Genomic DNA, 118,561 nt, shown 5'->3' on the forward strand with positions numbered 1-118,561 from the left:
CTTACTTTGAACAGTGCAATCGCCGACGAAATAGCAATTTGTTCTTAAAGAACGCTTTTATCAAGGACCAGAAATCCCAACGATCCGCGCATAAACTTCTGCGGCCGGGGCTGTCGGTGGTCGCTGGAAGCCCTCGGCTCCAGCAGCGATGGGAGCGCCCCGCAGCCCCCGAGGCCGCGCCTTCCTGGGGCGGGGGCGCCGGGCTCCAGCGGCCGGGCGGGGCCGGGCGGGGCCTGGCCGGGCGGAGAGGCGCGGAGTCCCGTTAGAAGCAGCGAGGAGCCCGTGCGGATCCCCACCGGCGCAGGAGGAGCGACGGCCGTGCCCAGCCCGCCGGGAAGATGCCGAAAACGGTGGGTGCCGCCGGCGCGGGGCAGCGCGGAGGCCCCGCCGCGGGCTGCGGGCGGGTGCGCGGGGCCGGGCGGGCGCGGCCTGGGGGCTCCTCCCGCCCGGGCTCGGCCGCGCCGGAGGGAGCGGTGAGGGGCACGGAGGAGCCCCGGGGAGCGGAGCCTCCCGCCCAGCCCCTCCATCTTGTGCTCCCCCGCCCGAGGGGCCGCGCCTGGAGCGAGCGCGGGGTCTCGGCGCGGCGGGGCCGCCTCTCCGCCCTAAAATGTCCGGCGGAGCTCGGCGGCGGCGCCGCCCGCCCGCGTGTGCCCCTGGGGCCGGGGGGGCAGCGGGGCGAGGCTCCGAGAGCCCGGAGGGAGCGGGCGGCTGCTATGGCCGCCTCGTGCGCTTCCCGAAGAGCAGAAGTTGGGGTTTTCACAAGTTGCGCTTAGTCAGTTTGGGTTGCCAGGGAACCTTGTCCCAGCTTGACTCGAGGTATTTCTTGGCCGAGGAGATTTTGGTACTTTAGAAAGTCTAGTCAAGTCCGTACTTGACTCTCCTCGCAGCAGGAGTTCGGTGACTAATGAGGAGCATGGGGTTTTTCCATTTAATTTCTCCTGGTTGGAGCGAAAGGATTAGTCCCAGCCCTTCATTGATAAAACAGGAAGAGCAGGCTGGAAGTCTCTGGATGTTTCCGTACCGGAGTGATCTGAAATGGTCTAAGAAATCTAATGTTTAAGCTAAGAGCTTGTGGTTTACATAAAGGACAGGAAAAAAACAAATCCAAACAGAAACTCACCTCAGTGCAAATAGAAATTGAAATGAAATCTGCAGTGATTTTCTTTTAATAGTTTACTTTCTTCACTGTAGATATTGAATGCTTATTTGATTGACAGCTACTTTTCCTGATGTCTTAACTGCCATCTCTGATAGCATGGATAGGTAGATCATGGTTATTATTATTCAAACATCAGTGTATTGAAGGATATCAAACCTCAGCCTCTTCAAGGTTAAGACAGTATTTTCTTAAGCTTTAGAAAGGCCTTCCATTAAATATTAGTGATTACTGAAGATTTACTTATTAAAAAAGCCTATATAGAGCAACAAGTTCAGTAAGATTAACAGAAATGGCACAAGTTAGGGGAGTTCTATGCTTGAGACCTTTTAGCTAGAGAGTTTACAGTCGTGGTGAGTGACTTTTTTTAGCGTGGATCGGCCAAGAAATCCTGACCGAGAGCGGCTTGCGGGGCGGGGTTCCCAGCACCAGGCTGAATCTGAGCTGGCAGCGAGGTGCTCGTTGCAGCCTCCCAGACACACCCTGGGCCGGATTCACCTTCTCAGTCTGCTGCTTTCTTGTTTTGACAGAGCAGTTCTGCTTTTGGAGCTTTTAAAAACTGGAGCAGATAGAGAAATGCAAGTGTTTTGGTGTAATGCTTTGTGTTGCACGCTGAGGGTTCTCCAGAGAGCAGTTCAGTGTCTGTGCCTGTTGCAGTACAGAGCTGCAGGGCCTGCTGCTGTATCAGCCTTTGGTTTCCTGCCTCATCTGCTCTAGTTACAGACCCAACTGAAATAATATTTGAAACATTATTTCTTGAGCTTTGGTTTGCAGGAACAGGATATGCTGGCATAACTGTGTAATCAGTTCTTCATGTGAAATAAACATGACTACTACTGTGCTGGCTTAAGATTTGTTAATAGCTGCTTAATTAACAAAACAGTAAAATCCAAGACACTTTCCTCAGTCAAGGAAAAAAAATCAAGGTCAAATGTGGGTGAAACCTGGGCAGTTAGATGTAGGTTTATGTGGGCTTCATCACAAAAATAAATCCATTGTGAAGAAGACAGATGGAGGAAATGTTCTAGAGAACAGTTCTGGCTGGGCAGGAAAAGCATTTGTGTCAAAACTACTTGGTTGGTAGCTCTTATCATTCATCTCACCAGGCTTATAGAAACATGCTGCTGCGTGGCTTAAGCAGCAAAACCTGTTGAGTTCTGAGTCTCTACACCTCCTCAAGCTGGGCTAAATGTTAGCACATGTAGCTGGAGATTTCCATTTTGTTATGGGAGGCTTGCTATGAGTGACACTAGGCTGTGTAGCACTATTAATAAGAATCCAAGATTAACTCTGGTAACCTTTGAACTAGTGCACATGATTTGCTGTTGTGACATGTAATGGGGAGGTTTGGTTGCTGGAGGCTTTGTAGGCTGTGTAGAAAGTCCATCATGCATCAGCCTGCTGATCTTGCCATACTCTAAACAGGAAACCTTCCCTGTTTAATTTAGTGATACAACTCTGGCTTAAATATGTTGTGTCCTGCAAAGTTTAAACAGGACAGTTAAAGGAGACACCAAAAAGGGCATATAATTCCTCCCATGCTTTGTATTGCAGAGGGTGGAAGCAGATGAGTGCTAAAAATGAGCTGGTGTCAAGCTTTGGCAAGTCTCTCCTCCATTTGTGTGTGCAGTCTGTTTATTTGCCATGAGTAGGCTCTGATCTCTCCCTGATTGGTGCAAGGTTTCTGTTTTGGGGTTCATTGACTATTTTGCCCATGCATGTGCTTGCTCTGTGAATGGATGGGCCACTGAACGTGAAACAGGAGCATTCATCACGTGTGAGGTGTGCTCTCAACAGTCCTGTCACCGGCACTTGGGCAGTTCTCTTTTGGGTAACATTGTAGAGAAAGGGCTTTAATCAAAGCTAGTCTTGTGAATACAGAAATTTTAGAAGGTAACAAGGGAAAAGGTACCAGTCCAGACTTTATTATACCTTAGCTTGAAGCTAAGTGTAGTAATAGTTATCAGGATCTTTAGGGACTCTATCTGTAGTTTGAATTGATGGTCCTAATTCCCAGCAGGACTCAAAAGGTCCCAGAAGTTTTTTTTTTCCATTGTTCTTTGGAGTTTCAAGGTTCTGGTTAGAAGAAAAGCAACTGAGATACTGATGTGTGTATCAGGAGAATCCTCTGGTTAATTAGTTTCTTTTGTCTGTGGCTACTTGCTACGAAATGCTGCAACAAGATGGCAACTATGAGTAGACTGCTACATTTGTTTGGATCGTTTTTCTTTTATTTCCTCTAGTGGAATTTGCTTGATGCCTTGAAGAGGAAAAGCATAGTGATGAAAAGTGTGACTTTATTAGATGGGCACTTCTCTCCTCATCCTGTTGTGCTATGAAGCATTCTAGATGCTGTCTGTCTTATTTCATGACTGGCCCATTGGTGCTGTCTCTTCCTCACTCAGTAAACTTGGGAAGCTTGGTGACACTGATCCAAGTTTTACATGTGTGCTAACTTCAATCCATTATATGTTTCTTCTAATGCCATCAGATATGACTTGCTGTAAAGATATGCGTTTGAATGCTCCCAAAGACCTTTTTATACAGAAGTGTTTCCCCTGTTGGTGATTTTCAGATAACTTTGTAGTTCAGAAGCAGCAATAGCTAAAACATGCTGAGTTTACAGTGGAAGCAGGTGAACCACTGAAACTGGGAAGCAGTGAATTATCTGTAGCTTTATGCCTACCATGGGATTTTGCAAAACAGGAAAGGCCTTTGCACCCTAGCTTGTGTTGTATTCAACAGCTTGGTCCGTAGGTTCTGCAAGAATGGCAAGGTTTTACTTCATGTCAGGTGAAGCAATAAAGCTTGACAGTGAGCAAAAGCTTCTGTTTCGTACTTTTAGGCCTTCTATATTAAAGTTAAACAGGGATTTAAAAGTACACCGTTGATGAGAAACAAATACTCACTTTGTTTTTACATACTGGTAAAATCTTTCTTTCTCATCTTATGGCAAGCCCTAGCCCTGACAGGGCAAAACCCATTAGTTGTTCTGGTTTTACACTGTTGTGAGCAAGAACTGTTCCAAGTGCCTGATCTGAACTGGTAGCCGTGATTCAGTTCATAAAACTTCAAGGTGACAATGTTACGTATACTTATCATACAAGAGATTTTAGAAGATTAAATGTCTTAGTTGAGTCCTTTATTTAATTTTTGCCCTCTTGCTTTGTTGCCTGAGGCAGCTGATCAAGGTGCAGGTTGGTGAGGTGCACCCAATAAAAAGGGCCCCAGGAGAGCTTTATGTTTGCTGCTTCTGCTGTAAGAATCCCATGGGGAACAGGGTGCCTCCTATCAGGGGTTCACCATCACTTGCTTCTTGCAAATATCCTGTCACCATAACGACTACAAACAGCTTTTTTTTTAAACCTTCAGGGCATTTCCTTGGGTGATTCCACCTTGTGTGATTAGTCACCCCTGAAGTTTCATTACAACTTTAGTCATGAGGATGGTTCATAAGATGTCTTAATATGGACTCACTTATTTTGAAAGGAAACGGCATCTCTGCCTCTAGAGGAAACTTGGTTCAGTCGTTTTATGTATAATGTCTAGTCTGAAGTGAAATTCTCAAAAAGCTCACTAAGTCCCTAGTAGCTGCTTGAGAGAGCTGATGAACTGAATCCGAAGGATTCAAACACCTTCTGCTTGTGGCCCTGGGTGTGCCTGGGGACAGTGCCCTGCTGGGGCTGCTGGCCTGGCCACGTCCCTGCTGCTCAATGGCTGCTCCTCAGAGAAGCCCCTCTTCCTCCACAGAGGTGGCTCTGGCTCTGCTCCAGCCTCTGGAGGAAACTGACTAAAAGCTTCCTCTGGCTGCGTCATCTCCTGGACTCTTTCCTGGCTCCGTGCAGCTCAAGCAACCTTATTTGGCTGACTTCATTTTTTTTTTCCCCTTCTGTGCAGCAAGAGGGCCTCCCTGAATTTGCACAATAAAGCTGTTATCTGTGCTTAATCACTGTTCTGAGAACTACAATGGGGTTTGTTTGAAAAGAGCTTCAAGATTTCAACTCCTTGGATCTCTGTCATTCCAGTGTCCCGTTTCCCTTTTATCTGTTTGCTCAGTGATTATACCAGAAACCAACTCTCTGCTGCTGTACTCACACTATTAGAAAAGAGGAAATCTCTCTCTACCCAGGAATAATCCAGGGCAATTAACTGATGTAAATTAAGAGCAATAGTAAGCAGCCAGTTAATTGCTTGCTTTTCCCTAGGGGTATTTGGGAACAGCAGGTATTTGCATAGTGCAGCCAATAATATTGAGTTAAAAGTTTGTTTTCATCCCATCTGAAACTTCCAAACTAGGCTGAAGTCTCTAGGTTGATGGAAGGCCACTCTTTCAAGGACATCTATGTAACCTTCCTGTGGCTGTTTCTAGGTGGAGCATTCAAGTGTTTTGGAAGTTGTGGGCACAAACCCCACCCTTCTGAGTCCAGTAGCTAATGCTGACTCTTAAGGTAGTATTTAAAGCAAATACTTAGTGGGGAGGAAGGAAGAGACAGTCACTGGCAGGGGTTTAGTTGAACATCTACAACTGTTCAGGGGTTTAGAACCTGAAATTGCAGAAGTTTGGGCCTTATATTGACAAGAAATAATTATGGCCACAGCAACTGTGGCTATCAATAGGTTGGTGATCTAGTGCTGCTTCCTTCCTGTGCAGCTGTGAAAGGATATATTCACTTCTCTGAATGTGTGATCCTCCAGGGCAGCAGTGGGGCAGTCAGAAACTCCTCGTCTTTGTATAGCAGTTTGTTGAACTCAAATGGGGGAAAAAACATCCTTTGAAGATGTTTTTAAAGGCATGACTCCTGCAGAATGCTTTTTCCTAGTTGTACTAACATCTCTGAAGCTGCAGTAGTAGCTGAGGAGCCGATTGAAAGATACAAAGTGTGGAGGAAAGAACGTTGATCAGTTCTCATCCTTTTGCCAGGCTAAGGCAGAGGAGTACTTGGCCATGCTAAGCCTCTTTCCCTTTGGCTGTTGCTGGTTGATGAATAGCTATGGGAAAGGGCAGAGGAGTGCCCCTGAAGGAGGAATGAATGAAAAAGCTCTGAACCTGATCAGCTCTGTAGAGAAACATGTAATTAGGCAAGAATGAGGGACTAGAAGAGGGAAGAGACACTCCTTTCTCTGCCAGCTGTGATTCTGTGTAGAGTAAAATGAAATCTCAGAAGAGTTCAGAAAGAATACCTGAAACAGTAAATCAAGTGCCATGGTATTCATGGCCCAGACTGAGCTGTATTCTTGCAAATTTCTAGTTCTCTTTTGTTTGTTTCCTAGAGGAAGAGTTCTCAGGCACAGAAATGTACTGTCCTGGAGTGTGAATACTGTAAAAACTTGCTTGTTGTATTTTTTGTTGTCTTTTTTTTTTTTTTCTTTTTTTTTTTTTTTTAGTGGGGTTGTTTAGTTGATATTGGAGAATTTTGCATGCAACATATTGGAGAAGAGTTACTCTGCCGTTGTATACCTTCCTATATTCTTGAGGTGGACTCATAGAATCAGTTTGGTTGGAAAAGGTCTTTGAGTTCAGCTGTAAACTGATGACATGCCATGAACCAGTCTTGTCTGTATATCACTGATATTTACTATTCTCCTTTGTAGTCCTTTATCAGAGCATTTTTTCTTCTCTTGATTGGGAATTTAGTTATGGTGATGAAGTGACTTAGTACAGGAAAAATCTGCTATTGCAATCTGATCAACCACTTAGTCACAGCATTTAATAAATGTATTTGGTTTTATATAGCATAGGCTAATAAAGTATAGAATTCTAGGCTAACTAATGGAATTCTGGGCTTTTTCCTTGCCACAGCTGTACAGTACAGTTCAAAAGCTATGGCAAGGAAAAAGTTAGCCCAGAATTCCATTGTGCTTGGTTACAGTGCAGAAACTGAACTGCCAGAGAAATGATTAGGATGAAGTGTCAGGATACATGATATCTTCCATCCCCCAGAGGTGTGTCTTTTCATTCATAATGTCTCTAAGAATATAAATATGGCATAGATTTTATTTTTTAAATTCACTTTGCCAGAACAGTATTCTCAGAAGGCAAAAAAAAAAATAGTTCCTCAATATGCTAAATGTCTTTTCAGGCAGTTTTCTGGATGGACAAGAGGGTTTTGGTTGTGTATAATTTTTTTTCTCTGTTAAAATCCAGAACTGGATATCTTTCTGATGATTGTAGTCTACAGGACTTGCAGAATGTCAGCAAATGGTTCTGAAGGCACACTGTAAGAAATAAGGCAGTTCCACTGCTAACAAATTCAAGCAAAATCAGGTTGCCCAGTAAAAAGTTTTATTGCAAAACCCACACAATACTTGGTGGTCCCATACATCTTATATGAAAACAATCCTATTAGTCAGAAATAATAGAGAGGGAGGGGCTTGTACATATGTATTAGGAGTAAGGATTTGCTTACAGATCATTGAGTACACACTTTAATGAAAATAACCTCTTTGGACTGGTTGTTTTTGCTGTGTTTGATGCCCCCCAGGGTGTGTTTTGCCCTCTTGTCTCCAAGGGCCCAGTGCTGGCAGCTCCTGAGCCTGCTGCTGACCAGCACTCAGATCCCTTTCTGCAGGGCTGCTCTCCTCCCACTCCTCTTGCACTTTGGAATTCTGCCTGGTATTACTCTGCTCCACGTGCAGAATCTGGCATTTGTTCTTTTTAAATTTAATGCCACTGATCAATCATGCTGTGAGTTATCTAGATGCCTTTTCAAGCCCTCGTGTCCCTCGAGTGAGTCAGCAGCACAGCCAGTGCTGCTATTGTCAGGACCTTTGCTAATGGTGCATTCAGCCCCTGCAAACCACATCATTTGATAAAAATACCGAGCCACACTGGCCCATTATGGAGACCTGGGGAACATCACTGCTGACTGATTGCCAGCCAGACACAGCCCCATTCCCTGCAGCCCTCTGAGCCCTGCCTCCACTGCTTCTTCATCCTGCACAATTTGAGCTTCCTTATCTTGCAGCTGAACAATTTGTCCAGAAGGATGCTGTGAGAGACAAAAGCTTTACTAAAATACTGAAAAACTGCATCCACCACCTTTCCTTCATCCATTGAGTGGGTGACCTTATTGTAGCAGGATACCAACAGCCCACATATGCTGTGCCTGATGACTGCATTATCTTTTAAACACTTTAATGTCCTTTCAGTACCATCCAGTAACTTGGTTAATCTAATTACTCTCTGACTTCTAAAACAGATCTGCAAGAAAGCAAAATTGCCTGGAAAGCTGGAAGGATTAAAAGAAGCTTGCTTATAGCACAGCCAGGACAATAGAATACTCGATGTTAAAGCAATAAAAACATGCAACATTATGATGTGTTTGCTTTGGTGTATGGTTTGTGTGTGTTTTTTTTTTTTAAATCAGCAAAGTTATCATTTAGGAATGTCACTATATTATATTGCTCACTGTATTCATATGTCCCTCTAAGTTTTGACAGCAGTCATTAATGGAGACACTGCACAGCAGGCCTAAGAGCGGTGTTGCTTCTCTAGTGTGTTGTTAGTTACTACTGTATGTAGTTGTATATTACTACATCCAAATGTTAATAAATGTCTGTGGTCTGTGAGATGAGATGAAAAGCCAAAGCATCAATAATTGTTTTGCCAACATCTGTTTATTTCATTTGTTCCTACATGTATCTCAGTATTAAAGGAGTCATAAAACCACTTTTTTTTTAAGTGACTGATTAACTTAACCTGGTTTTTTTTGGGTAGACAATGAAGGCTTCAGCTGAGATGTATTAAAACCATTGTCTGTCCATATTCAGTATTCTGTAGCTACAGTTATCCACCTACAGTGAAAAATCAGGATCTGAGCTTGCCTAAAGAGAAACCTGGCTTCTTCTGTTACTGAAATAAAATGTGCTCTTTAAGCTCCTGGATTTTTGTTGCAGTATCTGTAATTTTCACTAAAGCACACTCAACATGTGGATTTGTTTGCATTAGTGAAGTACTGGAAGCAGAGAGCAGTAAAATGATTATGTTCTATCACTTCACTCTTCACAATTCCCTAGACAACCAGAAGCTGCTGTATGAGCTGTTAGACATGACGGCTCATTTTGTGAGCTGCCTCAAAAACTCTAAGGTTGCTGGTAATTTGAACAACAGGCTCAGAAAATGCTAGTATTACTAAAAATGTCAGGAAGCTCCAAATCCATGTTTGGGACTGTGGAAAGCTTGAAGAGTGTTATTATTCAAGACCATGAAATGCTTTATCACTAAGCCAAGGAAACATTTTGATAAGTGATGTCTTGGTCCTCCAGCCTGCAGCTCCATTGTGCTGATTTTGTTACAGAAGCTGGACTGTGACTTACTCTTTGCTGTAATACTGAGATGACAAATACTTACGTTGTTGCTATGCTAAACCTTTGCTTCAAAAGCTATCAAGGAACCCCTCTTACCTGAAGTTAGTATTGAAAAAAACCCCAAGTGTTGCCTTGAAATTTTTTGGTTTGCTTAAAACACTAAACTGTACCTGGAATTGATAATATTCTGACCCAGCTATGACAAACTGGGCAGCAGCAAGTTCCTGAAAATTAATTTTCTTGCTCCACTTGTAATGTCTTGCTGCTGCTTGTGTCTTAGGCTCTGTGAAATCTATAGAGACCAATAGATTCTGCACTGTTTACCTGGACTTCTGTGTTGACAGCCATACACACAGAAGTGCAACTCTCAAAAACCCCCAACTTAGGGTTTTTTTTTCCTTTATCTTGCTCTGTGGTTTGTTACAAACATCTCAGATTGAAGAGTGACTGCAAGAGGCAATGCAATGTATTATGCTCAGTTTGAATACCCTTTTGCACATTCAGCAGTTTAGGTTAGAGATCTTTTTTTTTGAAAGAGGGTCCATGCCAGCATTTTGCATTTTATTTTATTTCTTACAGCATTTTCAGTATATATCAGTATAGTAGTGTTGTCTTGAATCTACCAAAAGACAGAGTAAATAGAATGACTGAGTAACTTCCAAATCACTCCAAATCAGACCAATATGAACAGCACTTGCTTCAGCATGATGCACAGAAATACAATGCTATCTTACTGTTTGTTCTGACAATGGTAAATAATCAAGTAAAAATCTGACAGAAGGCTGCCCTGCTCCTTTGCTGCTTCAAGTTCTGACAGATTTAATCCATAGGCTTTGCCATTAAATGCTTTTACCATATTCAAATGACAGCTTTGATTTGGCAGTGTTTGGAAGGATTTGACAATAATTGTGATCGGAGAGGATTCAGACAGTCTTATAAACCAAGGGATTTTGCTGCTCTGCCATTCCCTTCGAGAGAGATGGGTGATTATATGCATTAATATGGATCTATCAATTTCCACATCAAGCCTGAGCAGGAGTAGTTAGCTGCTCTTACAGCTCCCACTGTTCTGGTGAAGTGCAGTTAGGGGTAAGATATTTCATGAAGGAACATTGAAGGAGCCCTGACTTTGATCAAAGTTGAATTCAAGTCTGTCAGCCCTATGCTGCTGTACCTTAGCAGATGGAAAAACCTGAAAACATAAAGCAACCCCACACTGCAGGTCTGGGTAAGAGCTAAACTCTCAAGATGACTTTTGAGTGTTCTTTGCAGAAAGCTTGTTTTCAGGCTCCCTGCCTCTCCTTAGTGTAGTGAGTTTTACTTTTTTAGGTTATATCTGCATGCATGACCTACTCAGGAGATGTACTCAGTATCTGGCTATTTCTCTTCCTACTACCCAGTAGAGTTTCCTAGTTTTGACCTGCAGCTTTAGGTGGACCACTAACAGTTTGGCTTATCTGCATGTCTGGCTGCATAAAGATGGTCCATAACATCTCTGTAGAGGAGAATTAGGGATCCAGGTATTGAAACTGCAATTCATGGAAGGAAATTACTCTTGCCCAGTTGATACAAGAAGTCTGTTTATGTTAATAAGTCTTACTTGACCACTGACATTCCTGGCCATTCAGCAACGTCTTTATCAATGCATCTAGGTCTCAGGTGTTAGCTGAAGTTTATCAGGCTTTCTTTCTAAAACAGCCCCATTTCTAACAGTGTATTTCAAGAAGTGTTTGAATGTGAAGCCAAGAGTGTGGCTTTAATTGCAGCCTTGAATGAGCTAAATCAACTTGGTTGCTTGCTTGAGAGCTTTGATGGTTTGCTGCCACTGTAAAGTTTTGCATCAGGTCTGTTCTGAAGTTCAACAGAAAATGGGGTTAATGACACGTGTACATGTGGCTTGATGGTAAATCTCACCAAGGGGTTGTGAATCAGAGCTGCTGCAAAGGATAAAGCAGGTATGCCTGGGAGTGAGGAATGAGAGTGGTTCAATAGCATGGTCCATCTTGCCCAGTTGTACCCAAAAACCCATCTTGCCCTTGTTGCTGTTCTATGGCCTGCAGCAGTGCCCCTGTCTAAATGTGCTGAATAGGACCAATGAAATTATTCTATTGGAGAAAATAACAGAAGAGTTATTCCCACCCTGATTCAGCCTTTTGAATTCCTACTTGTGGTGTAGTTGTGGAGTACAAGAATGAACCCAGAGAACTGATTGGGAGGGTGCAGGCTGTGCAGGATGGGTTCCTGTGGTGGTGGATACAGACACTGTATGTGCTGGCTCTGCTCTCCTCAGCTCCTGTGCCCCTTCAGGAACCTTTTGGGACATGGGTTCTGTGTCAGGGTGGTGTAGCTGCTCTCCTGTGTACTAGGAAAGCTCAGATGCCTAACTGGATGGAGCTTAAAATAACAAAGACTACTTCAGCAATCACAAGCTGATTTTTTATAAACTGTGGACAGTCCCAACAGAACTATTTAAAATAGGTCGGTGGTGAGGGAAGCAAATATGGGTGGGGAAACTGAATATTAAAAAGAAGTGTAGAACTGAACCATTTAGGGGAAATTCTGTGTTTTAGGGAACTGTGACCTAAATAGATATGAAAATTTAGCCAGCCTAAATGAGACCCTGTACTGAAAGGAAGTTGCAGGATTTGTCTAGCGTGCTGGAAATGATAAAGCTGAAAATCACAGGATGATGAAACAGCTTTAGCTCATACTTGACTGTGCATGTAGTTAAATTTGGAGGGATGGCTCATAGTCTGGGCAGTCAGATCCCACAGTAAGACTGTGTTCTAGCTCCTAGAAGTCTGGCCATTGTTCAGAGGTTCAGTGAGGGCTGTGAGCTGGCCAAGAACTTGATGTGCCACACCCAGGCCATGCTCTGGGTGTCTAGAACAGGCAGCCCTGTGTTCAGCTCCCCTCCCTGTAACAGAGCTAAACTGCTAGGAGTCTCTTAGTTGAAGGCCAGAGAGAAGCACGTGAAGCAAGATAAGCTTGCTCTTTTATCTAAATGTGAGTCCTTTAGAAGGAAGAGCTTGGCCACAGCAGTTATCTTCGTGCTTTTTTTCCCTGTGGAAAGTGTCTTTAGTGATTACCAGAGAGTTGGAGTGTAGCAATTTTATTTGCCCTTGATTCCAAGTTACTTCGGAAACAATTCTTAACTGTAGATGAATTTAGAGACCTTTTCATAGGAGCTGAGTATTTAGTCTGTTAGCTCATGAACCTCAAGTACTTGCTTTACATGTGATGCCTCAATGTAGGTCACACTTGTCTTGTTAGCATCCTGTCTTGATCTTGTTTTGAGCTCCTTCCAGCAAAGTAGGTGCCTGTGAATTTGGCAGGCATTCACTGGATGCTATGTTTGGAAAGCTCATTGACTTTTTGGGAACATATCCTGGCTCCAGTCTTGCCTGATCAGCCCCTCACACTGGGTATTTGCAGCTGTTAAACAGTTCTGGGAAACTCCCTGCCCTTGGCTTCAGGATGGAAGGGGAAGAACTGGGCACAGGGGAGGTTGGAGTGGGGGGAAAGTTGCTTCCTAAGAGCCTTTCAGAAAATCTGAAGTGCCTCTGGTGGTGGTAGGGAGTGCAGGGACTGTTTTGCTGGTTGAGCGACTGCAGTCACAGCCAGGATCATAACACCTTTGTATGGTCTACAACAAAAGGGAGGTGGCACAAAACTCTTGTTTGTAACCTGTGAGTAGGATTGCCTGGGAGGAGCACCCAGTAGTGTGAGGAATGTCACCCAAACCGTGCTGGCATTCAAACATGCCCACTGCCTGCTAACTGCCCTGAGGTTGAAGAGCTTTAGCAAGGGATGTGGTTAAGGTCTGACATGTGAAATACCACTGCCAACCCTACTATTAGTGTGAAGAGCCCTTAGTAGGTGTGTATGCTTCCCCAGAGAAAGGCTCTTCTAACAGGCACAAAAAAAAGGTGTTTACAAACAAGCAACCTCCCCAAAACAAGACCCAAAGCTGCACAGATTGTAAAAGTTGAATGATGGCAACTGCACATTGCTAGATTTTGCTTCAAGTTTTACCTGCTGATCCAGATGTTGGGGATTTTCCCCATGGTATTTTAATTTCCTAGTTTTGACTAGTAAAGGATGTTCTCTCTAAGCAGCTCAAACAGCAGGTACAAAAATAGTTATTCCAAGGACTTCTTCAAACTGACTCTAAAGAAACAGAAAATGGCAATGGTAATTACTTGGAACAGCTACAGGAAAGCAAAGGGAGGTGCTTGAAGAATCTATTTATGGAAAAGGAAATGGCAAAAATAGAGGAATTGATCCATTGCACAAGGTTGGGAGTAAGTAGTGTAATAAGTGGCATACAAGTATCTGGTTTTGACCGTAAATGGGTGGGGATCCACCCATGGCTGCTTCTGCTGGCTCAGTACTCTCATCTTGCAACTCCTTTCCTCTAAGTGAAACTCCTTTGCTCTCTAGAGAGGATGGCAAGCTGCTAATAGCCAGGGTGTTCAAACACCATTGGTGGGAGGTGACTGGTTGAAAAGTAAGGAATTATATTTAAGCACCTTTAACCTGGAAACATCATGAATGATTTTGGAAGCCATGCTGTGTGGGCGGTAGGGGAATTTTAATAATAGGTTTGAATTAATAACTTTGTAGTAGTCTTTGTAAAGTAGAACCTTCTTCCTGAAGAAGTTGCCTGCCCAAATCAGATCACTGATTAAATTGGGTAAATGATACCTGTAGAGTTCTGAAGTGTGGAGATCTGCAGCCCTATGGAGCCAGCATTGGCACAGCCCTGGCTTTGAGTGCTCGCTGGTGCTACTGAAGGAAGGTGTCTCCAGAGCAGGGAAACATTGATTGTGAGAAAGCTGCAAAGCTGGGGCAGGGTGAGTGAGTGAAGGCATCTAAAGCAAGGCAACTGCAAAAAACAGACCCTTTGCATGAGGAGCAGGCTTTTTGGAAGTTTTCTTGTGAACTCTGTGAACATGGTTTGAAGGAGACCTCACTTGTAAGAGAAACTATCCTTGAGGGTAATAAATCTGATTCTCCACCATTTGAGGAAAAAAAAACCAAAACGGGATCCCTAGTTTTTATAAGGGTGTCTGAAGTAGATTCCCTAACTTGATATGAATAGCTGATCTCTGGACTGATAAGCATGTCCTGCAAGGATGATCCCCTCCAACTCTGCTTAGTGATCCTCTGCTCAGGCCTCTCTGAGTGCCAGGCATCAATCACATGCAGAGGAGCACTTAAACAGGAAGGGAGCTGTGGCTTCTCATGCTTGGTCTTGAGAACCAGACAAGCAATAAAGTGTTGCTGTGCTCTGTAGGGATTGCCTTTTCAATGGCAGCAACTGCCTTCAAGGAAACAGATTTTTTTTTTTTTTTTAATGGAGGCATTCCTGATTACCACTTGCTGTATGGAAGAATTTTATTTTCCTTCTCATCACTGTGAGATAAGCAGTACAAATTAACACAGGATTATTTTGAGATTAACAGTCAAACAAATATACCAGGGCTCTGACACTACAGTATGCCAGGGTTTATATTAGAATAAATCACTTGGTTTCCTTTTTTGAAACTGACCTTTAGCATTATATATTGTAGCAGATTTTGTTACAGACACATACACACACACAGAGAGTATTCTGAGTTTGAAGGGACCCACAAAGATCAAGTCCAGCTCTCAAGTGTATGATGTGTAGGGGGATTGAAACTGCAATCTTGGATGCTATTAGCACCATGCTCTAACCAACTGAGCTAATCTCATTAATCACCTCAGTCAGTTTCTTGTCTTTACTTTTTTCAAGAACAGGGTTAGGGTTTCAACCACTGGATGCAATGACTACTATAAACCTTGTCAGAAAATTTATGGAAATGCAGTTGGAATGGGCACAGAATTGGCTTATTTTGAGCCCCTTTGTTAGGTAAAGCAGAAATCCTCTGCTCTTTCAAGCTCCGTATAGGAAAGCTTATCTTTTTTATGGCTGATGTGATGTAACTCTGTTTCCCCCATGCCCAGTGCTTTTAAATTGGTGCTGTGGAGGTGAGTTTTGCTGGAAGCTATGGGCAAACACTGGCAGCATCCTTTGGTGTCTCAATGAAGTATTAAATGCCACAGATGGCACAGACCATGTCTGCCCAGACACTGCTGCTTCCACCCTTTCTTAGGTGCTGGTGCCTCCAGCCTTTCTCTATACACTTTTTGCAAGCAGGCTTCTCAAAGCTGTGAACTTTGTTGATCTTGCAGGCTGGTGCTCTGGCCTGCTTCCCCTTCCTGTCCCCAGCAGCGTGGCTCCTGAAGCTGTGTGGGTGCTGTGGTTTGTTGCCCACATGAGCCATCTTGTCTTGCTGGGGACAAAGAGCAGTTGCTGGTGGTGGGGACACAGCTCTGGTGTGACTGTGCTCAGGTGTGGCTCCACAGCAGCTTCTCAATCCAAGCTGGCCTCCTGCCCTGCTCCTTCACAAGGAAGGAATAACACCATATGAGCACAAATTTAGTTGGATTTAGCCTGAATTCTGTTGCTCACCAGAGAAGTTTGTGAAGCTGGGTAGTAGCAGCTGCCCCTTCACTGCTCTGTGTTTTCAGGGTCCGTGCTAAAGTCATTTGGGATGCTTTAAAGGGTGCATTCCTGCTACAGGCTGTACTTGGGTACCAAAAGAAAGCCACATACTCTACAGGATGTGAGTAGTACTACTGGCTCACTGGTACCAGAAGTACCATGGCAGGCTTTCCCCTTGGGTGATAGCTTTATTCAAATGGATGGGATGGGATGCCTCCTGTGGAGTTACTGCATGGCCTGTGCTCCAGTCAGATGAGAAGTGCTGTGTCCCAGCAGAGCAGGATGGGGCTGGTGCAGGGAGCTGGGAAGCTCCCAGGAGCTGCAGGGAGGGTTAACCTCTCTCTGGGGTCTGCAGGGTGGTGCCTAGGGTGTCCCTGCTGCTGTTCTGTTCCCTGATGAGCTTAGAGGTATGAAAAGGCCCTTTAAGACTGCTGGAAGGGGGCTTGGTTAATTAAGTGTAATCCTTTGAGAAATTGCAAGCGCTTTCACATGACCCGATCCCAGCCTCACCCTGACACAGAGGAGCCAGGGCTGTTCCAGCAGGGTGCTGGCACTCAGGAAGGAGCCAGATGTCTGTGAGTATGGCTGGTGCTGAGGCGTGGGGCATCACCTCTGCTTCCCCTCCAAGGCATTGCACAGCTCTGCTGTCCTTGCAGAGGGCTGGGCAGGCTGAGAGTGGTGGGAAGGGAAGTGCAGCACTGCAGAGCACTCTGCTCCACTTGCACCTTCTGAGAAACAGGGGACACTTCTTGTTAAACTCACCATATTGCTGCTGATCTTCCTAAAAAGCCAAAACTGAGCAGTTTTTTAGGTTATTAAGGTACATTATGAGATTTTAGTTTGTGCAACTCCAGCTGGATTTGATGTGCTTCCCAGGTTGGAACTGGTGAATGGTATTGGTTTAGTATTTTTATGTGGAGTAACTGCTGGGTGAACTGGTGCCTTTCAGTGCAAGGCTATAAAGGTTGGTCTGGAATTTCTTTTTAATTGAGCTTGCTTCTTTTCTGTACCAGTCAAATTTGCAATAAAGTCTAAGTTTTCCTTATGATACTTTCTCCAGAAATAGTCTACTTGGAGGCCTGAAGCTGGGGAGCAGGGAATATCTGGAGCTTGAAGCCTCCAGCCCAGCAGGGTACAACAGCTTCCTTGCCTACAGGAAATGCAGGGAGGAAAGAAGCTTTAGCTCAGGGTCAGGGTTTTGTAGAGGTCGATACTCTGTGGTGCTGACTCCACTTATTATTCTGACATGAATTTCCTAGTACTCTATTCCTGTCTCAGCTTGTGACAAACAGAATTGTCTTTTCTACCTCTCGTGCTGCTCAATGCACTGGGGCATTAGCACAGGCCATACATCCGTTCCTGAGTGTGACAGGATCAGTCTTTCCTGTTTGTCCTGCCATATGCAGCTACACCTTTTCATCTCAGGAAGTTCTTATAGCACACTATTAGGAGGATTTATTCAGAAACCTGACAATTACTGCTGCTAGTAAAATTTATTTGGAATCACAGTGGGGCAGAAAGTGAGACTTGAAGGTATATGGGAAACATTAAAATACCTGAAAAGATGCTGCAGATAGGTGGCTGGTACCACTGTCTTTTAAGTGTGTCCCTTGCAGATTGCTGAACACCATGGGGAGAGGGGGATAGTGGTGGCATGGGCCTTTGGAAAGCTTTTGCTGGTCAAAGGGAACTTTCTTTGGCTACAGCTACTCTGGGGCTGGAAGAGTATCTCTGCCATGCAAGTTTCTGTCTGTGCAGGATGTACCACGCTTGACAATACTGTCCTTGGCAGCAGGAAACTCTTTAATGCTCTGGCACTGGCAAGCTTTAGCAGGGTTTAGGCTGGTGGAACTATGGTAATTCCCCAAATAAAGAAGAGGAAGGGTTGCTAGTTTTCTATCTCTTTCCTGTAGCTGTTATGAAAGGAATCAGTTAAATATGAGCACTCTTTTTGGCATGTTTTGAAAATTTGATGAGTATAAATTTACCTGTTGAAATGTGATAGTTGAATGTTCTTGCAATGTGCAAAATGGTGTCTGGAAGCATTTAATTAGTAGCTGTTTGTATGAGAGGCTATTAAATGATGATGGAAAGACAACAGACTATTTAGAGGTCACCTATTACAATAAACTTCTGTGACTTTAGGATCCAAGTAGAATTTAGAGACTTGCAAACATTTGCATGCTGCAGTGGGTATATTATTAATGCTATGATGAATAAATTCAATTAATTGCTTTAAACAGAGTTTGAGTAAAAATTACTGCTTTAGGATAGTATTTTTGATAAATCTGTTGATGAAATCCAGTAAACCTTCTTAAAGCACCTCCTAAGTGTTGAAAGTTTGATAGATGTTTAGTAACAGAATATTTGGGATAGGAGGGCAGTATAGTTGGGGATGAGTGCTGCCACTGGACCTTGTGATTGGATCACTGGTGTGCAATGTCTCTTTTGCACATCTCTCAGCAGCATGCACCTTACTTGTCTGGACTGACAGAGCTAAATTTGTATAAGATCAGCAGTTCAAGTCAGATATATTATTGACATTTTTTTTCTGTTTGCAACCCAAATTATAAACATCCCAAGGGTTATGCCATCCCTCAAACCTATGAAAACCTTATCAGATGGCTTAGAAATACAAAATCTGATAGCTTAATGCTGATGAATCTTGAGGCTTTTCTTAGAATAATCCCTGGTAGCAAACTAATTAGATGGTTTAAAAGTGCTTTTTGGCAGAGTCACTCTCAAGGAACGAAGCTAATTAATCTAAATTTTGATGGGACTGCATAGTGTTGCTCTGTTTTGCTATAGCATTTTTATTCCTATGTGTAACATTTGTGTTGGTCAGTACTCAGCTATGAATACCTTAGTAAAGTGGTTTTACCTAAAGTGAGACTTAAAGTGAATGAAGAGGAAGAAGGTAAACATGCAGTGCCTGGCACGTACTTGTCTGGTAGACATTATAGCAGTCTGCAGATCTCTTCTTGTAGCTGGTTTGAGCTGCAGGCAGAGTGCATTAATTCAGTGCCTCCCACCACCTGAAACGGTAGAAACCTCCCTCTGAGCCACTTGTTGTGAACTGGAAAAACAAAACCACTCTAGCTTGGTAGGGTATGGGGAAAAAATGTCTTTGTGTGTTGTTTTCACACCAATGAGCCTTAACAAAGCTCAATTTTACAGCAAACTAGCTTCTCAGCCAAGTATTAAATTACCACTGATGGTTCAAAGTAACTAATGGTTAAAATGTCAGTGGCACAGCCCAGGATGTGCTGTGCCCCCAGCTCGTTGTGCTGACAGCTCGCAGCAGAGTGCTGCTGAACGTGTTAAACCCTGCTCAGCCTGGGGAAACGGCACTACCAGGGTGTGGTTCTGCAAAACACGAGCCTGCTTCCTGTGCTATCTCAGCTTCTGCTCTCTTAGATCAGCCTGAAGCTGCAAGTGCAGCCCCATTCAAGACTTTGGGTTGTTACTCATCCTGGGCACAGGGGACTGCTGGAGGTGGTGGGGGGAAATGTGTAAATCTCCCTATTGAGTGTGCTAATTGAAGGATAATATTGGGTCAGATAGTTTAATGGCATATAAGTGACTGACAGTGAAGGAATTTTGCTGGTTCCAGCATGGGACCTTATTTTACTGTGCTAACAAAGATGTGAGTTTTAATAAGTATTCTGCATGAATTATGGAGTTACTGAAGCAGCTTTGTTTAAAATGTGGAGGTGTGATTTGTTCTAAATAACTCTTAAGAGCTATTTAGGCACACAGATGTTTCAGTTCAGTTTTCTGGTGCTCAGATATTTGGTCCTTAATCACCTATGCACATGATATCAGATAAGAGTAGCTACTGTGCTTTGTCCATAAACAGTGGAGCAGAGACTCTTTTCTTTCGTGGTAGCTGATACATTCATGCTTTAGGTGAACAGGAAACACTTCAAAGCTAACAAAATGTAAGGGGTAACTTAATGGCTCATTTAATGTAACCCTTATACCTGAATGTAGCTTATGGACAGCTTTGCACTCACTGGTGGCTGTGCTGGGTGAATCAGGCTTACAGAGGAGAGAAGCAGAAATCTGTTTCCAAGTGTAAGCAGCAAAGCTGTTTTGGGGAGCATTCAGCCCTTCTTAGAAGTGGCCAAATTCTTGTTTCACCAAAACACCATGAAATTAGCCCATTGTCAAGGCCCAGGATTCAAAGAGAATAATTTTGGGAAGGTGTACACTAAGAGAATTTAAGGCATCTGCATGCTATTGAAAGCTGCTAATTAAAAAAAAAACAACCTCTTTCTTAGGAGTTTAAGCCATTTGTGCTTTCCTTGCTACTTCTGTGGGATGGTTTTGCCTTAGTTTGACATTCTGTCACAAGGTTTAGAGGGCTTCAAAACCAACTTGCTCCTGATATACTTGTTCATGATATCTTTGTTCTAGTAATGTCTAAATAACATTCCTTTTGCATGAAACAGCCAGAACTTCAATTTATGTGTACTTCAGCTTAGCTGTGCTAATCCTACCTTTAACCTTACAGAATTTTTAGCTTAACTTAAAACAAGAAAACCTTTAGGTTTATCTCAAGCAGATATCAAGTACAAAATAGTGGTCTGCCTAGTCTGAAGCAGGCTTTCTGGGAAACCTCAAAAAGTATTTGTTATAGTTACTGGTCTCTTTTGGTGCTTACCTAGATTAACTAGCAGAACATTTCTTGCTTATTGGGGAAAAAACCCTGGTCCTAGTTCTCTTGCAGTCTAGTTTCTTAGTAAACAAGATGTGAAATCTGTACATATTTTTGGTAGAAATACAGGAATCAGAACTGCCTGTGATCATATAGGTATTATGTGGTTCTTTGAATATTTCTCTGCTTACTCTTGCTTTTTTGGTCTCCTGTGTCATGTAGTTAGCTTATAGTCCAAATATGACTTGGAGTGGCTCTCAAAGCTCTTCACAATGTAATTCCCTCTACCCTTCACCACTGGAAGCCTGGTGGAGTGTACTAATAGTATTGATTGCCCTGAAGAGCAAAAAAATTAGGATTTGTTGATCTGAGGTAAATGACTTAGCAAGAGAGAGAATTGTTAATGCAAGGCCTGTGTGCTGGGGTTTGGTGCATTGTGAGTATCTTGTCTGAACAATTTCAAGCCTTGAATCTTTGCTTTGATGGAAAAATATTTTAAATAAAGCTGTTTTAATATGTACAGCTTGTGCTCAAAAATTGTGAAATATCTTTACCCTTTTCAGTTGATAGGCATGCAAGTAGAATTGGATTCTCAGGCAGCTTGGTGTACTCACAGACCTCACTTTCCCTGGCCTAAAATTAAGGCATCTATTTTCAGGCCAGGACAGTTTCTGTCTAGCCCCAAGCATCTAAATCATGTTTCCCAGTAATTATCAGGAGTTTTGAATGGGATCAGCAGTGTTTTACACTAGCATTTGACCTGAAACGCCTCTGCTGTTTAACTGGCTTCATGAGAAGTGAAAAATGTGTGTGTGTGTCTTCCTGCTTCTGTGGGATGAAGCTGTGAACTCCCTTGCTGCAGTTCCTTGCCACTTTCATGCCACCAGTGAAAATGTGATGGTGAGACATTCCTGTCAAAATAGTGCATCATGTAATATTTCTTCTGGAAGAACATTGATGATCTTGCATCTAAGGCTAGTATAGTAATGAAATCTTGGTTACAATTTTAAAAAGACCTAATCAATTTCTGCAGTTTTTAGAAGTCTTTCATCCCCCTGAAAGAATTGGAAAGCAGCACTGGCAGCTCTACTGCTATGGGAATTGTTCTCGTGTTCATCACTCAGCCTGTGAGGGCATCCTTGCGTCCTGTCTGCTTCACACCCACAGCCCCTGGAGCATGTCAGGGATTGTGCCTTTAACTTCTCCAAATACTCACAACAACTGGAAGTGTATTGTTATTGACCAGCCTTCTGTGGCAGACTGAATTGTTAATGCTTCTGGAATAACTTCCTTGATTCAAACAAAAGGGTTGGATGTCTTCTTGTGTGCACCAAGTTTTGGAACATCTCTGCTTTTGTGAAAGACACCAGAGTGTTCTACTCTGGAAATTAAACTTTGTAAGATGTAAATGGCTCTCATGTGTGTCAGTACATGTGAATGTTTGACCACAGAGGACAAAAACACTGCAAAACAGGAAGGTTATATTCTACAGGAAAGCTGTGAATGCCATGCTGGCAGAGGAGGTGGCTTTGTGCCTGCTGGCAGTGAAGTCCCTGGAAGCTTGAGAGCTGCATCCTGCTCCTGGGCATGTCTTTGTTTTCATTTTTGGGTAGAGCATGTTTGGTAATGATGCATTTTTATCTTCCAGATCAGTGTGCGTGTTACCACCATGGATGCTGAGCTGGAGTTTGCCATCCAGCCCAACACCACAGGGAAGCAACTCTTTGATCAGGTAAGAGATGGAGCTGCAGAAGATATAAAGTTGATAAAGACATTGCAATTTTATTGAGGCAACAGCAAATAATTTCTGAAGGACTTCAAAGACTGAGTGTCACTATATGTAATAGCTTCAAGAGAACTCAGCACAGTAGGAAATTCTACTTTTTTCCAAAACTACTGCATTTTGTAATCTCCAAGACTGTGTTAGGAGCTATTACTTCTAGTGAACTGAATTGGTGTTATGGCTCAGAATAATAGTAATTGGAAAGCACTAGGTATCTGCAGTCGTAGTTTGTAAGAAAAGTCTTGTGGGGGACCCAGTAAGCTGGTTTTGGTTGACTTACCTGCAAGCATTGTGTAATTGATTCCAAAGGGTAGTTGGTCTCTAAACCAGGAGAGGCTCAGCTGGGTTTCAAATGCTGTTGTGGCCTTTAAGTGCAGGTAAAGTGATGTTCTGTACTCCCACCAGGCCCTGAGGGAAACCTTGGGAGCAGTGGTGGTTGTACCACACTTGATTGGGCTGTCTGCATGTGCATCAACCCTTCCCAGCTTTCACTGGGCAGGGAAATTTCCTGCTGCTCTGGCAGAAGCAGGGAGGTGTGTGCAGCCCAGAGCTGGAGCAGCAGAAGACAGGCATTATCAGCTGCAGAGAGTGAAACTTTGTCAGACTCCACAGCAGTGTTTATCTGCTGTAATTGGCCATGGATTTGCTCCTTGGAGAGAAATGGGAACAGTAAATTCATAGCTCAAAGATATGCAAATTGAATCTTGGAGTAATGACAAGAGGAGGGAACTGCCAGACCAGATAGGTCAGATTTGGGTGTGGTTCATTAGAGCTGAGCATTCTGGGGTCAGCTCTACATAGTACCTATCATAAGGAAGAGAGAAAATTAAGGGCTGATTCACCCATTGAAGTCAGATATTTCATTTGGGGCCAGCAAATATAATTTAAATTTTTATATATTTTTTTAGATCTTTAACCACAAACTACTGTTTTCTCTTGTACTCAGCTGGATGATTCAGCACTAGATGATATACTGCTCTTTGCAGCCCAGCCCTGAAATGTAGGGAGATCCAAAGCTTTAGTGAAAGAGCATCCTTTCATAATGGAAAAAGGCTTTTGGAAAAGTTCTGAATTGCAGTGTAGTTCTCAGCTGTCTGTGTCTTACTATGTAGTAGCTCCTGCATATTTTAGCCCTGTGTGGTCTCAGATCTGACAGGTTTGGATTTATAAAAGTGAAAGCCAAATTCTATCCAGAATCCATCTGTGCAACATGGAACTCTGTCACAGTTAGTGCATGAGAGTGTTTGCTAATGAAGCTGAGGTGACATGTCCCCAGGCTCATTTAAAAAATGAACTGTTTTTTTGGGATTTTTTGGTTTTAAAATTTTTTTAAGGTGGTGTTCTTCATGTGGATGCTTCCCTTGATTATTTTTCAATATCTGGCTTCTGCTATTATCCAAGCAAAGCACCAAGTGCTGAGAAACAATACTACTCACATCAGTAATATTTTTAATCTACACATGGTATTTTCAGTCAGCTTTAGGTCACCTGTGATTTCTGCTGCACACTGACATTGGTGGCAGACTCGGGCTTCATCAGTTTGTCTCTGAGAAGCATCCAGCCATGTTTCCAATATAGCAGTTCTTCGGGTCTAGTAATTGATTTCACTCCTTTGTCATGCTCTTGGACAGCTGCACGTTTTCCTCCCTTCAGTGCATTTCACACAGCACCTGTCTAAACAGAATTTTGTTTTGCTTTTTCCACAGTAAACACTTTGCCAAGGGAGAAAACAAATGCTGTTGCAGAACTGAGTTTCTAAGTTGAGGCAATGCTTACTTCACCTAAATTGGATTGTAGGTGAAGCTGAAAATGAGGGAGGGAAAAAAAGTGTCTGAAGCTAGTTTTAAACATTTGTTATTTCTAAAAGGTCTGATTGACATAAAACTTGCTCCATGTAGGAAAGGGATGGGCCTTTAAATGTATTGTCAGCTGTTGCATATCCAGTATTTTTCACATGACTGAGCAGTTTTTGTGTATTGGTTCCTGTAAAGGGAGAGCCCAGGGCTGCTGTCCCTGCTGACACTGTGGCTGCTCTCTGGCTGGACATTGTTCACTCTGCCTCAGTTTCTATCCTTAGGTTAGATAGACCATGATGGGGTGTGTGACAACAAAGTTACTCCTGTTTATTTTCTAGCTCCCTTAAGCCATGCTGGGCCCCTGGACTTGATAATCTAGTGTTTTCTGCATGATGCTGGTTCTGAAAAAAGATCTGCTTTCATCAGTGCTTTTTTGAGGGAAGGCAGAGCTCCTCTACAAAGTAGATATATGGTTTTGCTGTTGTAGGACATTGACTTCTGGTGTGAAACTTGATTTTTGACTCTTGTACAGAAAATTTTAAGATACCCAGCATCTTTTTGCCCTGAGGTGCCCTTTCACTTTGAACTGTCAGTTCTGAGTTAAGCAAGAAGGAAGCTGCTAAGCATTACCAAGCTTTTTAGCTGCATGGCTACTTCAATGCAATCTGCTGCCTTTGCTCAGTAACATTTAGGCAGTATTTATTTTCACCTGTTGTGTGTAAAAGTAGATAAATATATTCATTATGCCACACATGATTCTGGCCCACTCTGAATAGAATTCAGAAAATTTCGGAAAGCTTGTAGCTAGGTTTTAGCTTAATGAGGGAAAAAGCATTTGAGTCTAAAGTTCTGTAGTAATAATATGTGAATGGGCATGAGGTAGAAATGTTCCTGTCTTCCTCTTTCCTGTTTGGTTAAATTTCAAAGTGAATTTTTGTAGTGACAGAACACTGCAGATACCTCACTGCTATGTAGGAAGTGGTTTCTGCCCCGAAGTAGCTGCCTGTAGAAATATTACTGAACTGATAAACATGTGGAGTAACATCATGATGTATTCTAGAGCTCTTCCTATTCCCTAATCTTGTAAATGTACAGCTTTAGCTTGAATATCTTAGGCTTGTGTGAAAGGACAAAACTTGGATTAAGTGAGACAGGATTGTACTATCTGTCTGCTGCAGTTTTGCTGCTGTACCTTTTAACATCAGTTGCTGAACTCCAGCATTTACTCCAGCATTTACTTACTAGCAAGAACTGTAACTTTGCTCCCATTCCTCAGCTTCCAGTGATGGATTAAAAGAGTAGCTCAAGGATGGGCTCTGCATGTCAGAGGTGCTGCTTATCACATAGGCTTTATCACTTCCCAGGTACCTTGAAATGTTGCTTTCCTAGGGATGGAGAGCACAGGCACTGCAGCAGTGATAGCTGCTTATTTTCCTCCTTTGACCCTTTTCTGTATTGGTTTAGAGAGCAGCCAGTAAACCACAGCAGTGCTTTGCATTGTGTCTTCTACACAGCAAAGATTAATCTGTTGTCTGGTGAAAATTCTTAGTTATTTGTTGCTGTGGATGGGTTTGAAATTGTCTCTTCAATCTTTTGCCCCTCAAACTTCCTTTTTTTGGATTAAAAAAAAAAAAAAGCATTAAAAACCCCTCCCTTTTCTGGGTAGTTTGAATCACTGAGCATCCAATCTCCTTAAAGGTGATTTCTGTCCCATTAAGAGCCATGAAGACAAGTCACAGGTTAAAGAAAATGTCACATGAGAAACTTCAGTAGCTATCACTTCAAACTTTAAAAACATGTGGTTAACCTTCCAAAGATGCTTTTCCTCATTATTGTAAGCTTTTGGGGCCAAAACTAAGCTTGTAATAGAAATGTGCACTTATCTATGGGTTAAAATGATAACAATAAGCATCTCTCTGCACACTTTAAACCTGGTCCCTAATGCTGTGTTTTATGTTCAGCATTAAGTCTTATGCATTTTCTTTTTAATTCTTAAGGCTTTTTCAGATTTCATTAAGAGCCAGATCTCTTGAGATTCTGATGTTGTGTGCCCTGGCTTGTCTTGCCTTGCTTTTCTATCTCCATGGCCATCAAGCTGTTGTGCAGCTTGAAACATTGGTAATGCTTAGCAGCTTCCTCCTTGTTTACCTGCTGCAGTGAATTTAGTGGTTTTGTAGAAAACCAGTTTGGTTTTGTAGAGTACCAATTTGTCATGACTTCTTTCATGTTTGCTTAAGTGTACAGCACAGGCTGATCAAACCCCTCTTGAATTTTGAGTGACTTCATCTGAGTTGAGCTGTGTTTGAAATAAAAATGGTTGGCGTCTCATGGCCTGCAAACGAAGCTTTTTGAGGAGGGAGAATGTAAGAAATCTTTAGCTACTTTAGCTACTACTAGGTCCTACCTAGTAGTGTTTAAACACATATGAAATGGCTCTTCTGGAACACCTGATCCATTAGGTGAAAGCACTAAAACCAAAACTCACTAAGGTAGTTTCATGGCAGAAAGCAGCAAGTCTCAGGATGGTGGCTGGTTGCCCCAGCAAACCCCAGAACTCTTGTCCCTGTGCTGAAGGTTTGTGGTTGAGCAGTATGAAAATGTGTCTCAAATTTCACAGGAGCATGTGGAAACTTTCTGACTTTTAGAAAAGCAGTAGTTCCAACCAAAAATGGACTGCTTGTTGCTAAAGATGTCAATGGCAAACTGTAGTAAGCACAAAAACTCAAAGATCCTGTAGTTTAGCACTCTGGCATTTTAGCACTTTGGAAGGGAAAACTAAAGTACATCCACCAGCTAAATGGAGGGGGAACAGTTGAATATTTGTGGCTGTAAATGGAGCCTAACCTGGGTACTAAGTTAGGGTACCTGGAAGACCCCATTCTAAGCTGTTTTTGACTGGCATATGAAACTGCAGGTGTGGCACCAGTTCAGAGCTGCTCCAGCAATAAGTTTAGCTGGCAGTTTTCTCTCAGATATCCTTGACATGCCTGTCATAGAGAGGGAGAGAGACCTACCTCATCTTTAACTAGGGCCCATTCAAGGAATTTGTCCCATGATATAGCCTGAGATATTTGGCCTTTGATGCAGGAGCATGATCCAAGTGCTCCGCCTTTTCCTCTGCTTGCATGCTTTGCTCTTGCCTGTATGTAAATAGTGCTTTCATCAGAATCTGTACTTGTTTGCCAGTGTGGTGTTGTGTTTCCTGGGCTGAGAATGACAGCCAATTTCAGTCATCATCTTGATGCTAAAATGTACATTTAAGAGGCTGCTTGTGGCTCCCTCTTCTGCTGTGGAGCAGCACCCAACTGTAGGAACACAGTTCAGAGGGAGCTGAGTGAGTGCTGAGGGAAGGACAGGAATTGTCATGCAGACCTAGAAAACATGGAGTAAGAAGGAATGAGAGAAAAGGCTCTCTGAAAGGTCTTCTGTTTCTTCTCTGAACATAACTAAAAAACTTACCCTACTAATGTGTGTTTAGACTTTCTGCAGAGGATGAAGTGAGTCACCAGAAAGGCACCTTTTCCCCTATGTCAGTATGGCTTACTGAATAGAATTCTAAGCTAAAAGTAGTACTCAATTAAAGTTTTGTAGTAGCTGGTCAAGGTACCATGGGACAGCTGGATTTTAAGGCTCCATCCAATCTGTTGCCCATTGTAACTGAGCTTTACCCAGCAGGCTAAACAAGACCCAGGGACTGACTTAATGCTCCCCCTGGAATGAAGAAAAGATGCTGCTCTCCATATGGATGAGAGTGTAAATTTTAGGTATTTAAGTATTGTGGTCTGTGTTAAACAGACTGTCTATTCTCCCATCCTTTGTGCCAGCCTTTTTCCATCCCTGGCCACTGCCAGTAGCTGTTTGCTTTTTGGAACATCTCACAGTTCATTAGGGCTCTGAATGCTGTACACCCCCAGACATAATTATGCTGCTGCCAGCCAGATTCTTTGCAGCTGTAGAAAGCTGTTTCTTCTTCATGCTTTTCTCCTTGCTAAATGGAACTAAATAGCCTGCTAAAGCTGAGGAGGGAGGAGGACTGTCCTCCCTGCCTTAGTTCAGTGGCAGCTTGGGACTGTGATGGTGAGTGCTGTGCTGTGTCCCCTCTTTCTGCCCCCAGCTCGTTCTTGCCTCTGCCATTGCTGTGCAGACTTCTGCTGTGGAATAAAAGTCCTTTTGTGTGGGACCACAGTGTGGAGCCTTTCAGCTCCTTGCTGGCAGCCCAGCCTGTTCAATTCCCAGGCATAAGCTGCTGTCAAGTGGAAGAGAGGAAAGCAGACCCATGCAGTCGAGTGAGGAGCTTCCATCCCATTCATATGTTAATGGTTCCAAGAACAGAGCTCTAGGACAGCCTTTCTTCCCCTCCTTGAACCATCTGCTTCCAATCACAGAATCACAGAATATGCTGGCTTGGAAGGGACCCACAAGGATCACTGAGTCCAGCTCTTGGCCCTGCACAGGACCATCCTCAAGAATCACACCATGTGCCTGACAGCATTGTCCAAATGCTTCTTAAACTGTCAAGCTTGGTGCTGTGACCACTTCCCTGGGGAGCCCCACAACCACCTTCTGGGTGAAGAATCTTTTTTTCTGGTATCCACCCTAATCAGGTTGACAATTTCAGGCCATTCCCCTGGGTTTGGTCACTGGTCACCACAGGGAAGTGATCAGTGCCTGCCCCTCCTCTTCCCCTCATGAGGAAGTTGTAGAGTGTGATGAGGTCTCCCCCCAGTCTTCTCCAGGCTGAATGGACCAAGTGCCCTCAGCTGCTCCTCATACAGCTTCCCCTCAGAGCCCTTCATCTTCATTGCCCCCTTTAGACCCTCTCTAATATTTTAATATTAGAGATTAATATCTTTCCTATATTGCAGTGACCAAAATTTCATGTATATAGCAAACTCTGCTTCTTCTCCAAAAGCCTCATCAGCTGTGTGATGCACAAGTGATTTGCATCCCCCTGAATCTGCAGGAGCTCTAGCCTAGCTCTTCTGTTCATGTTCAAGCAAGGACAGGCTGAATAATTTCAGGTACCCCAGTGGGATGATGTACATGGACTACATGCCCTAGTGTAGGTTTTGTCTATGTGTGTGCCACCAGTGGCACGCCTCTGCTGAAAACTGCATTTGGTTTTTCTGAAAGGAACAAAGGCCCTAATGCTCTTTGGAAAGGCCAGATAAAATGTCTGATCCAAGCCCTAAACAATCTAATTAGTGGTGTGTTTGTGGGGAACCTATGTCTTTAGTGTTGTATCCAACATCAGAAGGGAACAGAGTGCACCTTTGGGCAGTACAAAATTATATTAACTGATCTGGTAGCTGGTTTTCACAGGGCAAGTCAGTCTCTGCACCAATGTTAGCCCCTTGCTGCACCCTGTGGCATGTCCCAGGCTTTTCAGGGCACAAAGGGGGATGTCTTGATAGCAATCAGGCTTTGGAGAATCTTCCCCCTCTTTTTAACCAACAGTGGCCCTGTACTGCAGTAGTCTTGCTGCCCCACCATGAAGCTCTTCTCTCTTGTCACAACATGTCTGTAAAGCCTTTTAAATTCCTATTTACATGCCTGGTGTGCTTGGGAAGTAACTACAGAGAGAGCTCACAGAGTGGTGTAGTTCATGTCTGTGAGTGGCCTGTGGTGGCTTTGTGCTGACACAGGGGATAGCATATGGGTTTAGCCTCTGCACTTCCTCTGAATGGTGCTGCTCAGTAAAGAGCTGCATGAAAGGCCTGTCTATAGCTATGAGTGGAGTAGAAACAAATCTTAAAGTAGCACATGACTTGCCCAGGAATAGTACATTTGCATGATAAGTGTGGGATATACCTGAAAATGGAGCTGTGTTCCTCATTCCTGGAAGTTACTAGACCTGTCAGAGCTGCTGCATTGTGTTTTGGCTGTACATGTTGGCTTATAAGTAGCTGAAGAAAAATAATGTCCCAGCCGTTGTTTATAAATAGCAACAAGCCTTAAAGAGCTGAAGGAGAAAAAATAATATCATACCCATCCACTTAAGACCTCTTAGATGCCCAGTCATCTTTCTGTGCACTGCAGCAGGAGAAGCAGGTGGTCAGGGCACTGTCTGAACTTACCTCTAACATGTTCTCAGCCATTAATGGACAAGTTCAGTCCATCTGGGGATCTTGCTAATAATCACCTTTCTTTCAGGTTGTCAAGACAATTGGTTTGCGAGAGGTCTGGTTTTTTGGACTTCAGTATCAAGACACCAAGGGTTTCTCAACATGGCTAAAATTGAACAAAAAGGTATGTTTGCTCCAAGATTTTGCTTGTCCTTGTTCCCTTCTGAGAGTGCAGGGGTAAATTCAGTCTCCATACTTCTGTCAGGGATCTGTTCTTCCCTACCCATGCACCTCAAGTACTGCAACCTCAGTGAGTTGGTGCTGTGGTGTCCACACACTCCCTCCCCAGGGTATGAGGAGTTGTGGTGTCTGACCTTGTCCTGCATCTAGCTCTGTTAAACAGGCCAGATTTGTTACTCTTCCTGGTAAAATGCTGATGTTGTGCTCAAGTGAGCATCTTGGTTGGGGAGAAACCTGGGAAGTAACTTAGCTACCACTGGTCATAAGTACTGGCTTCTGTAAGTCCCGTGGGGAGAAGTGATGAGGTATTTAACAGTAAGTAATTGAAAATTCTTGCTTTCCTGCACTCTTTTCTACATTGGGAAGGAGAATTTTTTTTTCTAGTGCATGCTTGTCTTCCTGTTTGTAAACTGCTCCCTTTCACATGTATATAGGCTATAAAATCTGCTAACTCTGTTGCAGGTAACCGCACAGGATGTACGTAAAGAAAACCCCCTGCTTTTCAAATTCCGTGCCAAGTTCTACCCAGAAGATGTGGCAGAAGAGCTGATCCAGGACATCACACAGCGCCTGTTCTTCCTGCAAGTGAAGGAGGCGATTCTGAACGATGACATTTACTGTCCCCCAGAAACAGCTGTGCTGCTGGCTTCCTACGCCGTCCAGTCCAAATACGGAGACTTCAACAAAGATGTGCACAAGTCTGGCTACCTTGCTAGTGACAAACTGCTCCCACAAAGGCAAGTGAACCTGCATAGTCTTAGCCATTCTCTTTCTTAAAGGGTTTGTGATTTTTAATTTTTTTTTTTTTAAATGTAGGGGGTGTTTTGATTGCAATGCTCAGAATAAAATATAGCCTTGTGCCACTTTGAGTATTTAGATTAGCATTCAATTAATTAAGTGCTTTAACCTTAAATTTCCTATTGCTACTCTGAAACTCTAATCAGAAGTAGTGAGAGAAGCTCCAAAACAAAATACACTACAAGAAGAAGAAACTGAATAAAATTTGTCATTTATTAGAAGTCTGAATACTGACCATTGTCTCTATCTAGCTTTTTAATGAAGCTGTATTTCTTGGAATATTTTTGTGGGGGAACTCTGATGCCAATGGAGTATTTAATGAAGCATTATTATAGAGTGATGTGGTTGTGTGTGTGCATATATGTAGTGCTTGGTTTGAAACATTCCATGTATACTCTTTCTAGGGTTTTGGAGCAGCACAAACTTAACAAGGACCAGTGGGAGGAGAGGATCCAGGTGTGGCATGAGGAACATCGAGGAATGATTAGGTAACCAATGCACTGTGAAACTGCTGTATTTAAAGTAGTGTCAATGTGTAATGTACAAATACATTAAAAAAAAATCTGTGACTTGCTTCAGGATAAGTTAGCATTCTTCAGGTTATTTTGCTCAGAGTAACTAGGTTTACATGCCTCTGCTGGTCCATTTCAGCTGGCTGTTCTTAGTAAAACCTGACTGATTTTGCCGAGTTTATAATTATCTACTAGAGTGATGCTTAGAACCCTTGCCAGCTTGTTGCTGCTCTGTCCACATGGGAAGTTAGAACCTTCTTGCTCAAACTGCTTAAAGACTCAAAAGAGAATGTTTTCTTTTTACATGCTGCAGAGAAGATGCAGTCTTGGAGTACCTGAAAATTGCACAGGATCTGGAAATGTATGGTGTGAACTACTTCAGCATTAAGAACAAGAAAGGCTCTGAGCTCTGGCTAGGTGTAGATGCTCTTGGACTCAACATTTATGAGCAGAATGATAGGTAATAAACCACTCTCTCTTCATTATTGCCTTCAGCTCCTTTCTAATATAAAGTCATGTAAAATCAATCTCTCCTGGAATTCAAATTTTTAACTAAACTAAACTCCACCATTTCTGTATCATTCTTGGCTGTGTTTTTGACATTGCCAGAATAATCCATGAAATGTGATTCTTTGGACCAGCAAGTACAAGAAATGGGCAAATCTTTTCAAGATAGTTTCACTTTATCCCTAGTCTTCCTGCTATAGATGCATTCTCCAGTTCTGATTTTCATTTAAAAGACAAAAAAAAAAAAAAGTGGGATTGAAAAACTGCTTCTTATATTTCATCTGTGTGACTAATTTTGTCTGCTGATTTCAACTACCATAAGGGCACTTAAATATGAGGGTGGATTTGGTATAATTTTGAGCTTTATATTCTAAGTCAAGAATTTGAAATGACTTTTGGCTCTCTCATTTCTTTTTGCTTCCCATTTTTACAGGCTAACACCGAAAATTGGATTTCCCTGGAGTGAGATCAGAAATATCTCATTCAATGACAAGAAATTTGTTATTAAGCCTATTGACAAGAAAGCACCAGTAAGAAGCAAGATTCATATTAAGCTATTAAAATTTCAACTTCTTAGCTGAATGATTTCTGTGGGTTTGGTTTTGGGGGCTTTTTGGGGTTTTCTGCACAGAATCTTTTCATCGATAGCATGAATGTTGATGTAAGCAGGGAAACCTGTTCAGGGCAGTCAAGTGATAGTTATTTTTTTTTTTCTTAGCCAGTTTTTTTTTTCTGGCTAAGAAGGTAGAAATTTAGTATAAGCTTAAACTTTTAACATCAGTGGCAGGGAGTAGCTCTTTGCTTAGGGTTTCTGATTCTCCTAAGACTGTTCAGAATCTCTGATAATACAGTTAGGGATCTGAGGGATCTCTGTTTACTGTGGATGCTTCCTTTGCAACCTGTTGTCTTTAACAGTGTGTGGGATGATCTTTTGCAGGTTTCACCTTACTTAAAGCAAAAGCTTTAAGTCATTTTGTAGGGTAGGCTGGAATTTTTTTCCTCGCAAATTTATATTGAATGTAATTGCTTTAATCTTTAAGGCCTAATAATTTCTAGTGCTAGCCAGTACCTTCTGTTCTTCTGGTCATTCTTGTTTCATTGCTGCTTGAAAGCATTTCCCTGTTGCTCCTTTTGAACAGAACAAAGTTATTTATCCATTCATTGTAACATTTAACACCCCCTCTGGCATAAGCCAAGACATTACATCCTAAGTGGCTGGCCAGGTTATTATACAGATTATTGAAGTGGGAAGGAAGGTGGGAGAAGCCAGGGACTTGGTGTGCCTGGTAAAGCAGCCCTGCTGGTGTTTGTAATGAAGTGGTGATGCAAGATGCTGTGTGCTTGGTGCTAGGGGTGTGCTACAGTGAAACCCAGGGCACTGGAATGACACATTGGGTGCTCCTGCCCTGGGTGTGCTTGTCAGGTTGAAATGCATTTCAGAAATAAGTGTCCAACTGCCACCACCAGTGAATTAGATGTTATTAAGAAAAGCTGGCTGGCAACTCTAAAATGCTTGGGGTCTTAGGAGCATAGTGCATACACAAGGGGCTTCTTATGCTGAAAGAACAAATGTAATGCTGCCTTTTCCTTGTCCCAAGGACTTTGTATTCTATGCCCCTCGGTTACGGATTAACAAACGGATCCTGGCACTTTGCATGGGGAACCACGAGCTCTACATGCGCAGACGTAAACCAGACACCATCGAGGTGCAGCAGATGAAGGCACAGGCTCGGGAAGAGAAACACCAGAAACAGATGGAGAGGTTGGTTGGGCTCTGAGTAGCCTGGGTGTGACTAATTACTGCTTGAGTAGCATCATATGCTAGATAAATGGCTGGCAGCACCTTAATCTGCTTGAGCCAAAAGTAAAGCAGGTTGTTTCTGCTTCAGTAGGTCTGATGGGTTGATAGTAATGGTACTCACCACAAATGTGACTTCCCATTACTTTTTTGGACTTGTGAACTTGTCATTGAGATGAATGCCAGCAGAGCTTTATATTTTTGCACTTCTATAAAGGGAGTAAAGCTCATTATCTGAGTGCTGTAGGGCACATCTTGTGTGTGCTCTTTTTGTGTGTTTACTAGGAAGTGCTCCAAGTTGGTTTGAAATTACATTGTGACTTCCTTCCATCAGAGCCCTGCTGGAGAATGAGAAGAAGAAGAGGGAGTTGGCAGAAAAGGAGAAGGAGAAGATTGAGCGTGAGAAGGAGGAGCTGATGGAGAGACTCAAGCAAATTGAGGAGCAAACCAAGAAAGCTCAGCAAGGTAATAGGAAATCTTTTAGTGTTTCCTTTGATGATGAATAGTCTGAGTGAGAAGGGTTCAAATAGTAAAGCTATGAGCATCTCTGAGTAATTTGTCTCTCCAGTGTTGTGTGCTAACTGGTGTTAGGGCCCTGGTTTAGCCTCCTGAAGCTGAATGTAAATCAATATGCAGTTGCTGAAAAAATATATGCTTTAACGAAATAGGTAACAGCCAAGATGTCTCTCTTGGCAGCAGAAGTACCTTGCCATTGTTCCTGTGCTGACTGGAAGCTTTATCCCAGCATATCTGTAGAGGAAAGAGTCAGTGTAGCAGGGGTCACACCAGCCATTGCTGTGGTGATTTACTGTCTAATTGCTCAGAGTTAGTGTGGTGTTGCCCATACAAAATATTGAATGCTTCTCTACCCTTAGGTATGTAATTTTAGGATGAGTGCTTCCCCACAAATCCATTGGGGGTGGGCCTGACTTTTAGACTGAAGTCTTTTAGTCTTACAGCTTCAGGTTAAATGTAAAGGAAAGAACAGGGAACAGTTGCTTGCATCCATCCTTTACCTGTCCCTCTGAAGGAAAACCCTTATCCAGACAGACTTTCCTCTTCTACTGCCATTGTTTACTTGATCTGACTTGAAATGTGCTCCCCTATTGTCAGAATTGGAAGAACAGACCCGCAGAGCTCTGGAGCTGGAACAGGAGAGGAAACGAGCTCAGGAGGAAGCAGAGAAACTGGCTAAGGAACGTAGGGAAGCAGAAGAGGCCAAGGAGGCCCTATTGAGAGCATCCCATGATCAACAAAAGACCCAGGAACAGTTGGTAAGTTGGTGAACTGAAAATCAAGTAGGGAAAATAGTGAAAGAAGAAGTTTTTGAAGCAAACCAGGCTATGAATATAGTGAGGAAGCACTATATACACAGGTTCTTTAATTTTTATCCTCAAGTATATGGAAATTATGCATAAATACAAATGTATGCCTTTTTTTTGTATGTGATAATGATAAAGCGTTGCTTTGGGGAGAAGGAAAAAGAACCAACTCAACAACCATACAAAACCCCAACCCACAATGAAATGCAAAATTTTTTTGGCTTCCTTTCCTCTTTCATCATGGAGGTATTGGTGGAACTGAAGTTAACAGAAAGGCTTTCTTCTCACTGAAAAGATGTGTTTTCACTCAGGACTTGAACTAAATGTTTGATTTAGGATGTACCTTGGGGTTTGTTTCCACTAAAAACCTTTCTTCTGCAGGCTGCTGAGATGGCAGAACTCACAGCTAGGATCACACAGCTGGAGCTGGCCAGGCAGAAGAAGGAGAGCGAGGCACAGGAGTGGCAGTATAAGGTAAAGCAGAATCTGAGCAAATGGAATCCTTTCTGTGGAATTGCTGTTTGTTCTGGGTTGTAACCTAAACTACTGCCCTAGATTCCATGCTAGACTCAATTCTTGCAAGTGTGAGGCTATAGTAAATATGCAGCTTTGGTTTTCTCCATGGAACTGGTGACTTATTCTAACTCCATGTAGCAATTTTTGACTAATTAGACCCGTGGCCCATTTTCCATTAACAGTAACGATTCTTCAAATCTCTGAAGTGTTATCCAGCAGAAAATTTTGCAATTGATGGTAGCTGAGTAGCTTTGGAATACACCCCTTCAGAGGTGCAAGGTTTCCTGTAACGAGCACCAAGTGGTGCTTCTGTGAGAAGTCTCACAGAAGACTTCTCACAGAAGCACCACTTGGTGCTCGTTACAGGAATCCTCGTTGGTGCACTCAGGATTATTCTGACTGACTCACTGTGGCATATCCTACTGCAGGCACAGAGGGTGCAGGAGGACCTAGAGAAGACCAAAGAGGAGTTGAAGACTGCCATGAGCACCCCTCATGTCACTGAGCCCATGCACTCTGAGAACGAGCACGATGATGAGCAGGATGAGAATGCAGCAGAGGCCAGTGCTGAGCTGAGGTCAGAGGCCACCATCAAGGACCGCAGCGAGGAGGAGCGCACCACTGAGGCAGAGAAGAATGAGAGGGTCCAGAAACACTTGAAGGTAAGAAGCTGGCAGCAGAATGTGTGTGGGGGTGCTGCTTATGCTTTTCTCAACGTTTCTTGCAGCTGGAAGGTATTGCTGTTATTTAAAAAATGATGGGAGACACAGGGAAGGGAGATGATCATGATGTTGCCAGATAGCTGCTTAGCCATTGAGTAGAGAGGCAGCTCTGGTCTCCTGGCACTTGAATTCCATTTTACTGGAAGCAGTGAAGTATTTTGAAGCAGTGCCAACAAGTAGTGTCTGTCAGATGTAGTGTGCTGTTTGTGAGTATTGCCAACCACCTGACAGCTGTTCATAGCTCTGGCTGCAAGGAATTGAAGAACTTTGTCTGATTCCTATCCAGCAGCTGTCTCTAACTGTCAAGTCTGGGTTGCATTGCAAAACTCTGCATTGCAAAACCCTGGAGTAACCCACTAGGGCTCAGCACAGAGACAGCACTACTGCATCATCTTCTTGTGAGGAACTCCAGTGTTCTGGTGTTCAATTCCAAGCATTTAGTTGTGCTGCCTGACTTGCACCAGGCTTTGCTCATTCTGCATTGTATTTTGGTATTACACACAGAAGGGTAGAGGTGCATTTTATTTTCTGCAGTAAGTTTCTTTTCTGGTGGAAAGCTACTAATTCCTCAGATTCTGCAAGATATTCTTGCTGTCTTCAGGGATCCCTCTACATGGCTGATCTTTTAAAGTACAGGCATTGGAGACAACCTTTCTTAACTGTGCTAGATGAAGGTAAATAGGTGCCAGATTGCCTGATGTTTTATACCTTCAAATATTAGGGAGAAACATGAACAACTTCCACAAAATCACAGATCTGTTTAGGTTGGAGGGGCCTCCATGAGATCATTTAACCCCACTTCCTTGCTCAAGCAAGGTCAGCTAGAGCAGGTTGCCCAGAGGAATACACCGGGGCTTGTCTGTTTCCTGTCTCTATATAGACACCGGATCTTTAGGAGGATCAGCAGGAAATCTTGTCCAGCTTTGAGGCTCTGGTACTAACCTGCTGCTGTCTGTTTCTCCTCCTCCAAAGGCTCTTTCCTCAGAGCTGGCAAACGCTCGGGATGAGACCAAGAAGACAGCCAACGACATGATCCACGCTGAGAACATGCGCCTGGGCCGAGACAAGTACAAGACCCTGCGCCAGATCCGGCAGGGGAACACCAAGCAGCGCATCGATGAGTTCGAGTCCATGTAAACTCCCCCTGCACCTGCTGCCCTGCACTCTCTTCTCCCCTCTTCCCCATCCTCTCCCATCATCACTCATAATCGTGCTATGCTGGAACCACTACAGAAGAGTGACCATGGTCTTATTTATCAAGTTTTGGGCAAATGCTGGAGTTAAGTGACAGAAGAAGGAATAGTAAATAATGTCTGCCTGGGGTGGCTTGGGGAAGCAAAAGTGTATTAAGGCAAATCCGAAGTTGTTTGGCTTGGGGTAAAGTCTTAGTGTGTTGGGTTTGCCCACTGAGGTGGCTGTGTTGCTGTCTTCTCCCATTGTGTGGGGAGACCAGCAGATACTTGTACTGCATTCGATAGCCAAGAGCTGACAGTCTGACACTCTGCCTTCCTACTAACCTGTGCAAGCTTCAGGATTAAGCTTAGTAGCCAGGGTCTGAATTTGTGACTTAACCCAGAGTCTGAATCATGTAGTTAAAAAGGGGAGCTTAGGAAGAAGGATCGAAGGTAAAATATGGACTTTCTCTCTAAAAGACCAAAGCTTTTGTCCTACAAAAATAAGCAGACCAAACAGATTCTGTGGTGTTCCTGCTGGTGTTACATTTTGTTGTTTAATGATGGAGCTTTGAATTTTCTAATCATGAGGAGGCCTTTGGAATATTTCCACTGATGCAGTGTGGTTTGAAGCCTCGAATTCCCTGCTTTCCAGAGGTTTTGTCTCTGGTCAATGGCTTTGTTCACTATCATTTGTCTGACTTCAATGTAACCAGTGAGGCAGAGATAGCTAGAGTACACTGCCTTCCATTTTGGTTTTGCCATTGAAAACCTAAAGTGGGAGGTAGAATTGTAAAAGACTAAAAATTATTGTAGCTGTATTTTCCCTTGCTGAACAGATACTTTTCTAGTTACATGAACAAGATTTCAGGTTTTTCCTTAAGAGGCCTTTTTTAGCACATAGTTGTTGGTGCCTTATGACTGTGTATAGATCTACTGTAGCTCAGATACATTTAGTTTAAACTAGATGCAATCAAAAAAAGTGATCAGCAGCTGGGGACCAAAAACTGCTCTCATATCTGGGTCATGTACAAGACTGCATCTGTCTTCCTGGCTTTAAGCAGCATTTGAGGGGAGAGGATCCTGAGACACTTGTCCAATTGCTTTCTTAATCCTCACTAGCACTCTGCCACATCACTGGCTCAAGTGCTTTTCCTTCCCCAGAAGGATGCTTTGGCCTTTTGTGGCTTTGAGAACAGAAGGCTTTCTCTTAGAAATGGGATACAAATGGTTGTGAGACTGGTCCTGAGAGCTGCTTGTGCCAGGTATTGTAATAAGCATCACCTCCTGTCATCCAAGCTGCCCATGCTGTAGCTACCCAGAGTCCTCCCTGCCGTTTCTGTGGAGGAAATAGCCATGTATGCTCAGGGTTGAATTGGATGTTGCCTTGATCCCTCATAAAAGGAACTGTTAACCTTCAGGAGAGTCATCTTAAAAATGGGTTCTACTAAAGTGAAGTCCTCCTTTGTTTTGCCCTCCTTGGATTAGTTTGTCCTTATAGGAAGTCATTAGGTTAGCCTGGGATTTATTTTCTTGCCTAGCATAATTCCAAATTTTGTGACCTGCTCAGTTTTGTTGATTCTCCTTTTGTATGATGTTACTGGTAATGGTGATAGAAGGAAAACATTGGAGAACTGGAGCATTTTTAGCTCCCTGCTGTATGAAAAAGGGCAAAGGGAGACTGTGCCAAAAAAGAAACGTTCATGATAGTGTTAACAAACTGCAGTATTTCCCCAAGAATTCCTTGGGTGGCTGGAAACAACCTCACCAGTTCTGTGTTACTTTATTTTTTGAAAGCAATGCAATCTGTGTAGGGTTTCATACAAATACCAGCCAACTTCTGTTAGAAGCAACATGCCAACCTATGCCCTTAAACCTCCAGGTGCGTCATGTGGGAGCCCCCTTCTCTCCCCTGGACACAGAGTGCTTTTGGGGGGCACATGACATGGCAAGCTTTTTGTTGGCCAAGAAAAATATGCCTCAGTACCATGAAAGTCACAAATGAAAGATTGGAGTTAAATTTGTCAGAATGTATTTGTATATTTCTGTACTGAAGGTGATTGGCATTGGCTCTGCATGAGTCTCATTACTGGGGAACAGACAACCTTTAAACTTCTGTTTTGGTGCTTTAAAGCTGGTTCTCAGCACTTCTGCTCTGTCCATGGCAACTATCGATGCATTTGAGGGGAGAAAAAATCCTATCTAATATTTTAATAATTTCCTAACAAGCTGATGTATGGTGCCTGGAATATGTGTTCAAATAATAAACCAGTAATTTTCTGCTTTGATGGGTCACACAACACTGCTGAGCTCTCATGTATTCTGATGTTGGCATGACTTCTGTTTATATGGGTTTTTAAACGTTCTAATTCCACATGGTCCAATAAAGGAATAGAACGGCTTGTGCCAGTGAGTCCACCTAACTCTTTGTAGTTGTTTCAGCTCTGCCTTCTTTTTAACCAGTATTATATTCCAGTGGTATCTAATGATATTTGATTTCAATATTTCTAGCTATGCACAATTAGAAAATATTAGTCAAGGGATGGAGGATATGTTTATGGTCCTCCCCTTGGAAATGTATACTGTATTATAAAGATGATATTTTGCAAGAAAACTAATGTAAGAAGCTTTCAGTATTATGGTGAGATTTGTAGACACATTTTTTATTTGTTAGAATACAGTGAATTGTTCTTCCTCTTCATGTTCCAGTTTAATTGGATAACTACTCCTCTTGGGGGTGGGGGGAGGGCAGTACTTTATCACATGTTGCCTGGCTTATTTTTTCTTGTTTTATTTTTTTGTTGCTGTAAATTATGATGTTGAAGGGTTTTGACCAGTTGTTTTAATGGATTATAATAAAACATCAATTCCTTAAGGTTGTGGAGTAATTAATGGGTCCATGTGCTTATCTGCAGAGAGAACCTTGACTAAGACATGTTTTTCCTATTCAGAGGAGTTGTTAAAATCCATACCTTGTTCTTCCTGAAGTGCCAATAAAGTTCAAAGAAATTCAGCAGATTGTGTCTGGCTGGTTACTTAAGGTATGCTTTAAGTGCAGAGCTGTGTCCTGTAGCAGGGCAGATCAGCCTTGTGGTGCTCAGAGGTCACCCTGGGAGCTCCCTCACAAACAGGGAGATCTTTCTTGCACTCTGAAAGGAGCAGCTTCAGTAACAGCCCTTTCCTCCTCCCTAGCAGGAGCCATCCTGGAATTGATACTTCTCTGTGGAGGCTCTGAGCACAAATGTTCAACTTGCAGATGGACTGGCCAGAGGGAGGGGATGGAGCTGCTGTGGGTGAGCTCCTGCTGTCCCAGCCCTGGCCTGGGTGCACCCAGGAGAGCCTGGCTGGGCCTTGGGGCTGCTGCTTGCATGGATACCCTGCCCAGTCTGTGCTGCCATCAGCTGTTCTGGGGACTTGGGCACAATCTGCTTCTCAGCTGCCCTGCTGTGGCTGGCTCTGCCTGTTTCCCAGGGCCTCGGGATGGGTTCCAGCAGTGGAAGAGTGGCTGCTGCCACCTTTCTGTTAATGAACTGTGTGATCTTTATTTGCAGCTGCTTTCTTGGTGGTTGTGAAGAGGGGCCTCACAGAACCTCTGCCTAATCGTTGCTGTACTGCAGAATAAGGTGGAGATTTCACTGGAACATGTTTGTGCTCACAGATCTGGTGTTGGGGAAGAGACTTGGACTTTTCTATAAACAAAACATGAAGCGTGGAGCAACAGAGGCTTCTGCAATCCCCACCAGGCATGGCTTGAATTCAGTTTCTACAGGTAAGTCTTTTTTTTTTTGTTCCTTCTGGCCAGGATTCTAAAAACCTGAGCACTGGAGGAATTGCATGTCTCCTTTAATGCTACAGCAGCCTTCAATTGAAGGTTGCACAGGTCTGGAAAGGTTGATCTTGTTCTTGCTGTTTCTAGTGCCCTTGCTTCTCAATGGACATTACCTTAGAGGCTTGAGGCTTAGTAATTTTCCATGCAGGTTTATCTATATTCAGTTAGTCTTTGAAGAAATGGAAGTGTAAAGCATTAAAGGCTGAAGACTGCTTCTGTACCAGGACCATGTTAAAATCCACAACACCCTATTCTTCTAGTTTGTTGTAAGGCATTCTGTAGTTTAGGATCAGAAATTTGCATTTAACCTCTAATTTTTGTAGACAGCTTCTGTTGGATTTGCTAGTCTGTCTGGGATGTTTCAGATCCAGTTTAGGCTATATCTACATATGTTTGGGGCCCAGATGCTTTTGTCAGTGCGATAGGGGCAGACTAGAGCATAAAAGGCTCTCAGAAGGCTGGGGAACTAGAAACACTGTCTTTTGGCAGGTTCTGCAATGTTGCTTTATTAAGCAGTGCAATTTATTAAGAACTCTAAAGAAAAGGCAAAGTAACTCTGCAGAGTAAAATATTCATTGAGTTCAATCTGTTTGGTAGACTAATGCACTTGGCCTGAGATGCACTGACTCCCAAGTAGGACAAAGCAACTGCAGAAAATAAGACTGATTGCTTTCTCCTTCTCTTCTTTGCTCTTTCTAAAGCAGGGAAGTGCAAGGGCATGGTCTCCAAATTCTGATTTGCTTTGATGCAGACAAGTCCTGTAGGGATTTCTCTAGGTAGATGCTTATTAGTTTCTTGCTCAGGATAAAATGTTTGGAGGGAAGCACAAGATTTTTCCAGCATCCAAACCTTGGTAATGAAATGTACAGGGTAAGGTACGATAATTGTAGGCACCCATATGGCAGCTGCTTGAGCACCTACAAAGACAGACTGCAATGAGAAAGCAGAGAGCACCCAAGGCATGGCTTGTTTGCCCTGTACCATCAGCATGACTGCTCTGCACCCTGCCAGCTTTGCAGCTGTGCATATCTCAATCTTGGCTGTAAAATTTAAATGTCTTATACCAGAGCATATAATCTCAGAGCATGTGATAACTGGCAGAGAGCAGAATTCCTGTCACTGATGCCAAACCATAACTGTTACATACCCATATGCAAATTGGGCCACATGTGATGTTAATGTCTCCCTTGCAGAAAAATTCCTTCTGTAAGAAAAATGTCCCATCCCTGGAAATGTTCAAGGCCAGGATGGATGAGGCCCTGAGCAGTCTGGTCTGGTCTGGTGGGTGGCAGCCTTGCCCATGGTCAGAGGATTGGAACCAGATGATCTTCATCCCTTCCAAACCAAAGCATTCTGTAAACAAAAGGTCTGGGCCTCAATGTATGAAAAGCTAGGCTGAGACTGGCTTTTGTCTTCAGATTTGCAGTTCTAAGTGCAGTTTGTAGGCAAGGGAGCAGGTCCCTGTGTCTGAACAATGCCTAAATGAGTATCTAGCTCCAGGTGATGGGACTCTAAACATTACTAGTAATTCCAAGATGGAGCTTTTCAGGACAGGTGTCAGGATGAGGGGTATAGTGAAAAGTGGAAGAAAGAATGAGGGGGTATTAGAGAAAAAGTAGTGCTGAAACTGCAAAAAGTAATAGTGGATGCTTGTGGAAGGGACTGTACCTTCAGCTTATGGTCAGAATGCACTTGCTCAGGGCAGGTGTTAATACACACATTTCTGGTGAGCAGAGTTGATTTAAAAATCACAAGCCCCTATGATTGCTGCAGCCTGTGGTTGTGCATCATCCTTTAACAAAATACAGGCCAGGATTGGTCTGGAGTCAACAAGTTTGAAGGGGGTGTGAAATAAACTGCTCTTGAGCTGGAAGGTTATGGTGAAGGCTGTCCACACCCCACATGCAGCAGTATTGCACTCCCATCCATCTCTGAAGCATCCTTGACTGGATGCTTGAAGGAGAAGCCTGTGCAAGTGAAGGTCTTGGCTGGGGCACTGTAACTTCTTAGTGGCCTTCACCCAGCCAGGAGCAGCTGCTCTGTCAGACATGGCTGCTGTCCAGAGCCTTGCTGTGAATTCATTGTGCTTTCTTGTTGCAGTGCCAGCCCATCTCTGATTGCATGTCTGCCCTCCTGCTTCCAGTGCTGAGAATTTGGTTCTTGCTCCTTTGTTTGTGTCATTCTCAGAAGGTTGCTGAACATGTAGGGAAGGTTAGAATGGGGCAAACAGCCTTGTTTGAGAGATGTAGAAATAGAGGCATATTTATATTCTCCCTGAGCTCCAGCCTCTTAGGCAGTATCTGTGACCTGAGCTCCCTTGGTTGTGCACTTTGTCCCAGATCTGTGCTCAGTGCATCTCTTGTGAGGCAGCAGAAGCATTCTGTCTGGGCTTGTGGGCTTGCTAAAAGTCAAACCAGTACAAGCTGTTCTGTTTGCTTTTATTAGCAACTTGCTCTGGAACAGGAAAAGTGGTTAATGGGTTTTTAAAGTGACAATGGGAAAGGTGAATTTGAGTTTTGTTCAGTGCTTTAGTTCTGTGTCAGCAAGCAGCCCATATCTGCTTCCCTAAAGAAGTATTTGTGAGGCTTGGTTAGGAGGGCAGGGGTAAGCTGTTCTTGCTTTTCCAATTAATGAAGGCTGCCTTCTGGAAATGTTCATTGTTCCTGGGTCTGTGTGCCTGCTGCTCTGACTACAGTCCCTGAGACTTCTCCCATGGGACCAGCATGAGCTTGTCCCCCTCTACACAGGAACAGCATGGGCAGAGACTGAGCCAGGGCAGCTCTGCCTGCTGGAAAGAAATCCTAACCCAGAGGAGCTGGGTTTGCTATCTCAAAAATCCAAGTATGCTTCTTGCTGTGGAGAGCTGCAAAGGTGTTGTGTAGCTTCTGGTTGGGTTAGGCCAGTGCTGATTTCACTGTTCACTTCCTTGTGCAGAAGTTGGGGCTGAGGTGGAGCTGAGGCAGTCACAGGTGTTTTGGATATTTGCATGAGAGTGCCTAGACTGGGGGGAGGGAGGACCACATTGTTTGGTGTGTGCTACAGAAGGTATTGGACAATGCATTTCAAGCTAGAAAACCATTTCCTTACCAGCATGTGCCAGAACATGACTGGATGTGTGGGCACAGCTACTGCACTACTGCAGAGTGTGCACTGCTGGCAAGAAACCAGGGAGGTGGGGGCAACGTGCCTGTGTGCACTGCTGCGAGGTTGGTTCCTGCCAAACCATACTTGAAACAGAGCTAAGGGCTCTCTTCAGCTGTGCCTGGCCTTATTATAAAATATGTGCTGTCCTGTGAAGCAACATTTTGAGGTTGTTTTTGGCCTTTTTTTTTTTTTTTTTTTTTTTTTTTTGTGGGAGGGGTGGCTATTTGCAAAGCTTTCTATTTTTGTGCCTTAGCTAAATGAACAATGATTTACTCTGGAAAGGAGATCCTGCTTCTGCCCTTTCTCAGTATTTCAAAGATCTTAAAACAGACTGTCCAAAATCTGCAAGGGCCTGATTCTCTCCTGCCCCAGCAGAATTGTTTTGCTTTCAGCAGGGAGCAGTTGTCCCCTTTGCTGCACCTCAAAGTCTCCCTGACTTCCCTCTCTGCACTGGCCTCTCTTCCATCAGGTGACATTGACCTGTCACTTGCTGTGCTCTGAGCTCCTGGCAGGGAGAGGAGTCAGTGCCAGACAAACACACCAATGTCCTTGCTGGGGAAACTGCTGTGCATATATCTAATGTATCTCTCTCAGCTCAAGGTTTGCTGGAGAGATAAGATGCTTTGTGGTTTGTATGTGCTGTGGCCCCTCTCCTTGTGGCTCTCTTTTCCAGCCTTGCTTTCTTTCCATGGAAATGGCTGAGAGACAGAACTGGGCTCTCTGCTGCATCTCTGTAGTGCCTGAAAAGCAAAGGCAGAACTGGCCAGAGTCTCTCAGCTGCAGAAGCTGTACAGAGTAGTTTTCAGTTTGGGGGTGAGATGGAGCTCAAGAATTTGGCTTTGAAGCCTGAAGCATTTGGGGCAGCTTGTAGGAGAGAGCAAACCACCTGGAAAAGTTGGCCTGAGAATTATTATTATTTTTTTAATCCTTTATGCATTGCCCATGAATTTGTCTCCATTGGAGCTGTCTGAGAGGTATGTTTGAATGCTTGAACACTTGCCTTTGAACTGAAGAATACATTTCCCTCCTGGCTTATGGAAAACACTTGCATTCCTTAATGTCTTCGATGGTTTTTTCAGAAAGCCTAAGCACCTCTTTCCAGCCCTTCCAACCTGAAAGCCTTGGGTGGAAAACTTTCATTTTGGGGCAAAAAGCCAAAACTTTCTGGTCATCTTCAGAACTATGAATCCAATGCTCTGTGTGTGTGTCTGTGTTGAGGCAGACATTTTCTATCTTATGCTGTGGTTTTTCCCCTGCACAAATTGCTTAGAGAGTCCAGTATCAACATTTTTTTTTTCTTTTTGCTTATACTGGCTACCAATATGTTATTGCATTAAAAAAGCTTGATTAAAGCAGACATCCTACCAAATGGTGAGCTGTAAATTTGATGGAAGGAACCATTCATGCTCTTGGGGTGAGAGCTGTTCCCCAACTCCACAGAAACCAGGAACTAAAACTACTGTTGTATTTTTGGCCCTCAAATTCATTTTGATTTACCCTGTAGAGGAGGGTAGACTAAACCAGTGTTTCTGGGAATAAGTTAAGAGTTTTCTTCTGCAAGGCTTCAAAGCTTAGTAATGTGGATTATCAGTTAGCATGAAATGAATTATAGTTATCTGCACCTTTATGGTACTTTTCAGCAGAGAGTTTAGCAAACAAGCAGCTAAGTGTGGCTGCCTCTCACCACCATCATGTGAAGGGAATATTCACATTTCAGAGATGGGATGCCATCTTGTAAAGAGCAGAATTCATGTCTTGCTTTCACTCCATTGCTGTAGGAACTGTGTGCCCCTCTTCTCAAGCAGTCATTGGCACTCCTGCCTCTCTGCTCTTCCAGCCCTTAACTTGCAACTCCTTGTATGATTAGACATCACAATTAATATTTCTCCTGAGATTTGATTTAGTTCTGGCTCCTAAACTGAAGTGTGTAAAGAAAACAAAGTGAGCATTGCTTGGAAATGGGCATGTGGATGTGATGTTTCACCTGTTCCCGTGCTTCCACCAATTCCCATGCCCTGCTGGGCTGGACTGCAGCAAGATCCAAGCACAATCCCTTTGTCCATCCTTCCTTCCTGCTTCCCCTCCCTCCTCCCTCCCTCCACCCCCAGGGAGGCTGTCCTACTATGGTTTTTTCCTTTCCTTTCCTTTCCTTTCCTTCCCCCCATCCTCCCCAGCTGTATGTATAAATGCCTAATCAAGCTGTCCTTGCATCAGAGGACAGCCCAGGGGACAGGGAGCAGGATGGCTCACGGCATCCTGGGGCTCCTGCGGCCCTTGCAGAGCAGACTGAGCGCCAGCAGAACTCGCCTGGTTCTTCTGTGTGCTGAGACTGAGCAGCACCAGGGCCCAGCAAGGGGCTGGGCAGAGAGAGCCTTCAGCTCCACGCACCAGGATGCCCCTGGGGACTCCAGGTGGGTCAAATGCTCCCACAGGGATGGAGGCACCTGCCCCTGGCAGGAACAGGAGAGAGGCCAGCCAAGCCATGGCCTCTGGGAGGTGGGGGATGAAACCACCAGCTTGGGTGAGCAGATGCTGATGGGGGAGGAAGGTGGTGCCAGGACCCAGCCTGAGAGGAGCTGCTTCCCATCCCTGGAGCTGTGGGGGCCTGTCAGAGGTGCTGGTCATGTCTCCAGAGCTGTGGGGGCCACAGATAGTGAAGGTGACAAAGAGGCACAAGAGTCCTTTGGCTCATTTCCACAGCAGGAACTACTGCAGGCTCCCTGCCGGCCTTTCTTCTATCTTCAGCCTTTCTTCTCTCTGCTTTTGGGATAGTTCAGGAAGAGAAAGTAAAATAAATGTAATTTGTGGATCTCCTAGACTAATATAATCTGAGTGAAACTGTAATCTGCTAGGCATTGAGAGAGAGAGCCAACCATTGCAGAAAATACAACAAACTATTTTGCCATCTGACCTTAGAGAAAGGTCATAGATAACCCCACTTGGGCGGATTTATGAAGACTCATTATCAATGGGATTTCTTTCTAATTGGTTTGTTGCTTATGAAATTATCTCTGGCAGTACTTGTAGGCATCTTGCTGGTTTATATAGCCTTGGAAAGTATCTTTTAAGGAAAACATTGATGGGGGAAGAACTGCTTTCGTGAAACCTCCTTCACCACTTTCCTGTGTCACAAAAGGTTTGAGATTTTATTTTTTAAAAGGAAATAATCAATTGGCATACACTGAATTTACAGTGTTGAGTTTATCACATCCTGGTAAGATCTTTCCAAACCTCTGACAATTATCCAGCTAAAAAAATCAATTCGGTTGCACCACTAAGTGGCATTCTATCACTTTACCATTTCTATTTTGTAACAAATTGTTTCACCCATAAAGATAAACCAAACATTGCCTAGAAACATGCCTATTTGCCGTACAAATGGAATAAATTACTCTGATCCATCAAAAATGAGGAGGATTGTTTTGTTTTGTTTTGACATTTGAGGGCTAGTCTTTAAATTGCATATTTAGAAATATCTGTAGGTGTCTTTATGAAGGAAATTGGGGAAAGAGAAGCTTCTGCCACTGGAGAATGCCCTGAGCTTTGGATGATGGGCACTTGGGCAGTGGCACACTGAGAGTTACAGAACAAAAGGTCCAACCACTTCCAGGGTGCTGCCTTCTTTCTGCACAGGAGCTGGGACCTTTGGGTGACTGGGACCTCCTATATATAAGTGATAGGTATATATATCTATATCTAAGTGAGCGTTTGGTATGTACACTAAGGAAAAAAACAGTTTGCTCATATTTGCTTCCTCTAGCAAATATAACAGTCTCAGGATATGCTTGTCTGGTGAGAAATCCTGAACACTGCTGTCAGGGTAGGATCCTTCTCCAGATTGGTGAGATCCTGGTCAGGAGGAGATGAACTGGATGCTGTTTCCCTTTCATTTGTAGATTCCCTTTCTGCAGTTATCATTAAGAGAAGCTGATGGCTGTGTTCCTAACTCTTGGCCAGATTAAATCTTGCAGGCTGTCAAAATAATTAGCATTTTTTCTTGAGCATGGATCATATCAGCTCAGAGGAAATTACTCAGCCCAGCAGCTCTGTAAAAGCTGAGGCTGAACATGTCTCACCACAAGAAGGCTCCCTGTGTTGGAGTTAAGGAAAGGCATGGGCACTTCATGGAAGAAAAAGCAGCAAAAAAGGAACAATCACCAAGTAATCTCCTTGGGAAAGGGAAGGGGAAGCAAAACATGAATGACAACAGTCCTTCTTGCTGTATCAGTATCTGATCCTGAGCACTTTGCTTGTAATTGCATTGCTCTAGCCAGGATTAACAGCCCAGGCCTGGGACCTGCAAATGTGCTGCCTGCCTAGCCATGCTGCCTCTGCCAGCCAGCCCAAGCAGGGGCAGCACCTGAAGGGCACCTGCACTTGTTTGTGCACAGATAGACATTTATTCTGTGGGCTGTTTGATAAAGTGGGAAATATTTTGGGTCAACTCAGATTTGCCTGCCACTGAGAACTGATAATTTGAATTTTTTCTAATGCACATGGCACAATCCTTTGAGAAAGTGTTTGTGTGCACATTTCCCTCCAAGTGCCATGTCTCTAGCTCTCAGCCACAAGACCTCATTTGTGGATGTGCAGAAAAGGGTGGAGTCCTGATTTTTTGCAAATTTGTCTTACAGCTCTGAGGATCGGGTGACAGTGCATTTTATAAATCGGGATGGAGAGCGACTAACGACCACAGCCAAAGAAGGGGAGAGCTTGCTGGAGGTGGTAGTCAATCACAACTTGGCCATTGATGGATTTGGTAGGTGCTGCAGCAGGATATGTGCATGGGCTGTTAGGGCCAGTGGGTACTTAGGAATAGTGCAATGATCTGCCACTGTGCTCTGCCAAGACCATAAACAAGTTTCCCTTCCCCACCAGCTGCTTGCTGGGTGGCTCACCATGCTGAGATGGCAATGTAACCTCACACTGTCACACTGGCATTGCAGCAGCCTCTGTCAGTGCTTTTGGCTGCATGGAGCTGATGTAAAAATTTGAAAACTGATGGTGATTCTCCCAGAGAAGAGGCAGGCTGGAAACTGCATCCATCTGTTGTGTTTCCTGGCATCTCTTTTGACATGCTCCAGATCTGTTAAAGGGCCTTTTCTCACACTGTTCCTAAAGATGGTCTCTCTCACCCCCTTATTTTTCCTGATTTGTTCTCCTTCCCTTGCTTCTCCACCAGGTGCCTGTGAAGGGACATTAGCCTGCTCTACCTGTCACCTCATCTTTGACAAGGACACCTTCCAAAAGCTTGATGCCATCTCAGATGAAGAGCTAGACATGCTGGACTTGGCATATGGACTCACTGACACGTAAGGCTCCCTGCTGATCACAGCAGATCCTCAAGCCTCTGAGGCTGATTCACCATGTGCCACCTCTTTCCAAGGGGGGATGGAGCTTGCTCTGTACTACAGCTGTGCCTTGAGAGCTGCTTTCTCTTGAGGTACAGCTGATCTTTAACAGGAGCTTTAGTGAAAACCCATCCTGAGCCAGACATCCCAGTGTGGGTGGGGGATTTCTGCCTTTTCCTGGGGAACAGAGGAGCCTCACTTCATGTTTTCTTCTCAGATCACGCCTTGGCTGCCAGGTGTGCGTTAAGAAGTGGATGGATGGTGTGACATTGAGGGTCCCCATGGATGTGTCGGACATGAGGAGGCAGCTGGAGGTTGGAAAGCAAAGCAAACAGTGACTGGAAATGACTGCTGCACAGCTTACACCCTCATTTAGGTGTGGCAGGGTACTTAGCTCTTGGTTGACACTATTGCTTTTTGTGACTGGCTCAAAGTAGGCCATAAAGGTCTGATTCAGTAAAAAAGATGTGTTTGGCAAATCTCTTATTTGAACAAGGCAGCATGCTTAATAGGGTCTTTGGTACATGTTTTAAGCGCTTAAATGCTTTGCTGAACCAACTGGATTAAAGTGTATGGCTTTATATTTCCCTGGGTGGCTAAATATCTCTGCTGTATGTGACTCGCTTTCTCCTTTGAAATTGAAGAATTCTGCTATTCTGATTAACTGCTGAGAATTTTGCAAGGCTTGACTCTTTAAAAGTGTAGCAGACTTTTCCAATTTGGGAAGCTTAAGAAGAGATTGGTGTTTGCAAGTCAGTGCACTGGTGGGCTTGGTGATGTAGGTGACTTGAGTTTGGTCAGAAAGAACATACTGAGGACGTTTGGGTGCTGACAGTTCCTGTAAGCAGGCACCACTTCTATGAACTTGAGATGTTTTGGGTCCCTGAATTATTCTGTGCTGTGAGGAGCCACTTTCTCCAAATGTTAAATTTTGTCATTGCTGTACTATCCCACCTGTCAAATAAAATTCTAACAATGAGCCTTTCAGACCTACAAGATGGTACCATGAGCCTGGCTGGAATAGAATGAGATGCATGGAAATTTGGTTGTCTGCATTAAGTGCAGCACTGCCAGCTGATCAAAGGAGGTGATTGTCCTGCTGTACTCAGCACTGCTGGAGCCTCACCTGGAATACTGCAGGTAGTATTGGGCACCAAATGTAAAAAAGACATTATTCTGTTAGAGAGGGTCCAGAGTAGGACCATGAAGGTGATGAAAGTTCTGGAGGGGAAGCTTTATGAGGAGTGGCTGAGGTCACTTGGTTTGTTCAGCCTGGAGGAGATTAAGGTGAGATTGTTCTTCTACATCCTCACAATGAGAAGCAGAGGGTCAGGTACCAAGCTCTTCAGTCTCATGACCAGTGGCAGAACTCGAGAAAATGGCACGAAGCTGAGTCAGGGGAGGTTTAGGTTGGATCTCAGGAGAAGGTTCTTCACCCAGAGGGTGGCTGGGCCCTGGAACAGACTCCCCAGGGCAGCAGCACCCAGCCTGAGTTAAGAATCGTGTGGACAATACTCCTCGGCACATTATGGCATTCTTGGCACGTCCTGCACAGGGCCTGGAGTCGGACTCGATGATCCTGAAGGGTCCCTTGAACTCAGGATATTCTGCGGTTCTGTGATTTACGGAATGGCAGCGCGACCGCTGGGCCTGGGCCGCGGGGCTGCTGTGGCGGCGCTCTGCCGCCAGGGGGCGCGCGGGGGGCGGCTGCGAGGAGGAGGAGGATGAGGAGGCCGCGGTGGTGGCGGGGCTGCTGCCCTGTGTCCATCCGTGCCCATCCCTCCTCCTTCTTCTCGCCCTGACCGGTGCCTGGGCCTGTCTCGGGGAGCCACAGCTGCCATTTGTGTCTAATGGTCTCTGTGAACCTCCGTGCCTCCCCACTGCAGACACCAGCCCTGCCGTGCCGTGCGTGGCCTGCTATCCCTGTGGGCACTGGTGATGAGTGAGCTGTGAATCCTCTCAGTGGACTTTGTGTTCCTCTCTGGTTCTTCATGCAAAAATGGGTACAAATGTTTATCCATGCCAGAATTTTATCCTTAGCAGAAGGGTACCTGCAGGAAGGATTTCTGGCATGGGCCAGAGCCATGTGCTGTAAGAGGTGATGGCAGCAGGGTGGGTTTCTGCAGGGTCCCAGCTCTATTTGGGGGCCATGGATGTGGTGATGTATTAAGGCTTCAGGATTGTGACTGGCATGTGACAGGATAGCCCTTTGCTTTGTCATACATCAGAAAAATCTTCCAGGCTCTGCCTGTTTCTCCGAAACCTCTTCTCCTCTAACTTGTCCCAGGTTTACTGTAAAAAAAGAAAAGATAATAAATATGGATTAAATGAAAGCAGCTAAGCCATCTCCTTCAGTAGCACTTCAAGTCTCTTGCAAAGCCAAGGTGATCTGGAGCTTTGCAGTCCCACTCCTCAGTCCCCACCTTGTGGTGAGCTGGCAGCTGGAGCCCAGGCTGTGCTGGAAAAGGTCAGCTCTCCACACATCCTGGCAGGATGGCGAGGGAGGGAGCAGCTTCTGGCTTGGAAGGATTGAATGACTGCTGTGTTCCTCTTCAGAGTGTGGGTGACCTCTGGAGAAAGAGTTTCTAGCACAAGCTGTTAGCATGGAAATGCAGGGAGTCAGAGTAGCCCGGGCTGCTCTGGTGGGGCTGGCTGTCCCTTGAAGGTGCCCTGGAATAACAAGAGAGGCCCCTGCACAGAGGAGCTGCTACAAAGGATGAGGGAGAGTATGTCTTGGAAGACTGGCTTTCCTCACAGTTGAAACATCAGAAATAGAACTGGAAAGTTTAAAGTAAACTGCAGCTGCCTCAGGCACTCCTGTCACGTTTCTGTCAGCCTGCAGGATAAGGAAAGAAATCATATATCCTGAACAGAAATAAGATGAGGCTGCATGAGTCATTTCTCTTCCAGGCAGATGAACTGGACTTGTTTGGCCTTGGTCTAAATTGGGAGCAGGCCCTGAAGGCTCCTCACTTCCTGGATGGTGACCATGGAACACGACTTCCCAAGAGCTGCATCTGCTGGGGCAGTGGGCAGGGCTGTTAGTGTGTGACAGGCCAGCATGGTCTAAATGATCTGAAAAAGGGCAGAGAAAGAAGGGAAAAACCTGTTTGCCTCCCAGGTCTATACATTAAGGGAAAGTGTGGCCTTTCTGAGGCAGAAAGCCAACCAAGTTTCTGTGCATTTGTTATTTCTTGTTATGAGCAAGCTGGGGGCTGTGGAACATTTTCAAGATTGGTCTCTGAGTTGCATTTTTGTCTGGCTCATGGAAGAGGAGGGCTGTGAATTTCCAAGCCCAGAACTCTGGTTTGTGTTAAGTTTTGCAGGATTTTGTTTTGTTTAAAATAAAGAAAAATGTTATAATACAGAGCTAGGTTAGAGCAGCTACCCAGAGAACTGTGCCCGCATTAGGCAGCCTAAGATGAGGCAAAGAAAAATTGTGTGTTTTTCCCTGTTTCACCCAGTGTTTCTCTAAACTAATTTCTTTCTAAGTTTCCTGTGATCTTTTTAGGTGATGCAAATTATGAGCTCTTACTCTGCATTTGGTTTAGGTCCCCTTTGACCTGAGCCCAGTCACTGAGTTTACATCTGTTAGTATGTTTAGAACACAGAATCATCTCTCTTCCAAGAACAGGCAGACTTTTCTTATAATATTTACTGTTCTTTCACCTTCTTGAAAAGACAGGAGTAATGCCTAGAGTGCTGTGCTGGCAGAAGGCTTCTTGCCAGCGTGGCCAGCCTGGCAGAGCTGGGCTGGGAGGTGAGTGTGTTTCACAGCAGTTCAGTGCAAATGCCACCACCCTGACACAGGGGAGAGGGGAGCAAGAGCAAGGGAACAAAAGGTGACAACACCACAGTGACAACTTGTGTGTCTTTTATTAAAACAGTTACAACTTTAGCTCTGGAAAAAAAGAACTGTGGATGCTTTATTGCTGTTTATGTGTGAGGAAAATTATGTTCGTGGTGGAGTTGTGTTATGATTATATACACCTTTCATTATACAAGGGCCACAAAGGTGATCTGGGACAGAGTGCCACATCTAAGAGATAAACACCCTTCATCTAACAAAATAGACTGTATACACCTAGGAAAGTGGGCTCTGGGCTTCCCCCTGGTTCCCTTGCCCTAGTATTTGATGATGTGGATTTGGAGTGCTGGGCCAGGTTCCTGTCACTGACCCTCACAGGCACCTGGCAGATGAGTGGAGCGATCTGACACCAGATAATTTTACAGAGGTGCCTTTCCCATCTATGCAAGGACTGAACCATAGCAGCTGTCATGCAGCTCCAGCTCTGGTTATTTGCAGACACTCAGCAGCTTGCAGGGACACTTATTCCACAAGCTTTCAGTCATTAGGATTCATGTATTTCTCTTTTCCTTCACCCATTCACTGTTCACTGAGTAAAAGGATTGTCTCTCTGACAGATACCACCATAGAAAACTCTCATGTAACTTTCAAATGAACCATCCCAAACCTTTCAACCTTTGAGACCTTTCCCATTGTTTCCTTAAAACAACCTGTCAAACTAATGTGGTGCTCTCAGCATCTTTTTAGAGCTCAGCTGGCAGTGTCACAACCCTCTAACAAGTCCCATTTTGTCTGTGGCACTTTGAGCATGGCTTTGAGGGATGCTTCAGGACTCCACTGGCTGCATCTCTTTGGTGGTCCTTACCAGCAGCCTACTCAGCACATCCCTGCCTGGAATTCCCCAAAATTAATTCTGCTGGAGTGCACAGGGCCACATACTCTGCTGAGGGGGAACTCAGTGTTTCTCTGAGCCAGCATCGGTGATGAAGCCTGGACAGTTTCAGTGCATGGACTGACAACTTTCTGGCAAGATGGGACTTTGCTTCAGCATCTACTCAACAACATTCCTGACAACTTCCACAACTCCTTGACCTCATGCTAAAACCAAGCCCTGCTCCAGTCCCTCTCAGCATGGCTAGGAATTTAGTCACTTGCCTCATCCACACTGCCTCTAGAAAGGGGCATCAACATTGACAGAAAATTGTCAACTTTCACTAGGACTGAAACTCCTAGCTACTGAGCTACTCCCAGAGGACACAGAAGAACATTCACAGCCCTGTCAAAGTGACAGTACTAAAATCCTTCATGGCAACTGTGTCTCTGTCAAATGCTAACTTTGGGGAAGGTATGAGAAGAAAGAATCACAGTGTAATTAATTCCAGAAAAAAGCAATCTTGGCCGTGAAATGTTACACATGCTGTCTGTCAGTGAATGCTGGACTTTGGACTCTGGGCTCCAGCTGCTGATTTTGGAACCCAGCCTCAACCAATAATGGTTGAGGGCTGTGAGCTAGACAACAGATGAGCAGAGTGAAGCAGCAGTGATTTCTGGAATGAAGGTGAAGAATTTTCCTTTGGATGAATGGTTGTGATGAACTGTGAATAACGGTGGGTTTTGTGCAAGTGTAAAGATTTTTAACTAATTATTAAAAGCATTAGCTGTCCCTGTTGTCCAGTCATCCACCAACATCAGCGGCTGACTGGAGAAAATAAAGCAACATTTCTCTTTTCCTGCTATTAAAAAAAATGGAGTCAGGCCCTGTACCGGTCAGCTAATTCAAGGACAGGGAGAGTCTGGTGGTATTCACTCCATTCCACACCCAGCCAGTGAAGTCTCTTTCATCAGAAAAGGGCATAAAGAAAACACAAGAGCAGCCCCCCCACCTCCCACCAAAATGAGTATTACATACACATTAGTGTCACTTTACACTTGTTGCTCCAGGCAGCCTGCTAAATTCTTCACACCCTGATCATATATTACAGAATATTTTCTGTTGCACATACACAAAAAATATTTAGTTCCTCCACAACCATTGCCTTAGACAAAAGTCTCTTCTGCAAACACCGCTGTGTCACGCTCCTCTGTGGCCACCTCTGCCACAGGCTGGCTCCTGAGCCACTCCACCCTGCTCCGGAGCAGTTCCTTCTCCACTGCTTCCACCTCTGCTGTGGGGCAGGGCTCGGTTTCATCCTGCTTGAAGTAGTCCCTGATGGTGTTCCGGATGGTGTCGGGGAGGATGATGCGGATGGTGTGGCTGAATGTGTCCGAGCCCTTGCTCTGGGTTGGCGCCTGCGCCGTTTCCACTGGTTGTCTCTCCAGCTCCTCGGGAGCAGAGGCACTTTGGGGGCTCTCTCTGTGCTTGGCCTGCAGGGATTGGACCATTGGCTCGTGGTGGTAGCGCCTGGAGAAGGACTGCAGGACAAGGGGGGTGTTCTGCCCATAGAACAATGTCTGGGGGATGTGGACTCTCACAGTCTGCAAGCTCTTGGACAGGCTCTGCTCACTGCTGCTGCTGGGTGAGTCTGTGCTGCTGGTGTTTGTCACAGATCCCTCCTCTTCTCCCACTTGAGACTCCTGAGAGCTTTCTTTATTTGGGGCCACATAAAAAGTTATCTTGGTCCGCTTCAGGCTCTCCTGGCTCAGAGGGCAGTCATCAATGTCTTTGATCTCTATGTTCTTCACTGTCTTCTCCCTGTGCTGCTGGTAGCTGACCTGTGGGGATGTCTCACTGCATGGGCTGGCAGCTGGGTACTCAGGGCTTTCTTCAAACTCTTTGGTATAATCCTGGCTCCTGAGCCCTGGGCCAGGGTACCCTGAACAACTCAGCTGTCTCTCCTCCTCTTCCCAGTCAATGTCAGTGAATGAGCTTCCCATGGCAGCTCTGCTGACACATGGAAAACTTTTCTGCTCTCCAAAGAAATGACTGGTCTCTCCAGCCTTGGGTTCACCCTCATGAAAACTGTCCAGATTGCACAGATGTAAAGGAGATGTGAAGGATTTGTGCCACTCTTTTTGGGACCTCTTGGCAGCCGTGGGAGACACAGCATGAAGCCTGGCAGAAGTGCCAAACATGAATGGCAGGGATGAGACCTCTGTGGGACTGATGGCTGATGACTCTGAGCAGTAGGAGAAAGCACTGTCCAAGGAGCTAAGTGAGGAGGCAGAAGGGGAGGTGGTGGTAGAGGACAGGCTGGAGAAACTGGACCTGTTGGACAGGCTTGACTTCTGAAGGCTGATCTGCTTCACCCTGGAGGTGGTCTGAGGTGGTTGCCACAAGCTCTGCCTGGCCTTATTAACCCCAGGGCTTAGGCCCTCATCAATAAGCTTCTGGCTCTCCATCTGCAGCTGCCTGAGCCTGTGGACGTAGTCAGCGTGGCTGCTCATGATGGTGGCATCGCAGCTGGACTGGCGGGCCACGGGCTCGTGGCTCTGCGGGGGCAGCTGGGAGCTGAGGCAGACGCTGGGCTCGGAGGAGCAGCGGTCCCGGGCCGGGCTCAGCGAGCGGATGGAGCCGATGGAGCAGAAGGAGCCGTCCTCCTCCAGGAGCTCGTAGCTGTCTGCACTGGCGTTGGTCTGCGCTTTGCTCTGGTAGCAGGCTGTGATCTCGCTGAACAAGTCCCAGTCTTCCTGATCCTCATCGAGTAACAAGCTTCTGGGTACTTCAAAAATGGCATCATCAGATTCCAGGTGGTGCTTTGGCCCTTCTGGATCACAAGTGGAAAACTCCAGCTCATCGGAAGAATCATCATGCTGAGCCAAGCCTATGTCTGGGGCAGAGGACACAAATTTATTTGTTGCTATATATATAGTACCTCACAACCAAACCAGGGAAATTGTATGAAGCCCATGGAAAAACAAAGATAATTCATTATTCTCACAGGAAATAATAAAAAAATTCTGATTTGATGACCAGTTTTCACCACTGGCCTGTATTCATAGGACAGCTAACAGAGACAACTACATCTCTTTCCATACAAACCATGTGGTTTAGCTTTATAGAACTAACCTGGAAAATAAAAATACTGCTGGGACATGGCAGTGTTAAGGCTACACTAAATTCTTGCAATGGTTAGAGTAGGTTTAACAGCATCCACAGAGAAAGACAACCATCTCTGGGGACACATTGGAGTTTCTGCACCTCAACCCTCTGCTTTGCTTTCTCTTCCTGCCTATGCTTGACAGGCAAAGGGAAAACAAAACCTAGCTGGTTTTCAATGTTGTTCCTTAGAAGAAATGTGAAGGTAAAGCAAACTCTTTTGTCTGAGGACTTTACCTACTAAAAGATTTTAAATATTTCTGGAAGATTTACTACCACCAACTTACCCAGAGATTCCGTTGAATTTTTGGACTTCTTTATGTCAGGTCTTTGGAACAAGGAAGCAATATCACCCCCAAAAATCTCTCCTGAGTTTTCAATCAGAAACTGCACTAACAAGGCCACCTGGCAAAGACAGGAATTTTCAGATTCAGTTTCATGAAAACAGCAAGTAAAACCATACCCAGATCATCTCATTTTTTTTTACAGATGTAATTTCCTCAAGAAGCTGTTAATAATGTGGCAGTGCATTTGTATGAACACCTGAGGCAAGAATATGAACTATGTGAACTGGTGCTGTGAGCCAGGTATAGCACATTCTACAGTTTTCCTCACTATTGCTTGCACCTCATAAGCTCCAAGCAAGCATTCCTCCTTTCTGGTGCACTGTTGTGCTCATTGCTCATTTTGTTCCAGCTGAGGTGGCAGTGTCCAACTTCAGCTGCTCCAGTTTTCTTGGGCTTGCTTGGCCATATAGGAAGCTCATCTGGTGAAGCAATCACTGCTTCCCTTTTCACCCTGGACAGCCTGAGGGGCTAAACCCCTCCCAGCACAGGCAGAGCTGCACAGAGGAAAGGATGGGGCCTGGGTGCCACTCAGCCAGCACTGCCACTGGCCCTGTGCCTTCCTTTAGACTACAAAAGGCAGTGCCATAAAAAGCAGTGAAAGAGGAAACCAGAAGTTTTCCCAAACCCATGGAAGATTACCTTCTTTGTAGAGCGGCTCTCCTCTTCAGGCCCAGTGGGACTTGGTAGCCACAGCATATTGGGTGCTATGCAAAGAGCCAGGTTAAAGGCATTCATCTGATTCACTCCAGAATTCTGCTCAATATGATGCAGGACTCCAAAGAGGTGTCTGAGTAAGATGAGGTTGGCCTCTGGAAGCTGGTTGATGAGACTATTCAGGGAGTGGGAAAAAAGGAAAACAGTGCTGTTCACAAACATCTGCTCTTTGGATTCCAGAAGTTGCATCCCAAAGCTTTTTCCCCCCTCCTGCCCCTTTGTACCCAGCCTGAGACATCCCCACTTGATAATAAGGTGAATCTGTGTCACTCCCCTCTGCCAACTCATGTGAGAGCCACAACTCTGCATCCAAATTTCCCACCTGCTCTGGTCTCAGAGCTGGAGGGACAAAGGGACTTGGGTTCAGAGCATGTGGGGGAAACCCACAATGCCTTAACTAAACAGGGAATGCCCAGAGGAGACAGGAGACAGCTCCAGGCCAGCAGTGCTCCACAGACACTGCTGTGTCGTGTGCTGTGGGGAACATGGATAAAGAAGGCCCAAGGTAAATGGTAAGGTTCAAAAACTGAGCTGAGCCATGGTTGAATAAACGGGATATCCAACAGGAGGCTGATAAACTGCTCATGTTCAGGGCAGCAGTTTCAAGGCAGTAAAGCTGTTTTCAAGGTCCACATCTCCACCTTGACTGACTCCACCTTGATGATCAGCCTCATTTTGTGCACGTAAGAATAAAGTTACTGTCATTGAAGATTTAATTCTGCTACCATAGATGCACTTCTGGTAGCTGAATTATTATGCTTTTTCAATTTACTTGTTCTGGTAATTTGAACTAATAATCAGAAGAGAATTTTTAAATTACTTTTTTGGCATCAGAAATGTTGAGGATGTTCAAAAAAGACCATTGAAAAGAAAATTTCCTGATCCATGACACTGGCAATCAGCAATAGATCCTCCCCTGTGGCCTGGAGCATTGCCAGTAATCTCCCAGAAAACAAAGGCTATTCTTTGGCCCATATGATCCCCCTTTACCCACCAAAAGAAACTTTTACAAACCTTTTGATAGCTTCAATCTTATGTGCCCGATTTTCTGTGTCCATAGCTTCCATCCACAGTCCGTGCATGTCTGAGGATAGAACACTGTCAGGTATATTTCGGAGAAAATCCTGAATTAAATATATATATGCAGAGCAGTCTGGTCAGTTTTGAATTCCTGGTTTCAGTTTCACAATGCATACAGTCACTGTTTATTCATATTAAGCACAAGATAAAACAAGACACTACACAAACATGTTTATTCTCCCCTCCCATGCCCACCAAGCTGTCTTCCTCAGGCTCTTTTGTGGCAGCACTGCAGGATGAACAGGCAGCCCTTGTGTTTTGCCCCTTCTCCAGAGCAGGACTGTCCCTTTTCCAGTCCAGCAGAGGACTCAGCCCTGGGGCTCTGTACAGATCTCTCTGAAACATTTCTCAGCTAGGAGGCCTGCTGGTTTTTCTCAGGGGACTATTCAACAACTCAATGTATGTCTTGTCTTGGGAACTGCCTGGATATCAGGCCAACAAGAAAAAAGGGGATTTTTTTATACTTTGGTGCCTAAATTACTCTGACCAGATTTAATTGCCAGTACAAAATACAGGTTTTTCCTTTCTGAAACATGGGTCTTATCACAAGCTTCATCCCCCACCCACCACAGCCCCTCTGCTTGGACTTAGCAGCTGCTTTCCCTTGTGCTTGCTGGCTGATCAGAGGGTGAAGGCTGGAGGTTCAGAGAGCACAGGTCAGCTCCTGTTTTGGGGCTTGCAGAGCAGCTGCCCTCAAGTGGCACAAGCCTCCCAAAGCTTCTGCAGCCTCTGCCTTGCATTCAGAAATGACAGAAAACATCTGTGCTGCTGCAACCAAAGGGTTTTTATGCATATGTCAGTGCAGCATCTGCCATGTTATTTGGCACTGTACAGACCTCACAGCTGCCTTGCAGGTGGACATCACTGTATTTCCTGCTGGGAGTGGTTTGGTATGGGCAGGTGCCAAAGGGAGCCCCATCCTGAGTGGCTGCACATGTCTGCATGTGAAAACCAGGCCACTGAATCACCTCTGTGCCCACAAACAGGTGAAAATGTTCCTTGCTGGAAAACGCTTTCTGTTCCCCTGAAATCCTCCCTGCCCATAAAGACTCACTGCTTCCTTAAAGAAGGAAGGTGCCACTGGCCCAGACAGCTGAGTTACTTGGCCACACTTACCGTGATGACAGCTGCAGCCACAAAGACTGACTCTCCATCCACCCGAACATCACCTCCAGAGTTCAGCTTCTCTTTCAATTCCTTGCAAGTCTTGGCATTGGCAGAACGTCTGAAAATGCCCGTAGTAGAGGGACCTTCATGGTACAAGAGGAGCAGCATATCCTAAGAGAAAAGCCAGTTATACTTTAGAGCCTAATTCTTTACCCTCTTGTTTGTGTATATTATTCATTATGTGTTGCAATGTAATTAGCAGATGACCGAGTCAGTAATGGGAAGAAAACAATACAAGAGATTTATCCTGATCTAACCAGGGACAAGAACCTGACAGGCAAGCTGCAGATAAAGTTCATGTGGGCATGCTTATCCTGTGACAAGTGTAAGCCCACGGGACTCTTGTAGTGAGTGAGTTCTAGGCTACATAGCATGGCAGGATCCACTGACATTGCCCCTTGTCAGCTGGTGATGACCCTGAGACATCCACTGAAAAGGACAAATGCCTGTGAATGAAGTGATGGGGATTACAGGAGAGGGTTGTTCCCACCCTTGTTACTGAGCTGAGTCTGGATCACAAGTAAACTATGGTCCTCTTCCCCATTCAATCCTCATCAGTGCTGCAAGGGGCTTCAAATTTTGGGCTAAACACACCAAATATTTACATCAAGACAAGCAGTCCAGGCTGCTGCTCACCATGATTGGCTTGGGAAGGATTCCATCAGGACAGACAGAGGACAGGGACAGGCCGAAGAGCTTGCGGGGTGTGGTAGGGGACTGTGAGGGAGGGCTGCCCGTGGGGGTGCTGGTGCTGCGGCGCAGGGCCCAATCAATCAAGGACTTCTTCCTCTTGGTGTGCTTCTGCAGTGACTCTGAAAGCAAACACACACCTTCATTACACCCCTACCTGCTGGACAGTGAGTGATGAGTGCCTACAGTGGAGGCAGAGTTCCCAGCAAAACAAGCACTTTCTACCCTCACCTGTTTATTAACTGAACTCTTAATGGGGATGGTTAGACAATATACAGCAGTGAAATCACTTATTCATCTCTCAACCATCAGCAAAACTCTCAACCACCATTCTTCTCTTGCTGTCTCTGCAGTGCAAGAATCACTTCACCCTTTTGACCAGTGATAGGCCTTGAGAAAATGGCATGAAGCTGAGTCAGGGGAGGTTTAGGTTAGATCTCAGGAAAAGGTTTTTCACCCAGAGGGTGGCTGAGCACTGGAACAGGCTCTCCAGGGCAGTGGTCACAGCATCAAGGCTGTCTGAGTTCAAGGAGCATATGGACAATGCTCTCAGGCTGATGCTCTCAGGGGCTCTTGGGTACAGGGCCAGGACTCAATGATACTGATGGTTCTCTACCAACTCAGCATTTTCTATGATTCTATTACAATTACTTGCAGTTGCAGACTAATGAAGGACTAAAAGCTAAGTCTGAATATTTGCACAGAGAAATTTCCTCTCTCTGCAGTCTTTTCCTTTTTACATTCCATTCAGGTGTGACAGCAACTCTGGATACATGTATGATGCCAGAAGAGCTCAGCACTGCACTGGTCAGTAAAGTCTCTATCCGGCTGTACCACACTCCTGCAGCCCTTACCTCTCCTCAGCTGCATCGGAGCCTGGAGTCTGGGTTTCAGGACAAACTGACACTGTTTTTCCTTTGAGAGCTGAGCAAGGAAGGAAGCCTCTGTGCCATCAGCCAGGACAGTGTTATTGTTGGTTCTTTGTTGATGGTCAGCAGAGTCCCGGAGACAGCTCAGGGCAATGCTGAAGGGATGCTCGTGCCCTGTTGAGCAGAGTGTGTAAAGAGCAAGCAAAACTGCAGAGCTATGGTAAAAACTCTTACTGTTCTTGAAAAATTCCAGCTTTGGTGATCGCCATGATGAATGCTTAGAACTTAACAGACAAAATTCAGTGGTTTATTTTAAAATGTTTCTCCTATTTCTGAAATCATCCCCTACACATCTGTAGCACTCCAACACCATTGCGATTGTCCTCAAGGCTCCCATATACACACCTACCCGCCCTCAAGCCTGAGGAGTTTCTAAAACCTAAAAGGAAAGTTTTCAAATAAACAGCCTGTGAAGGCATTGATGCAAGTGGCCTACATGTGCTCATGATGTCAGTTTAGGATTAAGGTTGCAGTTCAGAAAATAGCAACCCATATTCAACAAACTGGGTTTTCAATATGGTGCAATGTTTTGTGCAGAAAGCACAAAATATTGTCATTATTTGAGAATTGAAATGCAATAAAAACTAAATAAGTACCAAAAGAGTAGGAGAAATATGTTGGCTTCCTAACTAGAGGCTTGTAAGTCACCAATAGACCATGGGAAAAATTTGCTTCTTTCAGTTGTGAAAGTGCTTTCCTCTAGATGTAAAACACCCTTGCTGAATACCCACCTGACTGCAGCAATTGGTTTGGTTCTGACAGAGCCCAAAGGCAAAGGGCCTGGGAAGAGTCAGGAGAAGCTCTGTCTGACAGAGGTCAGTGGACACCTCTGCCACAGACAGTGAAGGTGGGCAGAGGCTGCCCCTGACCTCCTGCTCTGCCTGTGAGGAGATGCCTGCTCAGCTGAGCAGGAGAGTATGACCAGCCTCCACACCTGGAGCCCTGCAAGCTCATACCAGCAGCCAGAGGGATTGAATTAGGCTTTGAGGCATGTCCTACCCCTGCACCACACCTGCTGCAAACAAGGTACTTCCTGGTATAGCCTGAAGATCTCCCATTTATTTGGAGCATCTGCTTAAAAGTGTGATGGGCTCCCACCCAGAAATGCACAGATTTGCTTAGAAAAGGGATTTAAGTGTGAAGTTTTTCAAAGATATCACCATGCTTTGATTAAATGGCGATGCTGAGATGATAAAAGCCAAGAGACATCTCACAGCAACTTGATGTCACATCTTACATCAAGAACAGTCTCCCTGCTATTGCTTTTGAAGTGAAGAGTGCAATGTTTATGATGTTTCTCTGCCACATACACTAATACAATTTATTATTTTTTCTTCTGGTGCCAGAGGGCTCTTACCAATGAGAGGATAAGCAGGCTCATCTTTTCCTGAGACCACCCAGAGGTGGTGTTCACTGGTCCTGCCCTGTTGGGTGAGGAACAAAGAGAAAAATGTTAGCTGACAGGGGCCAGAGTGAGGGTCCATGATGTTGCCCTCCACTCAGAAAGCAGCAGACAGCAAATCTACACTTATCCACACCCACTCTGTCCTGTGAAGCAGATGCTGCCAGCATCCTTAGCTAAAATCTGCCACTTACAGGGAGCCCAAGCTGTAGAAGGGTCTTCTTCATCACACTCTCTGCAGTTTCCACATTGGACACCTTGACTGCAGTAGTCTAGAAAGGCAAACAGAGAAAATACAGGAAGCTAAGACAAAGGTGAGTAGTTTGGTTGCAGTTTCTTATAGCTTCAAAATCTGGGGGAAATGTCACATCTGTATCTAGTGACTGTCTTTACTAAGTGTTCATGGTTGGATGAGCTGTACAAATTTGAACTACACCAGAAAGGATGATGGGTATACAAAGTGAAAGCTATTCTCCGCTACTTCTTCTGTCATGGGTCTATTATACCATCCAAAGATTTCATCCAGCAGAAATCACAGGAGTTGGGTGGTGATAAGATGCTGTGTTTGATCCCATCAGTGTTTGGCTGATCATAATGCCACTGTTGCTCAAAAGGGTGAATATGGAATATGGCAATGCTCATCAACCAGAGTGTCAGGGGTCACTCTGTGAGGGAAGAACACCCAGGAGGCAAATGTGACCCACCAAGCTTGGCATGAAGCCAAGAAATGTGTGTTAGGCTGGGACACATTCCAGTAAATTAATACAGGACAACACACCAGTGACTCTGTGATCAATATCTTCAATTCATAGCACTGGAAATAGGAATTGACTGTGGCACTCAGCCACAAACTGTCATAAATTTTGAACTGAAGAACAAGGAAAAGAGAAAAGATGTCAGAGGTGAAGAATAATCTTAAACATTAAGTGCTGTTTGATAAGGGCCTGGCTACCTTCTCATTTCTCAAACCAAAACTCTCCAAGTGGGCTTCCAAGTGGGAAGGATGCAGGTACTCAGATGCTGGAATACCAGCACAGCCCTTCATTCTCTCCCCTGCTCCACAGACCCCTGTGTAGTCTTGATCTGATGAGCATTAGCTTTACTTACAGAGGAACAGTTGTCATCATCCAGCACAACGATCTGAAGGGTCAGAGTCTTCACATACTCATTTTGTTTTACCTCATTGATATGCCTGAAAGTCAAAGAAAAGGGGAAGGGATATAATTTCCCAACCAAATTTGAGAAGGACCATAAAATTTGGATGGGACATCCTCCTTGGCACTGTAATAAATACAGATTAATTATGACAAACATGAATGTAATGTTCATAGTGGGGCCACGTGCTCTTAGTGACTTCTTTATCTACCTGGAGCACAAAGACTGACAATCCCCCCCATGCAGTACTTCAGTGCAGGTAGATGTGTCTGCATAATTCCTTCCAGTGTTCCCTCAGGATCACTACTGCTCTCCACAAGTCAGAAGATTTTTTTCCCCTCTTTGTCTCTATATAAACACTTTTGTCTGGGTGTTAGTGGAAGCAACATATAAAACATTAAAAGAAAAAAAAACCTGTAGCCTCTAGATGCAATGAAATAAAAATTTTAGTTCAAATCAAAAAACATCTGAAGAATCAGTAACACTTGTGACAGTTCCACAAGTGTTAGCAAAGTTGGCCTCCAGCTCCAAAGGAAAAAGGATGCTCCATCAATATTGTCTTCTGATGGGTCCCCTTTTTTCCCCAACTGTTAGCTCCAATTTTGCACTCTTGTAGGGGCATCAATATTCAGATTTCAAAAGTGGGTTTTTCAATCAGCACTTGGACACTTAACATGCTGAAAATCAGAGCACAATTTGAAGGGCAGATTTCTCTAAGGCCTGTAGAGGAACCACCTGGAAGGAGGATGAAAGGAGGGTCACTTACCCCAGCAGCTCTGACAGCCATCGTTCCTTCACATCAGCTGAGCTGAAGACAAAAAGGGAGGCAGATCATCAAACAAGTGCTGAATGGGTAACAGCCTTTGGAAACTCTACCCAATTGCACTTATATATGGCTGTAAGTCAAAGTTGCTTCCTGCAAAGCCCTGGAACAAAAGCACAGTCCTTTCCTTCTTCTGTTCTATTTTAACAAATACCAAAAATAATAATAACAAAAAAATCCCAGCAACAAACTGGACCAGGTTTCCTGTCAGACTGGTGAGATAAGGGAAAATCCTTTTCTGTGAAGCTGGAGTTAACTCATCTTGTGGGCCCTCATTATGTTTGTAGCAACCTTTAATTGCTATTTTCTTTCTCCTAGTATTTCCTTCCCAAAGCCTGCTGTTCCTAGAACTATTGCTGCCAGCACAGGTTCCCCAGGTTTCAGGGTAAGGAAATGGAAAAGGAAATGGGCCCTTTAGCCTCAGTCATTGTTTCACTTGACACAGGGAGACCTGAGTAGCTACTGGGGTGCAGAGGGAGCTCTGATGTCTGATAAGGTACCTGAAGGTGACAACGTAGTTGGTGATGGGCCAGCCAATGACAAATGAATTCTCAGGACTCATCTTTTTCTCTGTCACTTCGCTGAGACAGGTGCCGGTCCACACTTCACTCAGATGCACTTGCTTTTTCAGCTTCAGGCTGGAGGAGGATCTGCAATGGAAGTTATTAATTCCTTAGGCCAGAGAATAACATTTAGACCTCCAGAGTCTGATAATTCTCCTTTCAAGCCATGCAGATGCAGTTAGAGCTCTTAATTTATATGTGACAGAAGGAGTCAGATTGAAAGTCAGTTTTGTCCTTTTGCCTCTTGCCCTCATGGTGTATCTTCAAGCAACCTCATGAGGAAATGGGGAAAACTGATTAGACAACCTTTTTCTTCAGAAAAATGGAGTGAAACATTAATTCCAAGAAGAATTTGTGAAGGTGGAAAGGGGAAATGCCACGTTTAGATCCACATTTCCAAAGAAACATTGTTTTAGAGGCTGCTATGTGCTCAACAAATAGATCAGAGCCTCATAAAATCTCATGAGTTGGAAGGTACCCACATGATCATTGAGTCCAACACCTGGCTCTGCACAGGACAGCCCCAAAAATCTTGCCACATGCTGAGCTAGCTTCAACAGCACCTACTGGGGAAAGGGAAGGAGTGGAAATTCCTCTTACTTGGACTTGGCAATGACCAGCACATCACTCAACAAAATCAGATGTCTTTCCTGGGTCTGCAGGCCCACGGTTAGCTGCACTCGCTCGTCCAGGATGAAGGAAGAGCCTGGGCTGCTGAACACCCCACTTGGCAGCCCATTGTCTGAGTGGGAAGAGGAAAGAGTAGTTTCCCTGGAGGAGTAAAAAAAAAAATCACAAAACTTTGTCAGAAGGTTTCCTTTTCTGTTTTGGAGGAGCCTGAGAGCTCTGTGCTTCTTCCAGCCCCCACTGCCCACTATTATGACCCACATTTGCCTGCCTCTGCACAATTAACTTTACCAGCCTCAGACAGAAAACTGCCTAAAAGCCCACACAAATCCTGTGAGATTAAGTTGCTGAAATAGCAGTTTTTGAGTGATTTCTCACTCAGGTAAAAGACTTACTTCCTGCACATGTGTGTGAGCTATGACTTGACCATGGAAAGCCCGTGGCTCACGGCGTGGCTCAGCTGGGCGTGGGGGCACTGCCCTTTCTGTGCATGTTTTCCATCCAGACTGAACAATTTGTCAGCACAAGAGTTGCAGCAAAAAGAAAATGAACTGCATGTACTCATCTAATTCCAGACATCTGATTCTGGCTTGCCTGGCAGCCATCCAGCTTGCTGTTTCCACTGAGATTCATAGAGGTGCTCACCATTTCCAAAAATCCCTGAGGGTTTCTGCATGTTGCCTTCAGTCAACAGGGCAGCATGGAGATTGAACCAGACCTTCTCCCTGTGCTGTCCCCAGCTGGAAGAGCTCTGCCAAGGGCAGTGTCCTGGCCTGCAGCTCAGCACCCCACAGAGCATCTCCTCAGCACTGCTCTGGGCTCAGGGCAGCTGGCACAGCAGCTCCCACAGCCATTTCTGTGCTGCGTGAACATGCAAGAGTTCCTGCTCACACTCTATGTTTGTGTGCCTGAGTCTGATTTAATTAGTGAAACTCTGAGACATGGCCTTAGACTGACACAGAAAATACCTCACAGAGATCCTCCTGTCTGTACATGTAGACAAAAATGTGTATCTTGCTTGCAGGAAAGGATACTTGCCTTCCCTTCACCCCTCAGCAATTCTGCTCTCCCTCTGCTGCTCTACCCTCTAGTCTGAGGACACTCTACACAAACAAATAAAAACCCACACGAGCTGTAATTGCAGTATTTTTGACATTGTTGGTCTTAACTCACTTTCCACTGGCCTCATAACTGAACTCACTTGATTTCACAGGAGTGAGGTTAAAACCAGCCAGTAGCTCCTTTACTAAAATCCTCCCCCAGTCACAGGAACACCTGCACTCTGGCAAACAGAAATTCCCTTTTCCCTCCTCCACAGCCACCACCAAGTGAATCTTGACTTATGCAGCTGTGGGGCTGTAAATGAGAAGCTTAATCACCTTCAGATATGATATTAAAACTCTCCATGTCCATCAGCTGAGCAGTGGGAGCCACAGCATCTCACAATCCCAAGCAGTGGATTTCCTAAAGCTGCAGGATTACCCAGCTTTATAAACACAATGGCAGAATAAAAAAAAAAAATCTCACTGATGCTTTCATGGCCTGAGCAAAGATGGCATTGGACCAGCTCCCTCCATAGCAATTCATCACAAGAAACATTTAAAGCTTCCCTCCCTCATAAGGATGTTCTCCAGCCAAATAAAGTCAAGAATTTGTTTCTCTTCCTCACTTTTTTTTTTCCTAACTGCAATTTAGAGGGGGTGGGAGGAAGGAAAAAGAAGTCACATAACTTTTTCAAATGACAACCAAATGAAATTCAGTCCTGGCCTTCATATTAAATGTCCTGTGAGACTGACACTTCCCACTCATTCCAGAGAAGCAAGCTGCACTGTGCATCCATCACCAATGGTGGGATACTAAAGGGATATTCTTCAGGAGGACTGGTCCAGATCAATCAGTTCAGCTTTATCTTCTCTTTCTTACAAAGAGAGAAAAAATCAAACTAAAGAAATCCCTCAGGAAATGTTATTTACAAAACTGCTATCACAGCAAGGCAGAAAGGACCGTGGTATCCCCTTATCTGTCCCTGGCAGTGACACAGTGCTGCACGAGGGGAGGAGGTCAAGGAGGACTCAGCTCCCACTGGGCTGGAGTGGTCAGCTCAGGGCTGGGTAAGAACACTCAGTGTTTCAGCAGAAAATGTGCATGGCTGGCATGTGGCTCCCTGACTCTGCTGGCACTCCTGGTGCCTCACTGCAGGAACAAAGCATCGGCAGACACTCAGTGGAGGTGCAGGCATGGGGGCAGCTCTCCACTGCCTGAGCTGGCAGGAAGGGAAAGCTGCTGCTCCCTGACAGGGACAGGCTGGCCTGGAGCAGGTCTGGGTCTGGCAGCTCTTCCAACAAATGTCCTGAGCTGATGCCATCCTGCACAGGGCTCTCAGGGCCTGGCCATGCCTCCCACCACTGCAGAAGCAGCTCCAGCCCCCTCACCTGCCCAGGTGCACCTGCAGCTGAGGCAGAAGCAATTCTCAGGACTGTCCCTCCCACTGGCAGTGCACACATGGAGCAGGGGCTGCACAGGGCTCTGGCAATGAGTGGCTGCAGCTGCACAGGGAAACTCAGAGGTGGAACCCCAGGATGCTCCTCAGGGGTGCTAAATCTGCATCAGCCCATGTCCTGCAACCCACCACATCTGTCTGGTGCCTTGTCCCCCCTGCCTGCCCTCACCTGCCCCTTCCACAGGACCCAATTCCCCTCTACATGGTTAAATGAATTTGAAAACCAATTTGATTTCAGTCTGTGCAGGCAGAAAGATGGGAACAGGAGTCACAAAGGTATTTTTTCTACCTGGAATGGGACTTTGATTTTCCAAGAGCTTTAGTAATGGCAGATGAGGTAGATCGTCTTCTCTGGGCGATGGGCTTCATCTTCTGCAAGACAAAAAGACATTCAAGTTAGCCTGGCCACCTTGGGAGCAGACCTGCTCATTGCACTCTCCAAATTCTCTGCTTGTTTATCTAATAATCATGAAACCTCAGCACTGAGAGCCATGATCTGTGCTGCCAGACCCCCATCCCCTTCCTGATCATTGAAACACTGGTCAACTCTCACATTTATGTTTTCACAGCCAAATCTCAAAGTAATTATATGAATAAACAGAGGAAAAAAACTAAAGTATGAAGTTCAAGAAAAACTTCCAAACACTCATGGAATAGTTTGGTAAGGAAAGGTACAGAAATACAATTTAAAACTGAACCAGACCAAGATATGAAGAGCATGTAATGTTCTAGGAAGTTGTACTTCTTCATCAGCTGGAGGAATGGATGAGGTTCCTTGGTAGATTTTTCTCTATTTTCATTTTCCATGACTCCCAGTTCAGCAAACAGTTGTTACCAGGCCCCTCTGCAGGCAGCCTAACCTCAAGACGCTTTTGTCTTTTTTAACAGCCACAGCCACCAAGTCTTGTATAACCCAGAACTGGGGTGACTGTAATGGTGAGACCCAAGAGTCAGAAATTATAACTATCCAAGTCAACATATACAGAGGTCACAGGTCCCCTTTTATTTGCTAAGTATATTTACTGCTGGAGAAAGATGAGAGATTTTAGCCTGGGAGAGAAATCCTTACATCAGTGACTCTTGATTAGTGAGCATGGGAAAATCTGTCCCGTGGCTCATTTCTAATTTCAGCATTTGCCTATGTTAGAGCTTTAAGTGCCAGGGAGTTCAGAGCATGTTGAGACTTACTGATCTTTTGACTTCTGAATGTTACAAAATATGAAAAATTCTAGGAATTGAAGAAACCATGATTACTGGTTGATGAGGGAGGGCTCCTAAGGGGAAAGGATGTTGCTTTTGTTAACTGAATACTTTTCAAGGTCTGTGCTGAGCAATGGAAACATTTATTGCATGGGAGCTCACTGGTCCCATCTCTGAGGATGCAAGGCTGTTACAGCTCAGCACCTTATGACTCCATTACCATTCCTGTGATGCCAGGGGAAAGTTTTATCTCATATCAGGGATGGAAATGCAAAGGACAGAACCATTTCAGCCAATTTGTGTGACTGCTGTTCACCACGTTGTGTCACATTTTTCAGAGCAAACTGGAAGGCTGGCTGGGGCAGGTTTGCTTCTGGTTACCCTCCCTGGAGCTACAGGAGCTCAGCATGGCTGCAAGTCTGTCTCCAGGGGTTTGTGTGAGAAAATAAAAGTTGGTGGAAATGATTTAACACTGTTCAGAAAGGGAATCCATGGCAGAGGCTGGAGTGGAGTCCAGCTGCCAGGGAAGGGACACCCTCCTCATCTCCCATTTTGTTTACAAGACACCTTTTGACTTGTGCAGCCAAGGACCTGGGAATCCTACAGGTTAGAGCTTTCCACAACAGACTCCTGACTCCATGCCTGATCAGGTCCAACAGAGGCCTCCAAAGCACAGATGACCTTGTGAAAAAGAATGTGTGATTACATAACTCAAAGCTGGAGCAGGCCTGCAAGTGAGACTTAATAAATCAATTTCCTAATAGATAAATATTCAGCTTTGAGTATCCTTGGTGCTCCCTAAGCAGGTTCCCTGGGTACATGTACAAATGTAGACAGAGGCAGATGGACAGCAATTTATCCCTCTTACCCTGCTGTGACATTGCCAAGCAAAAATCTGTCTATGGAAGTTTCACAAGGAGAACTGAATAAAAAAAACATCAGCTCACAAATGCTTGTTTTTAAAAAAGGAAGCCCCTACTAAAACAGAACATCTGGCTTCTGGAAGTGCCTTAATAGGATAAAACATTTCCACAAACATAATGCAGCAAAGCATCAGTCATGCATTATCTGAAGGTGGGCAGAGAGGATGAGTGTGGATGCCTGGGGACAAATGCCAGCAGCTGCCACTGCAGAGGTCACTGATGAGGACAGGGTGACCTGAGGCACCTCTGTGCCAGGGGCACTGCAGATTGCAGCAATGTCTTCAGAGGCATTGTAATAAAGCCTTGATAGGATCTCCTGTGCCAAAAAATCCCATGGCACACAAAACCTGGCTGTAGGCAAGGCAATCATGTTGGCCACTCCAAAACCACTCTCTTCTGGGGTACAAGTGGTGCTAAGGACAGACATGATGGAATTTTAGGGTAAGAGGGCATTTATCCCAGAATAAACTTCAGGGAGTTGGTTCTGGTGGATTTCTTCTTCTGACCAGTGTTCCTGAATGGTGGCAGCAATGCCTTCCAAGCAGCCTTATCTGAGGACCTACAGGTTGCTGGTTCTACAGCTGATACAGGTGCTGGTTCTACAGCACCACCTCCAGCAGGCACTGGGCTACCCCTGGAAGTCCAACAAAGACAGCACTGGGATTCTCCAGTGGAATGCTGTGACTACAGGACACAAGGTACTCCCCATACTTATCTCTCTGAAAAAAATACTGAGATCATCAGCTGTCCAGAGGTCCAGCTGCCTGACCCCAAACAGACTCTAGGCAAACAAAAAAATTGCTTTCCAAGACCTCAGCCAAAGTCTCTTTGATCCTAGCCAGTCCCACTCCTTTGGCAGGGCATCACTGCCATTATGGAATCCCCTTACTGTAGGTAAGAAATCATTTTGGCCACTCTAAAACAATCATCTGACTGAGGGAATTTGACACACAGCTAATTGGCACAATTTCAGGGTTAACACACTTAATTTGCATGGCCACCTTCTCATCTAGCTCATCTCTACAGCCACAACAGCCTTGTTCTCCACAATACCAGCAGTCCCACTCCTAACCTTACTAGTTCTCTTCTTAGAAGTAGCAGTAGTGATAATCTAAGCCTATGTTTTTGTACTCCTACTGAGCCTCTACCTACAAGAAAATATCTAACTCTCAGTGGCACACCAAGCACATTCTTATCACACATTCTTATCGCACACTCTTATCTTATTTAATAGAGGAATTATAAATTGTTCTGTCTTTGGTTTCAGCAGGCATACAAAGTAAAACAGTTGCTTGTGTACTCCCTCTCTGCATGGGAGAATCTAGCCGCGTATCTCATTTTAAACAATTTAATTGTGCATGGGCCAGCCCCTGTGAATGATATTTTCTTAAGAGACTGCTGGACCAGGACAGAGTCTCCTAACACCTTGAGTGTTCTCACAGTGCCATTGAGATGCACCTTGAATCCAGCATATTTCTAAGCTCTACAGTTTTATGGTTTTCTTGCACAAACCACCTCCCATCTCACTACACAGAAGCAGCATTGCAGGTCTCCTGTGTGATGGTGGAGCCCCCTGACCCTCCTGCCCAAGGGCTGGGCTGGAGCAGAGCTGCCTGGGGGTGGCTCCCAGCCAGACTCACCTGGCTGCCAGCAGCCTTGGGCAGCCCTTGCCCACAGAAATGCTTCTGCAGGAAGAGGGGAGCTCGCTGTGCCCCTCCACACCACAGCCAGGCTGGGCTGTTCCTGGAGCTCAGCTCTACTCCATTCACTGGGCACGGAATCACAGCAGTGCCGAAGGCCATGGCGTGATCCCTGTGCTGTTTTGGTGCCATGGAAACAGAGACTCATTTACCCAACACACTCTGGAAGTGCCTGAACACTTCTAACACTCTGGGCCATGTTTGTGCATTACTCATCTGCGAGCTGCTGCTTTTAGCTGTGTATTTCTTGGCACCAGGGGGGCTGTGAGTCTGATGCCCTTCATTCCAGATCCATGTATGGTCTCTGCTATCGGCTCAGCTGGCCAGCAGCACTGGCTGGTTTTTTTTCCCTGCTGACCTCTGCACTTGAATGTTATTCTCCAAATAGTTAAGGTGGGATGGAGCTGAAAAATAATGACATCTGCTTAGCACAGGGTGGGTTTTCCTTCTGACAACAGCTGGTCAAAGTTTGTAATGCCTGTGGCACTGGGATGATGCAGTTTGGTTATGTTGCCATTCAGAAATGAAAAAAAAAAAAATTGTTTAACAGGGCTATTTTTCTGTAGAACTTAAATTGAAATATTTGTTTCAGAAACACTGATACGCTGTTTCTTTGAAACCACACTGTGCTTTCTTCAAACCCAGCGTTTCAAGGTGAGATTGCGGCACCCAGCTCACACTTCCAAGGGAAATTTGCTGCTCCCACTGCTCTTAGCTGCCAGGTTCTGTTACCCTGTGTGGAACATTAAGCTGTCAGTGTCACTCTCCCCTCCTCAGACAAACAGTCACTTCCCAGCTGCAAAGATGATTAAAGGGTATCATATACTCTTCAAAAAAAAAATCCAAATTTTTATAATCATGGATTCAGAGTCCATTTCATGCTGATATTCTTATCTGTCAGGGAGGCTTGTGTTGCTAAGGACATGGTCAGAGAGAGTAAAACATGGGCCACAATGTCTTTGATCATTTGGAGCATCACAGATTGTTCAGAGCCCACAACATCAACATTATTCTTATTCTTGCATGGATATTGTGAAACACTATCTTCCTACAAATATTCTCCTCATGATATCAGCATGGGGTGTCAGAGCAGATAGCAGATCACTGCTATTGATCAGCTGAGCACAGCTGGCAGTGGGACAGGGCAATCCAGTGGCCTGCTGGACCAGGGCAAACATTACTGTATGAATGTAGCACATGGCCACTTAGCTCTCAGACAACATTTAAAAAACACTTAAGAACCCAGTTGAGAGTAGAGAAACAATTCATCACTTGGACTTGGATCCATCCATGTGAAAACAGCTGCTGCTGTCCTCTCCAGTAATGAGTTTACATTAGCACAGGCATGCCCTCGAAAGCCTCTTAATGAGATAATGTGGGCACTGCTGCCTCCTGTGCTGTCCCTGCTCCTGCCATGTCCCCATGGCACACTGCTGTTGCACTTCCAGTTAGAAAATGCCATTAGAGAGAGATAATGAAACAGAAGAGACAATTGTTCAGCGCATAAAAGGAAATCAGGTATTAGGTTACGTGAAAAAAACCTGAGCTTGCCATTATATGCGGATTTACACTTGAGTTTATGGAAAGTGCACTCACACAGCTGCTGTCTCCTTCACCCTGCTCCCAGACTTCATCTGCCACCCAGCAAACTGCACAGTTTGAATGTGACCCCTCAAGCTGGAGCAGTTTTAGCAGGGGCTCCAGCAGCTCTTGTCTTGCATCCATTCATTCCCCCTTGCTTCAAATGGGAAACCCTTCCCAGAGCATGCACTGGGAGGCAGGGCAGGGTCTGAGTGTCTGCCCCGAGCCTCTCCAGGGTGCTGTGCCACTCTGCCAGCCTGGTCTTGGCTGACAGTGCCCTGAAAAGCTGCACTCCTTCCTACAGCATGCCATCAGCTCCTTGGAGGAGGTGTCTTTTCTTCTCAGCCTTGGTTTCCTGCCCAGCTCAGAATAAGATTAAAACCCTCCACTTCTTCTCCAAGTGTCCCCTACAGGTGAGTGATTGGAGTTCTAGGAGCCAAACAAAAGCCAGGTCTGTGATTTGTTTTCTGCACTGTTTTCCCTCTCTTTGCACCATTCTCAGCCAGGGGAAGATTGGATCATCCCATTTACAAGGACTGACTGAGGGAGCTGGGCTGCTCAGCCCTGAGAACAGAGAACAGAGGTGACCTCATCAGTGTCCATCAGTGTCTGAAGGGAGGTGTCAGGGCTGGAGGCAGGCTGTGCTCAGTGGTGCTGAGCAGGACAGGAGGCAATGGGCAGGAATTGGAAGACAGGCAGTTCCATGTGAACATGAGGAAGAACTTTACTGTGCAGGTTCTGTGCACACTGGAACTGGGACAGGTTGCCCAGGGACAGCGTGGAGTCTCCCTCTCTGGAAATATTCCAGATCTGTCTGCTCACAATCCTGTGCACTGAGCTCTGGGATGACTCTGCTTGAGCAGGAGGATGGACCAGTGTGGTCCCTTCCAGCCTGAGCCACTCTGTGATTGTGTGAGGATGCCATATATATCAGAGATAGTGCTCCCATGACAGTGCTCAGGACCAGGCATTGCTCACCAGCTTCCTTCCAGCATCACCCAACAGGGAGAAGGCTCCAAAATGGAGCAGGCCCAGCAAAAAACATGCTCTGTATGAACCACGGTTTGATGTGAACTCAGAGCTAAGAAACTCGGGTGTAAATATTTATCTGAGCCATTTTACACAACTTCATCTTCCTGTCATGTCTCACTAACTGCTTCCCTCTCCCTTACTGCTAATACACAGCTCCAAACAAACCAAAACATTTCTTAAAATATGCACAGCCTGGTGGCAGTAAATCAGCTTGCAAGGACACACTTTGAAATATTTCCTTTTCCTTCCAAGAAATGGAACCCTGCTGGTTTATTTTAAAGTCTCCCATATACGCAGGACTGGGAGAAACAGTTCTTGTCTGCCAAGAGCCAAGTGGGTTTTCCACTTGGAGGTGGAAAGATAGGTGCCTGGGGATCAGCTTAATTCACACTAATCTGTTCCATGCCACATTTTTTCCCTGCTCCCATGGATTGCTTGTGCCTTCCTTGGGGTCTGCAGCAATGTCAGCAGTGGATGGCAGTGAGGGAGGATGTCCTGCAGGGCATGGAGGGGACTGTCACCACACAGAGCACCAGTCCTGCCTGAAGCAGGTCTTTCTGAGCAGCTGGTGTCATGGGGATATTCCAAAATGGCACTGGGCTGGAATCCAAATAAGAACATTGGGAAATTGTCATGGTTTGGGGATGTTTCTGGTACTGAGCACAGCCTTGCCTTGTCCTCCTCCAGCAGTGCCCATGCCTGGAGAACAGCACAAATGTTCAGTCCATAACAGGGCACTGCTCAGGGTCCCAAAACAGAGCAAAACTCTCAGCTGACACTCAAAGACAGGCATCTGAAAAGGGACTCAAAAGCTTTGGGCAGGAAGGGAAACCTCAGCTCTCATCCATCAGCTGTGCCTCTGTAAAACACACAGTGCCCACCTGCAGCTCTGTGCTCCCTCACTGAGGTCCCACAACCAGACAGAGAGGTGAAAATTGAATAATAAAAAATATCCTGCTATTTCCAAACATCACCAACACTGATATAGTGTTGGTGGGCAGAATCTCTGAAAATTACAGGCAGCCTCTGCTGAGAGCATCCACAGGAGATCTTTTCTCTGCAAATTTTAGGGTTCAGCAAGAAAAGGGTGTTTATGTATTCTAGGACAACAAAAAACCAAAAAACACTGCACAAAAAATGATTACTGCTGGGGAGGATGAGTCTTAGTCATCACCCGCAGCAGGAATAGGCCCTGAACATCCAAAGGATACACTCAAAGTATTTTTTGCATCAATATCAATTTGAAAAACTTTGAACAACACAAATGCAAGTTTATTCTCTGTTTCTAGCACAGCAAATCACTAATTGATGGAAATTGAAGAGATCAATAAATATTGATGTTGATTCAGAAATTCTTCTGAATGTAAGCATTTGGCTTAGCAAGACATGAACAGCTGCTAGAGGAAAGCAGTGAGAAATGTAAAACCTTTTTTGCAAAATTTCTTCACCTTTTCTTAGAGGTTCAGAGAGTTTTGTCACAATTCTGATACTCAGGGCCAAGTAAATTTGAAATATGTGTTGACAATGGATTAGACCAAACACTGGCACCTGCTGGGATTTTCCTGAAGTGCTTCTTCCCATGGCAGAAACCCATCACAACAGATTATCCCTACATGTTTTGATAAAAAATTTATATCAGGACTCTTTCCTCATTCCTTTCCTTCCTTTGAACCAATGCTGAAATCCACCCCAGGAACATTTCACAAGGAATTCTTGCCTCATAACTCTGAAGAAAACCTCTACACTCATATATGGTGTCTGGCTTTAAGCTGAGGCATGCTCTGATGATGAGCATGACACCAGTGGTTAGAAGGTGACTACAGATTCTGCTCACATGGGAAATAAGAAGGGGCACACTTTTATAAAACCCTTTGGACCATTTAATTTAGGTTGGGGTGGAAGTTTCTGTTGTGAAGTTGTATATACATAACATTGGAAGGGAACTTGCTGGGTTTCACAGTATAAAAATTCATCAATGAGGCCAAAGTAAATGAAGAATCATGTTCTTTCTTTAAAAATGCAAATAAACAGTCCACTGAATTGAGCTTTGGCAAAATGAAAAACTTGCAGAGCAGCCAAACCAGAGGAACAGAAAAATGTAACACATTCCTCAGTGCCTTTAAAATACCTCCTTTCCCCCCTGCCTCTTGGTTCAAAACCCCTCCTCCTGCCACATTAAAAATGAAAAGTTCATAGACAGCTGAGTCTGCTCAACTGCAGAATTACTTCAGCCTTTCCATGCAGGGCTTCTGAGCAAGAGTATGATGGTCCAGACCCTGCTAGGGCCCAGATTAACTCCCAGTGCTTGAAGTGCAGACTACCCAGGTCTGGTGTGTGACAAGGAAAATATAAACTGCCCAAGGAAGAGAAAGTGCAAACCTCAAACAGTTTACAAGGCAGAAATGCTCCAGGTCTCCTGAGCAGACAGTGCAGCTCCACATGACACTGGCTCAGCTCCTCACCTCTCCCACAGCCCCACCACGGTGCCAGTGGCCGCAGCATCCCTGGGAGAGTGACCAGAGACCCTCCAGCCTCAGAACTGCCCTGGACTGGCTCAGGGATGGAAGGAGGCTGCTTCCAAGCCAGCCCTGATGGAAACTTGCAGGAATTGTGTGCCCCAAGGAAGGTCCCAGGTTCCCCCAGGGCTGATGTCCTGCAGGCAGAGGGACAGTGGGTGACCCCAGCCAGGGGACAGTGGGTGACACAGCCCCTCCAGCAGCACTGCCAGCAGTGCCTGTGAGCCCAGTGAGTGCTGCTCCATAAGTGATGGTGCTTCTCATCTATTTACAATTATTAAATCATTTCATTTGCAGCTTGGCCAGAGAGAGGACTTTGAGAAGAGGCAGCTCTGTGCATCTGGATTTCATTAGAGCTGAGCATTAATCCCTTTATGCCTTACAAGCATCCCGTTAGCATTCTGCAGAGCTGGTGGTGGTTGTGAAATGGCATTTGCAGAGCTGGCTGCCTGAAAAATGGGTTAATCAACAGCATCTCTGCTAGCACACACACCATGAAAGGCATTTTCCTCCTGCTGCTTGCTCATCTGCCTGTCAGCATCAGTGTGGGCACACTCATAGTAGCATTTACTGTCAAACTACTTCTCAAACCCCGGGATAGGTTTGTGCTGAATTGCAGGATTTAACTCCACAGAATTCTGCAGTTGATTGAAATGAAAAATAGACATCCTAGCCTCAAATGAGGATCCAATCATGAATTTTAGTGGAGCTGTGAGTCTAAAGTTACATGAGTTGGGCAAATAAAAGTAGATTTTGGCTTAAACAATTGCACTTTTTTGCCAGTTTTTGGAGCAGCAGGAAGGCATTAAGGGTTGAGCAGTGATAGAGGCCAAGAGAGAGACATTGCTCAGCAGCTGAGAAAGGTCAAGAAAGGGAAGGCAGGAGGGAGCAGCTGAACCCATGTGAAAAAGAAGATGCAAAGGAGAGGTTTGAAAACACAGCCTGAAGAGCTGCCAGTGGGCTGAGAAAGGGAGGGAGAGAATCTGATCAGAGATGATGAGGAGCTGGAAGATCAAATAACCTGGAGGCCATGGGAGAGTTTGCCAAGGCTAGCAAAGAGATGTGCACATTCCTTAACTAAAAAGAATGCTATGAACCAACGCAAGTCAGGCTGTGTGGCCTTAAAGAGCACGTCCCATTCTTTGATGGCATGAGAGGTGGAAAAATACAAGCAGTGGAATCACTACTATGCACATAAAGTTCCCTACACAAGGCTGTTATAATTATTCCACAGGAGCAACTGCAGAAACTCAGAGATGAGCCAAGGAAAAGAAACAACAAAGGCAGAAAGTGGTGTTCCCTGGAAGGCAGTAATAAAATTTCAATGTTCTGCAGGGGATGGGAGGGTGAGAGTGGGTTATCATCCCCTGGCAAGCAGAGTGAGGCTAAAGCAGAGTTATGACCCCTCATGCCACATGCAAGGGCACAGGCTGGGGTTGGATCAGAGGTGTGGAGGTTCACCTGCCCCCAGGTGCACCTGGAGAGTGGCCATGGGGCTTTTTAGAAATGTTGGTGCCTCCATTTCCAATCTACCCTGAAGGAGCAGGCAGTGAAAAACTCCAAGTAACATTCAATTTAGAGACAATTATTCTATTCATATATTATTCCCTGCTTTAATTTCTCACAGTATTTCTTTTTCACTTTTGCCTTAACATCCACAGTGTGAAAACTGTATCAACTGAAATAAGACTAAATACAGAACATCCTGTGGGGTGCTGATGACCCCAAAGGCTTCCTGACCTGCCTGTTATGCCCCATTTCCCATTACTTGGGCTTAACATATTTATGCATAAACTAGTATCTCCAGTCATGAGTATTTTCATGGGTTTTTGGTAAACACTTTATAATTTGACATAATCTTTCTGATTTTGAGGTGTTCAGAGAAAAACCCTGTTCTCCAGCAAAATTTACAGAAGAGCTACATAGAATTTATATTTGCCATTATTTAGCTGTTAGTTCCTACTAGTTTTACTCATTTTCAGGAGGAAAATTTTCCTCAGTTTGAGCAGTAGCCTCCTCACAGGCAATGCCTACACAAGGACATGTGCACATACATACATCATACACACACAAAGCTCTCTGGGTTATAAATCTCCCAATAAATGTAGCAGACAACTTCAAAACCAAACCAAGCCTTTAAATAGGAACTATGAAAAATAAGTTTTAAATCACAAAAACATCCTGTTTTGCTTCAGTTTCTCTCTCACATGCCACAAACTGGGCACCACCCCAGCTGTTTTCCAAGGGGCTAACTATAGGTGCCTGATTTTGGAAACTTTCATGTCCTTATCTGTCCTGCCATTTGCTCTGTGGGAACATGAGCAGAGCAGCGCTGTGCACAAGCAGAGAAGGGCTGATCCCTGGTGCATGGGCTCTGAGCACCCATCCCTGTGCCAGCTCCTCTTGCCACAGCTCTAAGACATCTCAGGAGGAAATGCAGAGAATGGAAGATAGAAGGAGTGGGGTTTATTGGTTTTTAGCTTTGTTTTAAGCCACAGTGACTGCCACACTCCCAGCCCCTGGATGAAGTGGAGAAGGTACTGTTAAGGAGAATTTCTGTTTGCTCTGTTAGAAGTCAGCACCCCCAGTGCTGGCACTGCCTTGAGGAGATGTCAGTCCCTCTCAGCAGCACACACAGAGGGGTGGGGAGCTGCCAGGGCAGATTTCCTGACTTCCTGAGAAACCACCAGTGCACCACAGCATCACACTTCAGCAGGGCCCCTGGGGGATCCCTGCATGCCAGCTCCAGGCAGACACCGTGGGGTGTCCCCTCAGCAGTGCCAGTGCACTGTCAGTGCTCCACAGGCTGCTCATTTGAGCCAGGTGCAGGTGACAAAGGTGTGACCTCACACAGGTGATGCAGGACACAGGTGAGAACAGCTTGAAGGGCTGAGTGCTACTGTGGGCATTCTCAGAGCTGTTTGTATCCAGATCTGCCGGGAGCAACAGCTGAATGGCGTCACTGGTGAGAGTGGAGGAGTGGGTAGGGTATGGATGAAGTTAAACAGAACAAATACAGAAATCTGGGAGTGTTTTGGAGGGTTCTGGTGTGACAGAGGGATGCTGAGCCTGGGGTAGGTAGGAAGATGGAGCATGGTGTGCTGAGGTAATGCTGTCCATGAGGGACTAGAAAAAGATCCACAAGGATCTCTGTATCACAGCTGCAAATCAGAATCTTATGCATTGCTAGCAGGAGGGGATCTGAGATCCCTCATCACTGGTCATGAAGAACAAGCATCCGCTACATCTTCAGGTTAATTAAGAGAAACCATATTCACAGTACATTCCTCATCTCTCCCATACCTGTGGAGTAAAACCAGTCTGACCACACAGGTGATTGAATCACATCCCCTGGTTACAGCCTAAAGGAGTTCCAGCCCCTGGAGCTAGCTCCTCTGCAAAGACAAGGCCACTTCCCAAGTCTGGGGCCAGCCCAGGTGAATTGTAATTAAGGAAGGTGGAGCACCAAGAAGCAGCAGCAATCACCCAGACCAGAGCCATGCCAAGTGATCTACATGTGGGTTCAGCCAAAACCTAGAGTGCACCAGCACTTAATGACAGGTCAAAAGAAAGGAACTGTGTCCAGTGCTGTTGCTGCAAAGACCTTCACTGAGCACCCAGAGACTGCAGGGGAGACACACACTATCATTCTGTACCCATGCCAAAAATCAGGCTATGCAACCATCCAAAGTGTGGTATGAGGCTTAGAGGGATTCCCTGAAGCCACTGACTCTTGGAAAATGTAAATCTTTTTATACAGACAAACTCTAATATTTATTTACCTCATGGAAGGAATCTATGTTAATTTTTAGGACCTCACTAGAGGGCGATAAATAGATGGGCTACAAGCAAGCTATTGCCTGTGCAGGCAGTGAGATCTTGGAGAAAACTGGTCAGCTGCAGGCTCGGGGGGGGGGGGGGGGCTTTAAAAGGTCTGTGCTCACCAAAACAGCCCCCTGAACACCTCTCTTTGGTTCACACACTAATACTTTACTTCTCTTTAGCTACTCACTGGAAAGCACCAGTCCAGGGGCCCAGAAAGTTTACCCAGGAGCTGGGTGTGAGGCAGAACTCAGCGAGGCATTGGCAGCTGTGTTGTGTACAGGAAAATTCCCATTTGCACATAACCCATCAAGTACCACTGGCTTAATGAGCCGAAAGTCAAAAGTGATGACCAGGTCCTTGAAGGCATCAGCAGAAGGCTGAGGTTCAGTGCCTGGTCCTGCCTTGTCCATCTGGGGAACAGAATCTATGCAGAACTTCATGCTCCTGCAGAAACAGGGGTTCATGCTGAGGCTCGGCAAGTGAGACCCTGGCTGGGATGCTGAGGCAAAGAGCATTCTGTTAAAGGTCCTCATTTTCCATCACCTGCAGATAACGTGGAGCTGCCACATCACAGCAACACTCCAGGTGACAGAGAGGCATCAACAAGCAGGGGTCTGCTTAGGAAAATTAATGTTAAGGAATGTTCTAAATATGAAAGACCATCAGAAGGTAAAGGGAAATCCAGCCACCTGTGTCTTAGGTAGGGCTCATAGGTAAAATCTGCAAGTGGTTCTAAAAAACTTTCTAAAGGAAAAGCTGCAATCAGCCATCACTCTGGATCACAAGGATTCTGTGGGCACATTCCAGCCCCTGGCAAGCATTACAAATATTCCAACTAGCTGCAAATTTTTATTTTTATATTTTTTTAACAGAACTTGCTATTTATTCCAGTGGAAACTCCCTGCAAAGAAAATTGTTCCACTCTGCTACTGTTTGTGTTGGATGATTCATTTGAGAATTTCTAACTGGCATTTCGGGAAAGTTTTCCCTCTTATTTTCCATTATTTCAAGCTAACCTTATGCTAATACCATATTTCGTTGCTTGTTCTGTTGAGTTGAAAAATCAACGAGGGCAGCTGCGGTTCCGTGCAGCCCGGGCACCGTGTCCGGCCGCAGCCGGTGCCGCTCCGCAGCCGCTGCCGGGGACGGGGCAGCGATGGCAATTCCCGAGCCTGTCCCGATAGGAGCGCACGGCTCGCAGCCCCGACAGCTCCCCCGATCAGCGGCGGGACGGAGCAGCGACCCCGCGAACGCACCGGGGCTGCCGGAGCCGCGCGTGGGTCCCGTCCCGACCACCGGCACCGCACCCGCCCGTCCAGCGCCTCCCGGTGAGCCCCCGGCACCGGCAGCTGAACGAGCCCTGCCGGGACCCGCAGCGCAGCCCCCCCGGCGGTGCCGACCCACCCCGCTCCCGCCCGGTACCGACCCGTTCCCGCCCGGTACCGACCCGCTCCCGCCCGGTACCGACCCGCTCCCGCCCGGTACCGCTCCGCTCCCGCCCGGTACTCGCCTGGCTCCGCGCGGAGCCCGCGGCGCAGCTCGGGGCGCGGCCGCGCTGTCATGCCCGCGGCCGGGACTCGGCGCGGCCCATGGCCGGTGCCCGGTGGATGCTGGCCGTGGCTGCCGGCGGCCCCAGCGCTCGGTCCCGGAGCCGCGGCGGCGGCGAGTGGGCGCGGGAGGGCGGAGCGGGGCCGGGAGGGGCCGGGCCGGGCCGGGCGGGGCAGCGGCGCCCCCGCCCCGAGCGCGCCCCCGCCGGCCGGACAGCCGAGCCCCCGGAGCCCCTCCGGGCACGGGAAGGGCTCTGAGACCGCCCCGGGGCTGCCTCTGCCCCGGCTGGCGGCGGCCGCTGTCAGGAGCCCGGAGCTGGGACGGAGAAAGAGCGACCCAGAAAGTGACGCTGCTTTGGAAAATCAGGATCGATTTTCTGGGCAGACGCGGTGGGAGAGTCAAGAAGTGACAGGAGCCCGGACAGCCGGGCACTGTGTTCTGGAGGGCCGCTCTTCCTGCACGCCAGCGCACCTGAGCACTCTGTTTCCCACTCTAGGACTCTCCAGGCTCCTCTCGTGGGGATTTTTGCCATACCAGGAAGGGCAGAGTGGGGTGTGAGAGCCCTCAGAGCCTGGCCCGAGCTCCTGCTGCGCTCCTTTCTGGTGCTGCCGAGAGTAGGGTCTGTCTGCGATGTCGGCTTCTAGTGCCAGTTATCACAGAGAAGGCAGGAAAATCAATACGGACCCGAGTGCATTCCTCTTCTGCCCCCTCGTCCCACCCTCAAACCCATTTGTGGGTTTTAGTTGTTGTTGTGTAGGAAGTTTCCTTTAGAAAGTTTTCTATCTGCACTGCAGGGAAATTTTGTGTCTATGAAGAAGTCTGTGTTGAGAAAGAAGCCTCTTGAGAGGCTATTCCAAGGTAAACACATACCAAGGGCACACACTTTCACAGTTCTGTCACTTCGAGAAATATCTGTGCTATAAAACCCTCTCTGGAGATGTGCTGAAAGGGATATATTACATGAGAAAAATGTACTCTAATCCATGTTAAGCTATTTTGATCTCTTTAACGTCACAGGTTTCAGTCCTGCAAACAACTACTTAAAGTGTTAAATAAATGGAAACCTTTAGAAAACGAGAGTGAAGCACATCTCAGTCGCACAGACTGTCTTGAAGGTCAGAAGATTTTTAAAAACTATGAAGAAATATGAAGGATACTGTATTTGCCATCTAGTACTCTGTGGTCTGATCTTTGTTTTCTCTCTGCATACAAGATGTGACAAGTAGTGAAATTTTGGGAATGACATCCCCTCTGTCTCTAAACAACCCTTACAAGTACTTTTGAATGTAAGATATATAAAGACATTTTTGGAAAATGAAAGAGTAGCGTGTCGTGTGTCGTCGTGCCCCCCCCCCCCCCAATAAATCTGATTTGCCTTTAAAAAGACAAAATAAAGCAGTCAGTCCCCTCCTTCCCTTCCTCCTCCCCGCCCACCCCCTGCCCCTCCTTGCCTCCTCACACACATTCATGGAGTATTCCAAACAATGCAGTCCCTCCCCATCAGCTCTCATTCTCCTGGGAAATACCTCAGGAGGCATTTCCTGTAAGCAAAAAGGTACCACTGGGACAGACTAATTTAAGTCTGCAGTCAAGACTAGCGCTTGTTAGTGCTTTTCATCCATATTTTTCCATGTCTAGGGTCTACAGTCTCAATATGGTTCTGCTTACTGTTGTAGCAACAATAAAATAATTTAAATGGCACAGCCTTTTCCAAAGGATTCCCATGGATAAAACGTCTTGATCTTTTCATTCCAAGTTACCTCTTTCCTAATCTATGAGCAGAAAAGATTTCCTCTGAATTCCAAGTTTAACAACACTCATTATACTACATTAAAAAATGCTTTAGAGCCTCTAAACTTATTACATTTTATTGCCACTGGTAGCTGGGTGGACTTCAGCTGTGTTCCTTTATCTCCACTGCATGGGAAAGGGGATTCAGGATATCTGTGTGCCATAGGTCAGGAAAATGTGTCAGGAACAATGGGAACATTTCTCCTGAATTTTTGAGCAAACTTAAACAGAGAATCGCCTTCCCTCCTCTTTGCCTCCTGCCGAAGAAACATATCCATGAATGACCAGTTTTTGAAGAACAGTGAGTCTTCATAAAAAAAGAATCATAAATAGCCCACTGTGTTTTCAAGTTATTTTTTGTGGTATCACAGCAGCCATGTAGGGAGTCAGATATGGAGAGAGGAAATAGTTATATTGGGCTGGGGTACAAATGCTCAGGCACTCTTTCCAAGGAGCAGAATTAGGGCTGTGGAATTTAGAAAGGTCATCTCTGCTTGTATTGGCTTTGCCTGCTTGTGCTTGACTTTGTTGCTCCACTCCATCATCTGTGTATCTTTCTGAATCACTGCAATGCTGGGTTTGTTTGTTTTTTTTTTTTCCTTTTTGAAATCTGAATACACATCAAGCATGTTTTAGAGCTACAACTGCTCCAAGCCAGCTAAATTGGCTGCAAGCCTGGATATTGTAGGGAGGAATTTAGCCTTGGAAATCTGACAGCATCAATGGTCTTTAGGTCCCTGGTGTCTTTCAAAGGGGCCCTGAATGTCACTGCTCCACTGAAACAGCCTTTTCTAGCAGGTAAGTCCATTAGTAAATAGATCAAAACCAATTTGTTACAACTGTAGCTCTTAGGGTTAAAAAGTTTTATTAAAAAAAGAACTCAGCACCCTCCAAAAAATAAAACCGCAACAGTTTGGAATTTGTTTTCAAAAGGGCATTAAGAATAAATTACTTGACGACTGTTATTTCAAATCACTGGCTTTGGAGAAATGCATACTGTGCATTATCCCATGGGAGGCATCATAGAGAGACCCAATTCCACACCTCTGGCTCTGTCCACATTAGAAAATGAAGAATAAGCCCAGGGATTCCGTTCCAATGCAATTGTTTCCTTTGCTGGTTATGGATTTGTTTCAGACCATAGTGCAAGCAGGGAAGGGCTTGGAAAACTCTGCTTGTTTATGGGACAGGGCTGGAAACTTTACTGCTGTCAGATCTCTGTGACGCTGCTGTGGGAGCAGCAGGGATGAGCTCTCTGTCTGACAGAGCCGCTCAGACGGAAGGAAAACATTTATCCACCAAGAGGAATATCTTTTATTTTTTGGACTTATTACTTGATAGTGAAGAGAAACTATTTGAAAGAGTCTACTAACACACAGGATCAAGAAATCATTCCACCATGCTTCTGAGTTTGTTTTCCATCCTACAGTGCTGCAAACACATAGCGTGACTCAGGGTTTGCCATGCTGCTGACGCTGCTACCTGTGCATGTAATGCTCTGATGTCCAGTGGCTCTAATTAGATGAACAAATGTGGGAACTAACTGAGACACTTCATCAAGGCTGGCCTTGCACTGTCAGTGAGCTGAAACCAGGGAGGACCCTCCTTTTCTAACCCTAACCCTAACACCCTAACCCTAATACTTCAAGCACCAAGTCATGGCTGCATCTGAGAGCAGGAGACAGGGTTAGCTGGGGCATGGGTCAGATCTGTAAAAAAAAAATTGTGTTCCTCTGCCGTGACTTGGATGATAACCTTTGAGGAGTGAAGGCCAGCCCATGACATCCTCCCCACACAATGTCATTTAACACAGTTGCCCGGGTTTAATCTTACTCAAGGCAAAGGTTGAGTTGGCCCCTTCTATAGAAGTAACACATCCTATAGTCATTGTGACCTCCTCTCCCTGATTTACATGGTGTTTCCTTTAGCAGGGCTTGCTGGCATCCTGTTTGCCTGGTTCCTTTGTGTGTAGCTTCATTCTGGGCTGAAAATACTGTCAGGGTTTCTACACAATGATGGGGCATGTCTGAAGAGCATGAAGGCTACTGAAAGGAATATGCTTCTAAATGGCAGATACTCCTTTTTTTTTCCTCCTTCAAGGCAAAATGTCAGTTTTACAGCAGGATTTCCTGCCACAGTCCTCTGAACCCCCACATCAGGTATGTATTTCCCATGACACTGTTGCCAGTCATTGCCCTTCCTTACCCTCAGCCTTTGGGCCCTCACCTCTCATGACTGACTTGCTGCTTTGTGAAAGATTTTCTTCCCAATTAGTTCCCTCACTGCCTACCTAGTATTGGTTAGAGTGGGGTGACACATAGTTTTGCTGCTAGGTCAGACAAAAAATGTATTTACAGCAGACGCAGGTTGTCCCAGAGGTACGGCCTCCCTCTCCCCCCAGCTTGGGGCTGTGCTCCTGTTTGCAATACAAACACACAGCGTGTCTTGCTGCAGGATTGGAAAACACCTCACTCCTCCTTTGGCCAAGGTTATTGGGCCAAGGTGTTGCTGCTTTTGTGATCTCATCTTTTGCATTTCCATGCACACAAGACCAGCCAGTTCCAGTGGGGTTAAACCATCATTAACTTGTAAATACCCAGGCTAAAATCCACAGTCCACTGAAATTGGTGGGATAACTCCTTGGTTGCCCCCTGTTCTCCTATTTCAATGGAACTTTAATCACATGAGTAAATCCAGTGAGACAGGGCCATGATTTAATCAATGTGATAATTAGGTTTTGTCTTGCTTCTGTTTCAGAGTCCTGCAGACTCAGAGGAGAAAGCCTCTGGATTACCAAAGTTGTATTTTCCAAACAGTTTTGCAGAGATGTGGGAGGGACTGGAAAAGGAAAGAGCTGGAGAACAGGTCTTTAGATCTTTAATAGCAATGGCATGAGGAAGGCTCTCTTCCCCTGCCTGTTCTTGTCATTGCCTGCCTGGAAATATCCTGACACAAAGCTGGTTTGAAAGGGCAGGAATGTCTATTTGCATTGGGACTGCTTAATCGTAGGTTGAATAGAAGATCAGAAAATTCCAGCTGCAAAGAGCACCTTCCCAGCTCCCTGCTCTCATTCACTGGGTCTTGTTGGGGCAGCTGAAAGGCAGGAGTTCCCTGGATGCTGACACACCTGTGACTTCCTTTTTTCCTGAACAAAGGCCAGGTCACCTGAGAATTCTGCTTTGTGAAGCTGATGTTGAAGTCTTCTTCATGCAAAACAACCCAGTAGAAACACTGAAGCAGAAATGATTTGTCCCATACAGTGATGGAGAAAAGGCCTTGCTAAGATCCATTACAAAACTCTAAGAGAGGCCCCAAAGCAGTCAGGGGAAACTTTCAAGCACTGGTAATAATTTCCCTCTAGGTTCCACCCTCCTGTCTCCTGCAATGTAACATCATTGCAGCTGGAGATTTAGTGCTGTTGGATTAAGTCCAGGTTTCAGACCTGGTCCTGAACTCTGCCTTTCATCCCTCCTTGATAGAGGCCTGCTGAAAAAAGCACAGCCAGGATTGGTGCAGAGGGAGGATTGCACAGTGGGGGCTTGGGTTTGTTTCTTTTCACTTTCCTTGAACTTGAAAATACCTATTGGGATTCCATACCAACAAAACAACCTTTCTTAAGAGGGACCAAGCATGGGAAATATGAGGTCAAATACTCAGTGGAAGCAAACTCAGGATGGCAGCAAATGTTACAGTCTGACCTGGCCTTGGTGGTGTTTGGTATCTGCTGTAACAGTACACTGAAACAGAGTCACTTCAAGAGAAAATATTCCAAATTTTGGCAGGCTCAGGGAGCCTTTTCTACGGCCCTATATGACCAAGTTTTTGAAATATAGTTTAAACAGGTGATTAAAGCTGTGTATTTTCTGAAATAGTTTAAAAGGAGTTGCTGTGGTTGTTAGAGTACACTCTATCTCCTCAAAGGCAGTTTGTTCAGCTCAGGAGATCCCATCAGATGCTGTCAGTGCCCAGGAGAGGCTGGAGTCAGAGCTGTGTTCTGCTTGGTCTGGATGTTCAGCAGCTGCTGAGAACCTGAGTGTGCTGAAAATGGACTTTTGTTGCTCTGTGTCCTCCCAGGGCTGGGGGCAGGTGAAAGTCCCAAGCCCTGTATGCTGGCTGAGGGCCCCAAGTACCATCAGTGCACATTGCACTGACTGTGAAGTCACCCACAATTTTATCCTGCAGTTCAATCATGTCACAGAGCTGCTCCTCATCAGTAATGGACATTAGAGCTCCTCCCTATGCCCACATCAGCTCGTGGTTGCTGGTTCTGTGTGACTGGCCATTTATGGGAAAATATGTGCTTTTGAGAGTATGAGTTTTTGCCATGGAAGCACTCTGCCTATGCAGACAGGGTTGTTCCTCCTGCCAGCTTCCAGCCTTAGTCCTGTGTACATGATTTAGCCTTTGGAGAAGGAGGTAATCAGTGCATCCCACGTGTGTTTGGAGAGGAATGCACAGCAGCTTGTGAAAATGATCCAGGGCATGTGCTGAGCACCAAGAATGTCAGCAGGCAGAGCTCTGAGGGCTCTGCAGGGGCAACCCACAGCTCTTTGCAGCCACTGCTGAGAGCAGCTCAGAGCAACAACCATCAAACAGCCGTGGCTGTGAGGAGCACAGTGTTCATCCTGGAAAACTGGACCCCCAGGAGCACCTTCCTTCCCGATTCAAATGGATTAGTTATGAGGAGCACAGCAAAGTTCACATGGCTTACTAAAAATTATTTTAACCTGAAATAAGAGAAATAAGACCTGGGAAAAGTCCCCCAGTCTGGGATCCAGGATCAGGAACTGCACAGGAGATGTGTATTGCATGGCACAGGGTACAACTGATGGGCTGAGTTCACTGTCTGTGAGCTGTGGGCTGGGGCACCTGAGCTGTGAGATAAACTGAGATAAACTGAGGTGTGAGATAAACAGCACCTGACAGTGGCTGCAGACCCTGTATCTCCTCTGAGCACATGTGAGTTAACATGAATCCCATCATGTGTGTTTGTAACTGCATGGCTGCAGCATGTGTATTTGGATGGGTGTGTTTACAGATGTTTTTGGCCCACTTTAAATATCCTTGGCAAGAGGCAGTTCTGTGAATCTGAACCAAGCCAAACACACCTCTGAGGTCATTACTGCCATGAGATCACCACCTAGGCACAGTGCTCAGGACCTCTGAAGGCTCCTTTTGTCTTTTTTTTTAAACATTTTTTCTCCTATTTGAAGCTCATCCAGGGCAATTACTATCCAGCAAAGGAACAAACTGAAACTCTTTACAAGCCAGAGCTGTAACAGCAGGGCATGGAGATGGCATGGAGGGGCTAAGACAAAGTGTGTGTGGCTGTGGCCTGATTCTTCAGAAGGACTCCAGACTCATAAAGTCAGTGTACATATCAGATTACCATGATCCTCTGGAATTTTGAGCAGAGCCTCCCATTAGGTCACTATTTCTATGTTTTCACTTTCTGAAGGATATTTATGAGCCAGCTTGATTTTTACTTTCCTCTACTTTGTCTTCAAACCTGTTAATTTTATTTATCAGCCTCTTTGGCTCATGCTTTTCAGGAACCTGGCTTAGAGAGGGGTCTGATTTCAAATGTCACTTGCTAGCACCTCAGGGTCAAAGCCATGTGGGTCAAGCAGTCTCCAAACCAAGCCAACTTTTTTTTTAACAGAAGCAAAAACTTGAACTGCAAAATGTTGAAATTATAGGGAGGAGTATAGTTGGAAGGCTACTGCAAAGAAGGATGAAGCTTTTGTTTTCCCTCCGGTAACACTGATATGTGTGAATATTTTTTGTAAGAATAAGATGGCTCAGTGACTCAAACATCAGGCGAAACATTTTTGGAGAGGTTGTTCTCTAATGACCCCCAGACCCAACACTACAGCAACTCTGAAGCCTCTCTGTGCGCTCAAGGGAGCTTTGAAAAGATGCTTGAAGGGATGGACAGCTCTTGCTGAACACTGGCACCCTACCCAGACCCTTATACCACAGTTTTTCTTCCTCAGACAAGGACATTGTATATGGAGGGTTAACAGGGTACAATGAGGGTGTGGCTGATGGGGTTGAAAAGGTGGTCAGAGCATCTGGGATGGAGTGTTCTGTCTGGCAGCACAGAGCAGGCGCTGCATCCTTCCCCATGCCACCCACAGACATTCTGCCTCTCATCTCATCTTTGCAATCCTCTCACACACAGCCATACACAGCCTCTTTTGTCTCCTTCCCACTCCCTTGACACCACCCACACACCCACACATCCACTCTTTCTCAAATACTTTCTTCTGCTCTGGTTTTCATGCAGATGCCTCCCCTCTGGACCCTGTGTTGCACAACATCCCCTCCTGGCTGGCACTAGCACCCTCCCTCTCCAGACCATGTGCAGAGCAGAGGCATTTCCTTTTATTGTCCCTGCAGCCCCTGCAGCCCCACCCAGCTCCCGTCTATTCCCTGCAATAACACATTTGGAGTGGAAATAATCCTGCTCAGAGCAGCCACACAGACAGCACAGGAGAGCTGTCTTCACCCCAGATTGCTTCTACTTGTAGACTACTACTTCCTGCCTGTGGTCCCAGAGGAAGAGGCTAACTCAGGCTTGGAATAGGTGGTGGCAAGATGCCCCGTGCTGCTCCAAGGCTGTGAGAATGTTTGCAAAGCACCTCTGTGCTCTGCTCTGCAAGAACAAAACCTGGCACAGGCAGCTTCAGCAAGGAGTTCTCCAGCAGATCCTGGGACATCCACCTGGTCTGTAAAAATCCATGGGCATGATGGGGATCAGAATGACATGGCAATGTCTTTATGGGTGGTAAAGCACTTGATCTCCTTGCTGAGGGTGATGGCAAAAGGGCTGGAGAGGACCAGTGGTGACCATCTGAGACCAGCAGTGTGTATTACACAAGTCACAGGCAGAACAGCTTCAGTGCAGTCAGAGAAACACCAACCTGTGCATGCCAAGGAATTGACCCCAAAAGGTAAATCTTAGTAGAAGTAGGTGACCAAAAAATCTATCAGAAATAAGAGCATAAACAGGACTGTGCCCATATAATCCATTTCTCCCTTAGAAAAGCAAACTTGGAGGCACAGAGCAGTTCTGTATTGTGATAAGTTGCAGCCTATAGGACCTCACAGGACTAGGGGAGATTTTCAGCAGTGTCTCTGAGCTCTTTCCTCAGGACTTCCCCATAAGGAGCTCCTTTGTCAGTCATAAGCTGGGAACACTTTTGGCTCTCTACCACTGTCCACTCATGAGAGGCCAAACACAAACTGGAGTCCATTATTCAATACAGAGCTTGTCAGCTCTTCCACAGCAAATCTAAATTTTCCCTTACTCCTCCTCATCTCCAGAATTCCCAGACCCTGCCACTGCACTGCCAGGTCCACACAGAGCCCAGAGGAATGTGTTACAAGACACCTGCTCCTTGCTTTATTGTTAGTGTTGGTGTAATTTGCTGGCAGGATGCTGGTTAAGGATCAGTGATGCTGCACTGGCCAAGGACCCAGTGAAATCAGTGCTGCCAGGAGCTGTTAGTGAGGCACAGCCTGATCCCAAAGGCATCAGACTCTGGCATGGAAAGGACAAATAGTGCCCTGGTAATCACTGGGAGCTGGCTGGGTGAAATACCTGCGTCGTTTCCTGGGATGAAGTATATTACAGCGACTTGAGGAGGTCACTTGGGGTGAGAGAAGGACAAGAATCTCGTTTGATGATTAGAAGGTTGGATTTATTGATATATGATATATAATACATTATGACTATACAAAAAAGAATAAGAAGAGAAGTTGCAGAGGCTTGCTAAGCTAAGCTAAGAATAGAATCTAAAACAAAGTTCTGTGTCTTGGGACTCTGTCCCCAGCTTGCTCTTGTGATTGGCCTTTAATTATAAACACATGGAACATGAACCAATCACAGGTGCATCTTATTGCATTCTACAGCAGCTGATAACAATTGTTTACATTCTTCTTCTGGGGCCTTTGCTTCCCAGAAGATGCAGAAATTTGAAAGAAAGGATTTCTAAGAAAAAATGTCTGCGACAGAAGTTGGGATAAGAACTTCAAGCACCATGCAAACCCTGTCAGCACTGCTGCTGCTGCTGCTGCTGCTGCTGCTGCTGCTGCTGCTGCTGCTGGGGAAACCAGCTTATGCCAGTTTAAAGAGAATCTGAAAGTAAAATGCAGGCAAAGGGACAGACAGAAGCCAAATTGTGGTGGTCAGTGCCAGGGCTGGCAATGTAACAGCCCCAGCTGCTGACTCAGCCAGGGCAGCAGTCCCTCACTCAAACTGGCTATAGACATGCAGAAGCAAATAAACAGAGCAGGGAAGCCTCAGAACCTGAAGGCTCCACATCTGTATCTCTAAGCTCTTCCTCTCCTCATTTGGCTGGGGACATTTGGCAAGGGATATTGGTATAGCCCTTCCTGAGCTGGGGACAGTGGCAGGAGTGAAGGGCATGAATCCACCAGCCCTAACCCTTGATACACCACGGCTGCCTGAGAGTGCTGAGGACCATGGGCATGTGGCAAACCTGATTGCTCTGGAAGTAATTTTAATAGAGAAATGTTGCATTGGGATCACTTCTGGGACATTTACATCTCTGTCAGCTGCCTGGAGCAGGAGGGGTAGTTGTAGGCTTTGAGAGGTGCTCAGTGCTGCTGTCTGGAAATGTCTGACAGCCCCAGTCCAGTAAGAGCTGCTGACTCTCCTTGCGAGGGAAGGCATTGCCAGAACTTTGTTCAAAGTTTAAATAATTAGGAGCTTAATTACTTTGGTGTTATATGTAAAAGGAAACCCTAGCAAGGACTTTTGCCACACAGACAGATGAGAGGCCAACATTTTTCCTCAACCAAAACTAATGAATCTGATGAAAATGTGGTAAAATTTGCAAGTACTCATGTAAAACCTCCCAGTGCCTAGACCTCACTTCATCTTATGGATTGCCAGACATGGTTCACAATACTTTCATTCCTACTCCATGTTTTGAGGTGTTAATAATGCTTATTAAAGTGAGGACTCTTGTGTTCCATTGTTTTATATAATTTCTACTACTAAAAATGTATGTTCTTATGATAAAAGGTCATAAGAATACTTACTAAGCATGAAGACATGCAAGTCCTCTGGCTGGGCATAATTCCATTAAAGTTCATTAAAAACACCATGTCCAGGTGAATTAGAGCCTTTTGGTTTGTGTTGTGACGGAATTATGTGTTTTTCACACTCAAAATAAGCAAAGCTATCTCTTTACGGCCCCTCCCATCTCATGTAAAGATATATTTAATTATAAAGTGCTTCACAATTCTTGGGTGAAAATTTCAAAGTGCCAAGTACCACACTGCTGCAATTATCAGTCTGGTCCCCTATCAAAGATGCTGTGACGTGCATCCTCATTAGAGAGGGGAACCTTATCATGAGGATGAACTCATGTCAATCTTTTCTTTTGGTGTGCTGGATTCCAGACTTCCCTTCCCCATCTGACATGTGGGTTTTATTGTTCAACTGGCTTTCTTCTTGCACAAACATCCTGGCTGAAGCACATGGAAAGGGAGGAGGGCAGACATTCCTCTCTGTATATGTTTGAGCTTTTCTGTCTTCTTGCTATGTGGTCCCAGGAACAAAGGGAGGTCCCTGCATATTTAGAAGCTCTTTGTTTCCCAGTTTCCAAGGCCAGATGACACATTCTGGTGTCTTGTGGCTCTTTTACCTCTAGGCTCTGAATTTGTTATAAACAGAGCTGAGATGCCCTCACCAAGGCAGTGTGCAGCTAAGGAACTTCCTATGGTAACTACAGTAGAAATAGAGCAAGTTGCTCTGAAAAAAGGCAGAGGAGACCCTGGTAAGGCATTTTTCTTGCACTGATCTGGGCAGAGGGCGCTGTGCTCATCACCTGTGCAGAGATCTGGTGCATCTTGGCCACTGTCACAGCACAGGTGATGGAATTTGCTGGCCACGCCCAAGGGCATTGCACTGCGTCTGAGTGCACAGGTGCCTTCTACTGGGCTTTGGGCTTGGTCCTTTGTGCCTTTGTTAGCAAAACAAATTGTCAGGTGACCCCACCTGGTTTTGGCATCACCTTTATTATTAAACAGTTTATTATTGACTGGATTGTTATAGTACCTCAATGTTATATTTCACATAGGCACAAGTCTCAAGGTGGCCCCTCATAATCTCATGCAAGGAGAGGAGTAGAAGAGTCAATAGAAGAGTGAGGAGTAGAAGAGTCAGAGTTCACTCATGGACATGCCTTTTCTCATTCTGTTTGGGAAGAATGCTGCAAACCATGCATGACTGAGAAGGTGAGCCTGTAGTGTATATGTGGACTAGATTTCTGCTAAGGTGCAGGAAATAGGAGAAGGTATCCACTTGTCAGGAAAAAGTCTTGTCTGAGATTGTCAAGTTTTAAATTATTTTTTTAGATGACAATAAGATCCATGATCTAGAGGGCACAAAAATTCTTATTTATCTTTCAGTCAAAACCTGCAACGTTTTATATCAGAGAAGGCATGAGCTACGTTATATGATTTTCTGAAATGAAAACAGCAGGATGGCCAAGGCCCAGGGAGCTGAAATGCTGGAGAGTGGGAGCAAAAGGAGCCAGGATGCACTGCTGGGGCAGCACTGCTCCCCCTGGGCTGTGCCTGGCAGTGGGTGCAGCACACGTGTGCCCCTGCCTGCCCACAGTGACTCCAATGGCCAGTGCTCCCTGAAAGAGCCCATTTAACATCTAGGTGGGAGAGCACAAAGGAGGCATGGAAGTGAAGGCAGTGAAGCCAGGCTTTCAGCTTTCCGCCCTTTAAAGGATGAAAACATCAGGGAAGGTGTCACAAGTCAATTTGCTTTGGCAGAGAAAGGGGGAAAGAAACCCTGTGGGCTGGCTGGGGGCCAGAGGATTTGTGCTGGCCACAGCCAGGGTGATGCTGTGCCCAGGAACAGAGCAAGCTCTGTGTGTGGGGCTGCTGACCCAGCTCTGAGCACGGGGAGGGCTGAAGGTTCTGTGGGGTGAGGGCAAGGACTCACCAGCTGCAGGTATCGTCTGAGGTCCTGGCCTGTGTCCTGCTGTCCTGCAGGGAATTCCTTTCCTTGCTCCAGGATGTGTGTGTGTGTGCCAGACCCTGTGTGTGTGTGTGTTGGAAGGGGGGGTGGAGGAGGAAAGAAAAGCCACCATTCAAGCTAAATAACCTCCTTGGCATTAACCTTCACCTTCCTGGCTTCTTCTGCTCAGCTGGACAAAGGAACTCTCTGAGGGATGAGCAAAGGAAGATCCCATTCCTCCATGCAGGGAAGCACACAGGCTTCTTTGCATGGATGTTTTTAGGGACACCTCAGTTTGTGTCTGTCTCACTCTATTAATTTCCACATTCTGAACAGTCCTGAAAGAGCCTGAACACCAAACTTGCTGACCTGGAGGAGACAGTCAAGGTTTTAATCTAAACTGGAAGTGAAAGATGCATCTGTTCAGGCTCTTTAATCAGAAAAGTATGATCATGGTGCTGAGAGTTCAGTCCATGTCAAACCCTCCCCACCTCACACCTCTGGCAATAATTCCGCCTCTGCTCACTGACACATCTGTTTGCAGCTGATTTTATTTTGGTGGGGAGACCAAAACAAAAAACAGGACAGATCTTATTTTAAAGGGCATGGAAATCCTGCTGTCATCTAACAAGCTGTATCTATCTCCTAACCTGTAGTTCTTGTTTTTGAGTCCTACATATGGAAATTGTTACTCTGAGTTATTACAAATAATTACTTCGTGACACTGGAATTCCTGGGCTGGGTATCACACCCATGCTAAGGCTCCCTCAGACATGCTGGACTGTGCTGGCTGTACTGGGGCAGGACCAGGCTGCTGTCTGCAGCCTGTGATTGCTGTTCTGAGGAAATGGGCTCTGTGCAGGGGAGTTAGTCACAGGGCTCTGAATTGGGTGGAGGAGCTTTGCAAAACTGTCTCGCCCTTAGAAGCATCAGCAGGACCAGATCAGCCAAAGTGTCATCAAAATGTTCCCCTCAACTGCCTCCTGCCTTGGACAGCTGCTCATTGAGGTGGCAAAAATCCCTTGTAGGAAAATGACAAATGTTTAGAAACAGTCCCCGTCTCCTTCCAACAGCTAAGTAATTTTCCTGTGACCTCACTCCTTCTGAAAAATGCATGTAAAAGTTCCAAGATTTTAATCTTGCTCTCTAACACCATTGTCCTGTGGAGCAGCTTAGAGACCTCTCCAGGAAGTCAGAAATCCTCAAAATATTTCTATTAAGATGCAGCAATGCCCATACACAAAACTTTGCCATCATCCCTCCTTGAACAGTGAGGCCCATCAGCCTCACTGTTGGGAAATAAAAACTCATCATTGTGTGAGCCTTGAGACACAGTGAGGCACAAGTTGTATGCATGAGATGGGTCAGAGGCTCTGAGCCACTCCCAGAGCTGGTGATGTGACAGTCGTGTGACACCCTCCTTGTCACACTGGCATGTGGGCAGAATGAGCAGCTCTTCTGCTGCCCATGTTCCCATGGATTTATGGGATGATTGTGAGACACTGTATAGTTAATAGACATAGTTAGGAATAAAATAATCTGGATTTTTGTGACTCTCATGACAAATGAACACAGAAAATAACATAATTCTTTCTGCTTTCTTACTTTTCTGCACAAAGGCCAAAACATTTCAGAAATTAAACAAAATGAAAACAAACCAAACAGTTAAAAACAAATGAAACCTATAGTATGTTTCTATTTTTTTTTTCCAAACTAACCATGGGTAGCTTGTCCCTCATCCTTGTAGCACCAGGGCTGAACTCTGCACATTTTGTCAGAGATCATTTCTCTGAACCCTTGCACTGCTGGCACTTCCTGACCTGTGAAACAAGAGCTGGGAGATGTTGTGTAACTTGTGCCTTTGACTTACATGAAAGATCCCCTGCAGCCAGGCTCCCACCCATACCTGGAGGTGCAGGCACACCCTCCCGACATCATCAGCCAACAGGTCAGAAATTCACACCCCCAGGCTTTGAAAATGTTTTTAATTTTTTGTGGGTTTCCCTCATTCCTTCTCTGCTCTAGTGCCACACACTTCCTAGGACAGGAATTAGTTGGAGAAAAAGCAATGATGGAGACAGGCAAGCAGAAATATCTGTCAGCCAAATGCTTACCCAGAACCAAAGCTCCAATTTTCAGTCCATGAATGGCACTTTTTGTCTCTGCCAGAGGGTGAGTCTGGGTGAGTGCCCAGGAGCCAAACAAGAACTGAACAGAGAAAGCATCAGCACAGTCAGTAATACAGGAAAAAGGTGGAATTTTTGTGGAATCTTCACTCTTTCCTGCTGGTTTCCTGCTTGCTACATGTGAGCCACAGAGACATCTTTTGTACTGCAAAGTAAAGCACAGCAGTGATTCTGGGATGACCAGACTGAGAAAAATAGCCCATGGATAACCCACTGCCATTAACCTGACTTCAACTTTTGTTGTGAGGTGCAAGTCAATTAACAACTGCTCTGATTACCAGGGGTTTGGTCAAAATTCTCATTCTCATTTATTTTCTCATTCCTTTGGCAGCAGCCTGGCAGCCCCCCAGCATCAGGGAGGATGGTCACACTGGAAGCCAGTGCTGTGACCAGACCTCTCAATGTCACACACAGGCACCCAAGCAGCTCCACACCTGCATGGCTTTCCCCTCTCATGGTCATAAGAGTTTCTATTTATTGATGTATGCTAACCTAACTGTGTATTAATTCAGGAAAACCTTTATCTGGAGATCTCTCAAACCTTTTTTTTTTTTTTGGTGCAAGAACTAGTAAAAACCTTTCACATGAGTGTCCTGCTGTTGAGGACAGAAATAAAGCTGGACACTCACTAAGAAGTTTCTTTCATTTTGTTTTAGACTTGGTTTGGCAGTGAGGTGCTGTGATTTATGGTGAACACCACATCCAGCACAAGGCTGCTGTAAGCTATGTGAGTGTGTGTTTTTATAAAGAGATTATATTTATCTCAAAACCAGAAGGCTGGTGGGGGAAACTTTCCCAGGGTCCTTTCAGTATCTTGCACAGAAAGGAGGGAAAAAACCCAACATAAAACCTTACAAAAAATATCATACTGCAGTTTTGGAATTGCTTCTGCTACCAAAGCTTGATCTACCCAAGAATAAAACAGAATAAATGTGTCTGCTTTTGAAAGAAATGCTTACTTTCTTTTGAAGAAAAACAGTCCATGCCCCATCCCAAGGCATCTGGCTTAAGAGCAAGTGCCAGAGAGATGGGAGCCTCAGAGATAATACACTGAGCAGCCCTCTGTTATCATGGCTCAAACATGATTAATTCATGTGGAACTTGCTGTAATAATATTAGTCTGGTGACCTCATTTGTTATACATGTTGCTGCCATTAGAACTCCAATACATCACCTAAAAGATACAGAGCTCACAGCCATCTGTGCTGTACCTGCTTGTGAGGTTCTCTGCATCTCCAGTTATTTTCCCCTGGTAGTTGAAGATTTCAAAAGAAAACTGCTGGCAGTGATTTGGATGGTTTAGGTTTCAGGACCAGTCCAATGTCCCAGCGTGTTCAGACTTTGTTTTGGTGCTGCCCCACTCACTGAGAAATCCTCACTTCATTCAATTTGTCATTATTGAGTTTTGGTATTAACTTTTTTTTGTCCTCTTTCCCATCACCTTCATCGAATCTCTCCTCTTTATCCATCGTCTTCACTTAATTTTCTCACCTGACAGACACTGGGGGGCTGCTGACCTTCCTTCTGTCCACAGCATGGCTCTCATCTTAACCTGATTATTAGACAAAGCCAGAAGGATTAAATCAGTTTAAAATTCTTTTTTTTGTTTGCCAAATTATTGTGGACCAATCACAGCTGCTGTCAGATGTTGCTGGGCTTGGATCTTCTGCTCAGGGTTTAGGGTAGCAATCCATTTCCAGTGCAGGCATCACTAAAATTCCCTCTGTGCTGTCCAGCTCTCATACAATCAAACAAAGTTTGTCAGGCACTTAGAGCCAGATTAATGCACTTTTCTTGAGTCTGAGCCTTGCTCCTTGAAGCTCCCCACTTGTCTGTGCACTCCCCGAGCCAGCAGGTCCAGAAGATCCCGGTGGGGATGGATGCCCAGCACTGGAGATGACCCAGCTGGGTGGGGGCAGGCACGGGGCTGCTTGATAACCCAGGAGATCCAAATGCCCACCCTGCAATCCCCTGCCCTGAGCCACCCTGAGCACTTTGCAGATCTGCACTATCAGGGTAACACATGGGGACTTCACAACTGTTATAAAACTCCTTTGGTGTCTGCATCATGAAATGTGTTATTAACAATCAATTTCTTTGTTCTCCCAAGGACATTTTGTCCCCTTCTATCAACGTACTCTGCAAATATCACTTCATTCATTTCCCTTGGCTTCAATTCAGGTCATTCTTCTTCATTTTAGCTTGTATCTGAAACTAGTGGGATGCAAGTGTGCTAAAGGATACTTAAGATTGAAACCTAGTAAGAAAAATGCCCTAACGGCAAGATTTGTAAAACCTTGGCAGCATTTCCCAGTGTGAGGGGATGGAAGCCCTGCCACTTAAATCATGTTAGTCTGGGCTCAGCCTGCAGCTCAGGAATGTGCTGCAGGGAACCAACTTCTGCTAGGCCAAAGTACCTTTCCATGCATATGAATATTCCCACTTCAGATGTGAGGCTTGGAAGAGGTGCCATGGAGTAAAGGCATCTCCTTGTAGTCTTCCAGCTTGATCTTCTTCTACTCTTGCTTTTCACCAAAAGTCCCTGGAATAACTGCCAGATAGAAACATCTAAGAAATCATGAAATAATGTAAAGCTTGCTGAGAACAAATAATTTAGGGAAGGACAGCAGAAAAGGCAGACCCTTGGCAGTCTCACCCTAGCTGAGCCAGGTGTATTCACTAGGAAGGTCAGGTGCTGATTAGTGCACCCCAGCTGGGAGCTGCCTGTGGCAGGGGATGTGGTCTCAGACTAGAAACACAAATGGTTTTAAAGAGTGAGTAAATAAAGAAAATGGTGGAGAGGAGTGTCAGAACAGAAAACTTGCAGAGGGTGAAGTGTATTGGTTCAATTGCTGACCATAAGCAATTTCTGCTGTGCTCAAGAGAGAAAATTAGCTGTTTAAGAGAGTCTAATTTATTCAAAACACATGAAAAGTCCTTATTCTCAAATGCTTTTCTTTTAACTTAACGGCCTTGAGATGTTTTTGACTACTTTTCCATGGAAATGTGGACCACCCTGATTTTAGGAATAATCCACATTGATTCCTTCCTGATCCCAATAGTGGTCCCATAGTATTTGTATTCTGTACAAACAACAGGAGCAAAGAAGCTTCCTGGGCATTTGAAGAATAACCAAGGCAGCCCTTCAAAATTGTATTATAAGTGCATGCAGCCCTGATCCCAGTTGCTTTAGTATTCACAATCCCTAAGAATGGCACCACAATGCTACCCGTGATGAAAATGCTACCTTGGAGAAAAGCCTCCTCTTGCTCTCCAGGTGCCAATCCTCTGCTTGCTACAGACCCAGCACATCCTACCTGAACCCCTACACAGTGTGCAACACTTCATTCATGTTCCTCTTTTGAACCAAAACAACCTTCCTAGTAGAACTGATTTTGTGATTATTTATCTAAGAATATAAAAATTACAGTGCTTGAATTGTGTTATGGCAGCTGATGGTCACTGAAAAAGAAGAAACAGGGCAGTGTTGGAAGGTTTCCTGATGCTATGGGATATCCCAGTTGGCAGAGCAGTGTATAAACTGCATATCTCCCAAATGACATCCTTCCAGCTTCCACTGATTCCCAGGCTGTGGCTATGCTGTGAACAAAACATTCTCAGCTTAAAAGCTTCAGCACTGGACCAGTGATTGTCTATCCTACTTAATTATTAGCTCACACCCTGGCACTATTTTAGCCTTTGCTAATAATACTCTCCTAAATGATGCCTGAACACTGTTTGGACAATATCATAAATCAGGAGCAATTGCCAATAGGCAGCATGGGCAAGCTTACAGCTCCATGCTATGCAAACACTGCTCAGATGAACTGCAGCATGGGATATGGTTTTTTTCATGTGCTTTCAACTGAAAAAAAACTACATGAAAAATTGAGGCTTATGCTTTATGAACACAAAGGCTCCACATGTGGATTCAAGGGCTTTGAAATGTGGACACACAACCAAACTCATGCTGTTTGATCCTGGGGCTCAGGAATGGCCTGTTCTGTTCTGTTCTGTTCTGAGGTGTGGGCAGAGCTGGCTGCTCCCCACAGGCCCTGGGTTTCACCCCACTGCCCTCTCCTCCTCTTCTCCAGCTGCTGGGCAGGACGAGGGCACATCCCCACATCACCTGGCCCTGTTTGTGCTGGGTGGCACCGGCTGGACCATGGCCAAGGGAGGGCACCAGGCTGGCTGGCTCTGTGATCCAGGCTCCTCAGGGCACGGCTGTGCCGTGCTGGGGGCTGCAGGTTAGGAGGGAAGAAGCTTGCCTGTTGGAAGAAAAACCCTCCTTTAAAGACAGGAATGAAAGAAAATGGGAAGCAGTCCCACTGTGCCAGTTTAGCCTTTACTGGACCTTGCTGAACTTTGTTGCAAATTTATTTAAATTGGGTGTAGAGCTGAAATGCAGAAGATTTTAGGGGTTTGTGTCTTTCAAGTTCTTCCTGAGAGAAAGAGTTTTCCCTGCAGTGGACCCACCAGGACCTCTCTTCTCACGGGACAGGCAGCTTGCCTGGTGCCACTGCTGGCAAGGTCTGGGACAAGTACAGTCTAACCAAATGCTGCCAGTGTGGGGCAAGCTCAAGAGAAGCTAAAGCCAGGACTTTGTGAGAAGTTAAATGCTCCCAATCTTTTTTTATGTGAGCTAAAAAAAAATTGAGGAAGACAAACTTGCTTTCAAGCTATTGTCACACTGTACGTACAGGGAAATGTGTGTGTGTCTGTGTAAACTGAGAAAAGGTTTAGGAGACAGAAAACCCCAAATTCTCAGGTCACATGAAGTAAGAAATACTTTTTATCTTTCCCGTGGGCACATGATGTAAAAGGTTAAGAACCAAGGGTTGAAAGGAAAAAATATCTGAAATATGCATTTACTTTATTCATCCCATGTTTTTGCAAGTGAAAAATGTTACATATGTAAAGAAACTGGAGAGCCCTCTCACTTCATCAAATAAATTAAAGGAAATGTGAGAAGGAACATGCCACACTCAGTATGCATGTACACTTTTATTTATCTCCCAAAGATTGATTCAAGAAAAAAAAAAAAAAGTGTCCCTAAGTAAAGAAACAAAATGTTTCATTCCCTAAGAAAATGACATTGCAAACCACATCTTCATCAACAAATTGCACCAGTAACCCAAGTGTGACTTGGGAGCTGCTCAAAGGGGATGAGTGACCTCTGTGTAGCTGTGAGCAGGAACGCTTGTGGGACCCCAGGGGTGGGAGCCAGAGCCCTGCAGAGATGCACAGGGAGCTCTGGCTCTGCTGCAGGGGTGAGGCACACTGGCATGGCCACACTGATAGAGAGCAGGCACTGATATTTTGTCTGCACCGGCCTTGGCTTTTCCCACTACGTGGTTACAGGAACTCCAGCTCCCACTGCAAAGTGCAGGTACTCCTGATGATTCAACTCAGGTATTCTTAAAGAGCAAGAATGTCTCCCTTTTTGCCCCTGCTCCACTGTGCTTTGCAACTACCATCACTCTTCCCAGCCCAGGCAAACCTGCTGTCTCTGCTCTCCCTGGGTTCCCCTTCCTCAGGATGTGACCTGCCTGTGGGTCAGCTCAGTTCCTCACCTCATTTCGCATCCTCCCAGGCCTGGCACAGGCCCCTTTCCTGCAGGACATTCCAGCGGTGAGTACTCACTTGCAGCCTGACCCATGCCACATCCACACCCCCAGTGCTGGCTGTGTGATGCAGTCTGTCACTCACCCATCCTTTTTGTTCCTCAAGTTTCCTGTCTCAAGGCATTAGCAGCATGAAACTCATTACAGTGCTCACCCCAACTGGAAACACCTGCAAAACCTGAGGGACTGTGACTGCTGGATAGCAAGGAAGAACTTGGCTGGGTCAGGCTGAAGGAAGCAAAGTTAGACCAGTGGGGGAAAAGATGGTCACTGTGATCCTCTGCAGAGAGATAAGGTGCCCAGGAATCAGGTCCATGGCAGGTGTTTGCCATCAGCTGTGTGCACACAGTACCCAGAAACGCTTAGGGACAGTCCCTGAGCACACACTGTGCTTGGCAGCAGTGCTGGGACAGAGGTGGAGATGGCCAGCAGAGCAGTGGGAGTTTTGGATATGGTTTGGGGCTGACAATAACCAGGTTCCTGCCATTACTGACAATGACAGGCCCTGCAGGATATTTTTTTCCAGCCGAGTCCCAGCAGAAAGCCGTGGCTGACACAGCGATATCGAGGGCCACAGCAGGGCTGTCGGGAAGTCAATTCCAAGCACAAGGAATTCCTCGGTGCTGCGGCTTTCCGCAGTAACAGAGCGGGACTGCCCTGCGCTGACTGCGAACGAGCCTCCGGGCCCGTCAGCCGGCTCGGAGTTTATTTGCAGTATTTTTGCACGGATTTTAAAAATAAAACCGGCCGCCCCACCCCCGCCTGAAAGTCGTCCTTGTCCCCTTCTGACCAGCAGTCCTCTCCCTGGAGAGGCCGCGAGCCCAGGACCGCCAAGAATGTTCCCACGCAGCCTCCACGGCACCACCCGCCGCGGAACGCGGGGCTCTGCCGGCCGCCGGCCCCGCCGGGCAGCGGCTTCTCGGGGCGCTCCTGGCGGCCGCAGCGAGGGGCCGGCCGGACCGCGTTGGGGCCGGACCGGGGCTGGAGCCGAGGAGGGCCCGGGGCTGCAGCCGAGGGCCCGGGGCTGGGGCGGGGCCCGGGGCAGGGGCCAGTCGGGCGGAGAGCGGCGCGGCAGCGACACCTGACGGTCGCGGACGGCAGCGGGGGCGGCGGGGCCGCTCCGCCCCAGCGCCGGCCCAACCGGACCCCTCCGCAGCTCCGGGCCCTGCCCCGAGCAAGAGCCGCTCTGTGCTGGGGCAGCCCGGCCCGGTCTGGTCCCGAGAGGCGGCTCAGCGAGGCCGGGGCAGTTCAGTCTCCCCTGCAACCTCCGGAGACAGCGCTGCTCTCCCCGATGTGCCGGTGACATCGGGAGCGTCTCTACCTCTGTGTCTCTCCCCGCTTCCTTGCACCAGTCACGCTAAATTTGAATTTGTATCTACTAGAAAGTTTTACATCCTTTATATAACATATACCTCTGATACACAGCAGAACAGTTTTTGAACGACACTTGTCTTTGTGGCCTGCCCAAATCCCGGCTGAGGCTCTCCTGACAGGACAGTGCTGGAACAGCTGTGTCCCTGCCCAGCCTGCTCATCGGGCTGGGTATTTACCTGCTCAGAGAACGGGCCCTGCCTCGAGTTACCCGGTCTGCTCCAGGTTTAAGATTGAGTATTCACATTTTCTCAGCCTTTTACAGAAAGCCACGAGAAGGGCTGTGTCCCTGCCAGCCCTTTCGACCAGCCCTGCAGGCCGATGGACGGACGGACTCCTTGCCTGTGGGCATTTCAGCGGATCATCCATGCCCTGACACTAACTCCTCACTTAGGCCATGTGCTCTGATGGGCAATTTCTTGTCTTTCTTGGTGCCAAGTGTAAGTTCACTGTCTGGATAAGGCTGGGGTGCTGCTTAAAACAGACCTTATGTGCCTTGTTGGATTTGTGCAATGTTCCATAAGCTGCTTTGGAAAGAGACATTTGTGTCTACGTTTGAACTTTTTTGTCTGAGTGTTGTTAAAGCTCATTCACATCCTGGGATAAGATTAAGCCATCAGGGTCAATAAAACCTCCTTCCTTCCATATGTTTCCATGCTCTTGCCTGAAGGGATCTCTGATTCATACCTGAGTAAAGGATGTGAAGCAACTCAGCTGCTTTGGGAAGGGGGAGAAATCTCCAATGGTACAGGCTGGCCTTTCAGCCTGCATCTGCTCTAGGCTGTCACATGAGGTACTGCAGAGGGAAGAGGTGTGCTGATAGAATTTCACTGGACTGGAAAATACCCTGGAATGTCTCAAAAGCTCCAGCACAAGAGGAAAGATGTGATGGAAATAGATAAAGGGTGTTGGAGAGATTCTGGTCTGTTTGGTGTGTCTCTCCCAGTTCAGCTATAGTGTGAAGGCATATGACTTAATGAATAAACTCTTAAGAGTCCAAAAGAAAAGAAAAGGCTGCCCAAGTTATGAGGGTTATGGCCTTCTCTCAAACTACAGTTTTCCTCCTGGTAAGGGGGAGAAGCTTGCAGCAGCCAAGGCAATGCTTATGAAAATCAGGGTTCCCACTTTTGCAAACTTGTTGGCAGTTGTACCAACCCACACAATTCTGTTTTGGCTTTTCTTGTGCCACTCTGAAGAGGTCTGATAAAGCAGGTCATCCTGCTGTGACAGATGTTTTTTCTCAATGTCTGTGAACATCTTCTGTGTCCCAAATGAGGAGGTTTGATGTAATGATTATGAGGTGGCCTACCAGCATGATACCTCATGTACTGAGAGACAGAGGTGTGTTGTACAGAAATCCCCTTCTGTTCTGTTATGATGGTCTTTGGGAAGCACTTCATTGCCACAGAGAAAGGTGGCTGATGTAAACCCAACTGTCACTGTTGAGCAACACAGGAGCGAGCTGCGAGCCAGAGCCCTGCGGTCACGGACTTCCCTTTGACAGTGACTCTGCAAGCAGAGGCAGCGGTGTCGAAATGCCCTCTGTGTTCTAACAGGGGGGTGAGACATAACTGCACATCTGCCTCCTCCCAGAAGCTCAGAGTGAAGGGTCTGACAGTGGTCAGTGCAGAGGGACATCTCTGTGACACTGCAGCGGTTGCCTGTGGAGTGCAGGACTGATAAACACACCAACTTGGTGTTTAGGTGTTCCTGGTGTGCTGGTTCCATGCTGTTCCTGCAGTCAGTTCTGAGGCTTAACCAAAGAGCAGAACAATCTGCCCGGGGTCAGACTTGGAGCTGGCTGACCCAGCACTCTATCACTTGGGGCTCACTAGCAGCAGATGCTAAAGGAAGAATGGAAGGACTGGGCAACTGGTATCTCTCTAGCTGCAGTCCTGGTTACCAGTTATCTGTGACTTAGGAGCCTTTAGAAGTGATATCTCCAAACATGAAAGGCCTCATGTGGTTTTCTTTCCTGACTGCCAATTGCTTTTACCAGCAATGAATAATCTCATTTTACTGGCCCCTTGAGCAATGGGAGGGCAGTCTGAGAGCCCCACTGCAGAGCTGCTTTTTCTGCTGTATTCCCATGTGGGAGAGAGCCTGGCGTGGCACAGGGACTGTAGCTGCAGAGCAGCAGTGTGCAGGTTCATCACAGGCCTTGTAGCCATCACCAGTGCTCTGTACCCCGGATATTCATTTGGTAGGATCTCCAGAAAGTGGCAGCAGAGAAACTTGGCTGATGTGTGGATCTGAAAGTAATATGCAGAGAAAAAGAAAAATAGTTACTGCATGTTCAGTGATGAGTGTCAGAAGCACAGTTGCTCTCCTGCCTTCATTGTCTGTGGAAAAGAATTGGCACAATCCCGTCTCTGACAACTTAAATGCTTGTTAAATTTTTTTATGAAAAAAACCCAATAGATATATGAATCCACAATTGTCTTTTTAGAATTCTAGGGTTGGATTCTGTTCTCAAAAGTAACTGTATTGATACCAGCAGTGAATAAAGCAGCTCCATAGCTCATGATTTCTTTAAGAGATAAAGTCTATCAATCTTTCAGACCTAAAGCAAGACTTTACTCTTTGTCTATCCACATAATAAGATTACTGCAAGAAAAAAGATAGTCCTTTGATGGAGCAAATATGGAAAATGCAGCTTTATTTTTCAATGATGCATTAGAATAAGGGAATTAAGGTGGCTGCAATTTTTTTTATTTATTTTGAAGTAACCTAGACAAGGTTACTTAGCACCTCTGAACAGAGAACTGGTCTCAACTGAACAGGTATGCCAGACCTAGGAAAAAAAAAAGGAAGTCTGGTTTTCCTCCTCTCATATAAAAATCCAAGTGTACTCTTTAAAATTAAATAAGTCAAAGCTACGTGAACTTACTTGACCTCTGGCTGGTGCTATTTTGCTACTTCTTTAGGATTAAATATCAACACTAGTACTGACTGCTATTCTTAACAGTGTATGAGGTACAGGATGTCTTCTGGGTCACTCAGTAGCTGTGACAGTTATTGGGGTTTTCTTATCTCTCACTGTCCATCTGAAAGCCAGCTTTGAACCTCTTGGTTGCTGTCTGCCATTTTTTTTCCTCTCTCTCTGTCTCTCTTTCTCATTTCTCCCCCCCTTAACCAGAGGTCTAAAACAAGTGTGCCAAACACATAATCAGCCATGAACAGAAATATCCGCTGTTTGCTGGAGCCCAGCCTCTGTCTCTTGTTGCTGTGCACCTGCCAGAAAAGAGGGCAGGAAGGGAGGATGGCACTGACAGCAAAACTTGGAGGTCCACATGGTGTGTTGATTTGTTTTTCTTTCTGAATGAAGTGAAGAATGGGAATGGGAACAAGATGTTCACACAACTCAAAGCTCAGGCTGGCCAGTGAGGCAGGGTTCAGCTCAGTGAGTTTTGCTGACAAGACGTGGCAGTTGAGAAGTCTTGTTCTAGAGGCAGGCTTGTGGTGAGGATGAAATGTTTCTAACCTTGCTTGCTGAAGAGATCCCTGCCCAGATGTAGGGATGAAAGATCTCCCAAGGGAGTTCCTCCATCATGCACAGTTTAGCCTTCAAGGAATACTTGTGATATTTTCCTGCACCATTGCAAGTTGTTTTAATGCCTGGAGCTAAGCTGTCATAATTAGCCATCTTCTGGAGGGAAGGAACTGTGGAAACACTCACCCCATCTTGCTCTCTGGAGAATCAAGCACCATGAGTGCTTCCAGAGGCACAGGGGGGAAGTGCTGCAGTGGCAGCTCAGGGCTGCTCCTGGTCTCTCCTTTCCTCCTCACTCACACAGTTGCTGTGGTTGCTGACATAAACACCCTTCTTTTCACCCTTTCTCCCATGTGCATTCATGCTGGGCTCTCACTGGGCCTCACAGCTTCTTCCAGGCAGCACCTGTAATGCTGACAAGTGTCAAAGCTCACCCACATCTGGACAAACGAAAAGGGTGGTGTTACAGCTGACTGGTGGAAGGGTCACTGCTGGCTTTAGTGGAGCTGACTGCAGGAGGGGTCACTGCTGGCTTTGTTAGACCTTGGGTCATTAACACCTCGATGCAGGGCAAGGCTGCAGGGCAAGGCAGTGCCTGCTGTTCTCACAGATAGCTCAGGAGCTCAGGAGAAAGTCTGCTAGCAACAGGCTCTCTGAGATTTAGTCTGAAAGCTCTCCAAGAACTAAGGATGAAGGAAAACAATTTGAGCAATTAGCCAATCCAGGAGTAAATAACAGTATTTTTCACCTGGGAGGAGAAACTTCAGAAGAGTGGTTTGGTATTTTTGGATTTGATGTATGAATAATTTGTGTTTCCCGTCCCTTCATATCGTGGCTTCAAAACTGATGGACTTAATTCTGTGTGCTGTGAAGGCAAGCTAAGCAAGGGCCAGATTCTGCAATCATCTGGCCTTGGCTAAGTCAGTTTGGATCACAGAAACATAGAAAGTTAAGGGTTGGAAGGAATGTTAGAGATGATCTAGTCCCAACTGCCCCTGCCATGAGCAGGGACACCTTCCCCTAGACCAGCTCGCTCAAGGCCTTATCCAGCCTGGCCTTGAACTGTGACAGGGTTGGGCCTTTCACAACTTCCCTGGGCAGTTTGTTCCAGTATTTCTCCACATTTACAGTAAATAATTTCTTCCTAATATCCAGCCTAAATTTCCTCTCTTTCAATTTGCACCCATTACTCCTTGATCTGTCACTACAGTTCCTGATGAAGAATCCCTCTCCAGCTTCCAGTATCTGTAGGTCCTTCAAATACTAAAGTTGCTGTAAGGTCTCTCTACACACTCTTTTCTTCTCCAGGCTGAGCAGTCTCAACTCTTTTCCCTGTCTTTGTCAGGGAGGTGCTCCAGTCCTCTTAACAACTTTGTGGATCTGCTCTGCACTTGCTCCAAGAGTTCTATGTCCTTTTTGTTTCATGTCTGTGTGGATTGATCCGCACAGAGCAGCATAGGTATTAAATGAGTCCCAGTTTTTCCATGTCCAGTACAAACCTGCTAATCCTTCATGTGCTACTTTATGGCAGGTAAAAGGTACAAGAATTTGAGACTGCGTTGTGAGAGAATTTGCTGCATGCTAATCAAATGGATGCACTTTTTTACAAGTAATTTTCCAAGAAAATTTGGGGAGCAGTATGCAGAAGTCTCTGAAACATTATTTGATGGCAGTCTGTGATGCCCACTGTTTCTCTATCTCCTTTCTTCCTCTTCCCAGAGCAAGCTAAAAGCTGTGTGCACTGCAAGTGCACTGAAAGCAGTCCCTTCATTGGGAAATGCTGAGTGTGATTTCAAGACTGTTGCACAGAGTAGGGCAGTGTGGTGACATCTGCAAAGCATAGAGGAAATCAGCTTTCCTGAGAGCCTTCCAGCTTGCATGTTACTGTGGGCCCACAGGACTGGGCTGGGGTCAGGGGCAGGCAAAGCAGAGTGTCCGGGCTGGGGAAGGATGCTTGATCCTGATGAGTGTCAGGTTTCTAGTGGCATATTGGCTAGAAAGCCTTCATGGACTCAAGCTCATGCCGCCTTGCATAAAAAACTACAGAGACTACATAAACAGCCCTACTCCTTGCAGCCAGTTAAAACCAAAGTAAAAACAGAACAAAACCACCCAGACCTGTCCATTCCTCTTTTACTGTGTATTTTAAAACACAGGCAAATGAAAGAGGAACTGGACAGTAACTGTATTCCTCATTATCTGACTTTTCCTCAGCCACAGGGAATGGGTTTGACTGTTGGCAGGCTGGCTGGTCTTACTGTGTCTGCAAAGTCTCAGGAGTATCTCGTGAGTGCTCCCAGGGGCCTCAGTTACTTGGAGGCGTAAGTGCTTTCCAGATTAAGGGTTTGGTCAGAGCTGCAGAAACACAAAGTCTGTGGTTGCAGTCCTGGCACACTGATAATGTAACTGAAAGCTGCTGGATTAGGGCAGGCCCCAGCCACCAGCACTGGAGGCTGTCTGTGGGGTTTGGCTGAAGAGCCAGACAGCAGTGGGAAGGCAAAACTGGAAAGGAAGGGCTGCAGCTGAATGCTGGGAGTGGGAAAACCAATCCTACAGGAGGGGTGTCCCTCAAGTGTCCATCATACCATCAGGACTAGCTGATGGCAAACATGCTTGGGATGGTGCAAACACAGAGAAATATATGTTTAATGAATCATGGTCTTACAAAATAAACTGTGTATCATACTGGCCTAGAAAGACGAGGAATGACTCTAAAATTCCTGGGTTTGCTTGAAGTAATTTTGGTCTTGCATGGCCAGACTGTGCTGCTGGCCTGGGCAAATGCAGCTTGCAGGTCTCTGTCCCCACAGCTGTGCTGACCAGCTTAGGTTCTGGCCAGGCTGGATGAAAACAGCACTGATTCTAGGTGCCACCTGAGCCTGCCTCATACTGAGGGTGGTACAGGGAGGGGACAGGAGAGGAGAAACTGTGGGACTTGCTTTCGTTACAGCTCTGAACTATCCACTGGTGTTTACTTTTCTGTGCCGGCATTATGGATGCTCCAGGACAGGGACCTCAGTGGACACCAGAGGTGTGTGGAGGGACCAGCAGGGGCACAGAGACAGGGCCAGCTCCTTGGTTGGGTGCTGAAATTGGGAAAGCAAATTCTGTCTGCTCATGTGAGTGTGAGGGAACAGAAGAGCTGAGGCATGACCATGAGTTCAAAAGCAAGGTGAGCCTTGCGGGGCAGCTTTTGGAACAAAACCTCCAGCAATGGCTGGAGCCCTGGGGACAGAACTCTGCTTCCCTGCACCTCACTCAGACTCCTCTCAGGGTAAGAGATCCAGCCCTGGGCATGAACCTGTGCCCCGAACCAGAGCCCTTGTGGCTGTTTGTGCCTTCACAGCCCCCTGCATGGCTCCTCAGCAGCCAGGGCAGCAGAGCCTGCCCACTCTGGGATGGAGATGGCTGGACTGGGGACAGTCGGTGGCTGCTCACAGCCTTCCCGGTGCCCATCCTTGCCCTGCCGGTGGCTGCGTGCTGCAGGCCCTGCGTGCCCGGCCCTGAGGCGTCATGGCTGCACTGGGCAAAGGCCGCGGCACTCGCCCTCACCCCGCTTGCTCGTGAGCCTCATGCAGGATGGGGAGTGCTGCTTTCACAACCTGGATGTGTTGTCACTCACATCCAGACATTTCCTGTTATCTAACCTCAGCCTTATCTTCCCCATTCGCAGCTTCCTCTTGAAGGAGGAGCAGCCCCTTCAAAACCGAGCTGTGTGCCCAGGCTGAGCCCCCACCGCGCTCCTGCACGACCCTCACTGAGCCCGCGCTGCCGGCCCGGCCTGACACGGCTCTGCACGGCCCCGCCATGGTAGGTGCCAGGTCCCTGTCCTGCCCACAGAACGGGGGCTGGGGACAGGGGAGGATGTGTCCTTTGGTTTCATCCTAAAATCCTAAAAGCCCATGGGTGTTGGGACACTGAAAGGTGTGGGGTGTCCGTGTTCCTGGCAGTGAAGAAAGCTGTCCTTCCACCCCATGTTACGCCTCTGACTTGGACAGGATCTTAATCCTGCTTGGATTTGAGCTGCTGCCCTTCGGTGCTGGGCTGTGTCTGCCTAAGCCAGAGGGGCTCTTGGGTGGCTCCTTTCAGGGATGAGGTAGCATTTTCCTGGGTGTGCTTGGAGAGGGCAGGCTCAGGGATGGAATGCCACTGGTGTGAGCCAGGGAGCACTGTGCCCTGGCTCCTTGATGAAGATGAATTATATTTAGCAGTGATATATACTCAGGAGCAGGGTACATGTGTGTGCTCCCTCAGCTCACAGACACATGCTGCCTGTGACCTGTTGGCAGTGGGAGATGTTGATCTAAATTAGTCATAGATTAGGCAGCTCATAATGAGCAGGGGAGGGTGTGGGATGCAGGAGAGTCTAAGCAGGGAGAGACCCTGTCCCATCCGTGTGCCTGTGTGCTCTTCAGCTCCATTTCTCACTGCCCCCATGGTTTCAGTAGAGCAGATTAAAGTTTACTGCACTTCCCCTCTTTGGGTGTCTAGGGATGGGGACAGAGTCCAGTGTGCAGGAACAGGGGCTATGGGGAGTGCAGGGGTTGTGGGAGCATGTGAGGGTGACCTGAAGGTAAGGGGGGCATTATCAGGCCCTTCCTGGGGGCTTCAAACCAGCATTTGTCTGGCAAAGCTCCTTGCAGTGTCCACTGCAGGGCTGGGGGCATAGGAAGGTCATATATGAAGCAGGACATCATCCAGTGGAAGCCTGCCATGAGCAAAGCCTTATTTGTCTCTGTTATGACAAAGGCTTCCAGCTTCTAGGAGAAGCACAAGCCAAGGTTTCAGCTGGCCAGGGGTTCAGCAGACCCTGTTGCCACAGATCTGTGGGGACTCTTGCTTTCAATTCAGGCTGTGATTTGTGTTTCACCAAGGGGAGAAGAGAGATGACCTTGATTCTAGTTCAAATCCTGCATAATAAATGCATGCCTTGAAATGGCTGCAGCCTGCATCCTAGGGCTCTGCTACTCAACATGTGAAAAACACACAGCCACACTTCCATGCACGCTGTTTAGAGTTGAATCTATCCAGTAATCTTATTTTTCATTTATTTTCATTACAAGTTGCAGAACAGTCTGACAGCCCTGTAAAAATACCTGAGCGATGATGTGCAGCCTGGAGGGGACTTTTTGTGAATTTGGTAAGGGACTGACTTATGTCAGAATGCAGGAAGAAAAATTCTTTCTGTTTGGCCTTCAGAGTATGCAGTAGATTGCTCAGTTTTATAACACTGAGCTTTTACTGGGGAATACCCATTTTAGCTTGAAACCAGAAGCTCTGACAATGACAAATCCATTCACATCAGATATGATCTCTACGGGTAGAGTTTCAAGTTCCATTCCCATCTGCTGATAGAATTATCTCTATTGTGTCCCCACCCCTTATCTGTCCCTCACAGCAACATTTTAAGTGGCTGTTTTTTCCCTCAGAAAGCCACAGTGGGGGATTATTTTAAGCTTCAATTGCAGAAGCAGTGCTGCCTTGTTTTCTTCTTCCCCCTCCAAGGCTAGATCTGCCTCTGTTAGACATCAGCACTGAAGCTGAAGGCAATCTGGTCACTGATACCCATGGAAGAGCCTGCTTAGTCTTTCTCTAGTGGCTTCCCCATGTTTTGGTATGGAGAGAGTCCTTTGGGGTATCACAGGTTCACATGTACTCCAGTAGGCTGATCTTAAATCAGCTCATTAACATAGTTTTCTTATCTTCATGAAGTGCATGTGCTGATTTTATCCATTGCCACATAGTTTTATCTGCCATGGCTGAACTGCATTTGGAATGAGGAGGCAGTGCACAGAACTGGTCACTATCTACATTGCACCCAAGGCAAAGGTGGAGACAGGGGAATGCCAGAATTGCAAAGCCTGGTAGTGACTCAGTCTAAAAACAGATTTTACCTTTAAGCTGTTGCTGTTTTCTTGCTCTTAAGTCTTACTCCACTCTCTTCTGGTTTTGGAGAAGATGTATTTGCTATGCTTTCACCTGAAAAAACCTTTTCCTTTCCAGGTATGTTTCTGTATGTGATATTAGATGGAATCCTATGATCATCTGCGTAAAATAATCACAGAAGTTAGAGGTGGAAATGGTTGTTGAATTGCCCACTCTATGATACTGTTAATATACTTAATCTAATTCTACTTTAGTGTCTTTAATGGTCTACCTTAAAAATATAATTACAAACATTTCAGTCTTTATTTTGATACTAAAAATAGCATGACTACTTTCTCACAAACTGGTGATGCTGGTCATGGGAAATTAAAATCCATGGACTGGTAAGGAGGCTAAAACACCATGCTAAAAACTCAGCTATATCTGGACATGTCCACAAAAAGTATGAATGACATAAACAGTGTTGTGCTGAATGGGTGTGTGACTTACGAGCCAGTATGGGTTTTTCTGGGAGAGTTTTACTCTATCAGAATTTCAAATCTTTTTTTAGACTGGTTTTCTAAACAGTCAACATCTGAGAAGTACACAGAACAGAGTAATACTGTGCAACATATTCTCTTGTGTATGTTTTGTTATTTAGTTTTCTTTAGGTGCATTTCTGCATTTCCTGCACACTCCTGTTAAAAGAACAATGGAATAACAGTATATTTGTGCAAGAGGTGTGCATGTGTGTGTGTGTGAATATGATGTTCATCCTTAAAGTGTTTGGAGGTGGAAAGCTCCATTTATTGCAGCAAGGGCTTTCTCTGTTCACTAGAAATGAAGCAGAAGGGGGTTCGTTCGTCAACGGAAGAGAAAGTTTCACTTCACTTCTGAAGAAGTTCATTGTTTCCCTTTGCGGAACTTGGTTTTATTTCAGCATCATAATCTTTACAGTATTCTGCCAAATGGAGGAGCCTCCAACAGAGTCAGTGATGAACACCTATATGTATGCCCAGGGGCAGAATTGTACTTTTTCTGACTTTTGAATAAATAGAGTGGGTATTTTCCTCAGCGGCAGAAAGCAGTGTCTGCTGGTGTGGTTCTCTCTCACCCAAAAAAGAGAGCAGAAGGGGGAAATGTGGGAGGATACATGATGCTTTTTGCTAACTGGAAAAAGCCTGTGAAGTTAACAACAGCTGCTGTGCTTCTCTTCCCTCTGTGTGCCCAGGCTGGCATCCGGCAAGGCCATCGGGAGCTGCAGTGCGGCACTGCGTGTATTTGACAAGCTGAGTCCGACACTCAGTGTGCAGAGTGTCAGTTTGTCAAATACCCCAAGTGAGGCACTGCTGAGCAACGCGACGCCGAGGGCGCAGCTCTTTCCTCCTGCTCTGGCAGGAGCCTTCCTCTCCAGGCTCGGCATTTCTCCAGAAAGCCACCGAGGTACTGAGCAGCCCACCCCAGTGTTCCAGAACACCTGAAGGATCTTGTGCTGCCAGGTTTCCCTTCCACCCTGGTTTTGGAAGTATCTGTTGGGGTGTCCCTCCCAACTGTAAATCAGAGCAGAAGGGGTACTGGTGCAACTTCTCTGCACTGTGAAGACAGGGAATTGTGCCCTGGGTCCTTGTTATTTGCATTCAGATACAATGCTGTTCTCTTACACAGCATTAAATAGCCAGCTGTAAATTAAGCTCAGTTAACAAGGATCCTGGCAACTATAATCACAACATCATGGCAAAAGGCAGCATTATCCATAATAAAGAATCTTGCCTTTGCACATGTAGTAATCATTTTATATGGAGTACAAACTAATGAGGCTGCTCATTAACTTCCCTGTGGCCCATTAGCCTGTGAAAAATGCATGTTGGTTCAAGCTGTTTTAAATTAGGCCATGGAGACCATTGCCTCTCCTAGGAGCCTTGCTGTTTGGAGAAGACTTCTTGTCTTTGCATGGTTATTCCTAGTCAGCACTTGCAGCAAGATTGCCTATTCTGCTATTTAATTAAAGTAATTCCCTCTAAATCATCCCAGTTGAAGATGTAATGATTGCTAAGTGTTTTCAGTAACTGACTTGTAGCATTTCAGATATGTCACGGTGGGGGAATGACAGGGGCAGCATCCAGCCCAATTTTACAAATCAAACTCTCTGAAAGCATTTGACATGGAAAACTCAAGAATAAAATAAATCCCAAGACCCTACTGACTAGTTTTAGGACAGTACCACCAGAAAATTTTGCAATATTTGAGAGTATTAATAAACTTGAATACTAAGCTTTTGGGCTTTTTATGGCGACTATTCCTTAGTAAATATTTTGAAGAAGCTGGAGTTTGTACTAAGCTGGAACCTATGAATATATAATTGCCTAAACAAATTGTGTTCTGCTTTTTGAATAGCTTGTGCATTTCTGGACAAACATGGTCCACAAGTGGTCAGAAATGGCCCTACTCCTTGTGACTCACACACCCATGGTCTCTCTCAAGCACCTCCTCATGACTCACAGACATCACTCTGATCTTTATCACTGAGGTTAGCTTCAAAAGAGAGCAAGGTCTAAGATTTCAGGCTTTGCTTTGTCCCCAGTGGCTCCTCCATGAAGCACACAGCCATGTCAGTCCCAAGCCCTGATGTCACTCAAACCTTGAGGTTTCAACAGACCCAGCCTCCTTTGCACCACAGCTGGCCAAGGGTTTGTTTATGCCCTTCATTATTGTTTCCTCATGCATTTTCAATATTTTCTTCCAGTAATTTACCCTCTGCTTTTTAGATAACTCTTCCCTTCAGTTCCCAGATCCTTCCAAATGACTGGGGTGAAGGGGAAGAAAGTAAACCCCTTCCTCTCTTACAAG

The 118,561-nt window shown here is 45.6% G+C and overlaps 3 protein-coding genes across 4 annotated transcripts; 2 read left to right on the forward strand and 1 right to left on the reverse strand.

The window, feature by feature from the left end:
* Positions 1-223: 223 nt before the first annotated feature.
* MSN (moesin) lies at positions 224-40,899 on the forward strand. Of its 2 annotated transcripts, XM_058814322.1 has the most exons (13): positions 224-350; positions 22,304-22,387; positions 30,388-30,483; positions 31,002-31,276; positions 31,742-31,825; positions 32,163-32,309; positions 32,790-32,886; positions 33,955-34,118; positions 34,489-34,619; positions 35,268-35,428; positions 35,858-35,950; positions 36,421-36,654; positions 37,687-40,899. In XM_058814322.1, exons 1-13 carry the CDS (start codon positions 339-341, stop codon positions 37,849-37,851), a joined length of 1,743 nt encoding a protein of 580 aa, XP_058670305.1. In that variant the 5' UTR covers positions 224-338; the 3' UTR covers positions 37,852-40,899. The 2 variants fall into 2 exon arrangements, with proteins under 2 accessions (XP_058670305.1, XP_058670306.1); XM_058814323.1 differs by lacking the exons at positions 224-350; positions 30,388-30,483; positions 31,002-31,276 and having other exon boundaries at positions 22,329-22,387.
* Positions 40,900-47,037: 6,138 nt separating this feature from the next.
* Positions 47,038-51,189, forward strand: LOC131563787 (adrenodoxin-like). Its single transcript, XM_058813933.1, has 4 exons — positions 47,038-47,270; positions 49,494-49,618; positions 50,042-50,171; positions 50,428-51,189. The coding sequence occupies exons 1-4, from the start codon at positions 47,038-47,040 to the stop codon at positions 50,546-50,548; spliced, it is 609 nt and encodes a 202-aa protein (XP_058669916.1). The 3' UTR covers positions 50,549-51,189.
* A 2,892-nt stretch (positions 51,190-54,081) lies between these two features.
* LOC131563786 (rho GTPase-activating protein 20-like) lies at positions 54,082-84,486 on the reverse strand. Its single transcript, XM_058813932.1, has 15 exons — positions 84,339-84,486; positions 70,341-70,423; positions 67,525-67,695; positions 66,862-67,011; positions 66,305-66,346; positions 65,491-65,575; positions 64,578-64,655; positions 64,339-64,405; positions 62,907-63,095; positions 61,999-62,174; positions 61,312-61,473; positions 60,130-60,239; positions 59,041-59,230; positions 58,342-58,459; positions 54,082-57,785 (listed from the first exon to the last, which is right to left on the reverse strand). The coding sequence occupies exons 2-15, from the start codon at positions 70,418-70,420 to the stop codon at positions 56,056-56,058; spliced, it is 3,348 nt and encodes a 1,115-aa protein (XP_058669915.1). The 5' UTR covers positions 70,421-70,423; positions 84,339-84,486; the 3' UTR covers positions 54,082-56,055.
* Between the last annotated feature and the right edge of the window lie 34,075 nt (positions 84,487-118,561).

The sequence above is a fragment of the Ammospiza caudacuta genome, chromosome 14 (assembly GCF_027887145.1).
Source record: "Ammospiza caudacuta isolate bAmmCau1 chromosome 14, bAmmCau1.pri, whole genome shotgun sequence".
Classification (NCBI taxonomy): Eukaryota; Metazoa; Chordata; class Aves; order Passeriformes; family Passerellidae; genus Ammospiza; species Ammospiza caudacuta.

Bases quoted from the DNA above. Each gene is read 5' to 3' on its own strand.
- MSN (XM_058814322.1), top strand. The intron at 35,429-35,857 runs GTAAGTTGGTGA...TTTCTTCTGCAG, and splicing joins AAAAGACCCAGGAACAGTTG to GCTGCTGAGATGGCAGAACT. The intron at 36,655-37,686 runs GTAAGAAGCTGG...CCTCCTCCAAAG, and splicing joins GGGTCCAGAAACACTTGAAG to GCTCTTTCCTCAGAGCTGGC.
- LOC131563787 (XM_058813933.1), top strand. From the start codon at position 47,038: ATGTATAAATGCCTAATCAAGCTGTCCTTGCATCAGAGGACAGCCCAG. The intron at 47,271-49,493 runs GTGGGTCAAATG...TTTGTCTTACAG, and splicing joins GATGCCCCTGGGGACTCCAG to CTCTGAGGATCGGGTGACAG. The intron at 49,619-50,041 runs GTAGGTGCTGCA...CTTCTCCACCAG, and splicing joins CTTGGCCATTGATGGATTTG to GTGCCTGTGAAGGGACATTA.
- LOC131563786 (XM_058813932.1), bottom strand. From the start codon at position 70,420: ATGAAGCCCATCGCCCAGAGAAGACGATCTACCTCATCTGCCATTACT. The intron at 67,696-70,340 runs GTAGAAAAAATA...TTACTCCTCCAG, and splicing joins AAATCAAAGTCCCATTCCAG to GGAAACTACTCTTTCCTCTT. The intron at 60,240-61,311 runs GTAAGTGTGGCC...TATTTAATTCAG, and splicing joins TGGCTGCAGCTGTCATCACG to GATTTTCTCCGAAATATACC.